This window comes from Scyliorhinus torazame, chromosome 26, assembly GCF_047496885.1.
Source record: "Scyliorhinus torazame isolate Kashiwa2021f chromosome 26, sScyTor2.1, whole genome shotgun sequence".
Taxonomy (NCBI): Eukaryota; Metazoa; Chordata; class Chondrichthyes; order Carcharhiniformes; family Scyliorhinidae; genus Scyliorhinus; species Scyliorhinus torazame.
The window spans coordinates 36224201-36367250 of record NC_092732.1 but is presented as its reverse complement, the minus strand read 5'-3'; the positions used below and the strand labels follow the sequence as shown (position 1 = coordinate 36367250).

The following is a 143050-nucleotide window of genomic DNA, read 5'->3' as shown; positions in this document are numbered from 1 at the left end:
GACTGTAACTGCGGGGCTGGCCAAATCCAGGCCTAGTAAATACTCAGTGCCCTTCATGGGGCGTCCGGTCATGAGGGTGTGGGGGGATGTATCCTGTGGGTGTAGATACCGTGTTTCTTAAAAACATCAAAGCAAATGGGAGGACTGAGTCCCAGGTGCTATTACTTTGCTGAACCATTTTCCTGAGGGTGGCTTTCAATGTCCTATTCATTCGTTCTCCAATACCGCTTGACTGGGGGTGGTACGCGATGTGGAACTTTTGTGTAATTCCAAAAATCGTGAGGGCGTTTTTCATTACACGTCCGGTGAAATGGGAGCCTCGGTCGGACTCTGTACTGCGTGGGAAGGCCCCACCTTGTAAAGATGCTGGTGTGTTAATATTTTAGCCGTTGCCTTGGCCGTATTAGTTCTTGACGGAAATGCTTCCACACGTTTTGTGAAGGTGTCGATGACCACCAACACATACTTGTAACCATTTCTGCACGGGGGTAGGGGTCCTATATAATCTATCTGGAGATCTGTCCAGGGTCCAATAACGGGGCGGGTATGGCTAAGTTGAGCCTTTTTTTAGCATATCTGTCCGGATTGTTCTGGGCACAGATTAAACAATTCTCTACATAGTGTGTGACATCGGTTTTTAAATCAGGCCACCAGCAAAGCGGTCTGAGGTGGGCTAGGGTGGGTTCAATTCCTTGGTGTCCATGGTTGTCATGGAACTGACAAATGATCTGGTTCCTGTCCTGGCTGGGGACTATATAAATGCCATCCTTTAAAATCATACCATCGCAGGGGTGCCCTCTGTCCCCATTACTGTTCGAGGGGTGCCCTCTGTCCCCATTACTGTTCGCGCTGGCAATTGAACCACTGGCCACAGCGCTGAGAGACTCCAGGAAATGGAGAGGGGTGGTTAGAGGGGGAGAGGAACACCGAGTGTCACTCTACGCGGATGACCTACTGCTGTATGTGGCGGATCCAGTGGGGGGGGGGGGGGGGTGACAGAGGTTATGCAGATATTGAGGGAGTTTGGAGATTTCTCGGGATATAGGCTTAACATGGGGAAGAGTGAGCTTTTCGTGATACACCCTGGGGACCAGAGTAGAGGGATAGATGGCCTACCGCTAAGGAAAGTGGAAAGAAACTTCCGATACCTGGGGATTCAGATCGCCAGGAGCTGGGGAACCTTACACAGACTCACTCTGACTCGGCTGGTGGAGCAGATGAAGGAGGATTTCAAAAGGTGGGATATGCAGCCGCTGTCACTGGCGGGCAGAGTGCAGGCGATTAAGGTGATGGTCCTCCCGAGGTTCCTATTTGTGTTCCAATGTCTCCCCATATTGATCACTAAGGCCTTTTCAAGAAAATAGATAGGAGCATCATGAGCTTCATGTGGGCAGGGAAGGCCCCGAGGGTAAGGAGGGGGTTCCTGCAACGTAGCAGGGACAGAGGGGGACTGGCGTTGCCGAACTTGGGCGACTATTACTGGGCCGCCAATGTGGCGATGATCCGCAAGTGGATGATGGAGGGAGAGGGGGCGGCGTGGAAAAGGCTGGAGATGGCGTCCTGTAAAGAAACAAGCTTAAAAGCGCTGGTGTCGGCGCCACTACCGCCCTCCCCGAAAAGGTTTACCACAAACCCAGTGGTGGCGGCAACATTAAGTATCTGGGGGCAATGGAGGCGACAGAAGGTGTGCTGGGAGCCTCGGTGTGGTCCCCGATCAGGAACAACCATAGGTTTGCCCCAGGGAGGTTGGACGGAGGGTTCCAGAGCTGGCACCGGGCAGGAATCAGGAGAGTGGGAGACTTATTTATAGATGGGACATTTGCGAGCTTGGGCGCGCTAGAGGAAAAGTATGAGCTGCCCCCGGGGAATATCTTTAGGTATATGCAGGTGAGGGCGTACAAGAGACAACTGGTGAGGGAATTTCCGCTGCTCCCGACACAGGGGATCCAGGACAGGGTGCTTTCGGGGGGGTGGGTCGGGGAGGGTAAAGTGTCCGAAATATACCGGGAGATGAGAGAAGAGGGGGAGGAGCTGGTGGACGAACTGAAGGGAAAATGGGAAGAGGAGCTCGGGGAGGAGATTGAGGAGGGTTTGTGGGCTGATGCCCCAAGCAGGGTAAATTCCTCTTCCTCGTGTGCCAAGCTTAGTCTGATCCAATTTAAGGTGCTACATAGAGCACACATAACGGGAGCAAGGTTGAGCAGGTTCTTCGGAGTGGAGGACAGGTGTGGGAGGTGCGGGGGAAGCCCGGCAAACCACACACATATGTTTTGGTCGTGTCCGGCACTGGAGCGGTATTGGAGGGGAGTGGCGGGAGTGATCTCGAAGGTGGTGAAGGTCCGGGTCAAGACAGGCTGGGGGTTAGCTATATTTGGGGTAGCGGATGAGCCGGGAGTGCAGGAGATCCTACTTACGTGGAAGGAAGCGAAACCCCCCGGCCTGGAGGCCTGGATAAACGATATGGCAGGGTTCATAAAACTGGAGCGGATGAAGTTTGCGCTGAGAGGATCGGCTCAGGGGTTCACCAGGCAGGGGCAACCGTTCCTCGACTATCTAGAGGAACGTTAGGGGGAAGATAGATAGCCAGCAGCAGCCCAGGGGGGGGGGGAATTGTTTTTGTTCTAGATGGGGTGAAGGGGCGGGGGGGGGGGAGCACTATTTTGTGTTATTTTGTTAGTTCACTACTTTACCACGTGTCGACAGGCTATTGGTGGAGGGATGCCAGGTCCTGATAGGATCTGCCACCTACTGGACTCCACCCAGAAATGCCGGTATAAGAGCCCAGTTTTTCCCTCCATTTCCCTCAGCAGCTGCATTCTGTAACCACGCTGCTGGGGATAAAGTTCTGCTTAATAAAGCCTTCAATTGACATTACCTCGACCTGCCTCGCGTCATATTGACGGTGCTACAATTTAAATTGAAGAAAACGACGTGGGAACATGGAGCTCCGAATCACCCCGGAGTGCCTGCGCATCGCACCCCAAGCAGCTAACTAGGCCTCTATCTTCAAGCACTGGCTGGCATGCTTTGAGGGCAACCTCCGAACGGCCCCCGGCACACCGACAGACGAACAAAAGATGCAGGTCCTCTATTCCAGGGTGAGTCCTGACGTCTACTCCCTTATCGAGGACGAGGACAGTTTCACGGGTGCCATCGCCGCGCTGAAGGATATCTACATCCGGCCCGCCAACCAGGTTTTTGCTCGCTACCAGCTCGCCACACGACGGCAATTTCCGGGGTTGGACTTCCAATGCAACCTCCAGAGTTTAACATTTAAATTTGGCGGCCCTATACCCCCACTGACTGTCTGCGGCCTCGCGACCCTCAAGGTTGAACCGCCTTCCTTGTTTGCGAACCTCACCCCGGATTGCAAACCCGTCGCCACAGGGAGCAGACGGTACAGCGCCCAGGACCGAGCATTTATCCGGTCCGAAGTCCAGAGGCTGCTGAAGGAAGGCATCATCCAGGCCAGCAACAGTCCCTGGAGAGCCCAGGTGGTATTTGTTAAGACCGGGGAGAAACAGAGGATGGTCATCGACTATAGTCAGACCATCAACAGGTACACACAACTAGACGCGTACCTTCTCCCCCGCATATCCGACATGGTCAATCGGATTGCCCAGTACAAGGTCTTTTCCACCGTGGACCTCAAGTCCGCCTACCACCAGCTCCCCATCCGTCCCGGTGACCGCAACTATACTGGCTTCGAAGCAGACGGGCGGTTATACCACTTTTTAAGGGTTCCATTCGGCGTCACGAACGGAGTCTCGGTCTTCCAACGCGCGATGGACCGAATGGTTGACCAGCACGGTTTACGGGACACGTTCCCGTATCTCGACAACGTAACCATCTGCGGCCACGATCAGCAGGACCACGACGCCAACCTCCAAAAATTCCTCCAGACCGCTCACGCCCTGAACCTCACTTACAACAAAGAAAAATGCGTGTTCCGCACCGATCGTCTAGCCATCCTGGGCTACGTAGTGCGTAATGGACTGATAGGCCCCGACCCTGAACGCATGCGCCCCCTCATGGAGTTCCCTCTCCCCCACTGTGCCAAAGCCCTGAAACGTTGCCTGGGCTTCTTTTCTTATTACGCCCAGTGGGTCCCCCAGTACGCAGACAAGGCCCGTGCACTAATCCAGTGCACTACTTTTCCCCTGACGACAGAGGCATGCCAGGCCTTTAGCCGCATCAAAGCGGATATCGCAAAGGCCACGATGCGCGCCATAGACGAGTCCCTCCCTTTCCAGGTCGAGAGCGACGCATCGGATGTAGCTCTGGCGGCCACCCTCAACCAAGCGGGCAGACCCATGGCCTTCTTCTCCCGAACCCTCCACGCCTCAGAAATCCGCCACTCTTCAGTGGAAAAGGAGGCACAAGCAATAGTGGAAGTTGTGCGACACTGGAGGCATTACCTGGCCGGTAGGAGATTCACTCTCCTCACTGACCAACGGTCGGTAGCCTTCATGTTCGATAATGCACAGCGGGGCAAGATCAAGAACGACAAGGTCTTGCGGTGGAGGATCGAACTCTCCACCTTCAATTATGAGATCTTGTATCGTCCCGGAAAGCTGAATGAGCCGTCCGATGCCCTATCTCGCGGCACATGTGCCAATGTACAAGTGGACCGTCTACAAGCCCTCCACGAGGACCTCTGCCACCCGGGAGTCATTCGTTTCTACCACTTCCTTAAGGCCCGCAACCTCCCTTACTCCGTCGAGGGCGTCCGAACAGTCACCAGAAACTGCCAGATCTGCGCTGAGTGCAAACCGCACTTTTTCAGGCCAGATAGAGCGCACCTGGTTAAGGCCTCTCGACCCTTTGAACGCCTCAGTTTGGATTTCAAAGGCCCCCTCCCCTCCACCGATCGCAACGCGTACTTCCTGAACGTCGTTGACGAATACTCCCGTTTCCCTTTCGCCATCCCCTGCCCCGACATGACCGCGTCCACGGTCATTAAAGCCCTCGGTACCATTTTTACACTGTTCGGTTTCCCCGACTATATCCATAGCGACAGGGGGTCCTCCTTTATGAGTGACGAACTGCGTCAATTCCTGCTCAGCAGGGGCATAGCCTCGAGCAGGACGACCAGTTACAACCCCCGGGGGAACGGGCAGGTAGAAAGGGAAAATGGAACGGTCTGGAAGGCCGTCCTGCTGGCCCTCCGGTCTAGGAGCCTCTCAGTTTCCCGCTGGCAGGAAGTCCTCCCGGATGCCCTTCACTCTATCCGGTCCCTGCTGTGCACCACCACCAATCAAACGCCTCACGAGCGCCTCCTCCTCTTTCCTAGGAAGTCCTCCTCTGGAATGCCACTTCCGACCTGGCTAGCAGCTCCGGGACCCATTCTGCTCCGGAAACATGTGCACAAGTCCGATCCGTTGGTGGAACGGGTGCATCTCCTTCACGCCAACCCGCAATACGCCTATGTGGAGTACCCCGATGACCGACAGGCCACGGTCTCCCTGCGAGATCTGGCGCCCGCCGGAGCTACCCACACCCCCCCAACGCCAATCACCACCTCCTCACTCCCGCCGGTTCATCCCGCAGCCACCCCCTTCCCGGGGGGGTTCGGTTCTCCTCCCAGACCCGCCCAGGAGTAAGGACACAGGGGACAGCGCTACGCTCCCAGAGTCGACGGGACTCGAGCCAGCGCCATTACCACCACGCCCGAGATGATCGGAAAGGACGACCAGGGCGCCCATCCGGCTCATCGAATCACTTTAACTCTCAACGTTTTCAGTTATTGTGTCTTGTTATAGTTATGGCATCATGCCGAACCTGTTTGGCCCGTTGGCCCAGTTGAAGCGATAATTTTGTGTTTTGTTCAAAGTTACGGCACAGTACCCTAAACTCCTACCACCATGCGAACCACCATCCCGCCGGGTTTATTTTCAACAAGGGGTGAATGTGGTGGTATGTATTAAGGGTAATACGGTACACCACATGTCGACAGGCTATTGGTGGAGGGATGCCAGGTCCTGATAGGATCTGCCACCTACTGGACTCCACCCAGAAATGCCGGTATAAGAGCCCAGTTTTTCCCTCCATTTCCCTCAGCAGTTGCATTCTGTAACCACGCTGCTGGGGATAAAGTTCTGCTTAATAAAGCCTTCAATTGGCATTACCTCAACCTGCCTCGCGTCATATTGACGATGCTACAATATTAAAAAGAAAAAAAATCATACCATCATGTGTGGTGATTGCGTTTTTAAACTTGTCGTACGGGGCTGGGAAGGTTCACTTTAAAACTCCCCTGAGTTTCTCGTCCTCTTTCTGGGCCTTCGCGAAATCCTGAATGTTGGTCAGTGAGACCTGAACTGTGTGTACTGGGGTGCTTTCGGGGGGGGTTCCAGAAATAACCATGCCTGGAGCCTGCCTTCGCTAGGGCGTCTGCTTTAACGTTACCGGGGGGGGGGGGGGGGGGGGGGGGGGGGGGAGAACGGTGATGACCGCGAACCTTAATTATGCCGTATTCCCTATCCTTCGCCGTCTCTAAGATATGGCGGAGTAATGGGGCTGAGGGTAGGGGTTTACCGTCCGCGGAAACAAATCCTCTTGTTTCCCAGAGCGGGAGGAACTCTGTCAAACTATTACAGACATACAAGCTGTCTGAATAGATGCCTGCTGGGATCGGGAACGAGCCGGGGTGGTCTACAATATATGCAATCGCTGCCAGCTCTGCTGCCTGCGAGCCTAAGTGTCCTGGCAACATCAAGGAAATTTCATCCAGGGCGCGTCCTCCACATATATACCGCAACCGGTGATTCTCTTTCCATTTAACACTGTGGAGGAGCCATCCGCATAAATCCTTCAGGGGTGCGCACGTGTCTGTGGGCTGGGGTCTCTGGGGTGTACTACCTGTTTTCCTGGGGGGGGGTTTGGGGAATAAATGGGCCGGTGTTGCGTTTCGTGGTGATGATCTCACATGCGTGAGGGGTGCCTGCGTACTGCAAATTATCGGCAAGGAATGTGTGGGTCTTGCTTCTCTTTACCGAGATGTCCCGTCCCTGTAAAAGAAGGGTCCAATTTGGCTGACTGTGCCGTCTTTAAGTCGGCCGTCTAACAATAGCTGTGTCGGGGTGTGTTCTGTGAGGATGGTGATGGGGTTGAGTCCTGTAATGTAGGCGAAGCATTGCACTGCCCAAAAAACTGCGAGCAGGTGCCTTTCACAGGCAGAACATCCTTGCTCTACGGGGTCTAACATGCGTAAGGCGTATGCTACAGGGCGTAACTGGTCGTGGCGTTCCTGGAGGAGCACGGCCGAAAGGGTTCGGGCGGTGCTTGCTACCTCGATAGCGTACGGGGAAAGTGGATCTGGGACCTGTAGTGCGGGGGCTGTGCTGAGGGCTCTTTTTAAAGCGTCCAGGGCATCTGTATGCTGTGGAAGCCATTCCCAAGGTGCCTGCTTCTGGAGAAGGTCGGATAGGGGCGCTGCTTTTGTGGCGAAACCGTCAATACGGTTTCGGCCGTAACCAACCAGTCCTAAAAATGACCGGAGGGCTGAGACATTATGGGGAAGGGGCAATTTGACGAACGAGTCAATTCTCCTGTGCTCGATCTCGCGTTTACCACGAGTGATCACTGTTCCCAAGGAAATCACTTTTTCTTCCAGAATCTGGGCCTTCTGGGGGCTGACCTTACAATCAATTTCTTTTAGGAGTCCTAGGAGTTCGGCGAGAAGCGAAATGTGCTCTCCCTTTGTGTCTGTCTGCAGTAACAAGTCGTCTACTTACTGGACCAGACAGTCGGGGCGGGAAAGTTTTGCTAAACCATTTGCCAGCTGTCGGTGGAAAATGGAAGGGGAGTTGTGGAAGCCTTGTGGAAGGCACGTCCATGTATATTGTTGTCCCTGGAATGTAAAGGCGAATTTATATTGGCACGCTTTATCCAATGGAATGGACCAAAAGCCATTGCTAATGTCCAAAACCGAATTTTGTTTTGACTGGAGTCCCTGTTTGAGCATGGTCTCGGGACTCGTGGCTACGGTGGGGGCTGCTACTGGGGTCACTTTGTTCAGTTCCCGGTAATCAATGGTCAGTCGCCATGATCCATCGGGTTTCCCGACGGGCCAAATCGGTGCGTTATTTGTGGAGGCTACTGATCGGAGTACGCCTTGATCCAGCAAACTCTCTATTACTTTGGAGATTTCTCCCTCTGCTTCCTGGGGAAATCCGTCCTGCTTCTGGGGTTTAGGGTCGGGACCTGTAATGTTCACCAAGCCAGTGAAACTGCCACAGTCGTGCTTGTGCTGTGCAAATGCTGCTTTGTGTTCCTGCAGGACTGCCCTAATCTGTTTGTCCTGACTAATGGCTCGAGGGTCGAACCAGAAGTCTCCTTGTGAGCTGATCCTATTTACGCATCCTCCTACTGTGAGCGTGGCGGGGGCTCGTGCTGCCTTTGCCATTTTCCAGACACACTTGTTCACTGGGTCGAAAGAAAGGTTATGGGAGCTCATGAAATCGATCCCAAGGATATGTTCTGCTGTCTGGGGCAGATCAACTAAAACTACGGGGTGCTTGGTTGCGATGTACCCTATCTGTATTGCTATAGGGGCTGTGATGTGTCCCTGTTGTAAATGGCCTGTAAAACCGCTGAGTGTGACGGTGTCTGTTGTGGGCCACGTGTCTCGCTGGAACATCGTGGAGGAATTGAATGTGGTGCGGGACCCTCCTGTGTCCCAAAGAAATTCCACGGGTTGTCCCCGGACTTTGCCTGCTACGACCGGTCTACCGGACTTGTCCCAAAGGGTGTCGCAGACCCAAGTTGGGGAGCCCGAACACCGTCAGTCGGTGCCGTTCATGTCTGCATTCTCTGAACTGGCGCTAACACTATGGATCGACTTTGTCCTATTCCTGTTTAGGGTGCCTGTCTGTTGGTTTCTCTGCTGCTTCTGGGGCACGTTGCACTCTCATGCAAAGTGTCCTAGCTGTCCACAATTATAACATTCTTGAGCTTTGGGCTGGGGTTGGCTCTTCCTGCCCTCATTTACCCATGCGGGGATCTGGTGTGCCTTAACTGGGTTCATTTCTACCTGCTCTTCATCGGGTGTTATAAATGCGGTTTTGCCTGCAATTGATTGCTTCCAAGCGCGGGACAATCTCTTCAAAACCCATTTTCCTGAGGGATAGGATCTATTCACATTTGGAAGAAAATAGACTTATCAGTGATAGGCAGCATGGTTTTGTGCAGGGAAGTTCATGTCTTACAAACCTAATAGAATTCTTTGAGGAAGTGACAAAGTTAATTGATGAGGGAAGGGCTGTAGATGTCATATACATGGACTTCAGTAAGGCGTTTGATAAAGTGTCCCATGGCAGGTTGATGGAAAAAGTGAAGTCGTATGGGGTTCAGGGTGTATTAGCTAGATGGATAAAGGACTGGCTGGGCAACAGGAGACAGAGAGTAGTGGTGGAAGGGAGTGTCTCAAAATGGAGAAAGGTGACTAGTGGCGTTCCACAGGGACCCGTGCTCGGACCACTGTTTCTGATATACATAAATGATCTGGACGAAGGTATAGGTGGTCTGATTAGCAAGTTTGCAGATGATATTAAAATTGGTGGAGTTGCAGATAGCGAGGGGGACTGTCAGAGAATACAGCAAAATATAGATAGATTGGAGAGTTGGGCAGAGAAATGGCAGATGGAGTTCAATCCAGGCAAATGCGAGGTGATGCATTTTGGAAGATCTAATTCAAGAGCGGACTATACGGTCAATGGAAGAGTCCTGGGGAAAATTGATGTACAGAGAGATCTGGGAGTTCAGGTCCATTGTACCCTGAAGGTGGCAACGCAGGTCGATAGAGTGGTCAAGAAGGCATACAGCATGCTTGCCTTCATCGGACGGGGTTTTGAGTACAAGAGTCGGCAGGTCACGTTACAGTTGTATAGGAATTTGGTTAGGCCACGTTTGGAATACTGCGTGCAGTTCTGGTCGCCACATTACCAGAAGGATGTGGATGCTTTAGAGAGGGTGCAGAGGAGGTTCACCAGGATGTTGCCTGGTATGGAGGGTGCTAGCTATGAAGAAAGGTTGAGTAGGTTAGGATTGTTTTCGTTGGAAAGACGGAGGTTGAGGGGGGACCTGATTGAGGTCTACAAAATTATGAGAGGTATGGACAGGGTGGATAGCAACAAGCTTTTTCCAAGAGTGGGGGTGTGAATTACAAGGGGTCACGATTTCAAGGTGAGAGGGGTGTGGCGCACAAAGACTCCGTGAGACAAACAGAGTGAAGTCGATGAGGCTTTATTAAGCGTGTCTGTTCCCCAGCAGCCCGATAGTAAACTGGCCTGCGGGGGAAGGCACCGGCTTCTTATACTTCGCCTTCAGGGCGGAGTATGAGGTCAACGGCCAACCAGGACCCGGGATCTGTCAGCCAATGACATTAGGGCTTCCAGTCCCACATGACCCCCAATACATACTACCACGTTCACCCCTTGTCAAAAATGAACCCGGCGGGGTGATGCTTCGTATGGTGGTAAGGGTTTACAGGGCTGGTCCTGGGAGGAGAGAACAGTTACATGGTAGGACCGTATTGGACAGTATCGTCCTGTTACAACTATTTACAGAGGATATATGAAAACAAAATGTTCATTGGACAGTCCATCTTTGTTTTACATCGACGCCACGAGTCGGTCGGGCGGTCTGGTCGTCCGTGTCGATCGCCTCGGCCCCGGCGGTGGTGGTAGTGCTTGTACCAGCGTTGTCGCCTCCGGGAGCCGCACGGTTTTAGCTGTCGGTGCAAAGGGGAGGGGGGCTGATCCTCCTGGGAAGGGGGCGGTCGCGGGGTGCGGCGGTGGCAGGAAGGGGGGCGGTTGGGTTGATGGTGCCGGGGGGGTGTGCGTGGTGCTGGCGGGCGCCAGATCCCGCAGGGAGACCGTGTCCTGTCGGCCGTCGGGGTACTCCACGTAGGCGTACTGGGGGTTTGCGTGGAGGAGGTGAACCCTTTCGACCAACGGGTCCGCCTTATGTGCCCGCACGTGCTTTCGGAGCAGGATGGGTCCTGGGGCCGCCAGCCAGGTCGGCAGCGACGTTCCAGAGGAGGACCTCCTAGGGAAGACAAGGAGATGCTCGTGAGGCGTTTGATTAGTGCTCGTACACAATAACGACCGGATGGAATGGAGAGCGTCCGGGAGGACCTCCTGCCACCGTGAAACTGGGAGATCCCTGGACCGTAGGGCCAGTAGGACGGCCTTCCAGACCGTGCCGTTCTCCCTTTCTACTTGCCCGTTCCCCCGGGGGTTGTAGCTGGTCGTCCTGCTTGAAGCTATACCCTTGCTGAGCAGGAACTGGCGCAGCTCGTCACTCATGAAAGAGGACCCCCTGTCGCTGTGGACGTATGCGGGGTAACCGAACAGTGTGAATATGCTGTTCAGGGCTTTAATGACTGTGGCCGCGGTCATGTCGGAGCAGGGAATGGCAAAAGGGAAGCGGGAGTATTCGTCCACTACATTAAGGAAATACGCGTTGCGGTCGGTGGAGGGGAGGGGCCCTTTGAAATCGAGACTGAGGCGTTCAAAGGGGCGGGAAGCCTTAATCAGGTGCGCTCCATCTGGCCTGAAAAAATGCGGTTTGCATTCTGCGCAGATGTGGCAGTCTCTTGTGACTGTACGGACCTCCTCTAAGGAGTAGGGGAGATTGCGGGACTTGATGAAGTGGTAAAACCGAGTGACCCCCGGGTGGCAGAGGTCCTCGTGGAGGGCTTGGAGGCGGTCAATTTGTGCGTTGGCACATGTCCCGCGGGATAGGGCATCAGACGGCTCGTTCAGCTTTCCGGGCCGGTACAAGATCTCATAGTTGAAGGTGGAGAGTTCGATCCTCCACCGCAAGATCTTGTCGTTCTTGATCTTGCCCCGCTGTGCATTATCGAACATGAAGGCAACCGACCGTTGGTCAGTGAGGAGAGTGAATCTCCTGCCGGCCAGGTAATGCCTCCAATGTCGCACAGCCTCCACTATGGCTTGGGCTTCCTTTTCCACTGAGGAGTGGCGGATTTCTGAGGCGTGGAGGGTTCGGGAGAAAAAGGCCACGGGTCTGCCCGCTTGGTTAAGGGTAGCCGCGAGAGCTACGTCAGAGGCGTCGCTCTCGACCTGGAAGGGGTGGGACTCGTCGATGGCGCGCATCGTGGCCTTTGCGATATCCGCTTTGATGCGGCTGAAGGCCTGGCAAGCCTCTGTCGACAGCGGGAAAGCCGTGGTCTGTATTAGGGGGCGGGCCTTGTCTGCGTACTGGGGGACCCACTGGGCGTAGTATGAAAAGAACCCCAAGCAGCGTTTCAGGGCTTTTGGGCAGTGCGGGAGGGGAAATTCCATGAGTGCGCGCATACGTTCGGGGTCGGGGCCTATTATCCCATTGCGCACTATGTAGCCCAGAATGGCTAGCCGATCGGTGCTAAAAACGCACTTGTCCTCATTGTACGTGAGGTTCAAGGCTTTGGCAGTCTGGAGGAATTTTTGGAGGTTGGCGTCGTGGTCCTGCTGATCGTGGCCGCAGATGGTTACATTGTCGAGGTAAGGGAACGTGGCCCGTAACCCATGTTGATCAACCATTCGGTCCATTTCCCGTTGGAAGACCGAGACCCCGTTTGTGACGCCAAATGGGACCCTTAGGAAATGGTATAATCGCCCGTCTGCCTCGAAGGCTGTGTACTTGCGGTCACTTGGGCGGATGGGGAGCTGATGGTAGGCGGACTTGAGGTCCACGGTGGAGAAGACTTTATACTGGGCAATCCGATTGACCATGTCGGATATGCGGGGGAGAGGGTACGCGTCTAGTTGTGTGTACCTGTTGATGGTCTGGCTATAGTCAATGACCATCCTTTGTTTCTCCCCTGTCTTCACTACTACCACCTGCGCTCTCCAGGGACTATTGCTGGCCTGGATTATGCCCTCCTTTAGTAGCCGCTGGACTTCGGAGCGAATGAAGGTCCGGTCCTGGGCGCTGTACCGTCTGCTCCTAGTGGCGACGGGTTTGCAATCCGGGGTGAGGTTCGCAAACAAGGACGGGGGTTGCACCTTGAGGGTGGCGAGGCCGCAGACAGTGAGTGGGGGTATGGGGCCGCCGAATTTAAACGTAAGGCTCTGTAGGTTACATTGAAAATCTAAGCCCAGCAAGGTGGGGGCACAGAGTTGGGGAAGGACGTTAAGTTTGTAGTTTTTGAACTCCCTCCCCTGTACCGTTAGGGTAACTATGCAGAATCCCTGGATCTGTACGGAGTGGGATCCTGCAGCTAGGCAAATCTTTTGTGCGCTGGGGTAGGTAGTTAAGGAACAGCGTCTTACCGTGTCGGGATGTATAAAACTTTCCGTGCTCCCGGAGTCGACTAGGCATGGCGTCTCGTGGCCGTTAATTAGGACCGTTGTCGTCGTCGTCTGGAGAGTCCGGGGCCGAGCCTGATCGAGCGTAACCGAAGCGAGCCGTGGTTGTAGTAGTGGGGTGGGGTCCGTTGTTGCCGTCCAAGAGGACGTCGGGGATGGATAAAATGGCCGCCCCCATACCTCGCCCGTAGATGAGGGGTCACAAGATGGCGTCGGGGGTGGACAAAATGGCCGCCCCCATGCGTCGTACAGGTCGGGGGCGGTCCAAGATGGCGGGGCCCCTCCTCCCCTCGTGGTGGTCGGGACCCAAAATGGCGGCGTCTGCGGGTCGCACATTGAGTGCTGGGGGGTCTGGGGGGCGCTAGGACCGCGCGGAGTTCCCGGGCCGCGGGCGCTAGGACCGCGCGGAGTTCCTTTGGTGCGAGCGCCAGGGCCGCGGGCGCTAGGACCGCGCGGAGCTCCCTCGCTGGGGACCGGCAGGTCAGTGCGAGCGCTGGGACAGTGAGGAGGTCCCTCGCCGGGGACGGAGGTCGGGGTCCAGGTAAGTTGTATTGCCGGTGGGTCAGGCGTGGGGCGCGGGACGGGGGTGAGGGACCAGGTCGGCGGCGTTGGCGGGTCAGGCGTGGGGCGCGGGACGGGGGCGAGGGCCCAGGTCGCCGGCTCCGGCGGGTCAGGCGTGGGGCGCGGGACGGGGGCGAGGGCCCAGGTCGCCGGCTCCGGCGGGTCAGGCGTGGGGCGCGGGACGGGGGCGAGGGCCCAGGTCGGCGGCTCCGGCGGGTCAGGCGTGGGGCGCGGGACGGGGGCGAGGGCCCAGGTCGGCGGCTCCGGCGGGTCAGGCGTGGGGCGCGGGACGGGGGCGAGGGCCCAGGTCGGCGGGTCAGGCGTGGGGCGCGGGACGGGGGCGAGGGCCCAGGTCGGCGGCTCCGGCGGGTCAGGCGTGGGGCGCGGGACGGGGGCGAGGGCCCAGGTCGGCGGCTCCGGCGGGTCAGGCGTGGGGCGCGGGACGGGGGCGAGGGCCCAGGTCGGCGGGTCAGTCGTGGGGCCGCGAGTGCTGGCACCGCGCGGAGCTCCCTCGCCGGGGACAGCGGTGGTCGGGGTCAAGGTAGGTGGCGCCGGCGGGTCAGGCGTGGGGCGCGGGACGGGGGTGAGGGTGGCGTTCGGGATACGGAAAACCCCTTCCTCTCCGTGGAGAGTGTTGGCTGGCACCCAAATCGGGAGCGCCGGCGGCGGGTCGTACATGGGCTGCGGGGAGGGGGGTTGGGGAGCGTAGGCGGCGTGCAGGGCTCCCAGTTCTCCCGGGACCGCGGTGGTCGGGACCCAAAATGGCGGCGCCTGGGGGTCGCACATGGCGTGCTGGGGGGGTTGGGAGGCATAGACTGCCTGTAGGGCTCCCTGTGGCCCCGGGACGGCGGCGACCTCGCGGGATCGGCACACCACCGCATAATGGCCCTTTTTCCCGCAGCTTTTGCAGATGGCTGCGCGGGCCGGACAGCGTTGTCGGGGGTGTTTCGCCTGGCCGCAGAAATAACAGCGGGCGCCCCCGGTGCGACTCGGCGTTTGGACCGCGCAGGCCTGTGGGGTGTCCGGGGGGGGGGGGGTAGGGGGTTTGCCGCGGCGGGTACGTACGGGGCCCAATGGCCTGCCGCGCGGCCGGGGCCGTAGGCGCGGGTATTACGCGCGGCTACGTCCAGCGAGGCTGCCAGGGCCCGTGCCTCTGAGAGTCCTAGTGACTCTTTTTCTAGAAGTCTTTGGCGGATTTGGGAGGATTGTATACCTGCAACAAAAGCATCGCGCATTAACATGTCCGTGTGTTCGTTTGCGTTCACCGACGGGCAGCTGCAGGCTCGTCCCAAAATCAGCAGCGCGGCGTAGAACTCGTCCATCGATTCTCCGGGAGCTTGCCGTCTCGTCGCGAGCTGGTAGCGAGCGTAGATTTGGTTAACTGGGCGAACGTAGAGACTTCTCAGTGCTGCGAACGCAGTCTGGAAATCGCGGGTGTCTTCAATGAGGGTGAAAATCTCCGTGCTCACCCTCGAGTGCAGGACCTGCAGTTTTTGTTCATCTGAGACTCGGCCGGTGGTCGTTGTGAGGTAGGCCTCGAAGCAAGTCTGCCAGTGTTTGAAGGCTGCTGCTGCATTCACTGCGTGGGGGCTGATCCTCAGGCATTCCGGAATGATCCTGAGCTCCATAGTCCTTTTTAGGCACGCTTAATAAATTGTGGCGCACAAAGACTCCGTGAGACAAACAGAGTGAAGTCGATGAGGCTTTATTAAGCGTGTCTGTTCCCCAGCAGCCCGATAGTAAACTGGCCTGCGGGGGAGGACTCCGGCTTCTTATACTTCGCCTTCAGGGCGGAGTATGAGGTCAACGGCCAACCAGGACCCGGGATCTGTCAGCCAATGACATTAGGGCTTCCAGTCCCACATGACCCCCAATACATACTACCACAAGGGGGAAAGTTTAAGGGAGATGTGCGTGGAAAGTTTTTTACGCAGAGGGTGGTGGGTGCCTGGAACGCTTTGCCAGCGGAGGTGGTAGAGGCGGGCACGATAGCGTCATTTAAGATGCATCTAGACAGATATATGAACGGGCGGGGAACAGAGGGAAGTAGATCCTTGGAAAATAGGCGACAGGTTTAGATAAAGGATCGGCGCAGGCTGGGAGGGCCGAAGGGCCTGTTCCTGTGCTGTAATCTTCTTTGTTCTTGTTCTATAACTTCACCCGTCAGGCCCCTACGCTCCAAAGAAAAAAGTCCCAGCCTGCCGAATCTCTCCCTGTAACTCAGTCCCTTGAGTCCTGCCAACATCCTTGTGAATCTCTTCTGCCCTCTCTTCAGTTTTTAATAACATCTTTCCCATAGCAAGGCGACCAAAACTGAACACAATACTCCAGGTGCGGCCTCACCAAGGTCCTGTGCAACTGCAACGTCTATACCCAGTGCCCTGACTGGTGAAGGGCAGCAGGCCAAAAGCCTTCTTCACTGCCCCATCTGCCTGTGACTCCACCTTTAGAGAACCGTGCACCTCAACTCCAAGGTCCCTCTGTGCCACGATACTCCCTAAGGCGCGACCACTCGCCGTGAAAGTCCTACCTCGATTTGACTTTCCAAAATGCAACACCTCGCACTTATCTGCATTGAACTCCATTTGCCACTTCTCGGCCCACGTCCCCAGCTGATCCAGATCCTGCTGCAACACTTTGATTGCCTTCCTCACTGTCTACAATACCACCTACTTTAGTTTTGTTAAATAATTCCGGGGATTTCAGGCATCCCTGCTGGAAAGGCTCTGCAGAGGGGCAAACAGAGTTAACGCTTCAAGTGTCGCGGTGTCCATGTACATAGATCCCTGAAAGTTGCCACCCAGGTTGAGAGGGTTGTTAGGAAGGCCTACAGTGTGTTAGCTTTTATTGGTAGAGGGATTGAGTTTCGGAGCCATGAGGTCATGTTGCAGCTATACAAAACTCTGGTGCGGCCGCATTTGGAGTATTGCGTGCAATTCTGGTCGCCGCATTATAGGAAGGATGTGGAAGCATTGGAAAGGGTGCAGAGGAGATTTACCACAATGTTGCCTGGTATGGAGGGAAGATCTTATGAGGAAAGGCTGAGGGACTTGAGGCTATTTTCGTTAGAGAGAAGAAGGTTAAGAGGTGACTTAATTGAGGCATACAAGATGATCAGAGGATTGGATAGGGTGGACAGTGAGAGCCTTTTTCCTCGGATGGTGATGTCTAGCACGAGGGGACATAGCTTTAAATTGAGGGGAGATAGATATAGGACAGATGTCAGAGGTAGGTTCTTTACTCAGAGAGTAGTAAGGGCGTGGAATGCCCTGCCTGCAACAGTAGTGGACTCCCCAACACTAAGGGCATTCAAATGGTCATTGGATAGACATATGGACGATAAGGGAATAGTGTAGATGGGCTTTAGAGTGGTTCACAGGTCGGCGCAACATCGAGGGCCGAAGGGCCTGTACTGCGCTGTTATGTTCGATGTTCTATAAGTCTCCTTGCCTGAGGAAGGACGTACTGGCACTGGAGGGTGTGCAGAGGAGATTCACTCGGTTAATCCCAGAGTTGAGGGGGTTGGATTACGAGGAGAGGTTGAGTAGACTGGGACTGTACTCGTTGGAATTTAGAAGGATGCGGGGCGGATCTTATAGAAACTATATGAAATGAAATGAATGAAAAAATGAAATGAAAATCGCTTATTGTCACAAGTAGGCTTCAATGAAGTTACTGTGAAAAGCCCCTGTCATAATATACACCAGTATATCATGGTGCAGACACACACTGATGGACACACAGTGGGACCAATCAACACACACAACACCGCAGCCAATCACCAGTGAGAGCACACGCACTATAAAGACAGGGGACAGGAGAGTTCCCGCTCATTCAAGTAGCAGCTAGCTAGGAGGACAGAGCTCACAGCCTGCAACACAGACATTCACCATGTGCTGAGTGCATCGACTGGTTAGGACAAGGCAAAGGTCTTTAGTTAAAGCTGGTATCGTATTTACCCACAGTTCAAGTATGTTTAAATAGTTAACCTTTTAATAAAATAGTGTTGCACTACTTCAAGTGTTGGTGTCTCGACAATGCCTACGATGTGGAAGACTTGGCCACTATGCTGCCTGCTGCCGAGCAGCTCAGCCTGCCAACTCATATCGCTTCAGCCAGCCTCGCAGGAATGTTCGGGCCATTCAACCCACGGTCATCGAGTCCGATGCGGACCTCCCACACAGCAGTGACACCGAGGACCCGAAGGCGCCTTTTCGAGTCGGTGTCGTCACGAAAAACAGGCTGTCCCCGCAGCAAAGACACCAGCCGCTGTCGGTATACAGCATCGATCCAGACGATGAGTGGTGTGCCACCCAGACGGTCAACCAGAATTCGTCGCCCACCTCAGAGACTTAATTTGTGAACTTTGTGGACTTATGGACTTTCTGATTTTTTCTGTTCTTCCGATTAATCGTTCAAGTGGTTTGTATATAGTGTTCATCTCGTTATTTGTGTGACACGCTGTTTTTCTGCACCAGGCACCTTCCCATGTAAATAGCTTAGTTTTTATGTACATAGTCCTGTAAATATTTCACACACACATAGTCAGGAACATTCACCACACACTATTTATTGTCACGCAGGCACATTTTTTATAAAAGGGGGGATGTCATAATATACACCAGTATATCATGGTGCAGACACACACTGATGGACACACAGTGGGACCAATCAACACACACAACACCGCAGCCAATCACCAGTGAGAGCACACGCACTATAAAGACAGGGGGCATCAGAGTTCCCGCTCATTCGAGTTGCAGCTAGCTAGGAGGACAGAGCTCACAGCCTGCAACACAGACACTCACCATGTTCTGAGTGCATCGACTGGTTAGGCCAAGGCAAAGGTCTTTAGTTAAAGCTGGTATCGTATTAATCCACAGTCGAAGTATGTTTAAACAGTTAATGATTCAATAAAATTGTGTTGCACTATTTCAAGTGTTGGTGGCCTGTCTGTGATCCAGAACACCCAATACATCATGATACCAGGAGTGGTTGCATACTAGCACTTCTTAGACCTACCTGCGAGTGATCTGCCTTCCGCCAGCATTCCGTCATGGACAACATCAGCCCACCGCCGCCGCTCTGCATCGCCGGCAACCTCGGGGCCAACTGGAAGATTTTCAAACAGCGCTTCCAGCTCTTCCTCGAAGCCACGGACAGGGAGGGCGCCTCGGATACCAGGAAGATCGCTCTTCTCCTCCCCACGGCCGGGGACCATGCCATCTACATTTTCAACTCTCTCACCTTTGCAGATGACGAAGACAAGACGAAGTTCAAGACGGTTCTCCTCAAATTTGACACTCACTGCAGCGTAGAGGTGAATGCAAGTTTCGAGCACTATGTGCTCCAGCAGCGTTTGCAGGGTAGGGATGAACCTTTCCAATCCTTTCTCACGCACCTCCGCATCCTTGCGCAATCTTGCAGCTACGGGCCCACCTCCGACTCCATGATACGCGACCAGATCGTTTTCGGTGTTCAGTCGGACCCCCTACGTCAGCAGCTCCTCAAAGTAAAGCAACTCACCCTGGCGACCGCCATCGAGACCCGTGTCCTACATGAAAACGCCACCAGTCGGTACTCCCATATACAAGCGGCTGAAACGGCGCGGCAAGGTCCCCACGAGGCGGAACGCGTCCAAGTGATTGAACACCTCCAGGGCCTCAGGCTGGATGAGGGCGGCCATTTCGCGCGCTTTTCACGGACTCCCGCGCTTGTACGCACCAAACGAGGGGACGGCGACGTGGAGGAACGTAATGCGCAGGCGCGCACCACGCACTACCGCACCGCGCATGTGCGGTGGCGCAGCGAACGTGCCGACGTCACGACGTGCGGCAACTGTGGCTCCGCCCATTTAAAGCGGCAATGCCCCGCAAAATCTCGACCATGCCTACGGTGTGGAAGACTCGGCCACTGTGCTGCCTGCTGCCGAGCAGCTCAGCCTGCCAACTCCCATCGCTTCAGCCAGCCTCGCAGGAATGTTCGGGCAATTCAACCCACGGTCATCGAGTCCGATGCGGACCTCCCACACAGCAGTGACACCGAGGACCCGAAGGCGCCTTTTCGAGTCGGTGTCGTCACAAAAAACAGGCTGTCCCCGCAGCAAAGTCACCAGCCGCTGTCGGTATACAGCATCGATCCAGACGATGAGTGGTGTGCCACCCTGACGGTCAACCAGAATTCGTCGCCCACCTCAGAGACTTAATTTGTGAACTTTGTGGACTTATGGACTTTCTGATTTGTTCTGTTCTTCCGTTTAATCGTTCATTGGTTTGTACATAGTGTTCATCTCGTTATTCTTGTGGCACACTGTTTTTCTGCATCAGGCACCTTCCCATGTAAATAGCTTAGTTTTATGTACATAGTCCTGTAAATATTTCACACACACATAGTCAGGAACATTCACCACACACTATTTATTGCCACGCAGGCACATTTTTTATAATAGGGGGGATGTCATAATATACACCAGTATATCATGGTGCAGACACACACTGATGGACACACAGTGGGACCAATCAACACACACAACACCGCAGCCAATCACCAGTGAGAGCACACGCACTATAAAGACAGGGGGCATCAGAGTTCCCGCTCATTCGAGTAGCAGCTAGCTAGGAGGACAGAGCTCACAGCCTGCAACACAGACATTCACCATGAGCTGAGTGCATCGACTGGTTAGGACAAGGCAAAGGTCTTTAGTTAAAGCTGGTATCGTATTTACCCACAGTCTGAGTATGTTTAAACAGTTAATGATTCAATAAAATAGTGTTGCACTATTTCAAGTGTTGGTGGCCTGTCTGCGATCCAGAACACCCAACGATGCCCCTAGTCGCCACATTCCGGCACCTGTTCGGGGAGGCTGGTACGGGAATTGAACCGTGCTGCTGGCCTGCCTTGGTCTGCTTTAAAAGCCAGCGATTTAGCCCAGTGTGCTAAACCAGCCGCTATATAAGATTATGAAGGGAATAGATAGGATAGATGCGGGCAGGTTGTTTCCACTGGCGGGTGAAAGCAGAACTGGGGACATAGCCTCAAAATAAGGGGAAGTAGATTTAGGACTGAGTTTAGGAGGAACTTCTTCACCCAAAGGGTTGTGAATCTATGGAATTCCTTGCCCAGTGAAGCAGTAGAGGCTCCTTCATTAAATGTTTTAAAGATAAAGATAGATAGTTTTTTTAAGAATAAAGGGATTAAGGGTTATGGTGTTCGGGCCGGAAAGTGGAGCTGAGTCCACAAAAGATCAGCCATGATCTCATTGAATGGCGGAGCAGGCTCGAGGGGCCGAATGGCCGACTCCTGCTCCTAGTTCTTATGTTCTAAGTCCAGTATGACAGGAACTGAAAGCACTGTTGCTACATTTGCAGATGATTCAAAGATCTGTAGAGGGACGGGTAGTATTGAGGAAGCAAGGGGGCTGCAGAAGGACTTGGACAAGCTAGGAGAGCGGGCAATGAAGTGGCAGATGGAATACAATGTGGAAAAGTGTGAGGTTATGCACTTTGGAAGGAGGAATTTAGGCACAGACTATTTTCTAAATGGGGAAATGCTTCGGAAATCAGAAGCACAAAGGGACTTGGGAGTCCTTGTTCACGATTCTCTTAAGGTTAACGAGCAGATTCAGTCGGCAGTTACTAACTTGATCGAGTTTTTCGAGGAGGTCACTAAGATGATTGATGCAGGTAGGGCAGTAGATGTTGTCTATATGGACTTCAGTAAGGCCTTTGACAAGGTCCCTCATGGTAGACTAGTACAAAAGGTGAAGTCACACGGGATCAGGGGTGAACTGGCAAGGTGGATACAGAACTGGCTAGGCCATAGAAGGCAGAGGGTAGCAATGGAGGGATGCTTTTCTAATTGGAGGGCTGTGACCAGTGGTGTTCCACAGGGATCAGTGCTGGGACCTTTGCTCTTTGTAGTATATATAAATGATTTGGAGGAAAATGTAACTGGTCTGATTAGTAAGTTTGCAGACGACACAAAGGTTGGTGGAATTGCGGATAGCGATGAGGACTGTCTGAGGATACAGCAGGATTTAGATTGTCTGGAGACTTGGGCGGAGAGATGGCAGATGGAGTTTAACCTGGACAAATGTGAGGTAATGCATTTTGGAAGGGCTAATGCAGGTAGGGAATATACAGTGAATGGTAGAACCCTCAAGAGTATTGAAAGTCAAAGAGATCTAGGAGTACAGGTCCACAGATCACTGAAAGGGGCTACACAGGTGGAGAAGGTAGTCAAGAAGGCATACGGCATGCTTGCCTTCATTGGCCGGGGCATTGAGTATAAGAATTGGCAAGTCATGTTGCAGCTGTATAGAACCTTAGTTAGGCCACACTTGGAGTATAGTGTTCAATTCTGGTCGCCACACTACCAGAAGGATGTGGAGGCTTTAGAGAGGGTGCAGAAGAGATTTACCAGAATGTTGCCTGGTATGGAGGGCATAAGCTATGAGGAGCGATTGAATAAACTCGGTTTGTTCTCACTGGAACGAAGGAGGTTGAGGGGCGACCTGATAGAGGTATACAAAATTATGAGGGGCATAGACAGAGTGGATAGTCAGAGGCTTTTCCCCAGGGTAGAGGGGTCAATTACTAGGGGGCATAGGTTTAAGGTGAGAGGGGCAAAGTTTAGAGTAGATGTACGAGGCAAGTTTTTTACGCAGAGGGTAGTGGGTGCCTGGAACTCACTACCGGAGGAGGTAGTGGAGGCAGGGACGATAGGGACATTTAAGGGGCATCTTGACAAATATATGAATAGGATGGGAATAGAAGGATACGGACCCAGGAAGTGTAGAAGATTGTAGTTTAGTCGGGCAGTATGGTCGGCACGGGCTTGGAGGGCCGAAGGGCCTGTTCCTGTGCTGTACATTTCTTTGTTCTTTGTTCTTTGTTAGGAAGGCAAATGCAATGTTAGCTTTCATGTCGAGAGGGTTAGAATACAAGACCAGGGATGTACTTCTGAGGCTGTATAAGGCTCTGGTCAGACCCCATTGGGAGTATTGTGAGCAGTTTTGGGCCCCGTATCTAAGGAAGGATGTGCTGGGGCCTTGGAAAGGGTCCAGAGGAGGTTCACAAGAATGATCCCTGGAATGAAGAGCTTGTCGTGCGAGGAACGGTTGAGATCTCTGGGTCTGTACTCGTCGGAGTTTAGAAGGATGAGGGGGGATCTTATTAAAACTTACAGGATACTGCGAGGCCTGGATAGAGTGGACGCGGAGAGGATGTTTCCACTTGTAGGAAAAACTAGAACCAGAGGACACAATCTCAGATTAAAGGGACGATCCTTTAAAACCGAGATGAGGAGGAATTTCTTCAGCCAGAGGGTGGTGAATCTGTGGAACTCTTTGCCGCAGAAGGCTGTGGAGGCCAAATCACTGAGTGGCTTTCAGACAAAGATAGATAGGTTCTTGATTAATGAGGGGATCAGGGGTTATGGGGAGAAGGCAGGAGAATGGGGATGAGAAAATATCAGCCATGATTGAATGGCGGAGCAGACTCGATGGGCCGAGTGGCCTAATTCTGCTCCTATGGTCTTGTGGACTCTTCTTTCGTGGCTGAGGGAGCATCGGAACAGGAGCAGGCCATTCAGCCCCTCGAGCCTACACAATTCTAACATCCAATGGGGCCACGGCTGATCTGTGGCCTAACCCCGTATCCCTGCCTTTGAGCCCATGTCCCTTAATACCTTGGCTTCGCGAGGGTCCATCTCAGGTTGAAAGTCAACAACTGCACGAGATTCCACTGCAGTTTGTGGGAGTGAATTCCTAACCTCTGCCGCCATTTGAGCGAAGACGTGGATGAATGTGAGGCTCGCCGTTTCTTTGGCAAGAACAAGACGGCGGATTATTATCTGGACGGGCGCAAATTGAGAACGGTGGATACTCAGCGAGATCTTGGTGTCCTCGTGCATCAGTCACTGAAAGTAATCGCGCAGGTACAGCAGGCAGTGAAGAAGGCAAATTGGCCTTCACAGCGAGAGGATTTGAGTAGAGGAATAGGGATGTTTTACTGCAATTGTACAGGGCGTTGGTGAGGCCACACCTGGAGTATTGGTGTCCTCATCGGAGGAAGGATGTTCTTGCAATGGAGGGGGCACAGCGAGGATTTACCAGGCCGATTCATGGGAGGGCGGGGCTGATGTATGAGGAGAGATTAAGCCGGTTGGGATTATCTTAATTGGAGTCTAGAAGAGTGAGAGGGGATCTCATAGATACATACACAATTCTAACAGGATTGGACAGGGTTAGATTCAGAATGTTCCCGATGGTGGGGGAGTCCAGAACTAGGGGGTCACAGTTTGAGGGTCAGGGGTAAACCTTTTAGGACTGAGCTCAGGAGAGATTTCTCCGCCCAGGGAGCGGCGAATCTGTGGGATTCGCTACCACAGAAGGTAGCTGAGGCCAAAACGTCGTGTCATCTCGAGAAGGGATTAGATACAGCTCGAGAGTAAAGGGATCGAGGGATGTGGGGGGGGGGGGGGGGAGGCGGGATCAGGGTGTCGAACTCGATGATCAGCCATGATCAGCATGAATGGAGGAGCAGGCTCGAAGGGCTGAATGGCCTCCTCCTCCTGCTTCTATGTTTCTATGAAGTTCATCCTAACATCTCTCCTCAATGGTCTGGCCCTAGCTTTTAGACTATGCCCCCTAGTTTTAGAGTTTCCAACCAGAGGAAACAGGTTATCTTTATCCACCCTGTCTTCCCCTATTGTTTCAGGAGTGTCCCTTGAAGAAATGTTTTTTTTGTCTTATCACATGGCTTCAGTGATGTCACAGTGTGGGTGGAGCTGGGCTGTGGCTCTGGGTTTTATTTTCGCTTTGAGTTTGGAGCTGGTTGTGAACTGCGCAGGTTGAAAGAAGTGACTCTCTACCTTCATTTTAAAAGCTGTTTCCAGGCGGCTTGGTAACTTAAAGAGAGAATTGCTTTCTGGAAAGAATTCAAACCTGCTGTTTGGAAAGGGGAACCGAGTATCAATAACAAGTCTTATACCAGTGAGAGAGCCGTGTGCTGGGCCACGCCTTTGAAAAGGGGTTTCTGGTTTTACTTGGATTTTGTTATTGAATTGGAACAGTTAAGGGGGAATTCATTAAAGGTTATACATAGATTATTGTAGCTGTGTGGGGTCTTTATGTTTGTGGTTGATAATAATCCTTACTGTGTGTGTTTATACAAATGTTAACTAAATTCGTAGAATAACCTTGTTTTTTTATTAAAAGCTCCGAGAACTCTATTGTATAGCTCTTGAAGAGGGGGAGAGTTTAAACTGATGTGGCAGGGGGATGGGAACCGATGCAGGAAGTTGGAAGGTAGTAAAACAGGGACAGAAATAAAAGGCAGTAAGGGGGAAAGTGTAAGGCAGAGAAGCCATAGTCAAAAATCAAAAAGGGCGACAGTACAAGGTACAGTGACTGAGGGGAGCTCAGTGAATAGGACCAGGAATACTAAAAGAAATAAAACGGGAAGTGAAAACATTAATGGTAAGCGACGCGGCAGGTTGTTACAGGAAGATGTGGGTTCAACGACAAGGAAAATTAGGAGAAAGGTTAAGAGGAAATATAACTTAGGCGAGGTTACTGATCGAGGTGTTAAGATTCAGAACAGAGGTAAAAAAGCCAACATAAGTGTACTTTACCTGAATGCTCGTAGTATTTGGAATAAGGTAAATGAGTTGATGGCGCAAATCATCGTGAATGACTATGATTTAGTGGCCATTACTGAAACATTGTTAAAGGATGGTCACGACTGGGAGTTAAATATCCGAGGGTATCAAACTTTTCGGAAGGACAGAGTGGACGGTAAGGGAGGTGGTGTAGCTCTGTTATTTAAGGATGACATCCGGGCAACAGTAAGGGATGACATCGGTGCTATGGAGGATAAGGTTGAATCCATTTGGGTGGAAATCAGGAATAGTAAGGCGAAAAAGTCACTGATAGGAGTAATCTATAGGCCACCAAATAGTAACATTATGGTGGGGCAGGCAATAAACAAAGAAATAACAGATGCATGTAGAAATGGTACAGCAGTTATCATGGGGGATTTTAATCTCCATGTTGATTGGTTTAACCAGGTCGGTCAAGGCAGTCTTGAGGAGGAGTTTATAGAATGTATCCGCGATAGTTTCCTCGAACAGTATGTAATGGAACCTACGAGGGAACAAGCGGTCCTAGATCTGGTCCTGTGTAATGAGACAGGATTGATTCAGGATCTCATAGTTAGGGATCCTCTCGGAAGGAGCGATCACAATATGGTGGAATTTAAAATAAAGATGGAGGGTGAGAAGGTAAAATCAAGCACTAGTGTTTTGTGCTTAAACAAAGGCGATTACAATGGAATAAGAGAAGAACTAGCTAAGGTAGACTGGGAGCAAAGACTTTATGGTGAAACAGTTGAGGAACAGTGGAGAACCTTCCAAGTGATTTTTCACAGTGCCCAGCAAAGGTTTATACCAACAAAAAGGAAGGACGGTAAAAAGAGGGAAAATCGACCGTGGATATCTAAGGAAATAAGGGAGAGTATCAAATCGAAGGAAAAAACATACAAAGTAGCAAAGATCAGTGGGAGACTAGAGGACTGGGAAATCTTTAGGGGGCAACAGAAAGCTACTAAAAAAGCTATAAAGAAGAGTAAGATAGATTACGAGAGTAAACTTGCTCAGAATATAAAAACAGATAGTAAAAGTTTCTACAAATATATAAAACAAAAAAGAGTGGCTAAGGTAAATATTGGTCCTTTAGAGGATGAGAAGGGAGATTTAATAATGGGAGATGAGGAAATGGCTGAGGAACTGAACTGGTTTTTTGGGTCGGTCTTCACAGTGGAAGACACAAATAACATGCCAGTGACTGATGGAAATGAGGCTATGACAGGTGAGGACCTTGAGAGGATTGTTATCACCAAGGAGGTAGTGATGGGCAAGCTAATGGGGCTAAAGGTAGACAAGTCTCCTGGCTCTGATGGAATGCATCCCAGAGTGCTAAAAGAGATGGCTAGGGAAATTGCAAATGCACTAGTGATAATTTACCAAAATTCACTAGACTCTGGGGTGGTCCCGGCGGATTGGAAATGAGCAAACGTGACACCACTGTTTAAAAAAGGAGGTAGGCAGAAAGCGGGGAATTATAGGCCAGTGAGCTTAACTTCGGTAGTAGGGAAGATGCTGGAATCTATCATCAAGGAAGAAATAGCGAGGCATCTGGATGGAAATTGTCCCATTGGGCAGACGCAGCATGGGTTCATAAAGGGCAGGTCGTGCCTAACTAATTTAGTGGAATTTTTTGAGGACATTAACAGTGCGGTAGATAACGGGGAGCCAATGGATGTGGTATATCTGGATTTCCAGAAAGCCTTTGACAAGGTGCCACACAAAAGGTTGCTGCATAAGATAAAGATGCATGGCATTAATGGGAAAGTAGGAGCATGGATAGAGGATTGGTTAATTAATAGAAAGCAAAGAGTGGGGATTAATGGGTGTTTCTCTGGTTGGCAATCAGTAGCTAGTGGTGTCCCTCAGGGATCAGTGTTGGGCCCACAACTGTTCACAATTTACATAGATGATTTGGAGCTGGGGACCAAGGGCAATGTGTCCAAGTTTGCAGACGACACTAAGATAAGTGGTAAAGCAAAAAGTGCAGAGGATACTGGAAGTCTGCAGAGGGATTTGGACAGGCTAAGTGAATGGGCTAGGGTCTGGCAGATGGAATACAATGTTGACAAATGTGAGGTTATCCATTTTGGTAAGAATAACGGCAAAAGTGATTATTATTTAAATGATAAAAAATTAAAACATGCTGTTGTGCAGAGAGATCTGGGTGTGCTAGTGCATGAGTCGCAGAAAGTTGGTTTTCAGGTGCAACAGGTGATTAAGAAGGCAAATGGAATTTTGTCCTTCATTGCTAGAGGGATGGAGTTTAAGATTAGGGAGGTTATGCTGCAATTGTATAAGGTGTTAGTGAGGCCACACCTGGAGTAGTGTGTTCAGTTTTGGTCTCCTTACTTGAGAAAGGACGTACTGGCACTGGAGGGTGTGCAGAGGAGATTCACTTGGTTAATCCCAGAGCTGAAGGGGTTGGATTACGAGGAGAGGTTGAGTAGACTGGGACTGTACTCGTTGGAATTTAGAAGGATGAGGGGGGTTATAGAAACATATAAGATTATGAAGGGAATAGATAGGATAGATGCGGGCAGCTTGTTTCCACTGGCAGGTGAAAGCAGAACTAGGGGGCATAGCCTCAAAATAAGGGAAAGTAGATTTAGGACTGAGTTTAGGAGGAACTTCTTCACCCAAAGGGTTGTGAATCTATGGAATTCCTTGCCCAGTGAAGCAGTAGAGGCTCCTTCATTAAATGTTTTTAAGATAAAGATAGATAGTTTTTTGAAGAATAAAGGGATTAAGGGTTATGGTGTTCGGGCCGGAAAGTGGAGCTGAGCCCACAAAAGATCAGCCATGATCTCATTGAATGGTGGAGCAGGCTCGAGGGGCCAGATGGCCCACTCCTGCTCCTAGTTCTTATGTTCTTATGAAAGGCAGGGCCTTGTGCTCAACGTAACCACAATCAATGAACAGTTGGAGGTCAGGTGAACGTCGTAATATACTTTGGAGTTTGCTAACCCATGGCCCAGAACAAAATCTTGAAGACTTCGATCAGATCACACTTAACCTTCGAAGATTCTCGCGAAAACCGGCCTAATTTGTGTCATCTCTCCTCATAACTCAACCCCTGTAGCCCGGATCTCATTTTCGCAAACCTACGGTGCACTCCCTCCAAAGCCCAAAATGTCCTTCCGAAGGTGTGGTGCCCGGAACGGCTCCCAGTGACTCCGGGTCGGGGCCTAACCAGGGTTTTGTAAAGCTGCAGCGCAACCCCATGTGTCTTTACATTCCAATAAATTGGACTTGCATTGTCTGGGGTTGAGAAGAATGAGAGGCGAGTTCATTGAAGAGTTCAGGATTCTGAAGAGGTTTCGATCGGGGTGGGTGCTGGGAGGTTGTTCCCGCTGGTCAGGGAACCTAAAACAGTGGGGGGCACAGTCTCGGGATCGGGGAGGGGGCAATCATTCAGGACTGAGACGAGGAGGAATTTCTTTGCTCAAGGGCTTGCGAATCTTTGGAGATCCACTCCCCCATCGCTGCGCTTTGAAAAGGGGAACAGAGTATCAATAACTAGTCTTATACCAGTGAGAGTGCCGTGTGTAGGGCCACACCTTTGAAAAGGGGTTTCCGGTTTTACTTGGATTTTGTTATTGAATTGGAACAGTTAATGGTGAAATTCATTAAGAAAATGAATGGCGGAGCGGCCTCGAGATGGGCCGAATGGTCTGCTCCTGTGATGTAGGTCTCCATGATCCTGACCCTTTTCAATCCACTGCTCCTGGAATATTTCTCATCCTGTTTACCCCGGCGAGGTGACCGCTTGAAGGTCTTCGTTCGGACACAATAGACGGACACGGACAGTTACCCAAAGCCGGGATCGAACCTGTGACCTCGGCGCCGTGAGGCAGCAGTGCTACTCATTGCGCCACCGTGCTGCCCTACTTTTTTTTAACGACTGATTTATACTTCAGTTGTGGTCCCTGATGGGTGGGAGGGGGGCGCTGCCCCTTTAAATTCCCAAAGGGTGCACTGCCCCTTTAAATTCCCAAAGGGTGCTCTGCCCCTTTAAATTCCCAAAGGGCATGCTGCCCCTATAAATTCCCAAACGGCGCAATGCCCCTTTAAATTCCCAAAGGGCGCGCTGCCCCTTTAAATTCCCAAAGGGTACTCTGTCCCTTTAAATTCCCGAAGGGTGCGCTCGACCATTTCCGGAGGAGGGAGGGGCGGGGCTCCGAACCACCCTGGTTGAGGCCCGGAGACCCGAGCGTGTCGGGGACGGGAAGGGGAGACTCGGCTGCCTCCGGAAAAGGGGGCGGGGTTCCGATCCTCCTTCGTGCGGCCGGGATCCTGGATGGGGGGGGGGAGGCGGGGCCGGGCCGAGGTTGGGCGGGGGCGGGGCCGGGCTCGGCCGGTTCCGTCACCCGGACCTGGCCATCAGGGCGCCTGCGCGGCCGGAGATTGCCGAAGCCGGCGCTCGGCTCTTTCCGCCGGAGCTCGCCCCGGTTGCGGTGCTGATGAGAGGCTGGAGAGGGAGAGGGAGAGAGAGCCAGCAGCCTGGGAAGCAGCACCCCCACCAGCCCCACTCCATGGAAAAACACTGCAGATAAAGGAGAGGAAAAAGAAGCAAAAAGGAGGAAGAGCAAAGGAAAAAGAGAAATAAAAATAAAACCCTCCTCCCAGATGGCTGAAATCACCAACATCAGACCCTCCTCCTTGGGTGAGTCTCTCTCAAATCAATGCAATGCAGCAATTTGGGAGGGTGAGGAGGGAGGGAGGGAATGTGGGAGGGAGAGGAGAGGAGGGAGAGAGGGAGGGGGAGGAAGGGAGAGAGGGAGGGAGGGAATGAAGAGGAGAGAGAGGGAGGAGAGAGAGTGAGGGAGGGAGGAAAGAGGAGAGAGGGAGGGAGGGAGGGAGAGGAGAGGAGAGAGGGAGGGAGGGAATGAGGGAGGAAGAGGAGAGAGAGGGAGGAGAGAGGGAGGGAGGGAGAGGGAGGGAATGAGGGAGGAAGAGGAGAGAGAGGGAGGAGAGAGGGAGGGTACGGATGCAGGGAGGGAGAGAGGGAGGGAATGAGGTAGTAAGAGGAGAGAGAGGGAGGAGAGAGGGAGGGAGGGAGAGGGAGGGAATGAGGGGGGAGAGAGGGAGGGTACGGATGCAGGGAGGGAGGGAATGAGGAAGGGAATGAGGGAGTATGAGGAGAGGGAGGGAAGGAGAGAGAGGGAGGGAGGGGAAGGAGAGGATGGAGGGATGAAGGGTGGGAGAGAGGGAGGGGGAGAGAGGGAGGGAATGAGGGAGTAAGAACAGAGAGAGGGAGGAGGGAGAGCGTGTATGGATGCAGGGAGGGAGGGAGAGTGGGATGCAGGGAGGGAGGGAGAGGGTGGGAGTGAAGGAGGGAGACAGGAATGCAGGGATGGAGGGAGGGATGGAGAGAGGGAGGGAGAGAGGGAGGGAGGGAATGAGGGAGGGAGAGGAGAGAGGGAGGGTACGGATGCAGGGAGGGAGAGAGGGAGGGAGGGAATGAGGGAGGAAGAGGAGAGGGAGGGAGGGAGAGGAGATAGGAAGGGAGGGGAAGGGGAGGGAGGGGAAGGAGAGGATGGAGGGATGAAGGGTGGGAGGGAGGGAGGGAATGAGGGAGTAAGAACATAGAGAGGGAGGAGGGAGAGAGGGCATGGATGCAGGGAGGGAGGGAGAGTGGGATGCAGGGAGGGAGGGAGAGGGTGGGAGTGAAGGAGGGAGACAGGGATGGAGGGAGGGAGGGGGAGGGAGAGAGGGCTGGAGTGAGGGAGGGAGGGAGAGAGGGATGGAGTGAGGGGGGGAGAGAGAGAGGGATGGAGGGAGGGAGAGAGGGATGGAGGGAGGGAGAGAGGGATGGAGGGAGAGAGGGATGGAGGGAGAGAGGGATGCAGGAACACAGGTTGTGTGTGTGGGGGGTGGGAGTTGTGTGTGTGTGTGGGGGGGGATGTGTGTGTGTGTGTGGGGGGGGGGTGTGGGGGGGGGGGATGTGTGTGTGTGTGTGTGGGGGGTGGGAGTTGTGTGTGTGTGTGGGGGGGGGGGATGTGTGTGTGTGTGTGGGGGGGGGGGGATGTGTGTGTGTGTGTGTGGGGGGTGGGAGTTGTGTGTGTGTGTGTGGGGGGGGGGGATGTGTGTGTGTGTGTGGGGGGGGGGATGTGTGTGTGTGTGTGTGTGTGTGTGGGAGGGGGTGGGGACCTGGGGGGGGGGGGTTAGTTGTTGTTGCTGCCGCTCCGGCTGGTGATCCCATTCCCACCGTCTCGCCCACCATCTCCCCTCGGCACCCCCGAAGGCTGGCGCCGCCTCACCCGAGAGAGATGGAGATGAACATTCTCTCCAGCGGTGATCCATGCGCCCTCTCCGTCCCCGATCAAACTCCCGTCTCCCTTCCCGTACCCGCCATCAAGGCAGAATTCCCTTTCTGCGATTGTGTGTGTGTGTGTGTGTGTGTGTGTGTGTAACAATGAGAATCTTTCATCTTTATTGTGGCAAGTAGGCTTACGTTCACACTGCGATGAGGTTGTGTGTGGGGCCTTCTCCCTGTTGGTGTTGGCGATGCTGGCTTTCTGAGAATGACGTGATGTCTATTTTGAGGTCGCCAGTCTTCTCCCTCTCTCTCTCCCTCTCTCTCTCCCTCTCTCGCTCTCTCTCTCGCTCTCTCTCTCTCTCAATCAATCTGGCTTTTGTTTACATGAGATCGAATCAGTATCCACACGCATTAATCTATCCCCCACCCCGCCACATCCTCCAAAAGCCCCCCCCCCCCCCCCACATTTCCCGACCTCCCTTACATTTAGGTAGCGCCGGTCGCACCCCCCTGCCCGGCCTTGACGGATTTTCTGGAGGGCCCCCCCCCCACCGCCGTGTGAATTCATCGGACGTTCGGCCATGATGTCATCGCTGCTCTCTTTGCGTCGACATGTCCTTCCCCCTTTCCCTCTCTCCCACGCCCCAGTTGTGAGAGCGATGTCCAGCATGGCACCGACGGTGGGGCAATTCGGGAGGGGGGGGCGATGAACGTTGGTCGAGCCATTTTCATTCGTGTACGGGCGTCGCTGGTCGGGCCAGCATTTATCGCCCGTCCCGAGTTGCCCTTCAGACGGTGGTGGGTGAGCCGCCTTCTTGAACGGCCGCAGTCCCCGAGGTGTAGGTACACCCACCGTGCTGTTAGAGAGGGAGTTCCAGAATGTCGCCCTAGCGACAGTGAAGGAACGGCCGATATATTTCCCAGTCGGGATGGTGAGCCACTCGGAGGGGAACCTCCAGGTGGTGGGGTTCCCAGGTATCTGCTGCTCTTGTCCTTCTAGTTTCTGATCAATGGTAACCCCCCAGGATGTAGATAGTGGGGGACACAGCGACGGTAATGCCGTTGAATGTCACGGGGCGATGGTTAGATCCTCTCTTGTAGGAGACGGTCATTACCTGGCACTTGTGTGGCGCGAATGTAACTTGCCCTTTGCCAGCCCGAGCCTGGATATTGTCCGGGTCTTGCTGCATTTGGACAGGGACTGCTTCAGTATCTGAGGAGTCGCGAATGGTGCTGAACATTGTCGTCAGTGACCATCCCCACTTCTGACCTACGATGGAAGGGAGGTCATTGATGGAGCAGCTGAAGATGGTTGGGGCCGAGGACACGACCCTGAGGAACTCCCGCAGTTGGAGGGAGATTGGCGTCCACGAATTGGACCCCTGTTACAAAAAGAGGGGGGGGGTCGGGGGCTGAAATTCCGATCGATTGGGATTGATCCGACGGGCGGAATGGCCTGCGTTGTCCTATTCTAGAATTCTTGCACCGCTCCGGCCTGAAGCCCCCGCAATGATCTAGGACTGGCTGTTGTCTCTGTTGGCAGAGAAAGTGGTCCTTCGTCGGGCGTCCAGCTAGGTGGCAACATGTGAGAGAGATGGAGGGAGAGAGTCGATAGGGGCTTCGGGGCGAGGGAGGCTGGGACTCGCAGAGGGCAGGGTTGGCTGCTGGGGGGGGGGGGGGGGGGGGGGGAGAGAATGTGCAGGATGTCTGTCAGCGGAAGTGGAGGGAGAACGAGAATCACCGTTTGGATTCCCAATGGGGCACCTCATTCGGAGCTCAGGAGGGAGTAATCGAAGGGGATTTGGTTGACAGGGAGGGATTTGGAGTGGGGTGCTAAAAACAGCTCGTGTTGCGGCTCTGGGGACAATGATGAAGAGGCACGTCATTTTAAAGTCTGCTCCTTCGACAACACTGGGAATCTATTTGATGAATGATTCAGTTTGCGAACCAACACAGACCCCCATTCATCACAATCACCACCAACATCATGGTCAGCAGCGAACTCTGCATTCAAAAATCCTCAGCATGGTTTTCGAGGCCCTCATACACCCCCTCCCTATCTCTGTAACCTCCTCCAGCCCCTACACCCCCTCCCTATCTCTGTAACCTACTCCAGCCCCTACATCCCCCCCTCCCTATCTCTGTAACCTCCTCCAGCCCCTACACCCCCCTCCCTATCTCTGTAACCTCCTCCAGCCCCTACACCCCCCTCCCTATCTCTGTAACCTCCTCCAGCCCCTACACCCCCTCCCTATCTCTGTATCCTCCTCCAGCCCCTACACCCCCTCCCTATCTCTGTAACCTCCTCCAACCCCTACACCCCCCTCCCTATCTCTGTAACCTCCTCCAGCCCCTACACCCCCTCCCTATCTCTGTAACCTCCTCCAGCCCCCACACCCCCTCCCTATCTCTGTAACCTCCTCCAGCCCCTACACCCCCTCCCTATCCCTGTACCCTCCTCCAGTCCCTACACCCGCTCCCTATCTCTGTAACCTCCTCCAGCCCCTACACTCCCTCCCTATCTCTGTAACCTCCTCCAGTCCCTACACCCCCTCCCTATCTCTGTAACCCCCTCCAGCCCCTACACCCCCTCCCTATCTCTGTAACCTCCTCCAGCCCCTACACTCCCTCCCTATCTCTGTAACCTCCTCCAGTCCCTACACCCGCTCCCTATCTCTGTAACCTCCTCCAGCCCCGACACCCTCTCCCTATCTCTGTAACCTCCTCCAGCCCCTACACCCCCTCCCTATCTCTGTAACCTCCTCCAGCCCCTACACTCCCTCCCTATCTCTGTAACCTCCTCCAGCCCCTACACCCCCTCCCTATCTCTGTAACCTCCTCCAGCCCCTACACCCCCTCCCTATCTCTGTAACCTCCTCCAGCCCCTACACCCCCTCCCTATCTCTGTAACCTCCTCCAGTCCCTACACCCTCTCCCTATCTCTGTAACCTCCTCCAGCCCCGACACCCCCTCCCTATCTCTGTAACCTCCTCCAACCCCTACACACCCTCCCTAACTCTGTAACTTCCTCCACCCCCTACACCCCCTCCCTATCTCTGTAACCTCCTCCAGCCCCTACACCCCCTCCCTACCTCTGTAACCTCCCCCGACCCTTCACCCCCTCCCTATCTCTGTAACCTCCTCCAACCCCTCCACCCCCTCCCTATCTCTGTAACCTCCTCCAGTCCCTACACTCCCTCACTATCTCTGTAACCTCCTCCAGCCCCGACACCCCCTCCCTATCTCTGTAACCTCCTCCAGCCCCTACACCCCCTCCCTACCTCTGTAACCTCCCCCGACCCTTCACCCCCTCCCTATCTCTGTAACCTCCTCCAACCCCTCCACCCCCTCCCTATCTCTGTAACCTCCTCCAGTCCCTACACCCCCTCCCTATCTCTGTAACCTCCTCCAGCCCCCACACCCCCTCCCTATCTCTGTAACCTCCTCCAGCCCCTACATCCCCTCCCTATCTCTGTAACCTCCTCCAGCCCCTACATCCCCTCCCTATCTCTGTAACCTCCTCCAGTCCCTACACCCCCTCCCTATCTCTGTAACCTCCTCCAGCCCCCACACCCCCTCCCTATCTCTGTAACCTCCTCCAGCCCATACACCCCCTCCCTATCTCTGTAACCTCCTCCAACCCCTACACCCCCTCCCTATCTCTGTAACCTCCTCCAGCCCCTACACCCCCTCCCTACATCTGTAACCTCCTCCAGCCCCTACACCCCCTCCCTATTTCTTTAACCTCCTCCAGACCCAACACACCCTCCCTATCTCTGTAACCTCCTCCAGATCCGACTCCCCCTCCCTATCTCTGTAACCTCCTCCAGCCCCTTCACCCCCTCCCTATCTCTGTAACCTCCTCCAGCCCCTACACCCCCTCCCTATCTCTGTAACCTCCTCCAGCCCCTACACCCCCTCCCTATCTCTGTAACCTCCTCCAGTCCCTACACCCCGCTCCCTATCTCTGTAACCTCCTCCAGCCCCTACACCCCCTCCCTATCTCTGTGACCTCCTCCAGCCCTCACACCCCCTCCCTATCTCTGTAACCTCCTCCAGCCCCTACACCCCCTCCCTATCTCTGTAACCTCCTCCAGCCCCCACATCCCCTCCCTATCTCTGTAACCCCCTCCAGCCCATACACCCCCTCCCTATCTCTGTAACCTCCTCCAACCCCTACACCCCCTCCCTATCTCTGTAACCTCCTCCAGCCCCCACATCCCCTCCCTATCTCTGTAACCTCCTCCAGCCCCTACACCCCCTCCCTATTTCTTTAACCTCCTCCAGACCCAACACACCCTCCCTATCTCTGTAACCTCCTCCAGCCCCGACACCCCCTCCCTTTCTCTGTAACCTCCTCAAGCCCCTACACACCCTCCCTATCTCTGTAACCTCCTCCAGCCCCTACACCCCCTCCCCATCTCTGTAACCTCCTCCAGCCCCTACACCCCCTCCCTATCTCTGTAACCTCCTCCAACCCCTCTACCCCCTCCCTATTTCTGTAACCTCCTCCAGTCCCTACACCCCCTCCCTATCTCTGTAACCTCCTCCAGCCCCTACACCCCCTCCCTATCTCTGTAACCTCCTCCAGCCCCGACACCCCCTCCCTTTCTCTGTAACCTCCTCAAGCCCCTACACACCCTCCCTATCTCTGTAACCTCCTCCAGCCCCTACACCCCCTCCCCATCTCTGTAACCTCCTCCAGCCCCTACACCCCCTCCCTATCTCTGTAACCTCCTCCAACCCCTCTACCCCCTCCCTATTTCTGTAACCTCCTCCAGTCCCTACACCCCCTCCCTATCTCTGTAACCTCCTCCAGCCCCGACACCCCCTCCCTTTCTCTGTAACCTCCTCAAGCCCCTACACACCCTCCCTATCTCTGTAACCTCCTCCAGCCCCTACACCCCCTCCCCATCTCTGTAACCTCCTCCAGCCCCTACACCCCTCTCCCTATCACTCTACCCTCCTCCAGCCCCTACACCCCCTCCCTATCTCTGTAACCTCCTCCAACCCCTACACCCCCTCCCTATCTCTGTAACCTCCTCCAGCCCCGACACCCCCTCCCTTTCTCTGTAACCTCCTCCAGCCCCTACACCCCCCTCCCTATCTCTGTAACCTCCTACACCCCCTCCCTATCTCTGTAACCTCCTCCAGCCCCTACAGCCCCTCCCTACCTCTGTAACCTCCTCCAGACCCTTCACCCCCTCCCTATGTAACCTCCTCCAGCCCCTACACCCCCTCCCTATCTCTGTAACCTCCTCCAGTCCCTACACCCCTTCCCTATCTCTGTAACCTCCTCCAGCCCCCACACCCCCTTCCTATCTCTGTAACCTCCTCCAACCCCTACACCCCCTCCCTATCTCTGTAACCTCCTCCAACCCTACACCACCTCCCTATCTCTGTAACCTCCTCCAGCCCCTACACCCCCTCCCTATCTCTGTAACCTCCTCCAGTCCGTACACCCATCCCTATCTCTGTAATCTCGTCCAGCCCCTACACCCCCTCTCTATCTCTGTAACCTCCTCCAGCCCCTACACCCCCTCCCTATCTCTGTAACCTCCTCCAGCCCCCACATCCCCTCCCTGTCTCTGTAACCTCCTCCAGCCCCTTCACCCCCTCCCTATCTCTGTAAACTCCTCCAGCCCCTACACCCCCTTCCTACCTCTGTAACCTCCTCCAGACCCTTCACCCCCTCCCTATCTCTGTTACCTCCTCCAGCCTCTACACCTCCTCCCTATCACTGTAACCTCCTCCAGACCCAACACACCCTCCCTATCTCTGTAACCTCCTCCAGCCCCTACACCCCCTCCCTATCTCTGTAACCTCTCCAGCCCCTACACCCCCTCCCTATCTCTGTAACCTCCTCCAGTCCCTACACCCCCCTCCCTATCTCTGTAACCTCTCCAGCCCCTACACCCCCTCCCTATCTCTGTAACCTCCTCCGCCCCTGCACCCCCTCCCTGTCTCTGTAACCTCCTCCAGCCCCTACACCCCCCTCCCTATCTCTATAACCTCCTCCAGTCCCTACACCCCCCTCCCTATCTCTATAACCTCCTCCAGCCCCTACACCCCCTCCCTATCACTGTAACCTCCTCCAGCCCCTACACCCCCTCCCTATCTCTGTAACCTCCTCCAGCCCCTACACCCCCTCTCTATCTCTGTAACCTCCTCCAGCCCCTACACCCCCTCCCTATATCTGTAACCTCCTCCAGCCCCTACACCCCCTCCCTTTCTCTGTAACCTCCTCCAGCCCCTACACCCCCTCCCTATCTCTGTAACCTCCTCCAGCCCCTACACCCCCTCCCTATCTCTGTAACCTCCTCCAGCCCCTACACTCCCTCCCTATCTCTGTAACCTCCTCCAGCCCCTACACCCCCTCCCTATCTCTGTAAACTCCTCCAGCCCCTACACTCCCTCCCTATCTCTGTAACCTCCTCCAGACCCTACACCCCCTCCCTATCTCTGTAACCTCCTCCAGCCCCTACACACCCTCCCTATCTCTGTAACCTCCTCCAGCCCCCACACCCCCCTCCCTATCTCTGTAACCTCCTCCAGCCCCTACACCCCCTCCCTATCTCTGTAACCTCCTCCAGCCCCTACACCCCCTCCCTATCTCTGTAACTTCCTCCACCCTCTACACCCCCTCCCTATCTCTGTAACCTCCTCCGCCCCTACACCCCCTCCCTATCTCTGTAACCTCCTCCAGCCCCTACACCCCCTCCCTATCTCTGTAACCTCCTCCAGCCCAAACACAACTCACCCTATCTCTGTAACCTCCTCCAGCCCCTACACCTCCTCCCTTTCTCTGTAACCTCCTCCAGCCCCTACACCCCCTCCCTTTCTCTGTAACCTCCTCCAGCCCCTACACCCCCTCCCTATCTCTGTAACCGCCTCCAGCCCCTACACCCCCCTCCGTTTCTCTGTAACCTCCTCCAGCCCCTACACGCCCTCCCTTTCTCTGTAACCTCCTCCAGCCCCTACACCCCCTCCCTATCTCTGTAACCGCCTCCAGCCCCTACACCGCCCACCCTATCTCTGTAACCTCCTCCAGCCCCTACACCCCCTCCCTACCTCTGTAACCTCCTCCAGACCCTTCACCCCTCCCTATGTAACCTCCTCCAGCCCCTACACCCCCTCCCTATCTCTGTAACCTCCTCCAGTCCCTACACCCCCTCCCTATCTCTGTAACCGCCTCCAGCCCCCACACCCCCTTCCTATCTCTGTAACCTCCTCCAGCCCCTACACCCCCTCCCTATCTCTGTAACCTCCTCCAGCCCCCACACCCCCTTCCTATCTCTGTAGCCTCCTCCAGCCCCTACACCCCCTCCCTATCTCTGTAACCTCCTCCAACCCTACACCCCCTCCATATCTGTGTAACCTCCTCCAGTCCCTACACCCCCTCCCTATCTCTGTAACCTCCTCCAACCCCCTACACCCCCTCCCTATCTCTGTAACCTCCTCCAGACCGTACACCCCCTCCCTATCTCTGTAATCTCGTCCAGCCCCTACACCCCCTCCCTATCTCTGTAACCTCCTCCAGCCCCTACACCCCCTCCCTATCTCTGTAACCTCCTCCAGCCCGCACATCCCCTCCCTGTCTCTGTAACCTCCTCCAGCCCCTTCACCCCCTCCCTATCTCTGTAAACTCCTCCAGCCCCTACACCCCCTCCCTACCTCCGTAACCTCCTCCAGACCCTTCACCCCCTCTCTATCGGTTACCTCCTCCAGCCCCTACACCCCCTCCCTACCTCCGTAACCTCCTCCAGACCCTTCACCCCCTCTCTATCGGTTACCTCCTCCAGCCCCTACACCCCCTCCCTATTTCTTTAACCTCCTCCAGACCCAACACCCTCCCTATCACTGTAACCTCCTCCAGCCCCTACACAACCCTCCCTATCTCTGCAACCTCCTCCAGCCCCTACACCCCCTCCCTATCTCTGTAACCTCCTCCAGCCCCTACACCCCCCTCCCTATCTCTGTAACCTCCTCCAGTCCCTACACCCCCCTCCCTATCTCTGTAACCTCCTCCACCCCCTCCCTATCTCTGTAACCTCCTCCAGCCCCTACACCCCCTCCCTATTTCTTTAACCTCCTCCAGACCCAACACACCCTCCCAATCCCTGTAACCTCCTCCAGCCCCGACACCCCCTCCCTGTCTCTGTAACCTCCTCCGCCCCCCTCCCTATCTCTGTAACCTCCTCCAGCCCCTACACCCCCTCCCTATCTCTGTAACCTCTTCCAGTCCCTACACCCCCTCCCTATCTCTGTAACCTCCTCCAGCCCCTACACCCCCTCCCTATCTCTGTAACCTCCTCCAGTCCCTACACCCCCTCCCTATCTCTGTAACCTCCTCCAGTCCCTACACCCCCTCCCTGTCTCTGTGACCTGTTCCGGACACCCTCCACCATTGGGAACATCTTTCCTACATCTCCCCTGTCCAGTCCTGTTAGAATTTTATAAATCTCTATGAGATTCCCCCTCATTCTTCTGAACTCCAGCGAGAACAATCCCAACCGAGTCAATCTCTCCTCGTATGACAGTCCTGGCCATCCCTGGAATCAGTCTGGTGAACCTTCGCTGCTCTCCCTCGAGAGCAAGAACATCCTTCCTCAGAGAAGGAGACCAAAACTGCCCACAATACTCCAGGTGTGGCCTCACCAAGGCCCTGTCCAATCGCAGCAACACGTCCCTGCTCCTGTACTCGAAACCACTCGCTATGAAGGCCAACATACCATTCGCCTTCTTTACTGCCTGCTGCACCTGCAGCTTACCTTCAGCGACTGGCGCACAAGGACACCCAGGTCCCGCTGCACACTCTCCTCCACAAATTTATGGCCATTTAGATGATAGTCTGCCTTCTCATTTTTGCCACCAAATTGGATAACATAGAACATTACAGCGCAGTACAGGCCCTTCGGCCCTCAATGTTGCGCCGACCTGTGAAACCACTCTAAAGCCCATTTACCCTCTTCCCTTATCGTCCATATGTCTATCCAATGACCATTTAAATGCCCCTAGTGTTGGCGAGTCCACTACTGTTGCAGGCAGGGCATTCCACACCCTTACTACTCTCTGAGTAAAGAACCTACCTCTGACATCTGTCCCATATCTATCTCCCCTCAATTTAAAGCTATGTCCCCTCGTGCTAGACATCACCATCCGAGGAAAAAGGCTCTCACTGTCCACCCTATCCAATCCTCTGATCATCTTGTATGCCTCAATTAAGTCACCTCTTAACCTCCTTCTCTCTAACGAAAACAGCCTCAAGTCCCTCAGCCTTCCCACATAAGATCTTCCCTCCATACCAGGCAACATTCTGGTAAATCTCCTCTGCACCCTTTCCAATGCTTCCACATCCTTCCTATAATGCGGCGACCAGAATTGCACACAATACTCCAAAGTTAATAACCTCCAATAACCTCACATTTATCCAAATTATACTGTACCTGTCGTGCATTTACCCACTCGCTCAACTTGTCCAAATCACACTGTAGGATCTCTGCATCCTCCTCACAGCTCACCCTCTCTCCCAACTTGGTGTCATCTGTAAATCTGCAGATATGACATTTAGTTCCCTCATCCAAATCATTAATATGTATTGTGAATAGCTGGGGTCCCAGCACCGATCCCTGTGGTACCCCACTGGTTACTGCCTGCCAATTTGAAAAGGACCCATTAATCCCAACTCTTTGTTTCCTCTCTGCCAACCAGTTTTCTATCCGTCTCGATACACTTCCCCCAATCCCATGCGCTTAAAGTTTACATGCTAATCTCGTATGCAAGATTTTGTCAAACACCTTCTGAAAGTCTAAATACACCACATCCAACGGTTCCCCTTCATCGACTCTACTCGTTACATCCTCGAAGAATTCTCGTCGATTTGTCAAGCATGATTTTCCCTTCACCAATCCATGCTGACTTTGTCCGATCCTGACACTGTTTTCGAAGTGTTCGGCCATAAAATCTTTCATAATGGATTCTATAATTTTCCCCGCTACTTTTAAAAAAAATAACTTTTGAGATTTTCCAATTAAGGAGCAATTTACCCTGGTCAACCCACCACCCACTTCCTGATCACGGCTATATTCGCCGGCCAGTAATAGTTACTAAAATTTGGCAACGCCAGCTCGCCCTCTCCCCGACTCCGCTCAAGCATTACCTTCCTTACCCGCGGGGACTTGCCCGTCCAAACAAAGCCAGAGATCGCTTTGTTGACCCGTTTTTAAAAAGGACAGCGGAATAAAGACGGGAGACATTGAAACACGAACAGGAATCTCGGGAGGACCGTCATCTTCACCGTCTGCACCCTCCCAGCTAATGACGACGGGGGCGCGTCCCACCTCCGAAAACCGTCCTTCATTTGGCCTACTAATCGGGCCAGATTTAATTGATGCAGCCGGTCCCATTCCCGCGTCACTTGAATGCCTAGAGCTTCCCCCTACCACCCTAAACGGCAGCTCCCCCAATCGCCTCTCCTGTCCCCTCGTCTGGACCGCAGCACGGTAGCATTGTGGATCGCACAATTGCTTCACAGCTCCAGGGTCCCAGGTTCGATTCCCGGCTCGGGTCACTGTCTGTGCGGAGTCTGCACATCCTCCCCGTGTCTGCGGTGGTTTCCTCCGGGTGCTCCGGTTTCCTCCCACAGTCCAAAGATGTGCAGGTTAGGTGGATTGGCCGTGCTAAATTGTCCCTTAGTGTCCAAAGATGTGCAGGTTAGGTGGATTGGCCGTGCTAAATTGCCCTTTGTGTCCAAAATTGCCCATAGTGTTGGGTGGGGTTACTGGGTTATGGGGATCGGGTGGAGGTGTGGACCTTGGGTAGGGTGCTTTTTCCAAGAGCCGGTGCAGACTCGATGGGCCGAATGGCCTCCTTCTGCACTGTAAATACTATGATAATCTCACTTTTCCCCATATTGAGCTTATACGCCAAAAACCGACCAAATTCCCCTTGAATCCTCATGATCTCTTCCATCCCCTCTCTTGGGTCCGAAACGTATAGAAGCAGGTCGTCTGCATAGAGCGAGACTCTGTGCTCCCCCCCCCCCCCCCCCCCCCCCCCAAGGACCAGCCCCTTCCAGCCCCTTGAGGCTCTCAGAGCAATTGCCAACGGCTCTATAGCTAGCACGAACAACAGTGGGGAGAGGGGGCATCCCTGTCTCGTCCCCCGGTGCAGTCTAAAATAGTCCGCAGTTGTCCTATTCATCCGTACGCTTGCCACAGGAGCCTGATACAGCAACCTGACCCAGTCAATAAAGCCCTGTCCAAATCCGAACCGTCCCAGCACCTCCCACAGATAATCCCATTCTACCCGATCAAAAGCCTTTTCTGCATCCATTGCGATCACTCCCTCCACTTCCCTACTTTCCGGGGGCATCATGATCACGTTTAACAGCCGCCTTACATTGGCCACCAACTGCCGACCCTTAACAAACCCCGTCTGGTCCTCCCCAATAACGTCCGGGACACAGTCCTCAATCCTGGAGGACAAACTTTTGGCCAGCAGTTCGGCGTCCACATTCAACAGGGGTATCGGCCTGTAGGACCCACACAGCTCCCGCTTCTTGTCCCGCTTCAGAATCAGCGAAATCGTGGCCTGTGACATCGTCGGGGGCAATCCCCCTCTTTCCCTCGCCTCATTGAACATCCTCACCAACACCGGCCCCAATATCCCCAAGAACGTTTTATAAAACTCCACTGGGTACCCGTCCGGCCCCGGGGGTTTACCCGACTGCCTGGCCTTCAGACCCTCCGCTATCTCTTCCAACCCGATCGGGGCCCCCAGCCCTTCCACCAGCTCCCCGTCCACCTTTGGGAAACTCAGCCCCCCTAAGACGTGCCTCGTCCCCTCCGGCCCCCTAGGGGGTTCCGACCTGTACAGCCCACTGTAGAAATCCCTAAACGCCTTATTCACCCCTGCTGAATCTCCAACCAGGTTCCCGTCTCCGTCCTTCACTTTCCCTCTCTCCCTGGCCGCCTCCCTCTTTCTGAGCTGCTGTGCAAGCATTCTGCTGGCCTTCTCTCCATACGCATAGATCGCCCCCCCCCCCTCGCCTTTCTCAGCTGCTCCACCGCCCTCCCTGTGGTTAACCAGCCGGACTCCGCCTGTAATGAAATGAAATAAAAATCGCTTATTGTCACAAGTAGGCTTCAAATGAAGTGACTGTGAAAAGCCCCTAGTCGCCACATTCCGGCGCCTGTTCGGGGAGGCTGGTACGGGAATTGAACCGTGCTGCTGGCCTGCCTTGGTCTGCTTTCAAAGCCAGCGATTTAGCCCTGTGCTAAACAGCCTCTGTAGCCTCCGCCGTTCCCTTAAAAACCCTGCCTCTGGGGTCTCCGCATACCTCCTATCGATCTGTAGTATCTCCTTTACCAGTCGGTCCGTCTCTGCCCTGTCCACCTTCTCCCTATGGGCCCGTATCGAGATCAGCTCCCCTCTGACCACCGCCTTCAGTGCTTCCCAGACCATCGCTGCTGAAATATCCCCCGTGTCATTGACCTGCAGGTAATTCTGAATACATTTCCTCAGCCGCTCGCACTCCCCTTCTTCAGCCAAAAGGTCCACATCGGAGCTCCATTGCGGGCGCTGGTTACTGTCTTTACTAACCTGCAGCTCAACCCAGTGCGGAGCATGGTCTGAGATTGTGATCGCCGAGTACCCCGTGTCCAGCACCCCTGCCAGTCGAGCCCTGCTCAAAATGAAGAAATCGATCCGGGAGTACACTTTAGGCACGTGTGAGTAGAAGGAGAACTCCTTCACCCTCGGCTGCCCAAATCTCCATGGATCCACCCCCCCCCCCCCATCTGCTCCATAGTTCCTTTGCCATTGCTGGCACCCTGTCCGTTTTCGAGCTTGACCGGTCCAAGCCAGGGTCAATAACTGTGTTGAAGTCCCCTCCCATGACCAACTTGTGCGAGTCCAGGTCCGGTATCTTCCCCAGCATCCTCTTTATAAACTCCACATCGCCCCAATTTGGCGCATACACATTTACTAATACCACCTGCACCCCCTCCAGTTTCCCACTGACCATAATGTACCGACCTCCCACATCCGAGACTTATTCTACCCTCCTCAAACACCACCCGCTTATTGATCAGGATCGTGACCCCTCTAGTCTTTGAATCCAGTCCCGAGTGAGTGACCTGACTGACCCAGCCTTTCCTCAATCTAATCTGGTCAGCTACTCTAAGGTGCGTCTCCTGCAACATTACCGCGTCCGCCTTCAGTCCCCTAAGATGCGCGAACACGCGTGCCCTCTTGACCGGCCCATTTAACCCTCGAACATTCCAGGTGATCAGCCGAGTTGGGGGGCTCGTTGCCCCCCCCCCCACCTTTGCCGATCAGCCATCCCCTTTTGGGGCCCGCCTCCAGCCCCTGCTCCGCGCCTCCACCGGCCCGCCCCCAGGCAGCCTCCGCCCCCAACCTCCTCTCTGTCCCTTAGCCCCAGTCCCTCCCTCATCAGCAGAACATTTCCCCCCTCCCCCCCCCCCCACCAGTAACAATACTCTGTTACCCAACCCCTTTGGTAAACCGAACATATGCACCCCCCCCCCACTGCCCCCCCCCCCTCTGCGCTTCTGTGAGCTAGCCCGCCCAGCTAGCTTGGTGGCCCACATCCTTGGCGCCGGATAGTCTCCCACCTATTGTTCCCTCCCCGTCCTCCCGCCCGCTCATACAAACATACTCCAACATCAAACGATCCCCAACACAACTGCCCGACACAAAAACACCAAAATCTAAACAAGCACACCTCCATTCCCCCAACAGTGCAAATGAAAACCTTAACTCACTCAGCTCAGCCACTGGTCCCAGATCAACACACAAGGTCACATTTGGTGAGACCACATTTGGAGTATTGTGTGCAGTTGTGGTCACCTCATTATGGGAAGGATGTGGAAGCATTGGAAAGGGTGCAGAGCAGATTTACCAGGATGCTGCCTGGTTTGCAGGATAGGTCTTATGGGGAAAGGTTGAGGGAGCTCGGGCTTTTCTCTTTGGAGCGGAGGAGGATGAGAGGCGACTTAATAGAGGTTTATAAGATGATGAGGGGGATAGATAGAGTGGACGTTCAGAGACTATTTCCTCGGGTGGATGTAGCTGTTACAAGGGGGCATAACTAGAAGGTTCAGGGTGGGAGATATAGGAGGGATGTCCGAGGTAGGTTCTTTACTCAGAGAGTGGTTGGGGTGTGGAATGGACTGCCTGCTGTGATAGTGGAGTCGGACACTTTAGGAACTTTCAAGCGGTTATTGGATAGGCACACGGAGCACACCAGAATGACAGGGAGTGAGATAGCTTGATCTTGGTTTCGGACAAAGCTCGGCACAACATCGAGGGCCGAAGGGCCTGTTCTGTGCTGTACTGTTGTATGCTCTGAGGCATTACAAACAGCGTCCACAAAACGGAAAACGAGAAACTTGTTTCAAAAGACCAGAGAGACGAAAAGAAAAAAAAAAAACCTGAGCGTTGCAGCAAAGTTCAGAAGTCCCCGGTCCACCACCAGCCCTCTCCTTCTCCCGAAGTCCAGCGCGTCCGCCGGCGACTCGAAATAAAAGCGCTGTTCCTCGTACGTGACCCAGAGACGGGCCGGATACAACAGTCCGAACTTCACCTTTTTCTTAAAAAGGGATCGGCCTGATCTGGTTGGAGCCCGCTCGTTTCCTGGCCACCTCCGCGCTCAGGTCTTGGTAGATCCGCAGGGTACTATTGTCCCACTTATAGCTCCGTGTCGGCTTGGCTCGCTGTAGAATGCGCTCCTTATGAAATGAAATGAAATGAAAATCGCTTATTGTCAGAAGTAGGCTTCAAATGAAGTGACTGTGAAAAGCCCCTAGTCGCCACATTCCGCCGCCTGTTCGGGGCCAAGTACCTGTGGAATCTCCCCACCATTGCCCTCGAGGGGGGTCTCCCGTTCGCGGCTTCCTCGCGAGTGCTCTGTGAGCCCTGTCCACCTCCAAGGGCCGGGAGAATGCCCCATCCCCCAGCAGCTTCTCAAACATGTCCGCGATGTAAGCCCCAGCGTCCCGCTCCTTCGGACCCCTTCCGGGAGCCCAACGATTCTCAGGTTCTGCCGGTGGGACCTGTTCTTTAGGTCCTCCACCTTCTCCAGGAGCTTATTCTGCTGGTCTCTCAGCATCCGCACCTCCAACTCCACCACAGTTTGACGTCCCTCCTGGTCAGCCAGTGCCTTCCGGAAGTCCTATTTTCCCCCGTCTTACTCAATCCCTTCAACCTCCTTTGCTGAATTCTAAACTGCTCCCAAACCTCAGACCTGTTGTTTTTCTTGGCCAATTCGTCTGTTTCTTCCTTGGATCGAATGCGATCTCGAATTTCCCTTGTGAGCCATGAATTGGCCACCTTTACGTTTGTGCCTGACAGCAATAAACAACTGTTGCAGTTCCCCACATGCACTGCTTGAATGTTTGCTATTGCCCGTCCACTAATCAACAGGCATGTGGGGTTAATAGAGAGAATAACAGATACCCGGGAGTGAGTTACAGACTGGAATCTAATCGAGGGGTTCGGGGTGGTTTATATATAGAATAACAGATACCCGGGAGTGAGTTACAGACTGGAATCTAATCGAGGGGTTCGGGGTGGTTAATATATAGAATAACAGATACCCGGGAGTGAGTTACAGACTGGAATCTAATCGAGGGGTTCGGGGTGGTTTATGTATAGAATAACAGATACCCGGGAGTGAGTTACAGACTGGAATCTAATCGAGGGTTCGGGGTATTTTATATACAGAATAACAGATACCCGGGAGTGAGTTACAGACTGGAATCTAATCGAGGGGTTTGGGGTGGTTTATATACAGAATAACAGATACCCGGGATTGAGTAACAGACTGGAATCTAATCGAGGGGTTCGGGGTGGTTTATATATAGAATAACAAATACCCGGGAGTGAGTTACAGACTGGAATCTAATCGAGGGGTTCGGGGTGGTTTATATATAGAATAACAGATACCCGGGATTGAGTTACAGACTGGAATCTAATCGAGGGGTTCGGGGTGGTTTATGTATAGAATAACAGATACCCGGGAGTGAGTTACAGACCGGAATCTAATCGAGGGGTTCGGGGTGGTTTATATATAGAATAACAGATACCCGGGAGTGAGTTACAGACTGGAATCTAATCGAGGGGTTCGGGGTGGTTTATATATAGAATAACAGATACCCGGGAGTGAGTTGCAGACTGGAATCTAATCGAGGGTTCGGGGTGGTTATATATAGAATAACAGATACCCGGGAGTGAGTTACAGACTGGAATCTAATCGAGGGGTTCGGGGTGGTTTATATATAGAATAACAGATACCCGGGAGTGAGTTACAGACTGGAATCTAATCGAGGGGTTCGGGGTGGTTTATATATAGAAAAACAGATACCCGGGAGTGAGTTACAGACTGGAATCTAATCGAGGGGTTCGAGGTGATTTATATATAGAATAACAGATACCCGGGAGTGAGTTACAGACTGGAATCTAATCGAGGGGTTCGGGGTGGTTTATATATAGAATAACAAATACCCGGGAGTGAGTTCCAGACTGGAATCTAATCGAGGGGTTCGGGGTGCTTTACATATAGAATAACAGATACCCAGGAGTGAGTTATGGACTGGAATCTGATCGAGGGGTTTAGGGTGGTTTATACACAGAATAACAGATACCCAGGAGTGAGTTACAGACTGGAATCGAATCGAGGCGTTTGGGGTGGTTTACATATAGAATAACAGATACCCGAGAGTGAGTTACAGACTGGAATCTAATCGAGGGGTTCAGGGTGGTTTATATATAGAATAACAGATACCCGAGAGTGAGTTACAGACTGGAATCTAATCGAGGGGTTCAGGGTGGTTTATATATAGAATAACAGATACCCGGGAGTGAGTTACAGACTGGAATCTAATCGAGGGGTTCGGGGAGGTTTATATATAGAATAACAGATACCCGGGAGTGAGTTACAGACTGGAATCTAATCGAGGGGTTCGGGGAGGTATTTAGCAAGAATAACAGATACCCGGGAGTGAGTTACAGACTGGAATCTAATCGAGGGGTTCGGGGTGGTTTATGTATAGAATAACAGATACCCGGGAGTGAGTTACAGACTGGAACCTAATCGAGGGTTCGGGGTATTTTATATATAGAATAACAGATACCCGGGAGTGAGTTACAGACTGGAATCTAATCGAGGGGTTCGGGGTGGTTTATATATAGAATAACAGATACCCGGGAGTGAGTTACATTCGAATCTAATCGAGGGGTTCGGGGTGGTTTATATATAGACTAACAGATACCCGGGAGTGAGTTACAGACTGGAATCTAATCGAGGGGTTCGGGGTGGTTTATATACAGAATAACAGATACCCGGGATTGAGTTACAGACTGGAATCTAATCGAGGGGTTCAGGGTGGTTTATATACAGAATAACAGATACCCGGGAGTGAGTTACAGACTGGAATTTAATCGAGGGGTTCAGGGTGGTTTATATACAGAATAACAGATACCCGGGAGTGAGTTACAGACTGGAATTTAATCGAGGGGTTCGGGGAGGTTTATATATAGAATAACAGATACCCGGGAGTGAGTTACAGACTGGAATCTAATCGAGGGGTTCGGGGTGGTTTATGTATAGAATAACAGATACCTGGGAGTGAGTTACAGACTGGAAACTAATCGAGGGTTCGGGGTGGTTTATATATAGAATAACAGATACCCGGGAGTGAGTTACAGACTGGAATCTAATCGAGGGGTTCGGGGTGGTTTATATATGGAATAACAGATACCCGGGAGTGAGTTACAGACTGGAATCTAATCGAGGGGTTCGGGGTGGTTTATATATAGAATAACAGATACCCGGGAGTGAGTTACAGACTGGAATCTAATCGAGGGGTTCGGGGTGGTTTATATATAGAATAACAGATACCCGGGAGTGAGTTACAGACTGGAATCTAATCGAGGGGTTCGGGGTGGTTTATATATAGAATAACAGATACCCGGGAGTGAGTTACAGACTGGAATCTAATCGAGGGGTTCGGGGAGCATTATATATAGAATAACAGATACCCGGGAGTGAGTTACAGACTGGAATCTAATCGAGGGGTTCGGGGTGGTTTATATATAGAATAACAAATACCCGGGAGTGAGTTCCAGACTGGAATCTAATCGAGGGGTTTGGGGTGCTTTACATATAGAATAACAGATACCCAGGAGTGAGTTATGGACTGGAATCTGATCGAGGGGTTTAGGATGGTTTATATACAGAATAACAGATACCCAGGAGTGAGTTACAGACTGGAATCGAATCGAGGAGTTTGGGGTGGTTTATATATAGAAAAGCAGATCCCCGGGAGTGAGTTACAGACTGGAAGTTAATCGAGGTGTTCGGGGTGGTTTATATATAGAATAACAGATACCCAGGAGTGAGTTACAGACTGTAATCTAATCAAGGGTTCGGGGTGGTTTAGAAATAGAATAACAGATACCCGAGAGTGAGTTACAGACTGGAATCTAATCGAGGGGTTCAGGGTGGTTTATATATAGAATAACAGATACCCGAGAGTGAGTTACAGACTGGAATCTAATCGAGGGGTTCAGGGTGGTTTATATATAGAATAACAGATACCCGGGAGTGAGTTACAGACTGGAATCTAATCGAGGGATTCGGGGTGGTTTATATATAGAATAACAGATACCCGAGAGTGAGTTACAGACTGGAATCTAATCGAGGGGTTCAGGGAGGTTTATATATAGAATAACAGATACCCGGGAGTGAGTTACAGACTGGAATCTAATCGAGGGGTTCGGGGAGGTTTATATATAGAATAACAGATACTCGGGAGTGAGTTACAGACTGGAATCTAATCGAGGGGTTCGGGGTGGTTTATATGTAGAATAACAGATACCTGGGAGTGAGTTACAGACTGGAATCTAATCGAAGGGTTCGGGGTGGTTTATATATAGAATAACAGATACCCGGGAGTGAGTTACACACTGGAATCTAATCGAGGGGTTCAGGGTGGTTTATATATAGAATAACAGATACCCGGGAGTGAGTTACAGACTGGAATCTAATCGAGGGGTTCGGGGTGGTTTATATATAGAATAACAGATACCCGGGAGTGAGTTACAGACTGGAATCTAATCGAGGGGTTCAGGGTGGTTTATATATAGAATAACAGATACCCGAGAGTGAGTTACAGACGGGAATCTAATCGAGGGGTTCAGGGTGCTTTATATATAGAATAACAGATACCCGGGAGTAAGTTACAGACTGGAATCTAATCGAGGGGTTCGGGGTGGTTTATATATAGAATAACAAATACCCGGGAGTGAGTTCCAGACTGGAATCTAATCGAGGGGTTTGGGGTGCTTTACATATAGAATAACAGATACCCAGGAGTGAGTTATGGACTGGAATCTGATCGAGGGGTTTAGGATGGTTTATATACAGAATAACAGATACCCAGGAGTGAGTTACAGACTGGAATCGAATCGAGGAGTTTGGGGTGGTTTATATATAGAAAAGCAGATCCCCGGGAGTGAGTTACAGACTGGAAGCTAATCGAGGTGTTCGGGGTGGTTTATATATAGAATAACAGATACCCAGGAGTGAGTTACAGACTGTAATCTAATCAAGGGTTCGGGGTGGTTTAGAAATAGAATAACAGATACCCGAGAGTGAGTTACAGACTGGAATCTAATCGAGGGGTTCAGGGTGCTTTATATATAGAATAACAGATACCCGGGAGTGAGTTACAGACTGGAATCTAAGCGAGGGGTTCGGGGAGGTTTATATATAGAATAACAGATACCCGGGAGTGAGTTACAGACTGGAATCTAATCGAGGGGTTCGGGGAGGTTTATATATAGAATAACAGATACTCGGGAGTGAGTTACAGACTGGAATCTAATCGAGGGGTTCGGGGTGGTTTATATGTAGAATAACAGATACCTGGGAGTGAGTTACAGACTGGAATCTAATCGAAGGGTTCGGGGTGGTTTATATATAGAATAACAGATACCCGGGAGTGAGTTACACACTGGAATCTAATCGAGGGGTTCAGGGTGGTTTATATATAGAATAACAGATACCCGGGAGTGAGTTACAGACTGGAATCTAATCGAGGGGTTCGGGGTGGTTTATATATAGAATAACAGATACCCGGGAGTGAGTTACAGACTGGAATCTAATCGAGGGGTTCGGGGTGGTTTATATATAGAATAACAGATACCCGGGAGTGAGTTACAGACTGGAATCTAATCGAGGGGTTCAGGGTGGTTTATATATAGAATAACAGATACCCGGGAGTGAGTTATAGACTGGAATTGAATGGAGGGTGTAAGATATTCAGGGTGGTGTATTCTAACAGCTGTATGATGAGGGTGTAAGATAGTCAGGGTGGTGTATTCTAACAGCTGTATGATGAGAGTGTAGGATATTCAGGGTGGTGTATTCTAACAGCTGTATGATGAGAGTGTGATATTCAGGGTGGTGTATTCTAACAGCTGTATGATGAGAGTGTAGGATATTCAGGGTGGTGTATTCTAACAGCTGTATGATGAGAGTGTAAGATATTCAGGGTGGTGTATTCTAACAGCAGTATGATGAGAGTGTAAGATATTCAGGGTGGTGTATTCTAACAGCTGTATGATGAGGGTGTAAGATATTCAGGGTGGTGTAGTCTAACAGCTGTATGATGAGAGTGTAAGATATTCAGGGTGGTGTATTCTAACAGCTGTATGATGAGAGTGTAAGATATTCAGGGTTGTGTATTCTAACAGCTGTATGATGAGAGTGTAAAATATTCAGGGTGGTGTATTCTAACAGCTGTATGATGAGGGTGTAAGATATTCAGGGTGGTGTATTCTAACAACTGTATGATGAGGGTGTAAGATATTCAGGGTGGTGTATTCTAACAGCTGCATGATGAGAGTGTAAGATATTCAGGGTGGTGTATTCTAACAGCTGTATGATGAGGGTGTAAGCTATTCAGGGTGGTGTATTCTAACAGCTGTATGATGAGAGTGTAGGATATTCAGGGTGGTGTATTCTAACAGCTGTATGATGAGAGTGTAAGATATTCAGGGTGGTGTATTCTAACAGCAGTATGATGAGAGTGTAAGATATTCAGGGTGGTGTATTCTCACGGCTGTATGATGAGGGTGTAAGATATTCAGGGTGGTGTATTCTAACAGCTGTATGATGAGAGTGTAATATATTCAGGGTGGTGTATTCTAACAGCTGTATGATGAGAGTGTAAGATATTCAGGGTGGTGTATTCTAACAGCTGTATGATGAGAGTGTAAGATATTCAGGGTGGTGTATTCTAACAGCTGTATGATGAGGGTGTAAGATATTCAGGGTGGTGTATTCTAACAGCTGTATGATGAGAGTGTAAGATATTCAGGGTGGTGTATTCTAACAGCTGTATGATGAGAGTGTAAGCTATTCAGGGTGGTGTATTCTAACAGCTGTATGATGAGAGTGTAAGATATTCAGGGTGGTGTATTCTAACAGCTGTATGATGAGAGTGTAAGCTATTCAGGGTGGTGTATTCTAACAGATGTATGAGGAGAGTGTAAGATATTCAGGGTAGTGTATGCTAACAGCTGTATGGTGAGAGTGTAAGATATTCAGGGTGGTGTATTCTAACAGCTGTATGATGAGAGTGTAAGATATTTAGGGTAGTGTATTCTCACAGCTGTATGATGAGAGTGTAAGATATTCAGGGGAGTGTATTCTAACAGCTGTATGATGAGAGTGTAAGATATTCAGGGTGGTGTATTCTAACAGCTGTATGATGAGAGTGTAAGATATTCAGGGCGGTGCATTCTAACAGCTGTATGATGAGAGTGCAAGATATTCAGGGTGGTGTATTCTAACAGCTGTATGGTGAGAGTGTAAGATATTCAGGGTAGTGTATTCTAACAGCTGTATGATGAGAGTAAGATATTCAGGGCGGTGTATTCTAACAGCTGTATGATGAGGGTGTAAGATGTTCAGGGTGGTGTATTCTAACAGCTGTATGATGAGAGTGTGATATTCAGGGTGGTGTATTCTAACAGCTGTGTGATGAGAGTGTGATATTCAGGGTGGTGTATTCTAACAGCTGTATGATGAGAGTGTGATATTCAGGGTGGTGTATTCTAAAAGCTGTATGGTGAGAGTGTAAGATATTCAGGGTAGTGTATTCTAACAGCTGGATGATGAGGTGTAACATATTCAGGGTGGTGTATTCTAACAGCTGTATGATGGGGGTGTAAGATATTCAGGGTGGTGTATTCTAACAGCTGTATGATGAGTGTGTAGGATATTCAGCGTGGTGTATTCTAACAGCTGTATGATGAGAGTGTAAGATATTCAGGTCGGTGTATTCTAACAGCTGTATGATGAGAGTGTAAGATATTCAGGGTGGTGTATTCTAACAGCTGTATGATGAGAGTGTAGGATATTCAGGGTGGTGTATTCTAACAGCTGTATGATGAGAGTGTGGGATATTCAGATTGGTGTATTCTAACAGCTGTATGATGAGAGTGTAAGATATTCAGGGTGGTGTATTCAACAGCTGTATGGTGAGAGTGTAAGATATTCAGGGTGGTGTATTCTAACAACTGTATGACGAGGGTGTAAGATATTTAGGGTAGTGTATTCTAACAGCTGTGTGATGAGAGTGTAAGATATTTAGGGTAGTGTATTCTAACAGCTGTATGATGAGAGTGTAAGATATTCAGGGTGGTGTATTCTAACAGCTGTATGATGATAGTGTAAGATATTCAGGGTGGTGTATTCTAACAGCTGTATGATGAGAGTGTAAGATATTCAGGGTGGTGTATTCTAACAGCTGTATGATGATAGTGAAGATATTCAGGGTGGTGTATTCTAACAGCTGTGTGATGAGAGTGTGATATTCAGGGTGGTGTATTCTAACAGCTGTATGATGAGAGTGTAAGATATTCAGGGTGGTGTATTCTAACAGCTGTATGATGAGAGTGTAGGATATTCAGGGTGGTGTATTCTAACAGCTGTATGAGGGTGTAGGATATTCAGGGTGGTGTATTCTAACAGCTGTATGATGAGAGTGTAAGATATTCAGGGTGGTGTATTCTAACAGCTGTATGATGAGAGTGTAGGATATTCAGGGTGGTGTATTCTAACAGCTGTATGATGAGAGTGTAGGATATTCAGATTGGTGTATTCTAACAGCTGTATGATGAGAGTGTAAGATATTCAGGGTGGTGTATTCTAACAGCTGTATGATGAGAGTGTAAGATATTCAGGGTAGTGTATTCTAACAGCTGTATGATGAGAGTGTAAGATATTCAGGGTGGTGTATTCTAACAGCTGTATGATGAGAGTGTAAGATATTCAGGGTGGTGTATTCTAACAGCTGTATGATGAGAGTGTAAGATATTCAGGGTGGTGTATTCTAACAGCTGTATGATGAGGGTGTAAGATATTCAGGGTGGTGTATTCTAACAGCTGTATGATGAGAGTGCAAGATATTCAGGGTGGTGTATTCTAACAGCTGTATGATGAGAGTGTAAGATATTCAGGGTGGTGTATTCTAACAGCTGCATGATGAGGGTGTAAGATATTCAGGGTGGTGTATTCTAACAGCTGTATGATGAGAGTGTAAGATATTCAGGGTGGTGTATTCTAACAGCTGTATGATGAGAGTGTAAGATATTCAGGGTGGTGTATTCTAACAGCTGTATGATGAGAGTGTAAGATATTCAGGATGGTGTATTCTAACAGCTGTATGATGAGAGTGTAAGATATTCAGGGTGGTGTATTCTAACAGCTGTATGATGAGAGTGTAAGATATTCAGGGTGGTGTATTCTAACAGCTGTATGATGAGAGTGTAAGATATTCAGGGTGGTGTATTCTAACAGCTGTATGATGAGAGGGTAAGATATTCAGGGTGATGTATTCTAACAGCTGTATGATGAGAGTGTAAGATATTCAGGGTAGTGTATTCTAACAGCTGTATGATGAGGGTGTAAGATATTCAGGATGGTGTATTCTAACAGCTGTATGATGAGAGTGTAGGATATTCAGGGTGGTGTATTCTAACAGCTGTATGATGAGAGTGTAAGATATTCAGGGTGGTGTATTCTAACAGCTGTATGATGAGCGTGTAAGATATTAAGGGTGGTGTATTCTAACAGCTGTATGATGAGAGTGTAAGATATTCAGGGTGGTGTATTCTAACAGCAGAATGATGAGAGTGTTAGATATTCAGGGTGGTGTATTCTAACAGCTGTATGATGAGAGTGTAAGATATTCAGGGTGGTGTATTCTAACAGCTGTATGATGAGAGTGTAAGATATTCAGGGTGGTGTATTCTAACAGCTGTATGATGAGAGTGTAAGATATTCAGGGTGGTGTATTCTAACAGCTGTATGATGAGAGTGTAGGATATTCAGGGTGGTGTATTCTAACAGCTGTATGATGAGGGTGTAGGATATTCAGGGTGGTGTATTCTAACAGCTGTATAATGAGAGTGTAAGATATTCAGGGTGGTGTATTCTGACAGCTGTATGATGAGAGTGTAGGATATTCAGGGTGGTGTATTCTAACAGCTGTATGATGAGAGTGTAGGATATTCAGATTGGTGTATTCTAACAGCTGTATGATGAGAGTGTAAGATATTCAGGGTGGTGTATTCTAACAGCTGTATGATGAGAGTGTAAGATATTCAGGGTAGTGTATTGTAACAGCTGTATGATGAGAGTGTAAGATATTCAGGGTGGTGTATTCTAACAGCTGTATGATGAGAGTGTAAGATATTCAGGGTGGTGTATTCTAACAGCTGTATGATGAGAGTGTAAGATATTCAGGGTGGTGTATTCTAACAGCTGTATGATGAGGGTGTAAGATATTCAGGGTGGTGTATTCTAACAGCTGTATGATGAGAGTGCAAGATATTCAGGGTGGTGTATTCTAACAGCTGTATGATGAGAGTGTAAGATATTCAGGGTGGTGTATTCTAACAGCTGTATGATGAGGGTGTAAGATATTCAGGGTGGTGTATTCTAACAGCTGTATGATGAGAGTGTAAGATATTCAGGGTGGTGTATTCTAACAGCTGTATGATGAGAGTGTAAGATATTCAGGGTGGTGTATTCTAACAGCTGTATGATGAGAGTGTAAGATATTCAGGATGGTGTATTCTAACAGCTGTATGATGAGAGTGTAAGATATTCAGGGTGGTGTATTCTAACAGCTGTATGATGAGAGTGTAAGATATTCAGGGTGGTGTATTCTAACAGCTGTATGATGAGAGTGTAAGATATTCAGGGTGGTGTATTCTAACAGCTGTATGATGAGAGTGTAAGATATTCAGGGTGGTGTATTCTAATAGCTGTATGATGAGAGTGGAAGATATTCAGGGTGGTGTATTCTAACAGCTGTATGATGAGAGTGTAAGATATTCAGGGTAGTGTATTCTAACAGCTGTATGATGAGAGTGTAAGATATTCAGGGTGGTGTATTCTAACAGCTGTATGATGAGAGTGTAAGATATTCAGGGTGGTGTATTCTAACAGCTGTATGATGAGAGTGTAAGATATTCAGGGTGGTGTATTCTAACAGCTGTATGATGAGAGTGTAAGATATTCAGGGTAGTGTATTCTAACAGCTGTATGATGAGGGTGTAAGATATTCAGGGTGGTGTATTCTAACAGCTGTATGATGAGAGTGTAAGATATTCAGGGTGGTGTATTCTAACAGCTGTATGATGAGGGTGTAAGATATTCAGGGTGGTGTATTCTAACAGCTGTATGATGAGAGTGTAAGATATTCAGGGTGGTGTATTCTAACAGCTGTATGATGAGGGTGTAAGATATTCAGGGTGGTGTATTCTAACAGCTGTATGATGAGAGTGTAAGATATTCAGGGTGGTGTATTCTAACAGCTGTATGATGAGGGTGTAAGATATTCAGAGTGGTGTATTCTAACAGCTGTATGATGAGAGTGTAAGATATTCAGGGTGGTGTATTCTAACAGCTGTATGATGAGGGTGTAAGATATTCAGGGTCGTGCATTCTAACAGCTGTATGATGAGAGTGTAAGATATTCAGGGTGGTGTATTCTAACAGCTGTATGAGGAGGGTGTAAGATATTCAGGGTGGTGTATTCTAACAGCTGTATGGTGAGAGTGTAAGATATTCAGGGTGGTGTATTCTAACAGCTGTATGATGAGGGTGTAAGATATTCAGGGTGGTGTATTCTAACAGCTGTATGATGAGAGTGTAAGATATTCAGGGTGGTGTATTCTAACAGCTGTATGATGAGAGTGTAGGATATTCAGGGTGGTGTATTCTAACAGCTGTATGATGAGGGTGTAGGATATTCAGGGTGGTGTATTCTAACAGCTGTATGATGAGAGTGTAAGATATTCAGGGTGGTGTATTCTAACAGCTGTATGATGAGAATGTAAGATATTCAGGGTGGTGTATTCTAACAGCTGTATGATGATAGTGTAAGATATTCAGGGTGGTGTATTCTAACAGCTGTATGATGAGAGTGTAAGATATTCAGGGTGGTGTATTCTAACAGCTGTATGAGGAGGGTGTAAGATATTCAGGGTGGTGTATTCTAACAGCTGTATGGTGAGAGTGTAAGATATTCAGGGTGGTGTATTCTAACAGCTGTATGATGAGGGTGTAAGATATTCAGGGTGGTGTATTCTAACAGCTGTATGATGAGAGTGTAAGATATTCAGGGTGGTGTATTCTAACAGCTGTATGATGAGAGTGTAGGATATTCAGGGTGGTGTATTCTAACAGCTGTATGATGAGGGTGTAGGATATTCAGGGTGGTGTATTCTAACAGCTGTATGATGAGAGTGTAAGATATTCAGGGTGGTGCATTCTAACAGCTGTATGATGAGAATGTAAGATATTCAGGGTGGTGTATTCTAACAGCTATATGATGATAGTGTAAGATATTCAGGGTGGTGTATTCTAACAGCTGTATGATGAGAGTGTAAGATATTCAGGGTGGTGTATTCTAACAGCTGTATGATGAGAGTGTAAGATATTCAGGGTGATGTATTCTAACAGCTGTATGATGAGAGTGTAAGATATTCAGGGTAGTGTATTCTAACAGCTGTATGATGAGGGTGTAAGATATTCAGGATGGTGTATTCTAACAGCTGTATGATGAGAGTGTAGGATATTCAGGGTGGTGTATTCTAACAGCTGTATGATGAGAGTGTAAGATATTCAGGGTGATGTATTCTAACAGCTGTATGATGAGAGTGTAAGATATTCAGGGTGATGTATTCTAACAGCTGTATGATGAGGGTGTAAGATATTCAGGATGGTGTATTCTAACAGCTGTATGATGAGAGTGTAGGATATTCAGGGTGGTGTATTCTAACAGCTGTATGATGAGAGTGTAAGATATTCAGGGTGGTGTATTCTAACAGCTGTATGATGAGCGTGTAAGATATTAAGGGTGGTGTATTCTAACAGCTGTATGATGAGAGTGTAAGATATTCAGGGTGGTGTATTCTAACAGCTGAATGATGAGAGTGTTAGATATTCAGGGTGGTGTATTCTAACAGCTGTATGATGAGAGTGTAAGATATTCAGGGTGGTGTATTCTAACAGCTGTATGATGAGAGTGTAAGATATTCAGGGTGGTGTATTCTAACAGCTGTATGATGAGAGTGTAAGATATTCAGGGTGGTGTATTCTAACAGCTGTATGATGAGAGTGTAGGATATTCAGGGTGGTGTATTCTAACAGCTGTATGATGAGGGTGTAGGATATTCAGGGTGGTGTATTCTAACAGCTGTATAATGAGAGTGTAAGATATTCAGGGTGGTGTATTCTGACAGCTGTATGATGAGAGTGTAGGATATTCAGGGTGGTGTATTCTAACAGCTGTATGATGAGAGTGTAGGATATTCAGATTGGTGTATTCTAACAGCTGTATGATGAGAGTGTAAGATATTCAGGGTGGTGTATTCTAACAGCTGTATGATGAGAGTGTAAGATATTCAGGGTGGTGTATTCTAACAGCTGTATGATGAGAGTGTAAGATATTCAGGGTGGTGTATTCTAACAGCTGTATGATGAGGGTGTAAGATATTCAGGGTGGTGTATTCTAACAGCTGTATGATGAGAGTGTAAGATATTCAGGGTGGTGTATTCTAACAGCTGTATGATGAGAGTGTAAGATATTCAGGGTGGTGTATTCTAACAGCTGTATGATGAGAGTGTAAGATATTCAGGATGGTGTATTCTAACAGCTGTATGATGAGAGTGTAAGATATTCAGGGTGGTGTATTCTAACAGCTGTATGATGAGAGTGTAAGATATTCAGGGTGGTGTATTCTAACAGCTGTATGATGAGAGTGTAAGATATTCAGGGTGGTGTATTCTAACAGCTGTATGATGAGAGTGTAAGATATTCAGGGTGGTGTATTCTAATAGCTGTATGATGAGAGTGGAAGATATTCAGGGTGGTGTATTCTAACAGCTGTATGATGAGAGTGTAAGATATTCAGGGTAGTGTATTCTAACAGCTGTATGATGAGAGTGTAAGATATTCAGGGTGGTGTATTCTAACAGCTGTATGATGAGAGTGTAAGATATTCAGGGTGGTGTATTCTAACAGCTGTATGATGAGAGTGTAAGATATTCAGGGTGGTGTATTCTAACAGCTGTATGATGAGAGTGTAAGATATTCAGGGTAGTGTATTCTAACAGCTGTATGATGAGGGTGTAAGATATTCAGGGTGGTGTATTCTAACAGCTGTATGATGAGAGTGTAAGATATTCAGGGTGGTGTATTCTAACAGCTGTATGATGAGGGTGTAAGATATTCAGGGTGGTGTATTCTAACAGCTGTATGATGAGAGTGTAAGATATTCAGGGTGGTGTATTCTAACAGCTGTATGATGAGGGTGTAAGATATTCAGGGTGGTGTATTCTAACAGCTGTATGATGAGAGTGTAAGATATTCAGGGTGGTGTATTCTAACAGCTGTATGATGAGGGTGTAAGATATTCAGAGTGGTGTATTCTAACAGCTGTATGATGAGAGTGTAAGATATTCAGGGTGGTGTATTCTAACAGCTGTATGATGAGGGTGTAAGATATTCAGGGTCGTGCATTCTAACAGCTGTATGATGAGAGTGTAAGATATTCAGGGTGGTGTATTCTAACAGCTGTATGAGGAGGGTGTAAGATATTCAGGGTGGTGTATTCTAACAGCTGTATGGTGAGAGTGTAAGATATTCAGGGTGGTGTATTCTAACAGCTGTATGATGAGGGTGTAAGATATTCAGGGTGGTGTATTCTAACAGCTGTATGATGAGAGTGTAAGATATTCAGGGTGGTGTATTCTAACAGCTGTATGATGAGAGTGTAGGATATTCAGGGTGGTGTATTCTAACAGCTGTATGATGAGGGTGTAGGATATTCAGGGTGGTGTATTCTAACAGCTGTATGATGAGAGTGTAAGATATTCAGGGTGGTGTATTCTAACAGCTGTATGATGAGAATGTAAGATATTCAGGGTGGTGTATTCTAACAGCTGTATGATGATAGTGTAAGATATTCAGGGTGGTGTATTCTAACAGCTGTATGATGAGAGTGTAAGATATTCAGGGTGGTGTATTCTAACAGCTGTATGAGGAGGGTGTAAGATATTCAGGGTGGTGTATTCTAACAGCTGTATGGTGAGAGTGTAAGATATTCAGGGTGGTGTATTCTAACAGCTGTATGATGAGGGTGTAAGATATTCAGGGTGGTGTATTCTAACAGCTGTATGATGAGAGTGTAAGATATTCAGGGTGGTGTATTCTAACAGCTGTATGATGAGAGTGTAGGATATTCAGGGTGGTGTATTCTAACAGCTGTATGATGAGGGTGTAGGATATTCAGGGTGGTGTATTCTAACAGCTGTATGATGAGAGTGTAAGATATTCAGGGTGGTGTATTCTAACAGCTGTATGATGAGAATGTAAGATATTCAGGGTGGTGTATTCTAACAGCTGTATGATGATAGTGTAAGATATTCAGGGTGGTGTATTCTAACAGCTATATGATGAGAGTGTAAGATATTCAGGGTGGTGTATTCTAACAGCTGTATGATGAGAGTGTAAGATATTCAGGGTGGTGTATTCTAACAGCTGTATGATGAGAGTGTAAGATATTCAGGGTGGTGTATTCTAACAGCTGTATGATGAGAGTGTAGGATATTCAGGGTGGTGTATTCTAACAGCTGTATGATGAGGGTGTAAGATATTCAGGGTGGTGTATTCTAACAGCTGTATGATGAGAGTGTAAGCTATTCAGGGTGGTGTATTCTAACAGCTGTATGATGAGAGTGTAAGATATTCAGGGTGGTGTATTCTAACAGCTGTATGATGAGAGTGTAAGATATTCAGGGTGGTGTATTCTAACAGCTGTATGATGAGAGTGTAGGATATTCAGGGTGGTGTATTCTAACAGCTGTATGATGAGAGTGTAGGATATTCAGGGTGGTGTATTTTAACAGCTGTATGATGAGAGTGTAAGATATTCAGGGTGGTGTATTCTAACAGCTGTATGATGAGGGTGTAAGATATTCAGGGTGGTGTATTCTAACAGCTGTATGATGAGAGTGTAAGATATTCAGGGTGGTGTATTCTAACAGCTGTATGATGAGAGTGTAAGATATTCAGGGTGGTGTATTCTAACAGCTGTATGATGAGAGTGTAAGATATTCAGGGTAGTGTATTCTAACAGCTGTCTGGTGAGAGTGTAAGATATTCAGGGTGGTGTATGCTAACAGCTGTATGATGAGAGTGTAAGATATTCAGGGTGGTGTATTCTAACAGCTGTATGATGAGAGTGTAGGATATTCAGGGTAATGTATTCTAACAGCTGTATGATGAGAGTGTAAGATATTCAGGGTAGTGTATTCTAACAGCTGTATGATGAGAGTGTAAGATATTCAGGGTGGTGTATTCTAACAGCTGTATGATGAGAGTGTAAGATATTCAGGGTGGTGTATTCTAACAGCTGTATGATGAGAGTGTAGGATATTCAGGGTGGTGTATTCTAACAGCTGTATGATGAGAGTGTAGGATATTCAGGGTGGTGTATTTTAACAGCTGTATGATGAGAGTGTAAGATATTCAGGGTGGTGTATTCTAACAGCTGTATGATGAGGGTGTAAGATATTCAGGGTGGTGTATTCTAACAGCTGTATGATGAGAGTGTAAGATATTCAGGGTGGTGTATTCTAACAGCTGTATGATGAGAGTGTAAGATATTCAGGGTGGTGTATTCTAACAGCTGTATGATGAGAGTGTAAGATATTCAGGGTAGTGTATTCTAACAGCTGTCTGGTGAGAGTGTAAGATATTCAGGGTGGTGTATGCTAACAGCTGTATGATGAGAGTGTAAGATATTCAGGGTGGTGTATTCTAACAGCTGTATGGTGAGAGTGTAAGATATTCAGGGTGGTGTATTCTAACAGCTGTATGATGAGAGTGTAAGATATTCAGGGTGGTGTATTCTAACAGCTGTATGATGAGAGTGTAAGATATTCAGGGTGGTGTATTCTAACAGCTGTATGGTGAGAGTGTGCTGCTGTCTTGCAGATGTGTCTCCCATTGTGGCAGGATTCATCGGAGCCACCGTCCTGGTTGTCTCGGCCTCACTGACTGTCTTTGTTTGGGTCTGTTGTCACCGCCATTCCGCGAAAGTGGCCAACAACCCCCCCTACAAGTTCGTGCACATGCTGAAGGGGATCAGCATCTACCCAGAGACCCTCAGCAACCGGAATAAGGCGGCGCGGATTCGGCGGGAGAAGGATTGCCCCAGCGCCGGGCAGCGGCTGGCTAAGCCGCCCGAGAGCGGCCTCTTCGGCAGCCCGGACAAGGAGGCGCAGGGTCCCCGCTCGTCCCCCTTCATCGACGAGCTGCACTTGGGCACGGACTGCGGGGAGAGCCCAGACGCCGCCACCTCCCCCAAGGACAGCGGCAGCTCGCCCGACAGCAAGACGCCCTCGCCCTCCTCCCCGGGGGCCGCCGTCAAACTGGGCACCCTCAGCCTCTCCGTGGACTACAACTTCCCGAAGAAGGCGTTGGTGGTGATGATCCAGGCTGCCCACGGCCTGCCTGGGATGGACGAGACCTCCCTGACCTCCGACCCCTACATCAAGATGACCATCCTGCCGGAGAAGAAGCACCAGATAAAGACCCGGGTGCTGAGGAAGACCCTCGACCCGCACTTCGACGAGACCTTCACCTTCTACGGCATCCCCTACAATCAGCTGCAGGAGCTGCTGCTGCACTTCCTGGTTCTCAGCTTCGACCGCTACTCGCGCGACGACATCATCGGGGAGGTGATGGTGCCCCTGGCGGGGATCGACCCCGGCAGCGGGAAGGTGCAACTCACCCAGCAGATCCTAAAGAGGAACATTCAGGTAACCGGACTGAGCCCTGTGAATGAGGGGGGGTCATTGCCCCGTCGTTGGCGCGGGGGGGGGGGGGGGGGGGGGGGGTAGGCTGAGCGGATGACGCTCGGGAGGAGCGGAATGAGAAAGGCATCCCGTCGAAAGATCGAAGTGGCTGGACGATGGGAGGATATTTCCCCATCCCACGCGCACACACACACACATGCACGCGCACGCATGATACCATGGCTCCTCCCAGTAATTGCACCATCTCACCAAGCTGAAACCTAATTAACTCCACAGGGAATCCCCGTCATCTAAACAGCATTCCATTACCCAAGCTTTTATGATGCTTTAATTGCACCCCTGGCTCCCAAATTTTTCAACCCAGGATTCTTAAAAAACACAATTATCCCAGAGACACACACACACACACACACACACAGTCACAAACACACACTAACACACAGGCACAAACACACACAGACACACACACTAACACACAGACACAAACACACTCACACACACAGGCACAAATCTTTAGGGAGCAATAGAAAGCTACTAAAAAAGATATAAAGAAGAGTAAAATAGATTACGAGAGTAAACTTGCTCAGAATATAAAAACAGATAGTAAAAGTTTCTACAAATATATAAAACAAAAAAGAGTGGCTAAGGTAAATATTGGTCCTTTAGAGGATGAGAAGGGAGATTTAATAATGGGAGATGAGGAAATGGCTGAGGAACTGAACAGGTTTTTTGGGTCAGTCTTCACAGTGGAAGACACAAATAACATGCCAGTGACTGATGGAAATGAGGCTATGACAGGTGAGGACCTTGAGAGGATTGTTATCACCAAGGAGGTAGTGATGGGCAAGCTAATGGGGCTAAAGGTAGACAAGTCTCCTGGCCCTGATGGAATGCATCCCAGAGTGCTAAAAGAGATGGCTAGGGAAATTGCAAATGCACTAGTGATAATTTACCAAAATTCACTAGACTCTGGGGTGGTCCCGGCGGATTGGAAATTAGCAAACGTGACACCACTGTTTAAAAAAGGAGGTAGGCAGAAAGCGGGGAATTATAGGCCAGTGAGCTTAACTTCGGTCGTAGGGAAGATGCTGGAATCTATCATCAAGGAAGAAATAGCGAGGCATCTGGATGGAAATTGTCCCATTGGGCAGACGCAGCATGGGTTCATAAAGGGCAGGTCGTGCCTAACTAATTTAGTGGAATTTTTTGAGGACATTAACAATGCGGTAGATAAAGGGGAGCCAATGGATGTGGTATATCTGGATTTCCAGAAAGCCTTTGACAAGGTGCCACACAAAAGGTTGCTGCATAAGATAAAGATGCATGGCATTAAGGGGAAAGTAGTAGCATGGATAGAGGATTGGTTAATTAATAGAAAGCAAAGAGTGGGGATTAATGGGTGTTTCTCTGGTTGGCAATCAGTAGCTAGTGGTGTCCCTCAGGGATCAGTGTTGGGCCCACAACTGTTCACAATTTACATAGATGATTTGGAGTTGGGGACCAAGGGCAATGTGTCCAAGTTTGCAGACGACACGAAGATAAGTGGTAAAGCAAAAAGTGCAGAGGATACTGGAAGTCTGCAGAGGGATTTGGATAGGCTAAGGGAATGGGCTCGGGTCTGGCAGATGGAATACAATGTTGACAAATGTGAGGTTATCCATTTTGGTAGGAATAACAGCAAAAGGGATTATTATTTCAATGATAAAATATTAAAACATGCTGCTGTGCAGAGAGACCTGGGTGTGCTAGTGCATGAGTCGCAAAAAGTTGGTTTACAGGTGCAACAGGTGATTAAGAAGGCGAATGGAATGTTGTCCTTCATTGCTAGAGGGATGGAGTTTAAGACTAGGGAGGTTACGCTGCAATTGTATAAGGTGTTAGTGAGGCCACACCTGGAGTATTGTGTTCAGTTTTGGTCTCCTTACTTGAGAAAGGACGTACTGGCACTGGAGGGTGTGCAGAGGAGATTCACTAGGTTAATCCCAGATCTGAAGGGGTTGGATTACGAGGAGAGGTTGAGTAGACTGGGACTGTACTCGTTGGAATTTAGAAGGATGAGGGGGGATCTTATAGAAACATATAAAATTATGAAGTGAATAGATAGGATAGATGCGGGCAGGTTGTTTCCACTGGCGGGTGAAAGCAGAACTAGGGGGCATAGCCTCAAAATAAGGGGAAGTAGATTTAGGACTGAGTTTAGGAGGAACTTCTTCACCCAAAGGGTTGTGAATCTATGGAATTCCCTGCCCAGTGAAGCAGTTGCGGCTCCTTCATTAAATGTTTTTAAAATATAGATAGCTAGTTTTTTGAAGAATAAAGGGATTAAGGGTTATGGTGTTCGGGCCGGAAAGTGGAGCTGAGTCCACAAAAGATCAGCTCGAGGGGCCAGATGGCCTGCTCCTGCTCCTAGTTTATATGTTCTTATGTTATGTTCTAAACACACACTCACACATACAGGCACAAACACACAGATTCACACACAGGCACAAACACGCACTCACACACACACACACACAAAGACATACACACACACATTCACGCACAGGCACACAGTCACACAGACAGACACACACACACTTACACGCAAACACATACACACTCACACACAAACACACACAGACACAAACACACATACATATACACACTCACACACGGATACAAAGGCACACTCACACACACACACACTCACACAGACACGCACACACACACACACACAAACACACTCACACAGACACAAAGACACACACACACACAAACACACACTCACACACAGACACAAACAGACAGACACACACACACAGAGACACACACATGCACACACACACACAGACACAAACACACACACACAGACACAAACAGACAGACAGGCACACACATACAGACACACACTCACACTCAGACACAAACACACACATAGACACACACAGTAACACACTCCCTCACATACACACACATACACTCGCACACAAACACTCACACACAGGCATACACACACAAAAACACAGACACAAACACACACTCACACACACACACTCACATTGTTGGGGAGGTTTTAAACTAATGTGGCAGGGGGATGGGAACCAGATTAGGAAGTTAGAGGTCAGTATAGAGGCAGCAACTAAAGCCAGTAAGGTACTAGATAATAAACTCAATGTGACTAAGGGGAAGAGTAGACAGGGAAGAGATGATGAACGCAAAGGGACAGGTGGTCTGAGGTGCTTTTGTTTCAATGCGAGAAGTGTAGCAGGTAAGGCAGATGAATTTAGGGCTTGGATTAGTACCTGGGAATATGATGTTATTGGTATTACTGAAATTTGATTGAGGGAAGGGCAAGATTGGCAACTAAATATCCCAGGGTATAGATGCTTCAGGAGGGATAGAGAGGGAGGTAAAAGGGGTGGAGGAGTTGCATTACTGGTCAGAGATTATATCACAGCTGTGATTAAGGAGGGCACGATGGAGGATTCGAGCACTGAGGCAATATGGGTAGAGCTAAGAAACAGGAAGGGTGCAGTAACATTGTTGGAACTTTACTACAGGCCTCCCAAAAGCGAGCGTGAAGTACAGGTACAAATATGTAGACAGATTATAGAAAAATGTAGGAGCAATAGGGTGGTCGTGATGGGAGATTTTAACTTCCCCAACATTGAATGGGACCCATGTAGTGTTGGAAGCGTAGATGGAGCAGAATTTGTTAGGAGCATCCAGGAGAGTTTTTTAGAGCAGTATGTAAATAGTCCAACTCGGGAAAGGGCCATACTGGACCTGGTATTGGGGAATGATCCCGGCCAGGGGGTTGAAGTTTCAGTCAGTGATTACTTTGGGAATAGCGATCACAATTCCGTAAGTTTTAGAATACTCATGGACAAAGACGAGAGTGGTCCTAAAGGAAGAGTGCTAAATTCGGGAAAGGCAAGGAGAACAAAATTCGGCAGGAGCTAGGGAATGTGGATTGGGAGCAGCTGTTTAAGGGTAAATCCACATTTGAAATGTGGGAGTCTTTTAAGGAAAGGTTGATTAGACATGTCCCTGTGAAAATGAGGGATAGAAATGGCAAGATTAGGGAACCATGGATGACGGGTGGAATTGTGAGACTAGCTAAGATGAAAAAGGAAGCATACATAAGATCTAGGCGACTTAAAACTGATGAAGCTTTGGAGGAATATCGGGAAAGTAGGACAAATCTCAAACGCGCAATAAAGAGGGTTAAAAGGGGTCATGAAATATCTTTGGCTAACAGGGTTAAGGAAAATCCCAAATTTATTTGTATATAAGGAGCAAGAGGGTAACTAGAGAAAGGATTGGCCCACTCAAAGACAAAAGAGGGAATTTATGCGTGGAGTCAGAGGAAATGGGTGAGATTCTTAATGAGTACTTTGCATCGGTATTCACCAAGGAGAGAGACATGACGGATGTTGAGGCTAGGGATGGATGTTTAAATACTCTAGGTCAAGTTGGCATAAGGAAGGGGGAAGTTTGGGGTATTCTAAAAGGCATTAAGGTGGACAAGTCCCCAGGTCCGGATGGGATCTATCCCAGGTTTCTGAGGGAAGCGAGGGACGAAATAGCTGGGGCCTTAACAGATATCTTTGCAGCATCCTTGAGCAGGGGTGAGGTTCCGGAGGACTGGAGAATTGCTAATGTTGTCCCTTTGTTTAAGAAGGGTAGCAGGGATAATCCAGGGAATTATAGACCTGTGAGCTTGACGTCAGTGGTAGGCAAACTGTTGGAGAAGATACTGAGGGATAGGATCTATTCACATTTGGAAGAAAATAGACTTATCAGTGATAGGCAGCATGGTTTTGTGCAGGGAAGGTCATGTCTTACAAACCTCATAGAATTCTTTGAGGAAGTGACAACGTTAATTGATGAGGGAAGGGCTGTAGATGTCGTATACATGGACTTCAGTAAGGCGTTTGATAAAGTGTCCCATGGCAGGTTGATGGAAAAAGTGAAGTCGTATGGGGTTCAGGGTGTACGAGCTAGATGGATAAAGAACTGGCTGGGCAAGAGGAGACAGAGAGTAGTGGTGGAAGGGAGTGTCTCAAAATGGAGAAAGGTGACTAGTGGTGTTCCACAGGGACCCGTGCTCGGACCACTGTTGTTTGTGATATACATAAATGATCTGGATGAAGGTATAGGTGGTCTGATTAGCAAGTTTGCAGATGATACTAAGATTGATGGAGTTGCAGATAGCGAGGAGGACTGTCAGAGAATACAGCAAAATATAAATAGACTGGAGAGTTGGGCAGAGAAATGGCAGATGGAGTTCAATCCAGGCAAATGCGAGGTGATGCATTTTGGAAGATCTAATTCAAGAGCGGACTATACGGTCAATGGAAGAGACCTGGGGAAAATTGATGTGCAGAGAGACCTGGGAGTTCAGGTCCATTGTACCCTGAAGGTGGCAACGCAGGTCGATAGAGTGGTCAAGAAGGCATACGGCATGCTTGCCTTCATCGGACGGGGTATTGAGTACAAGAGTCGGCAGGTCATGTTACAGTTGTATAGGAATTTGGTTAGGCCACGTTTGGAATACTGCGTGCAGTTCTGGTCGCCACATTACCAGAAGGATGTGGATGCTTTAGAGAGGGTGCAGAGGAGGTTCCCCAGGATGTTGCCTGGTATGGAGGGTGCTAGCTATGAAGAAAGGTTGAGTAGATTAGGATTGTTTTCGTTGGAAAGACGGAGGTTGAGGGGGGACCTGATTGAGGTCTACAAAATCATGAGAGGTATGGACAGGGTGGATAGCAACAAGCTTTTTCCAGGAGTGGGGGTGTGAATTACAAGGGGTCCCGATTTCAAGGTGAAAGGGGGAAAGTTTAAGGGAGATGTGCGTGGAAAGTTTTTTACGCAGAGGGGGGTGGGTGCCTGGAACGCTTTGCCAGCGGGGGTGGTAGAGGCGGGCACGATAGCATCATTTAAGATGCATCTAGACAGATGTATAAACGGGCGGGGAACAGAGGGAAGTAGATCCTTGGAAAATAGGCGACAGGTTTAGATAAAGGATCGGCGCAGGCTGGGAGGGCCGAAGGGCCCGTTCCTGTGCTGTAATTTTCCTTGTTTTTTGTTCTTGTTCACACTGACACACGCACGCTCACACACACACAGACACACGCTCACACACGCTAACACGCACACGCTCAAACATACGCACTCACACACACGCTAACACATGCTAACACACATGCGCGCTCACACACACGCGCTCACACGCACACACACGCTAACACATGCTAACACACACACGCTCACACACAGACACACGCTCACACATGCTAACACACACACGCGCTCACACACACGCTCACACACGCTCACACATGCTAACACACACACACGCTCACACACACAGACACACGCTCACACACACGCGCTCACTCACACTAACACATGCTAACACACACACACACGCTCACCCACTCACAAACAAACACACAGTCACAAACACACAGACACAAACACACAGGCACACACTCACACTTACAGACACACACAAACACGTTGTGACGAGGGGATTTTCACAGTAACTTCATTGCAGTGTTAATGTGAGCCTACTTGTGACAATAAAGATTATTACGTGCGCGCACAAATACAGACATACAGACAAATAGGTAAGCACACACAGACTGGGACACACAACACACTCACACACAGGTTCACACACACAGACACACGCCTTTGGGTTGTGGGGTCGAAACCCACGCAGACACGGGGAGAATGTGCAAACTCCACACGGACAGTGGCCCAGAGCCGGGATCGAACCTGGGACCTCGGCGCCGTGAGGCAGCTGTGCTAACCACTGTGCCGCCGTGCTGCCTAAGGGTTGGTCAGTACTGAGGGAGCGCCGCACTGTGGGAGGGTCAGTACTGAGGGAGCGACGCACTGTCAGAGGGTCAGTACTGAGGGAGCACCGCACTGTCAGAGGGTCAGTACTGAGGGAGTGCCGCACTGTCAGAGGGTCAGTACTGAGGGAGTGCCGCACTGTCAGAGGGTCAGTACTGAGGGAGTGCCGCACTGTCAGAGGGTCAGTACTGAGGGAGTGCCGCACTGTGGGAGGGTCAGTACTGAGGGAGAGCCGCACTGTGGGAGGGTCAGTACTGAGGAAACGCCGCACTGTCAGAGGGTCAGTACTGAGGGAGCGCCGCACTGTCAGAGGGTCAGTACTGAGGGAGTGCCGCACTGTGGGAGGGTCAGTACTGAGGGAGTGCCGCACTGTCAGAGGGTCAGTACTGAGGGAATGCCGCACTGTCAGAGGGTCAGTACTGAGGGAGCACCGCACTGTCAGAGGGTCAATACTGAGGGAGCGCTGCACTGTGGGAGGGTCAGTACTGAGGGAGTGCCGCACTGTGGGAGGGTCAGTACTGAGGGAGTGCCGCACTGTCAGAGGGTCAGTACTGAGGGAGCGCCGCACTGTCGGAGCGTCAGCACTGAGGGAGCGTCGCACTGTGGGAGGGTCAGTACTGAGGGAGCGCCGCACTGTCAGAGGGTCAATACTGAGGGAGCGCTGCACTGTGGGAGGGTCAGTACTGAGGGAGCACCGCACTGTCAGAGGGTCAGTACTGAGTGAGTGCCGCACTGTCAGAGGGTCAGTACTGAGGGAGCGCCGCACTGTCAGAGGGTCAGTACTGAGGGAGCACCGCACTGTCGGAGCGTCAGCACTGAGGGAGCGCCGCACTGTCAGAGGGTCAGTACTGAGGGAGTGCCGCACTGTGGGAGGGTCAGTACTGAGGGAGTGCTGCACTGTGGGAGGGTCAGTACTGAGGGAGCACCGCACTGTCAGAGGGTCAGTACTGAGGGAGTGCCGCACTGTGGGAGGGTCAGTACTGAGGGAGTGCTGCACTGTCAGAGGGTCAGTACTGAGGGAGTGCCGCACTGTCAGAGGGTCAGTAATGAGGGAACGCCGCACTGTGGGAGGGTCAGTACTGAGGGAGTGCCGCACTGTCAGAGGGTCAGTACTGAGGGAGCGCTGTACTGTCAGAGGGTCAGTACTGAGGGAATGCCGCATTGTGGGAGGGTCAGTACTGAGGGAGTGCCGCACTGTCAGAGGGTCAGTATTGAGGGAGTGCCGCACTGTCAGAGGGTCAGTACTGAGGGAGCGCTGTACTGACAGAGGGTCAGTATTGAGGGAGCGCTGCACTGTCAGAGGGTCAGTACTGAGGGAGTGCTGCACTGTGGGAGAGTCAGTACTGAGCGAGTGCTGCACTGTGGGAGGGTCAGTACTGAGAGAGCGCCGCACTGGTGGAGGGTCAGTACTGAGGGAGCGCCGCACTGTCAGAGGGTCAGTACTGAGGGAGAGCCGCACTGTCAGATGGTCAGTGCTTAGGGAGAGCCGTACTGTGGGAGGGTCAGTGCTGAGGGAGCGCCGCACTGACAGAGGGTCAGTACTGAGGGAGTGCCGCACTGACAGAGGGTCAGTACTGAGGGAGTGCCGCACTGTCAGAGGGTCAGTGCTGAGGGAGCGCCGTACTGTGGGAGGGTCAGTACTGAGGGAGTGCCGTACTGTCAAAGGGTCAGTGCTGAGGGAGCGCCGCACTGTCAGAGGGTCAGTACTGAGGGAGTGCTGCACTGTGGGAGGGTCAGTACTGAGGGAGTGCCGCACTGTCAGGTGGTCAGTGCTGAGGAAGAGCCGCACTGTGGGACGGTCAGTACTGAGGGAGTGCTGCACTGTGGGGGGGGGGGGGGGGGGGGGGGGGGGGTCAGTACTGAGGGAGCGCCACACTGACAGAGGGTCAGTACTGAGGGAGCGCCGCACTGTCAGAGGGTCAGTACTGAGGGAGAGCCGCACTGTCAGAGGGTCAGTACTGAGGGAGTGCCGCACTGTCAGAGGGTCAGTACTGAGGGAGAGCCGCACTGTTGGAGGGCCAGTACTGAGGGAGCGCCGCACTGTGGGAGGGTCAGTACTGAGGGAGTGCCGCACTGTGGGAGGGTCAGTACTGAGGGAGTGCCGCACTGTCAGAGGGTCAGTGCTTAGGGAGAGCCGCACTTTCAGGTGGTCAGTGCTTAGGGAGTGCCGCACTGTCAGAGGGTCAGTACTGAGGGAGAGCCGCACTGTCAGAGTGTCAGTACTGAGGGAGCGCCGCACTGTCAGAGGGTCAGTACTGAGGGAGTGCCGCACTGTGGGAGGGTCATACTGAGGGAGCGCCGCACTGTCGGAGGGTCAGTGCTGAGGGAGCGCCGCACTGTCAGAGGGTCAGTGCTGAGGGAGCGCCGCACTGTGGGAGGGTCAGTACTGAGGGAGCGCCGCACTGTCAGAGGGTCAATACTGAGGGAGTGCAGCACTGTCAGAGGGTCAGTACTGAGGGAGTGCCGCACTGTGGGAGGGTGAGTACTGAGGGAGTGCCGCACTGTCAGAGGGATAGTGCTGAGGGAGCGCCGCACTGTCAGAGGGTCAGTACTGAGGGAGTGCCGCACTGTGGGAGGGTGAGTACTGAGGGAGTGCCGCACTGTCAGAGGGTCAGTGCTGAGGGAGCGCCACACTGCCAGAGGGTCAGTACTGAGGGAGAGCCGCACTGTGGGAGGGTCAGTACTGAGGGAGTGCCGCACTGTCAGAGGGTCAGGACTGACGGAGTGCCGCACTGTCAGAGGGTCAGTACTGAGGGAGTGCCGCACTGTCAGAGGGTCAGGACTGACGGAGTGCCGCACTGTCAGAGGGTCAGTACTGAGGGAGGGCCGCACTGTGGGAGGGTCAGTACTGAGGGAGCGCCGCACTGTCAGAGGGTCAGTACTGAGGGAGTGCGGCACTGTCAGAGGGCCAGTACTGAGGAAGCACCGCACTGTCAGAGGGTCAGTACTGAGGGAATGCCGCATTGTGGGAGGGTCAGTACTGAGGGAGTGCCGCACTGTCAGAGGGTCAGTACTGAGGGAGTGCCGCACTGTCAGAGGGTCAGTACTGAGGGAGTGCCGCACTGTCAGATGGTCAGTACTGAGGGAGCGCTGTACTGTCAGAGGGTCAGTACTGAGGGAATGCCGCATTGTGGGAGGGTCAGTACTGAGGGAGCGCCGCACTGTGGGAGGGTCAGTACTGAGGGAGTGCCGCACTGTCAGAGGGTCAGTACTGAGGGAGCGCCGCACTGTCAGAGGGTCAGTACTGAGGGAGCGCTGTACTGTCAGAGGGTCAGTATTGAGGGAGCGCTGCACTGTCAGAGGGTCAGTACTGAGGGAGTGCTGCACTGTGGGAGAGTCAGTACTGAGCGAGTGCTGCACTGTGGGAGGGTCAGTACTGAGGGAGCGCCGCACTGTCAGAGGGTCAGTACTGAGGGAGAGCCGCACTGTCAGATGGTCAGTGCTTAGGGAGAGCCGTACTGTGGGAGGGTCAGTGCTGAGGGAGCGCCGCACTGACAGAGGGTCAGTACTGAGGGAGTGCCGCACTGACAGAGGGTCAGTACTGAGGGAGTGCCGCACTGTCAGAGGGTCAGTGCTGAGGGAGCGCCGTACTGTGGGAGGGTCAGTACTGAGGGAGTGCCGTACTGTCAAAGGGTCAGTGCTGAGGGAGCGCCGCACTGTCAGAGGGTCAGTACTGAGGGAGTGCTGCACTGTGGGAGGGTCAGTACTGAGGGAGTGCCGCACTGTCAGGTGGTCAGTGCTGAGGAAGAGCCGCACTGTGGGACGGTCAGTACTGAGGGAGTGCTGCACTGTGGGGGGGGGGGGGGGGGGTCAGTACTGAGGGAGCGCCACACTGACAGAGGGTCAGTACTGAGGGAGCGCCGCACTGTCAGAGGGTCAGTACTGAGGGAGAGCCGCACTGTCAGAGGGTCAGTACTGAGGGAGTGCCGCACTGTCAGAGGGTCAGTACTGAGGGAGTGCTGCACTGTCCGAGGGTCAGTACTGAGGGAGAGCCGCACTGTTGGCGGGCCAGTACTGAGGGAGCGCCGCACTGTGGGAGGGTCAGTACTGAGGGAGTGCCGCACTGTGGGAGGGTCAGTACTGAGGGAGTGCCGCACTGTCAGAGGGTCAGTGCTTAGGGAGAGCCGCACTTTCAGGTGGTCAGTGCTTAGGGAGTGCCGCACTGTCAGAGGGTCAGTACTGAGGGAGAGCCGCACTGTCAGAGTGTCAGTACTGAGGGAGCGCCGCACTGTCAGAGGGTCAGTACTGAGGGAGTGCCGCACTGTGGGAGGGTCATACTGAGGGAGCGCCGCACTGTCGGAGGGTCAGTGCTGAGGGAGCGCCGCACTGTCAGAGGGTCAGTGCTGAGGGAGCGCCGCACTGTGGGAGGGTCAGTACTGAGGGAGCGCCGCACTGTCAGAGGGTCAATACTGAGGGAGTGCAGCACTGTCAGAGGGTCAGTACTGAGGGAGTGCCGCACTGTGGGAGGGTGAGTACTGAGGGAGTGCCGCACTGTCAGAGGGTTAGTGCTGAGGGAGCGCCGCACTGTCAGAGGGTCAGTACTGAGGGAGTGCCGCACTGTGGGAGGGTGAGTACTGAGGGAGTGCCGCACTGTCAGAGGGTCAGTGCTGAGGGAGCGCCACACTGCCAGAGGGTCAGTACTGAGGGAGAGCCGCACTGTGGGAGGGTCAGTACTAAGGGTGAGCCGCACTGTGGGAGGGTCAGTACTGAGGGAGTGCCGCACTGTCAGAGGGTCAGGACTGACGGAGTGCCGCACTGTCAGAGGGTCAGTACTGAGGGAGTGCCGCACTGTCAGAGGGTCAGGACTGACGGAGTGCCGCACTGTCAGAGGGTCAGTACTGAGGGAGGGCCGCACTGTGGGAGGGTCAGTACTGAGGGAGCGCCGCACTGTCAGAGGGTCAGTACTGAGGGAGTGCGGCACTGTCAGAGGGCCAGGACTGAGGGAGCACCGCACTGTCAGAGGGTCAGTCCTGAGGGAGTGCCGCACTGTGGGTGGGTCAGTACTGAGGGAGTGCTGCACTGTCAGAGGGTCAGTACTGAGGGAGTGCCGCGTTGTCAGAGGGTCAGTACTGAGGGAACGCCGCACTGTCAGAGGGTCAGTACTGAGGGAGTGCTGCACTGTGGGAGAGTCAGTACTGAGGGGGTGCTGCACTGTCAGAGGGTCAGTACTGAGGGAGCACCGCACTGCGGGAGGGTCAGTACTGAGGGAGTGCTGCACTGTGGGAGAGTCAGTACTGAGGGAGTGCTGCACTGTCAGAGGGTCAGTACTGAGGGAGCACCGCACTGCGGGAGGGTCAGTACTGAGGCAGCGCCGCACTGTGGGAGGGTCCGTACTGAGGGAGCGCCGCACTGTTGGAGGGTCAGTACTGAGGTGGCGCCGCACTGTGGGTGGGTCAGTACTGAGGGAGTGCCGCACTGTCAGAGGGTCAGTACTGAGGGAGAGCTGTACTGTCAGAGGGTCAGTACTGAGGGACCGCCGCATTGTCAGAGACTCAGTACTGAGGGAGCGCCGCACTGTGGGAGGGTCTGTGCTTGGGGAGCGCCGCACTGTTGGAGGGTCAGTACTGAGGGAGCGCTGTACTGTCAGAGGGTCAGTACTGAGGGAGTGCGGCACTGTGGGAGGGTCAGTACTGAGGAAGTGCTGCACTGTCAGAGATCCAGTACTGAGGGAGCGCCGCACGGTCAGAGGGTCAGTACTGAGGGAGTGCTGCACTGTGGGAGGGTCAGTCCTGAGGGAGTGCCGCGCTGTCAGAGGGTCAGTGCTGAGGGAGCGCCACACTGCCAGAGGGTCAGTACTGAGGGAGAGCCGCACTGTGGGAGGGTCAGTACTGAGGGAGTGCCGCACTGTCAGAGGGTTAGGACTGAGGGAGTGCCGCACTGTCAGAGGGTCAGTACTGAGGGAGTGCCGCACTGTCAGAGGGCCAATACTGAGGGAGCACCGCACTGTCAGAGGGTCAGTACTGAGGGAGCGCCGCACTGTGGGTGGGTCAGTACTGAGGGAGTGCTGCACAGTCAGAGGGTCAGTTCTGAGGGAACGCCGCACTGTCAGAGGGTCAGTACTGAGGGAGTGCTCCACTGTGGGAGAGTCAGTACTGAGGGAGTGCTGCACTGTCAGAGGGTCAGTACTGAGGGAGCACCGCACTGCGGGAGAGTCAGTACTGAGGGAGCGCCGCACTGTGGGAGGGTCCGTACTGAGGGAGCGCCGCACTGTCGGAGGGTCAGTACTGAGGGAGCGCCGCACTGTGGGAGGGTCAGTACTGAGGGAGTGCCGCACTGTCAGAGGGTCAGTACTGAGGGAGAGCTGTACTGTCAGAGGGTCAGTACTGAGGGAGTGCCGCACTGTCAGAGGGTCACTACTGAGGGAGCGCCGCACTGTGGGAGGGTCTGTGCTTGGGGAGCGCCGCACTGTTGGAGGGTCAGTACTGAGGGAGCGCTGTACTGTCAGAGGGTCAGTACTGAGGGAGTGCCGCACTGTGGGAGGGTCAGTACTGAGGGAGCGCTGCACTGTCAGAGGGTCAGTACTGAGGGAGCGCCGCACTGTGGGAGGGTCAGGACCGAGGGAGCGCTGCACTGTCAGAGGGTCAGTACTGAGGGAGCGCCGCACTGTCAGAGGGTCAGTACTGAGGGAACGTCGCACTGTGGGAGGGTCAGTATTGAGGGAGCGCTGCACTGTCAGAGGGTCAGTACTGAGGGAGTGCTGCACTGTGGGAGAGTCAGTACTGAGGGAGTGCTGCACTGTGGTAAGGTCAGTACTGAGAGAGTACCGCACTGCGGAGGGTCAGTGCTTAGGGAGTGCCGCACTGTCAGAGGGTCAGTACTGAGGGAGCGCCGCACTGTCAGAGGGTCAGTACTGAGGGAGCGCCACACTGTCGGAGGGACAGTGCTGAGGGAGCACCGCACTGACAGAGGGTCAGTACTGAGGGAGTGCCGCACTGTCAGAGGGTCAGTGCTGAGGGAGCGCCGCACTGTCAGAGGGTCAGTACTGAGGGAGTGCCGCACTGTCAGAGGGTCAGTGCTGAGGGAGCGCCGCACTGTCAGAGGGTCAGTGCTGAGCGAGTGCTGCACTGTGGGAGGGTCAGTACTGAGGGAGTGCCGCACTGTCAGAGGGTCAGTGCTGAGGGAGCACCACACTGTCAGAGGGTCAGTACTGAGGGAGAGCCGCACTGTGGGAGGGTCAGTACTGAGGGAGCGCCGCACTGTCAGAGGGTCAGTACTGAGGGAGTGCCGGACTGTCAGACGGTCAGTACTGAGGGAGTGCCGCACTGTGGGAGGGTCAGTATTGAGGGAGTGCTGCACTGTGGGAGGGTCAGTACTGAGGGAGTGCCGCACTGCGGGAGGGTCAGTGCTGAGGGAGCGCCACACTGACAGAGGGTCAGTACTGAGGTAGCGCCGCACTGTCAGAGGGTCAGTACTGAGGGAGCGCCGCACTGTGGGAGGGTCAGTACTGAGGGAGTGCCGCACTGTCAGAGGGTCAGTACTGAGGGAGCGCCGCACTGTCAGAGGGTCAGTACTGAGGGAGCGCTGTACTGTCAGATGGTCAGTATTGAGGGAGCGCTGCACTGTCAGAGGGTCAGTACTGAGGGAGCGCCGCACTGTCAGAGGGTCAGTACTGAGGGAGTGCCGCACTGTGGGACGGTCAGTACTGAGGGAGTGCTGCACTGTGGGGGGGGGGGGTCAGTACTGAGGGAGTGCCGCACTGCGGGAGCGTCAGTGCTGAGGGAGCGCCACACTGACAGAGGGTCGGGACTGAGGGAGCGCCGCACTGTCAGAGGGTCAGTACTGAGGGAGTGCCGCACTGTCAGAGGGTCAGTACTGAGGGAGCGGCGCACTGTGGGAGGGTCAGTACTGAGGGAGTGCCGCACTGTGGGAGGGTCCGTACTGAGGGAGTGTTGCACTGTGGGAGAGTCAGTACTGAGGGAGTGCTGCACTGTCAGAGGGTCAGTACTGAGGGAGCACCGCACTGCGGGAGGGTCAGTACTGAGGCAGCGCCGCACTGTGGGAGGGTCCGTACTGAGGGAGCGCCGCACTGTTGGAGGGTCAGTACTGAGGGAGCGCCGCACTGTGGGTGGGTCAGTACTGAGGGAGTGCCGCACTGTCAGAGGGTCAGTACTGAGGGAGAGCTGTACTGTCAGAGGGTCAGTACTGAGGGACCGCCGCATTGTCAGAGACTCAGTACTGAGGGAGCGCCGCACTGTGGGAGGGTCTGTGCTTGGGGAGCGCCGCACTGTTGGAGGGTCAGTACTGAGGGAGCGCTGTACTGTCAGAGGGTCAGTACTGAGGGAGTGCGGCACTGTGGGAGGGTCAGTACTGAGGAAGTGCTGCACTGTCAGAGATCCAGTACTGAGGGAGCGCCGCACTGTCAGAGGGTCAGTACTGAGGGAGTGCTGCACTGTGGGAGGGTCAGTCCTGAGGGAGTGCCGCGCTGTCAGAGGGTCAGTGCTGAGGGAGCGCCACACTGCCAGAGGGTCAGTACTGAGGGAGAGCCGCACTGTGGGAGGGTCAGTACTGAGGGAGTGCCGCACTGTCAGAGGGTCAGTACTGAGGGAGTGCCGCACTGTCAGAGGGCCAATACTGAGGGAGCACCGCACTGTCAGAGGGTCATTACTGAGGGAGCGCCGCACTGTGGGTGGGTCAGTACTGAGGGAGTGCTGCACAGTCAGAGGGTCAGTTCTGAGGGAACGCCGCACTGTCAGAGGGTCAGTACTGAGGGAGTGCTCCACTGTGGGAGAGTCAGTACTGAGGGAGTGCTGCACTGTCAGAGGGTCAGTACTGAGGGAGCACCGCACTGCGGGAGAGTCAGTACTGAGGGAGCGCCGCACTGTGGGAGGGTCCGTACTGAGGGAGCGCCGCACTGTCGGAGGGTCAGTACTGAGGGAGCGCCGCACTGTGGGAGGGTCAGTACTGAGGGAGTGCCGCACTGTCAGAGGGTCAGTACTGAGGGAGAGCTGTACTGTCAGAGGGTCAGTACTGAGGGAGTGCCGCACTGTCAGAGGGTCACTACTGAGGGAGCGCCGCACTGTGGGAGGGTCTGTGCTTGGGGAGCGCCGCACTGTTGGAGGGTCAGTACTGAGGGAGCGCTGTACTGTCAGAGGGTCAGTACTGAGGGAGTGCCGCACTGTGGGAGGGTCAGTACTGAGGGAGTGCTGCACTGTCAGAGGGTCAGTACTGAGGGAGCGCCGCACTGTGGGAGGGTCAGGACCGAGGGAGCGCTGCACTGTCAGAGGGTCAGTACTGAGGGAGCGCCGCACTGTCAGAGGGTCAGTACTGAGGGAACGTCGCACTGTGGGAGGGTCAGTATTGAGGGAGCGCTGCACTGTCAGAGGGTCAGTACTGAGGGAGTGCTGCACTGTGGGAGAGTCAGTACTGAGGGAGTGCTGCACTGTGGTAAGGTCAGTACTGAGAGAGTACCGCACTGCGGAGGGTCAGTGCTTAGGGAGTGCCGCACTGTCAGAGGGTCAGTACTGAGGGAGCGCCGCACTGTCAGAGGGTCAGTACTGAGGGAGCGCCACACTGTCGGAGGGACAGTGCTGAGGGAGCACCGCACTGACAGAGGGTCAGTACTGAGGGAGTGCCGCACTGTCAGAGGGTCAGTGCTGAGGGAGCGCCGCACTGTCAGAGGGTCAGTACTGAGGGAGTGCCGCACTGTCAGAGGGTCAGTGCTGAGGGAGCGCCGCACTGTCAGAGGGTCAGTGCTGAGCGAGTGCTGCACTGTGGGAGGGTCAGTACTGAGGGAGTGCCGCACTGTCAGAGGGTCAGTGCTGAGGGAGCACCACACTGTCAGAGGGTCAGTACTGAGGGAGAGCCGCACTGTGGGAGGGTCAGTACTGAGGGAGCGCCGCACTGTCAGAGGGTCAGTACTGAGGGAGTGCCGGACTGTCAGACGGTCAGTACTGAGGGAGTGCCGCACTGTGGGAGGGTCAGTATTGAGGGAGTGCTGCACTGTGGGAGGGTCAGTACTGAGGGAGTGCCGCACTGCGGGAGGGTCAGTGCTGAGGGAGCGCCACACTGACAGAGGGTCAGTACTGAGGTAGCACCGCACTGTCAGAGGGTCAGTACTGAGGGAGCGCCGCACTGTGGGAGGGTCAGTACTGAGGGAGTGCCGCACTGTCAGAGGGTCAGTACTGAGGGAGCGCCGCACTGTCAGAGGGTCAGTACTGAGGGAGCGCTGTACTGTCAGATGGTCAGTATTGAGGGAGCGCTGCACTGTCAGAGGGTCAGTACTGAGGGAGCGCCGCACTGTCAGAGGGTCAGTACTGAGGGAGTGCCGCACTGTGGGACGGTCAGTACTGAGGGAGTGCTGCACTGTGGGGGGGGGGGGGGGTCAGTACTGAGGGAGTGCCGCACTGCGGGAGCGTCAGTGCTGAGGGAGCGCCACACTGACAGAGGGTCAGGACTGAGGGAGCGCCGCACTGTCAGAGGGTCAGTACTGAGGGAGTGCCGCACTGTCAGAGGGTCAGTACTGAGGGAGCGGCGCACTGTGGGAGGGTCAGTACTGAGGGAGTGCCGCACTGTCAGAGGGTCAGTGCTGAGGGAGCGCCGCACTGTCGGAGGGTCAGTACTGAGGGAGCGCCGCACTGTCAGAGGGTCAGTACTGAGGGAGCGCCGCACTGTCAGAGGGTCAGTACTGAGGGAGTGCCGCACTGTCAGAGGGTCAGTACTGAGGGAGTGCCGCACTGTCAGAGGGTCAGTACTGAGGGAGCGCCGCACTGTGGGAGGGTCAGTACTGAGGGAGCGCTGCACTGTTGGAGAGTCAGTACTGAGGGAGTGCTGCACTGTGGGAGGGTCAGTACTGAGGGAGCGCCGCACTGTGGGAGGGTCAGTACTGAGGGAGTGCCGCACTGTCAGAGGGTCAGTGCTGAGGGAGCGCCGCACTGTCGGAGGGTCAGTACTGAGGGAGCGCTGCACTGTCAGAGGGTCAGTACTGAGGGAGTGCTGCACTGTGGGAGGGTCAGTACTGAGGGAGTGCCGCACTGTCAGAGGGTCAGTGCTGAGGGAGCGCCACACTGCCAGAGGGTCAGTACTGAGGGAGAGCCGCACTGTGGGAGGGTCAGTACTGAGGGAGCGCCGCACTGTCAGAGGGTCATTACTGAGGGAGTGCCGCACTGTCAGAGGGTCAGTACTGAGTGAGTGCCGCACTGTGGGAGGGTCAGTACTGAGGGAGCGCCGCACTGTCAGAGGGTCAGTGCTGAGCGAGTGCTGCACTGTGGGAGGGTCAGTACTGAGGGAGTGCCGCACTGTCAGAGGGTCAGTGCTGAGGGAGCACCACACTGTCAGAGGGTCAGTACTGAGGGAGAGCCGCACTGTGGGAGGGTCAGTACTGAGGGAGCGCCGCACTGTCAGAGGGTCAGTACTGAGGGAGTGCCGGACTGTCAGACGGTCAGTACTGAGGGAGTGCCGCACTGTGGGAGGGTCAGTATTGAGGGAGTGCTGCACTGTGGGAGGGTCAGTACTGAGGGAGTGCCGCACTGCGGGAGGGTCAGTGCTGAGGGAGCGCCACACTGACAGAGGGTCAGTACTGAGGTAGCGCCGCACTGTCAGAGGGTCAGTACTGACGGAGCGCCGCACTGTGGGAGGGTCAGTACTGAGGGAGTGCCGCACTGTCAGAGGGTCAGTACTGAGGGAGCGCCGCACTGTCAGAGGGTCAGTACTGAGGGAGCGCTGTACTGTCAGATGGTCAGTATTGAGGGAGCGCTGCACTGTCAGAGGGTCAGTACTGAGGGAGCGCCGCACTGTCAGAGGGTCAGTACTGAGGGAGTGCCGCACTGTGGGACGGTCAGTACTGAGGGAGTGCTGCACTGTGGGGGGGGGGGGGGTCAGTACTGAGGGAGTGCCGCACTGCGGGAGCGTCAGTGCTGAGGGAGCGCCACACTGACAGAGGGTCAGGACTGAGGGAGCGCCGCACTGTCAGAGGGTCAGTACTGAGGGAGTGCCGCACTGTCAGAGGGTCAGTACTGAGGGAGCGGCGCACTGTGGGAGGGTCAGTACTGAGGGAGTGCCGCACTGTCAGAGGGTCAGTGCTGAGGGAGCGCCGCACTGTCGGAGGGTCAGTACTGAGGGAGCGCCGCACTGTGGGAGGGTCAGTACTGAGGGAGTGCTGCACTGTGGGAGGGTCAGTACTGAGGGAGCGCCGCACTGTGGGAGGGTCAGTACTGAGGGAGCGCCGCACTGTTGGAGAGTCAGTACTGAGGGAGTGCTGCACTGTGGGAGGGTCAGTACTGAGGGAGCGCCGCACTGTGGGAGGGTCAGTACTGAGGGAGTGCCGCACTGTCAGAGGGTCAGTGCTGAGGGAGCGCCGCACTGTCGGAGGGTCAGTACTGAGGGAGCGCTGCACTGTCAGAGGGTCAGTACTGAGGGAGTGCTGCACTGTGGGAGGGTCAGTACTGAGGGAGTGCCGCACTGTCAGAGGGTCAGTGCTGAGGGAGCGCCACACTGCCAGAGGGTCAGTACTGAGGGAGAGCCGCACTGTGGGAGGGTCAGTACTGAGGGAGCGCCGCACTGTCAGAGGGTCATTACTGAGGGAGTGCCGCACTGTCAGAGGGTCAGTACTGAGTGAGTGCCGCACTGTGGGAGGGTCAGTACTGAGGGAGTGCTGCACTGTCAGAGGGTCAGTACTGAGGGAGTGCTGCACTGTCAGAGGGTCAGTACTGAGGGAGCGCCACACTGACAGAGGGTCAGTACTGAGGGAGCGCCGCACTGTGGGAGGGTCAGTACTGAGGGAGTGCCGCACTGCGGGAGGGTCAGTACTGAGGGAGCGCCGCACTGTGGGAGGGTCAGTACTGAGGGAGTGCCGCACTGTCAGAGGGTAAGTACTGAGGGAGCGCCACACTGTCCGAGGGTCAGTACTGAGGGAGCGCCGCACTGTGGGAGGGTCAGTACTGAGGGAGCGCCGCACTGTGGGAGGGTCAGTACTGAGGGAGTGCCGCACTGTGGGAGGGTCAGTACTGAGGGAGTGCCGCACTGTGGGAGGGTCAGTACTGAGGGAGTGCCGCACTGTCGGAGGGTCAGTACTGAGGGAGCGCCGCACTGTCAGAGGGTCAGTGCTGAGGGAGTGCCGCGCTGTCAGAGGGTCAGTACTGAGGGAGCGCCGCACTGTGGGAGGGTCAGTACTGAGGGAGCGCCGCACTGTCAGAGGGTCAGTACTGAGGGAGCGCCGCACTGTGGGAGGGTCAGTACTGAGGGAGCGCCGCACTGTCAGAGGGTCAGTACTGAGGGAGTGCCGCACTGTCAGAGGGTCAGTACTGAGGGAGCGCCGCACTGTCAGAGGGTCAGTACTGAGGGAGCGCCGCACTGTGGGAGGCGACGTCTCCAGGATACGCTGATAAACCCAGTTGGGAATCCTGCAGAATGGATGTCAGCTGACTTGAATTTGGGAAGCGGATTTGAAGAGTCAGGCTGATTGGCCAAAGAGGGTCGAGGTGACGACCATTTTCCCGCGAGGGGCTTGGACCTGGGACTGGCTGCGGGGCGATGGCTGACGGTCCGAGAGTCGGCCCCGAGCTCCACGGGGCAATTGAACAAACAAATAAAGGAGATAAAATGTGCGCAGATTCTAAAAGCCGTGGAGTCTCTTGCCTGGAAACAGTTAACCATCGACCGGTTGCGATCAGGAAGGAGCGAGTTGCCCCGGCAACCTCGGCGAGCCTAATTAATTGGGTGCTATTTGCTGAGGTGCGAGACAATGGAGGGGTTGACTTGGCGCCAGGCTTTGTTAATTGACTCGTCGGTTGCACAAACGCACTGCCCCCCCCCCCCAGGGCTAGCAGACTGGGAAAACTTGTCGTCATCGTTTGGCACCAGGATTTTCCCTGTTGATCTCCTCTCCTCGGCGGGGTAAAGGAGGGGCGGGGGGGCGGGGGACTTTTCGTCGGGGCCGCCATCTCTTCCACCAGTGACCCGACAACGTTCACTCACCGTCACCCCCCCCCCCCCCCCCTTGTTTTTATTTCCTCCCCCCCCCCCCCGCCCCGTTTTGTCTTTCAGAAATGCGTGAGCAGGGGCGAGCTGCTGGTCTCGCTCTGCTACCAGCCCGGCACTCACCGGCTCACCGTGGTGGTGCTGAAGGCCAGGCATTTGCCCAAGATGGACGTCACCGGACTCTCAGGTAGCGGCTATCGGCCAATCCACCTACCGCGCACATCTTTGGACACTAAGGGGCAATTTAGCACGGCCAATCCACCTACCGCGCACATCTTTGGACACTAAGGGACAATTTATCGCGGCCAATCCACCTAACCCGCACATCTTTGGTCACTCAGGGACAATTTAGCACGGCCAATCCCCCTAACCTGCACATCTTTGGACACTAAGGGACAATTTAGCACGGCCAATCCACCCAACCTGCACATCTTTGGACACTAAGGGGCAATTTAGCACGGCCAATCCACCTAACCTGCACATCTTTGGACACTAAGGGACAATTTAGCACGGCCAATCCACCCAACCTGCACATCTTTGGACACTAAGGGACAATTTAGCACGGCCAATCCACCTAACCAGCACATCTTTGGACACTAAGGGACAATTTAGCACGGCCAATCCACCCAACCTGCAAATCTTTGGACACTAAGGGGCAATTTAGCACGGGCAATCCAGCTAACCTGCACATCTTTGGACACTAAGGGACAATTTAGCACGGCCAATCCACCTAACCTGCACACCTTTGGACACTAAGGGACAATTTAGCACGGCCAATCCACCTAACCTGCACATCTTTGGACATTAAGGGACAATTTAGCACGGCCAATCCACCTAACCTGCACATCTTTGGACACTGAGGGACAATTTAGCATGGCCAATCCACCGAACCTGCACATCTTTGGACACTAAGGGACAATTGAGCACGGCCAATCCACCTAACCTGCACATCTTTGGACACTAAAGGACAATTTAGCATGGCTAATCCACCTAACCTGCACATCTTTGGACACTAAGGGGCAATTTAGCACGGCCAATCCACCTAACCTGCACATCTTTGGACACTAAGGGACAATTTAGCACGGCCAATCCACCTAACCCCGCACATCTTTGGACACTAAGGGGCAATTTAGCACGGCCAATCCACCTAACCTGCACATCTTTGGACTCTAAGGGGCAATTTAGCACGGCCAATCCACCTAACCTGCACATCTTTGGACACTAAGGGGCAATTTAGCACGGCCAATCCACCTACCCCGCACATCTTTGGACACGAAGGGACAATTTAGCACGGCCAATCCACCTACCCTGCACATCTTTGGACACTAAGGGGCAATTTAACATGGCCAATCCACCTAACATGCACATCTTTGGACTCTAAGGGGCAATTTAGCACGGCCAATCCACCTAACCTGCACATCTTTGGACACTAAGGGGCAATTTAGCACGGCCAATCCACCTACCCCGCACATCTTTGGACACTAAGGGACAATTTAGCACGGCCAATCCACCTACCCTGCACATCTTTGGACACTAAGGGGCAATTTAGCACGGCCAATCCACCTACCCCGCACATCTTTGGACACTAAGGGCCAATTTAGCACGGCCAATCCACCTAACCTGCACATCTTTGGACACTAAGGGACAATTTAGCACGGCCAATCCACCTAACCTGCACATCTTTGGACTCTAAGGGGCAATTTAGCACGGCCAATCCACCTAACCGGCACATCTTTGGACACTAAGGGACAATTTAGCACGGCCAATCCACCTAACCTGTACATCTTTGGACACTAAGGGCCAATTTAGCACGGCCAATCCACCTAACCTGCACATCTTTGAACACTAAGGGGCAATTTAGCACGGCCAATCCACCTAACCTGCACATCTTTGGACACTAAGGGACAATTTAACACGGCCAATCCACCTACCCCGCACATCTTTGGACACTAAGGGGAAATTTAGCATGGCCAATCCACCTAACCTGTACATCTTTGAACACTAAGGGGCAATTTAGCATGGCTAATCCACCTAACCTGCACATCTTTGAACACTAAGGGGCAAATTAGCGCGGCCAATCCACCTATCCTGCACATCTTTGGACACTAAGGGACAATTTATCACGGCCAATCCACCTAACCTGCACATCTTTGGACACTAAGGGACAATTTAGCGTGGCCAATCCACCTAACCTGCACATCTTTGGACACTAAGGGACAATTTAGCACGGCTAATCCACCTAACCTGTACATCTTTGGACACTAAGGGGCAATTTAGCACGGCCAATCCACCTAACCTGTACATCTTTGGACACTAAGGGACAATTTAGCACGGCCAATCCACCTAACCTGCACATCTTTGGACACTAAGGGGCAATTTAGCACGGTCAATCCACCTAACCTGCACACCTTTGGACACTAAGGGGCAATTTAGCACGGCTCATCCACCTACCCCGCACATCTTTGGACACTAAAGACAATTTAGCATGGCCAATCCACCTAACCTGCACATCTTTGAACACTAAGGGGCAATTTAGCACGGCCAATCCACCTACCCCGCACATCTTTGGACACTAAGGGGCAATTTAGCACGGCCAATCCACCTAACCTGCACATCTTTGGACACTAAGGGGCAATATAGCACGGCCAATCCACCTAACCTGCACATCTTTGGACACTAAGGGACAATTTAGCACGGCCAATCCACCTAACCTGCACATCTTTGGACACTAAGGGGCAATTTAGCACGGCCAATCCACCTAACCTGCACATCTTTGAGATGGTATTTGAGATCGGGGTAAGTAGGGTCCCATTTTCAACAGGAAAACTGTTCCCGGGGTGCACACTAGGTTGAAAATGCAACATGTATTTCCCGTCCTGGGTTACCTGGCGAGGTGCAAAGTAGTCGACCAGTTCAAGTGGGACTGGAGTCACCTGTACTCTGGATCAGGAGTCACCTGTACTCTGGACCAGGAGTCACCAGTACTCTGGACCAGGAGTCACCTGTACTCTGGACCAGGAGTCACCTGTACTCTGGACCAGGAGTCACCTGTACTCTGGACCAGGAGTCACCTGTACTCTGGACCAGGAGTCACCTGTACTCTGGACCAGGAATCACCTGTATTCTGGACCAGGAGTCACCTATACTCTGGATCAGGAGTCACCTGTACTCGAACAGGAGTCACCTGTACACTGGATCAGGAGTCACCTGTACTCTGGATCAGGAGTCACCTGTACTCTGGACCAATAGTCACCTGTACTCTGGATCAGGAGTCACCTGTACTCTGGACCAGGAGTCACCTGTACTCTGGACCAGGAGTCACCTGTACTCTGGACCAGGAGTCACCTGTACTCTGGACCAGGAGTCACCTGTACTCTGGACCAGGAGTCACCTGTACTCTGGACCAGGAGTCACCTGTACTCTGGACCAGGAGTCACCTGTACTCTGGACCAGGAGTCACCTGTACTCTGGATCAGGAGTCACCTGTACTCTGGATCAGGAGTCACCTGTACTCTGGATCAGGAGTCACCGGTACTCTGGATCAGGAGTCACCTGTACTCTGGATCAGGAGTCACCTGTATTCTGGATCAGGAGTCACCTGTACTCTGGATCAGGAGTCACCTGTACGCTGGATCAAGAGTCACCTGTACTCTGGATCAAGAGTCACCTGTTCTCTGGACCAGGAATCACCTGTACTCTGGACCAGGAGTCACCTATACTCTGGATCAGGAGTCACCTTTACTCTGGATCTGGAGTCACCTGTACTCGACCAGGAGTCACCTGTACTCGACCAGGAGTCACCTGTACTCTGGATCAGGAGTCACCTGTACTCTGGATTAGGAGTCAGCTGTATTCTGGATCAGGAGTCACCTGTACTCTGGATCAGGAGTCACCTGTACTCTGGACCAATAGTCACCTGTGCTCTGGACCAGGAGTCACCTGTACTCTGGATCAGGTGTCACCTGTACTCTGGATCAGGTGTCACCTGTACTCTGGATCAGGAGTCACCTGTACTCTGGTTCAGGAGTCACCTGTACTCTGGTTCAGGAGTCACCTGTACTCTGGTTCAGGAGTCACCTGTACTCTGGATGAGGAGTCACCCGTACCCTGGATCAGGAGTCACCTGTACTCTGGATCAGGAGTCACCTGTACTCTGGATCAGGAGTCACCTGTACTCTGGACCAGGAGTCACCTGTACTCTGGACCAGGAGTCACCTGTACTCTGGACCAGGAGTCACCTGTACTCTGGACCAGGAGTCACCTGTACTCTGGACCAGGAGTCACCTGTACTCTGGACCAGGAGTCACCTGTACTCTGGACCAGGAGTCACCTGTACTCTGGATTAGAAGTCACCTGTACTCTGGACGAGGAGTCACCTGTACTCTGGACGAGGAGTCACCTGTACTCTGGACGAGGAGTCACCTGTACTCTGGATCAGGAGTCACCTGTACTCTGGATGAGGAGTCACCTGTACTCTGGACCAGGAGTCACCTGTACTCTGGACCAGGAGTCACCTGTACTCTGCATTAGGAGCCACCTGTACTTTGGACCAGGAGTCACCTGAACTCTGGATCAGGAGTCACCAGTACTCTGGACCAGGAGTCACCTGTACTTTGGACCAGGAGTCACCTGTACTTTGGACCAGGAGTCATCTGTACTCTGGATCAGGAGTCACCTGTACTCTGGACCAGGAGTCACCTGTACTCTGGACCAGGAGTCACCTGTACTCTGGATTAGGAGTCACCTGTATTCTGGATCAGGAGTCATCTGTACTCTGGACGAGGAGTCACCTGTACTCTGGATGAGGAGTTACCTGTACTCTGGATGAGGAGTCACCTGTACTCTGGATGAGGAGTCACCTGTACTCTGGATGAGGAGTCACCTGTACTCTGGACCAGGAGTCACCTGTACTCTGGACCAGGAGTCACCTGTACTCTGGATTAGGAGTCACCTGTACTTTGGACCAGGAGTCACCTGAACTCTGGATCAGGAGTCACCTGTACTCTGGACCAGGAGTCACCTGTACTTTGGACCAGGAGTCACCTGTACTTTGGACCAGGAGTCACCTGTACTTTGGACCAGGAGTCACCTGTACCTTGGACCAGGAGTCACCTGTACTCTGGATCAGGAGTCACCTGTACTCTGGATCAGGAGTCACCCGTACTCTGGATCAGGAGTCACCTGTACTCTGGATCAGGAGTCACCTGTACTCTGGATTAGGAGTCACCTGTACTCTGGACCAGGAGTCACCTGTACTCTGGATCAGGTGTCAGCTGTACTCTGGATTAGGAGTCACCTGTACATTGGACCAGGAGTCACCTGAACTCTGGATCAGGAGTCAATTGTACCCTGGACCAGGAGTCACCTGTACTTTGGACCAGGAGTCACCTGTACTTTGGACCAGGAGTCACCTGTACTTTGGACCAGGAGTCACCTGTACTTTGGACCAGGAGTCACCTGTACTCTGGATCAGGAGTCACCTGTACTTTGGACCAGGAGTCACCTGTACTTTGGACCAGGAGTCACCTGTACTCTGGATCAGGAGTCACCTGTAGTTTGGACCAGGAGTCACCTGTACTTTGGACCAGGAGTCACCTGTACTTTGGACCAGGAGTCACCTGTACTTTGGACCAGGAGTCACCTGTACTTTGGACCAGGAGTCACCTGTACTCTGGATCAGGAGTCACCTGTACTTTGGACCAGGAGTCACCTGTACTCTGGATCAGGAGTCACCTGTTCTTTGGACCAGGAGTCACCTGTACTTTGGACCAGGAGTCACCTGTACTTTGGACCAGGAGTCACCTGTACTTTGGACCAGGAGTCACCTGTACTCTGGATCAGAAGTCACCTGTACTCTGGATGAGGAGTCACCTGTACTCTGGATTAGGAGTCACCTGTACTCTGGATCAGGAGTCACCTGTACTCTGGATCAGGAGTCACCTGTACTCTGGCCCAGGAGTCACCTGTACTCTGGATCAGGAGTCACCTGTACTCTGGATCAGGAGTCACCTGTACTCTGGATCAGGAGTCACCTGTACTCTGGATGAGGAGTCATCTGTACTCTGGATCAGGAGTCACCTGTACTCTGGATCAGTAGTCACCGGCACTCTGGATTAGGAGTCACCTGTACTCTGGATTAGGAGTCACCTGTACTCTGGACCAGGAGTCACCTGTACTCTGGACCAGGAGTCACCTGTACTCTGGATCAAAAGTCACCTGTACTCTGGATCAGGAGTCACCTGTACTCTGGATCAGGAGTCACCTGTACTCTGGACCAGGAGTCACCTGTACTCTGGACCAGGAGTCACCTGTACTCTGGATCAGGAGTCACCTGTACTCTGGATCAGGAGTCACCTGTACTCTGGATCAGGAGTCACCTGTACTCTGGATCAGGAGTCACCTGTACTCTGGATCAGGAGTCACCTGTACTCTGGATCAGGAGTCATCTGTACTCTGGATCAGGAGTCATCTGTACTCTGGACCAGGAGTCACCTGTACTCTGGACCAGGAGTCACCTGTACTCTGGACCAGGAGTCACCTGTACTCTGGATCAGGAGTCACCTGTACTCAGGACCAGGAGTCACCTGTACTCTGGACCAGGAGTCACCTGTACTCTGGACCAGGAGTCACCTGTACTCTGGACCAGGAGTCACCTGCACTCTGGATTAGGAGTCACCTGTATTCTGGATCAGGAGTCATCTGTACTCTGGATCAGGAGTCATCTGTACTCTGGATTAGGAGTCACCTGTACTCTGGACCTGGAGTCACCTGTACTCTGGATCAGGAGTCACCTGTACTCTGGATCAGGAGTCATCTGTACTCTGGATGAGGAGTCATCTGTACTTTGGACCAGGAGTCACCTGTACTTTGGACCAGGAGTCACCTGTACTCTGGATCAGGAGTCACCTGTACTTTGGACCAGGAGTCACCTGTACTTTGGACCAGGAGTCACCTGTACTTTGGACCAGGAGTCACCTGTACTCTGGATCAGGAGTCACCTGTACTTTGGACCAGGAGTCACCTGTACTCTGGATCAGGAGTCACCTGTACTTTGGACCAGGAGTCACCTGCACTTTGGACCAGGAGTCACCTGTACTTTGGACCAGGAGTCACCTGTACTCTGGATCAGGAGTCACCTGTACTTTGGACCAGGAGTCACCTGTACTTTGGACCAGGAGTCACCTGTACTTTGGACCAGGAGTCACCTGTACTCTGGATCAGGAGTCACCTGTACTCTGGATGAGGAGTCACCTGTACTCTGGATCAGGAGTCACCTGTACTCTGGATCAGGAGTCACCTGTACTCTGGATCAGGAGTCACCTGTACTCTGGATCAGGAGTCACCTGTACTCTGGATGAGGAGTCACCTGTACTCTGGATGAGGAGTCATCTGTACTCTGGATCAGGAGTCACCTGTACTCTGGATCAGGAGTCACCGGCACTCTGGATTAGGAGTCACCTGTACTCTGGATCAGGAGTCACCTGTACTCTGGATCAGGAGTCACCTGTACTCTGGACCAGGAGTCACCTGTACTCTGGACCAGGAGTCACCTGTACTCTGGACCAGGAGTCACCTGTACTCTGGATCAGGAGTCACCGGTACTCTGGATCAGGAGTCACCTGTACTCTGGACCAGGAGTCACCTGTACTCTGGACCAGGAGTCACCTGTACTCTGGATCAGGAGTCACCTGTACTCTGGATCAGGAGTCACCTGTACTCTGGATCAGGAGTCATCTGTACTCTGGACCAGGAGTCACCTGTACTCTGGACCAGGAGTCACCTGTACTCTGGATCAGGAGTCATCTGTACTCTGGATCAGGAGTCACCTGTACTCTGGACCAGGAGTCACCTGTACTCTGGACCAGGAGTCACCTGTACTCTGGATCAGGAGTCATCTGTACTCTGGATCAGGAGTCATCTGTACTCTGGATTAGGAGTCACCTGTACTCTGGATCAGGAGTCACCTGTACTCTGGACCAGGAGTCACCTGTACTCTGGATCAGGAGTCACCTGTACTCTGGATCAGGAGTCATCTGTACTCTGGATCAGGAGTCACCTGTACTCTGGATCAGGAGTCATCTGTACTCTGGACCAGGAGTCACCTGAACTCTGGATCAGGAGTCACCTGTACTCTGGACCAGGAGTCACCTGTACTCTGGACCAGGAGTCACCTGTACTCTGGATGAGGAGTCACCTGTACTCTGGACCAGGAGTCACCTGTACTCTGGACCAGGAGTCACCTGTACTCTGGACCAGGAGTCACCTGTACTCTGGATGAGGAGTCACCTGTACTCTGGACCAGGAGTCACCTGTACTCTTGTTGCCGGGCAGCATCAGTCGGTTCGATTTTAATCCTTTCTTGAAAATCCGGCTATGTTTTTTTGTATCTCATGGTCGCTTTCCGGTGGCCCTGGTGGGATTTGAACCTCCGATATCTCTGCACCCAGAATCCTGGCACCCCCGGGGAATATCCATGTCCCTCGCCAGCACGTGGAGTCAGCCCGGTGGGATATTGGGTGCGGGACAGTTCCTCTGAGCCACGGGGGGTGAGCGTTTGGGGTACCCCCGAGAGACCGGGCCAGGCTGATAGAATCCCTCGGGCATGCCCGCCCGGGCCCTCCGAAAGAGCACGTTGCCCAGGCCCGCGCACGCCCACCCCTGGTACTCAGCAAAATGACCTAATTGAAACTCAGAACATTCCATCTTTTGTAATAAATTTAGAGTATCCAATTCGTCTTTTTCCCAATTAAGGGGGCAAATTTAGCGCGGCCGATCCACCTGCCCCTGCGCAACTTTGGGTTGTGGGGGGGGGCGAAACCCACGCAGACACGGGGAGAACGTGCAAACTCCACACGGACAGCGACCCGGGGCCGGGATCGAGCCCGGGACCTCGGCGCCGTGAGGCAGCGGTGCTAACCCACTGCGCCACCCTGCTCTGCCCAACTTCGAACGTTCTTGAGGGGAGCTGGGGGAGGGGGGGGGGGGGTTAACTGGGTAGGTATGGAGAGTTGGGGGTCAGGGAATGGCGGAGGAAGAATGGATCTAGAAGGAAGCAACAAAGCATTGGTAACCCTGCAGAGATTCCCCCCCCCCCCTCAAAGAATCGGTGCAACTTTTGCCCTTCCGTTTTTCTCTCTCCCCCCTCCGCAGACCCGTACGTCAAGGTCAACGTGCTGTACGGCCGGAGGCGGGTGGCCAAGAAGAAGACCCACGTGAAGCGGGGCACGTCCAACCCGGTCTTCAACGAGTCCTTCGCCTTCGACGTCGGCGCCGAGACGCTGCGGGACGTCAGCCTCGAGCTCCTGGTCATCGACTTCGACCGGACGACGAAGAACGAGGTGGTGGGCTGCGCGGTGCTGGGGCACAGCAGCGCCAGCGCTAGCGGCACCGAGCACTGGCGGGAGATCTGCGAGAGCCCCCGACGGCAGGTCGCCAAGTGGCACACACTGGCCGAGTACTAGGTGCCGCGCGAGGAGAGAGCGAGAGAGAGAGAGAGAGAGAGTGAGAGATCGAGAGATTTAAACAAAAAATAAACCTAGGGACTTAAATATTAACAAAACAGAAAGAAGTTGGATTTAGCGAAAGCAGAAAACTGCAGCAAGAAACCTCATCGGTCGGTCGTGCGATTTGGTGACTCACTCAGCAGAATATTCGACGCTAATCTATTTTACAATCCACCTGACTTATTTGCATGCCTGATTATATATATATCTTATTTGCATATACTTTTAACCCACTGGGAACCATTTTGCAGTCTTCATTCATTGCCTCATCTTGATTTTATTCACCTCCGCGAAGCTATCTAACTTTGCTCAGACAGTCTCTCCCCCGGGGCCTCCTGCAACGTGGAGGATTAGGTCGTGTGGGGAGTGGCTGGAAATCTCCTCGCCGTTACCCGACAGGCTGCCCCGACTCAAGGACGTGGGCGGTCGATCTCAATCCAAGGAGGGCTGGCACTGGGGAAGGGGAATGGCGGAGAAGAGAAAATGGTCATATCTGGGCACCCTTTATCGGGGTTGGGACGGGGGTGGGGAGGGGAGGCGCGTTGACGTTTATTATTCGGGGAGGGGGGCTGGGTGGGCGGTCAGCGTCGAGGCAGCTTTACTCTGCACCTGACCCGTAAAGAAACAGCGGAGTGCGCAGTTCTAGAGTGCGCAGTTCTAGAGTGCGCAGTTCTAGAGTGCGCAGTTCTAGCGCGCGCAGTTGAACCGCGCGCGGTTCTAGAGCGCGCGGTTCTAGAGCGCGCAGTTCTAGAGCGCACGTTTCTAGAGCGCGCGTTTCTAGAGTGCGCGTTTCTAGAGTGCGCGTTTCTAGAGTGCACGGTTCTAGACCGCACAGTTCTAAAGTGCTCAGCTCTAAAGTGTACAGTTCAAAGGTCACAGTTCTAGAGTTCGCAGTTCGAACGTGTGCAGTTCTAGAGTGCGCTGGTCTAGAGTGCGCTGGTCTAGAGTGCGCTGGTCTAGAGTGCGCTGGTCTAGAGTGCGCAGTTCTAGAGTGCGCAGTTCTAGAGTGCGCAGTTCGAACGTGTGCAGTTCTAGAGTGCGCTGGTCTAGAGTGCGCTGGTCTAGAGTGCGCAGTTCTAGAGTGCGCAGTTCTAGAGTGCGCAGTTCTAGAGTGTGCAGTTCTAGAGTGCGCAGCTCTAGAGTGCGCTGCTCTAGAGTGCGCTGCTCTAGAGTGCGCTGCTCTAGAGTGCACGGTTCCAGAGTGCACGGTTCCAGAGTGCACGGTTCCAGAGTGCACGGTTCCAGAGTGCACGGTTCCAGAGTGCACAGTCCCGACAATTCAGACATCGAAAGCTTCAAAGGTACAATATTAGCCCGGGGTAAGCAAATCGATGTTGTAATAATCCGCACAGCTTCCTAACCAATTGAACCGTCCCTATTCTAGATCGGGTAGTGACAGCATCATCTCTTCCGTTAGGCGATGCCGCGTATTAATGTGACACCTTTTGACACTGGAAAACCTCTCGAGGACAATCAGGGCGGGGATCGACATAGTTCGGGTATAGTGGACAGTTCCGCTCTCCATGTTTAAGGAAGGATATACATGTTCAGACAAGGTTTCAGAGACTAATGCTAGGAATGGGTGGGTTGTCTTACGAGCAAATGTGTGACAGGCCAGGATTGAAGTGTCCAGAATATTCTTAGGGCCGAGGTGGATAGTTATTTTGTAAGCCTGGGGAGGGGGGGATGTGGTTGCAGGCGGAAGCTCGGACAGAGACGTCGGTTCTGAGGAGCGTCTTAAGACCGAGGGGGAATTCCAGAGATTCGGACACTCCCAGTGCCAGTACTGAGGGAGCGACGCACTGTGGGAGGGTCCGTACTGAGGGAGTGCCGCACTGTGGGAGGGTCAGTACTGAGGGAGCGACGCACTGTGGGAGGGTCAGTACTGAGGGAGCGCCGCACTGTCAGAGGGTCAGTACTGAGGGAGCGACGCACTGTCAGAGGGTCAGTACTGAGGGAGCGCCGCACTGTCAGAGGGTCAGTACTGAGGGAGCGACGCACTGCGGGAGAGTCAGTACTGAGGGAGTGCCGCACTGTCAGAGGGTCAGTACTGAGGGACGCCGCACTGTCAGAGGGTCAGTACTGAGGGAGCGACGCACTTTGGGAGGGTCAGTATTGAGGAAGTGCCGCACTGTGGGAGGGTCAGTACTGAGGGAGCTCCGCACTGTCAGAGGGTCAGTACTGAGGGAGCGACGCACTGCGGGAGGGCCAGTATTGAGGGAGCGTTGCACTGTCAGAGGGTCAGTACTGAGGGAGCGACGCACTGCGGGAGGGCCAGTATTGAGGAAGTGCCGCACTGTGGGAGGGCCAGTACTGAGGGAGTGCCGCACTGTGGGAGGGCCAGTACTGAGGGAGTGCCGCACTGTGGGACGGTCAGTACTGAGGAAGTGCCGCACTGTCAGAGGGTCAGTACTGAGGGAGTGCCGCACTGTCAGAGGGTCAGTACTGAGGGAGCGCCGCACTGTGGGAGGGTTCGTACTGAGGGAGCGCCGCACTGTCAGAGTGTCAGTACTGAGGGAGCGCCGCACTGTCAGAGGGTCAGTACGGAGGGAGCTCTGCACTGTCAAGAGGGTCAGTACTGAGGGAGCGCTGCACTGTCAGAGGGTCAGTACTGAGGGAGCGCCGCACTGTCAGAGGGTCAGTACTGATGGGTTGTCGCACTGTGGGAGGGTCAGTACTGAGGGAGTGCCGCACTGTGGGAGGGTCAGTACTGAGGGAGTGCCGCACTGTGGGAGGGTCAGTACTGAGGGAGTGCCGCACTGTCGAGGGGTCAGTACTGAGGGAGCGCCGCACTGTCAGAGGGTCAGTACTGAGGGAGTGCCGCACTGTCAGAGGGTCAGTACTGAGAGAGTGCCGCACTGTCAGAGGGTCAGTACTGAGGGAGCGCCGCACTGTCAGAGGGTCTGTACTGAGGGAGTGCCGCACTGTGGGAGGGTCAGTACTGAGGGAGTGCCGCACTGTCAGAGGGTCTGTACTGAGGGAGTGCCGCACTGTCAGACGGTCAGTACTGAGGGAGTGCTGCACTGTCAGAGGGTCAGTACTGAGGGAGTGCCGCACTGTCAGAGGGTCAGTACTGAGGGAGTGCCGCACTGTCAGAGGGTCAGTACTGAGGGAGTGCGGCACTGTTGGAGATGCCTGTCCTTTGAATACTACCTGGTCACAAGTCTTGTCATTGAGGTCGGCACGCATGTTTAATTGGAACCTCAGGCAGGGAAGCTCTCTGTGCCGTGTCAGGGCCAATATTGATTCCTCCAGCAGCATCGCCACCAAAATCGATCTGCCCAGTGGGCGTGGGATGTTGCTGCCCACAAAATCCGCCGTCTTACTTCCCACATCGCCCAACGAGTACGCTGTGAAGCTCTCGGGGATGTTACGGAGTTGGGTAGAGGCGCGGGAAGGACGCAGGTCCTCGCTCTCTCTCTCCCCATCAGCCTGGGTAACGTCCTGTCCGAGGAACTCTCCCCCCCGCCCCCCCACTCCCCTCCCACTCGCCCCAGAGGTAAACTGAAACAGCAATCTCGACGAGCCGCACTCTGCTATTCCCCACATCGCCGAGATGGTTTCATCCCCCCCCCCCCCATTCAAGACTTTGTGAAATAGATTATCGAAATCTGGCACCCCTTCACGATAAAGGCCGGACGAGACAGGACCAACGCACCATGTAACGTGTGCTGTGGCGAAGGATGCCCTGTGCGCCTAACTTGGCCTGTCACTTTAAGGCTGGCCGATCTAGCCGTTAGCCCGCGTAAGCTGGCCTGTCCCTTTAAGTCCATCGTCTCGAACCAAGCCTGTTGCCACGGTCTGGAACCCCTCCTGGCCTGCCCCCTTCAAGGTCTCATTGCGACTGACTTTAACCTGGCCTGCCCCTTTAAGGCACCCCAAGGACTCGTTGCTGGTGTCTTTAACCTGGCCTCCCTCCCCCCTCTCCCCCCCCCCCGGCTCTTTTGACGTCTCTCTGCTAGTGTCGTTTTTAAAAAAATTTAGGGTACCCAATTCATTTTTCCCAATGAAGGGGGCAATTTAGCGCGGCCAATCCACCTCACCCTGCACATCTTTGGGGTTGTGGGGGGCGAAACCCACGCGGACACGGGGGAGAACGTGCAAACTCCGCACGGACAGTGACCCGGAGCCGGGATTCGAACCGGGGGACCTCGGGCGCCGTGAGGCAGCAGGGCTAACCCACTGCGCCAACCCTGCTGCTGCCCTGTTTGCGGCTGTCTTTGACCGTGAGCCGCCCCTCTCAGGCACACAAGGCCTCGTCGCTGGGGTCTGTAACCTGGCCTTCCCCCTCGTCAGGCCCCCAGGGCCACGTTGCTCAATTAGGCCCGTGACTTTAGTTAGGGGTTAGACAGATCCCCCCCCCCCCCCTCCCCACCCGGGGGTGCTCGAAGGCGATTTCTCCTGGGAACGTTTGTCTATCGAAAGCGAGTGGCTTTTTTTTTGTATTTTTTAAAGAAAAATGGGCGCTGCGAGCGATTTGCACGCGAGACGAAATGTGATGGACAAATCTCAAAATATATATATATATATATAAACACACACGCGAGCCTCAGAATAAAACAGACGGTGTAACGTCTCAAGGGAATTCCTCTCAACGTCCAGTCCAGGGTGGCCATCTCGTAACGCCCTCCCGCTGTCCGCCACCCGGGTTTACGCAGGGAAGCGGCATTCGCGGGCAGCTGGTGTCCCCTCGGTGCCGTAGCCGCTGGGCGAGCAATCCCCAGATTGGTGCCGGGGTCGGCGGGGGGGGGGGGGGGGGGGGGGGGGGGAGGGGTGAAGAGGGGGTGGTAACGCATTGGATGGATGGCAGTCGTCACTTTAAGGGACCTCGTGTGCGGTGCGGTCGGAGCCCCCTCCAGCGTCTCCCCCCGGACCTGGGGGCAGGGCGCGGACACACACACACACACACACACGCGCGCGTCCCCCCTCCCCCCCCCCGCAGCACCCGTGTTCTCCAGCTTTCTGTCCCGTGTATATATGTTCACGTGTGCCCGGTCTTAATAAACGAACCCACAGTGTGCTAGCACAGTCCCTCACGAGCAGTTGCCCCTCTTTGCTTCGTTACGACCCGCGCGACGTGGTGGCAGCGGTGGGATTGTGGCACGCGCCTGGGGGGGGTGGCAGCGCGCCAACGTGAGGGAGAGGGCACATCGCAACGGGGGAGGGGATGGGTGGGGACGGGGGGGGAGGACGACTAAATTGCCCCTTAATTGGTGAGGATAAAAGGACCGCCCTCGGGACCCAGTCCTGCTCGCCAGCTTGTTCGCAGAAAATACAGGGTCTCTTTTCTCGAGAAGGGGGTGACTTGGAGGATGGGCAGATGGAGAATGCATTGGCGCCAAATGCAATAAGGTCAGTTTGGGGAGTTCTGGAGGAATGTCTTCCCCCAGCGAAGTGGGCGAGGGGGATGGGGGGAGGAAGTGGAAAATGTTACACTGGAGCAACAGGAACTAATGACAAGGCGTCTTCACCTGCTGAGTGTGTCCCTCGATAGCAAGAGATGGAAAATGTCCCATTTCCCAGAAGATCTACAGAAGATTCACACACCAGGACTCTCTCTCTGTCTCTGGAGAGGGAGAGAGAGAGGGGAGGGTTAAAACAATCTGAGTCAAGAGATGGATAACAGCACGTTCATGTGCTGCCCTGTGATAGAATCTCTCCGGGTCAGGAGGCCCGTCGAGTCCGCACCGTGGGTCCGGGATTAGTTTACAATGGGGGGTCTCGGACCGGGGGATGCGGCCTCAGGATCCGGCCCCCCTGGGGACTGAGGTGAGGAGGGATGAATTCGCTCGGGAGGCGAGGGGCGAATGTTTGGAATTCCCGGGAGAGAGCTGTGGGGACCCGGCCCGCTGAGCGGGTTCGCAAAGGCCGGGGTCGATAAGGTTTCCGCGTCGAAAAGGCCGAGGGAGACGGGCAGGGCTCAGCGGGAGGGCGTTGGCAGGAGGAGTCCGGCCGTCACAGCTCATTGAACGGAGGTGCAAGCTGGACGGCCATTGACCCTCGATGAATGGTCCATTTTCAACATTTTCTCCCAAATTTACACCCAACAATAAACAATAATCAGTAACGAATATAATGTCAATCCCCATATCAATAACAACGATCCCATCCTCCCACCAAACCCCCGAGACATTAGCCCGCATGGGTAGCGCAAGCGGTTAGCACTGAGGCCTCACAGCGCCAGGGTCCCGGGTTCGATTCCCGGCTGGGGTCACAGTCTGTGCGGAGTCTGCGCGTCCTCCCCCGTGCCTGCGTGGGTTTCCTCCGGGTGCTCCGGTTTCCTCCCACAGTCCAAAGACGTGCAGGTTAGGGTGGATTGGCCGTGATAAATTGCTTAGTGTCCAAAAAGTTTAGGAGGGGTTATTGGGTTACGGGGATAGGGTGGAAGTGAGGGCTTAAGTGGGTCGGTGCAGACTCGATGGGCCGAATGGCCTCCTTCTGCACTGTATGTTCTATGTATAAACAAAGGACAAACAGGAATGACCCATCGTCACCATTAACAGATACAATCCCCCAACCCTCCCAACTCCCTCTAATGTTCGAAGTGATCCAATTCTTGAAAGTGCGTAATGAATAACGCCCATGAATTGTCGAACCCCTCCATCCTTCCCCTCCGTTCAAACTTAACCTTCTCAAGCGCCAAGAATTCCAGCAGGTCCCCCCCCCGCCACGCCAGGGCACAGGGTGAAGAGGTCGATCTCCACCCTAACAGGATCCGCCTTCGGGCGACCAACGAGGCGAAAGCTCCAACATCTGCCCCCGCGCCCGTTTCTAACCCCGGCTGGTCCGACACCCCGAATGTGGCCTCCCGAGGGCCCGGGTCCAGTTTCACGCGCACCACTTTAGAGATGACCCTTAAAAACCTCCTTCCAATAATCCTCCAGCTTTGGACAGGACCGAACCCGATGAACGTGGTTTGCGGGGGCCCCCCCCCCCCGCAACGTTCACACACATCTCCCCCCCCCTCAAGGAGCCGGCCCATCCTCGCCCTTGTGAGGTGCGCTCCGTACACCACCTTCAGCTGTATCCACCCCGCGCACGAGGTGGAGGCGTTGACCCCTCTGGAGCACCTCACACCAGAACCCCTCCTCCATACCCTCCCCCAACTCTTCCTCCCACTTTGCCTTGATCCCCTCCAGCGGCGCCTTCCCCTCCTCCAAAATAGCCCCGTAAACCGCCGATACTACCCCCTTCTCCAGTCCCCCTGTCGTCGGCACCTCCTCCAGCAATTTGGAGACCGGCTCCACTGGGAAGCTCTGTATCTCCTTCCTGGCAAAGTCTCGAGCCTGCGTGTATCTCAACATTCCCCGCTGCTCCAGCCCAGACTTTTTAAACCGGAGACCGATAGACTTTTGCTAAATGTGTTCAGATCATAGGAACAGGGGGAGGCCATTCAGCCCCTCGAGCCTGTCCCACCATTCAATGAGATCACGGCTGGTGTGTGGCCGAACCCCGTAACCCGCCTTTGGCCCCTAACCCTCAATATCTTTGCTCAACAACAATCTGGCTATCTCTTGTTGAAATAAACTGATCCGGCTCCGACTGCTGTTTGTGGGAGTGAATTCCAAACCGCTACCACCCTTGGAGTGAAGAAGCTCTTTCCTGAACAGTCTGGCCCTCATTTTTTGGACCGTGCCCCCCGGGTTTTAGAATCTCCGACCAGTGGAAACAGTTTATCTACCCTGTGTCTTGGGCCCCCCCACGGTGGCCTGGCCCGCGATCGGGGCCTACCGATCTGGTGCACCGATCTGCGCATGCGCGAGCGGGCCGGCTGGAGCTGCGGGGCCCACTCCGGGGCTGACCGAGGAAGGGGAGAATTCCTCACCTTCGGGGGCCGTTGACGCCGGAATGGCTGGCGCCGGTTTTAGCGAAAACCGGCCTACTTTGTGTGATCTCTCCTCCTAACTCACCCCCTGTTGTCCGGGTCTCAATTTTGTAAACCTACATTGCACTCCCTCCAAGGCCCAAACTATCCTTCCTGAGGGTGTGGGTGCCTGGCCGAGTGGGGCCTAACCAGGGTTTTGTAAAGCTGCAGCGTAACCCGTGTCCTTCTACTCCAATCCTCGAGATATAAAGGCGAGCATTCCATTCACCTTTTCGATTATTTTGCACACTTGTTCCTGGCATTTTAAGGTTCTGTGCGCCTCGAGGGTCATGGGGCGCAGAGGCGGGTCGATCGGAATCAGGTCAGGGGTCGGTTGCCTATTAAGCGATGGAACAGGTCGGCGGAGAAAGAAAGGACTCCTCCTGTTCTTAATAATTTAATTTGATAACCTTTTACTGTCACGGGTAGGCTCTTTGAAAGTCAGAGAGATCTAGGAGTACAGGTCCACAGGTCACTGAAAGGGGCAACACAGGTGGAGAAGGGAGTCAAGAAGGCCTACGGCATGCTTGCCTTCATTGGCCGGGGCATTGAGTATAAGAATTGGCAAGTCATGTTGCAGCTGTATAGAACCTTAGTTAGGCCACACTTGGAGTGTAGTGTTCAATTCTGGTCGCCACACTACCAGAAGGATGTGGAGGCTTTAGAGAGGGTGCAGAAGAGATTTACCAGAATGTTGCCTGGTATGGAGGGCATTAGCTATGAGGAGCGGTTGAATAAACTCGGTTTGTTCTCACTGGAACGAAGGAGGTTGAGGGGCGACCTGATAGAGGTCTACAAAATTATGAGGGGCATAGACAGAGTGGATAGTCAGAGGCTTTTCCCTAGGGTAGAGGGGTCAATTACTAGGGGGCATAGGTTTAAGGTGAGAGGGGCAAGGTTTAGAGGAGATGTACGAAGCAAGTTTTTTTACGCAGAGGGTAGTGGGTGCCTGGAACTCGCTGCCGGAGGAGGTGGTGGAAGCAGGGACGATAGGGACATTTAAGGGGCATCTTGACAAATATATGAATAGGATGGGAATAGAGGGATACGGACCCCGGAAGTGTAGAAGATTGTAGTTTAGTCGGGCAGCATGGTCGGCACGGGCTTGGAGGGCCTGTTCCAGTGCTGTACATTGTTCTTTGTACATTACCACCGCAACGACGCTCCTGTGAAAAGCCCCTCGTCACCACATTCCGGCGCCTGTTCGGGTACACTGAGGGAGAATCCAATTCACCCAACGAGCACGTCTTTCGGGACTTGTGGGAGGAAACCGGAGCGCCCGGAGGAAACCCGCGCGGATACGGGGGGGGGGGGGGGGTGGAGGGGAAGGACGTGCAGACTCCGCACAGACGGTGACCCGAGGCCGGGAATCGAACCCGGGCCCCTGGGGCCGTGCCGTCCGCTTATCGAGGACGAGCAGAGCCTTTGAATGTTCATTGTTTGGACGGAGCGAGGAACGGTGGCCAAGGTCAACTCATTGGTGGCCTGGCCTGGCCGTCCCAGCGTCTAGGCACTGGCAGAGGACACACGGTAAACCCCCCAGGCACCCCTCTCGACTTCCCCCGTTTATTTTCCATTGAGGCCTTGGGTGGCGCAACAAGACCCATCCCTCATGGCAATGGGCTTGAGGGTGAGTGTGTGGGGGGAGCGGGCGGGGCCAATCATTGGGGGTCTGAGAGTCAGCGAAACCTCTTCACTCAAAAGGGTTGCGAATCGTTGGGGGTTCTCCGCCCTCGAGGGATTCCGGGTACGATCATAGAAGCCACATTGCGGGACGCCATTCAGCCCATCGCGTCTGCACCGACCCCCGGGGGAAAGGCTGAGGACGGCACCCGCCAACCAATCCCCGTAACCCCCCCCCCCCCCCCCCCCCCCCCCCCGCAATGACGTTTCGGGCACTCGAGGGGCTAAGTTAGCCAGGCCAATCCACCCAACCTGCACCTCTTCGGACTTGCGGGAGGAAACGGGAGCGCCCGGAGGAAACCCAGTCAGACACGGGGTTGGGGGGGGGGGGGGAGGGGGAGGTGCGGACTCCGCCCACAAACTCACCCGAAGCCCGAATCGAACCGGGGTCTCTGGAAGCTGTGAAGCAGCAGCGCTAACTGCTTGGCCGCCGTCTCAACACACTTCAGGCCGGGGGACGGTTTCGCCTCGGGAAATCGGGAGGGGCGGGGGGGGGGGGGGGGGGGGGATGCTGGGCGGGGAAACGGGGTCCAGGCCCGAAGGGCCGAATGGCCTCCCCCCCCCCCCCCCTACTCCCATTTCTCGGGTCGAACCGAAAGACGTCGTGGAAAATGGCACAATCCCTTCTGGTCCCGACACTCTCCGCCCACCCCCCCCACCCCCCCCCCCCCGTCGAAGGCAGCCTCACGCACGTCTCGGGGCCTTGCCTCACAACGCCGCTACCCGGGGCTGTTGGCAGGGTGCCCGTACGGTTGTCCGACGCGCGGCTGCGGTTCCGCTGCTCTGCAGGAGGGAGGCAGGATCGGAAAAATCACCTGGGATAGTTTGTCTTCAGTAACTGACCGAGGGGGCCCGTTGGGGGGGGGGGGGGGGGGGGGGAGGCGGGTCGTGGCCAGGACCCCGGAGAGGGTAGAAGGAGCTACACAGGAACCAGGGCGCGAGTCGGGCGAGAAGGGGGCGAGACATTGGAGACTGGTTTTGGGAGGGCGGGGGGGGGGGTCCAATTGTCCCAAGGCGAATTACCCACACGTTGATTTAAGAGACCTTCCCGCTGGGATGTTCCAGTACCTTCCGGCCGTACCTGCTTTTTCCTCCGCAAAAGAACACAACAAAGTGTCCCGCGTTCATTCCCCAGTCATCGAACATGCAGTGCAAAAAGGAGGCCATTCGGCCCATCGGGTCTGCACCGACCCACATAAGCCCTCACTTCCACCCGTAACCCAATAACCCCTCCTAACCTTTTTGGTCACAAAGGGCAATTCATCACGGCCGATCCACCCAACGTCTGCACGTCTTTGGACTGTGGGAGGTCAACTTGGCATTGCGGAGGGAGGTTGGGGGGGGGGGGGGAAACCATTCAACCGGAGCATCGGAAGGGAGGCTTGAGCAAGGTCTGCGGAAACCAGCGTGGGGAAGGCCTCGGCTCCTTCATTAACGCTCGTGTTGAATATGTTAACACATCTTGAACACGCAAATAAAGATTGATATGCTCATCTCAACAAACAGCCCTGTGCATTGAGGTCAAGGGAAGGCCTACTCTCTATTGGGAGCGAGATCGACCACGAGTTCCCACACTTGTTTTAGGCGCATGCTGATGCGAACTCACATTTCCCTCGCGTATCAGTGCTGGGGGCAAGAGGCGACAGAGAGAGGTGACAGCACCTCGCTGCCACCATGCTGCGTATAAATCAGCCTGACGGACGATCAACAATAGACGCACACTGAGGATGATCCACAACAACCAGATCCATACAGAGGGTCAGTACTGAGGGAGCGCCGCACTGTCAGAGGGTCAGTACTGAGGGAGAGCCGCACTGTCACAGGGTCAGTACTGAGGGAGTGCCGCACTGTCAGAGGGTCGGTACTGAGGGAGTGCTGCACTGTCAGAGGGTCAGTACTGAGGGAGCGCCGCACTGTGGGTCAGTACTGAGGGAGTGCCGCACTGTCAGAGGGTCAGTACTGAGGGAGCGCCGCACTGTCAGAGGGTCAGTACTGAGGGAGAGCCGCACTGTCAGAGGGTCAGTACCGAGGGAGTGCCGCACTGTCACAGGGTCAGTACTGAGGGAGCGCCGCACTGTGGGAGGGTCAGTACTGAGGGAGAGCCGCACTGTCAGAGGGTCAGTACTGAGGGAGTGCCGCACTGTCAGAGGTTCAGTACTGAGGGAGTGCCGCACTGTCAGAGGGTCAGTACTGAGGGAGTGCCGCACTGTCAGAGGGTCAGTACTGAGGGAGTGCCGCACTGTCAGAGGGTCATTACTGAGGGAGCGCCGCACTGTGGGAGGGTCAGTACTGAGGGAGCGCCGCACTGTGGGAGGGTCAGTACTGAGAGAGTGCTGCACTGTCAGAGGGTCAGGACTGAGGTCATGCCGCACTGTCAGAGGGTCGGTACTGAGGGAGTGCTGCACAGTCAGAGGGTCAGTACTGAGGGAGTGTCGCACTGTCAGAGGGTCGGTACTGAGGGAGTGCTGCACTGTCAGAGGGTCAGTACTGAGGGAGCGCCGCACTGTGGGTCAGTACTGAGGGAGTGCCGCACTGTCAGAGGGTCAGAACTGAGGGAGCGCCGCACTGTCAGAGGGTCAGTACTGAGGGAGTGCCGCACTGTCAGAGGGTCAGCACTGAGGGAGTGCCGCACTGTCAGAGGGTCAGTACTGATGGAGCGCTGCACTGTCAGAGGGTCAGTACTGAGGGAGTGCTGCACTGTCAGAGGGTCAGGACTGAGGTCGTGCCGCACTGTCAGAGGGTCAGTACTGAGGGAGTTCTGCACTATGGGAGGGTCGGTATTGAGGGAGTGCCGCACTGTTAGAGGGTCAGTTCTGAGGGAGTGCCGCACTATCAGAGGGTCAGTACTGAGGCAGTGCCGCACTGTCAGAGGGTCGGTACTGAGGGAATGCCGCACTGTCAGAGGGTCAGTACTGAGGGAGTGCCGCACTGTGGGAGGGTCAGTACTGAGGGTGTGCCGCACAGTCAGAGGGCCAGTACTGAGGGAGCGCCGCACTGTCAGAGGGTCAGTACTGAGGGAGCGCCGCACTGTCAGAGGGTCAGTACTGAGGGGGTGCCGCACTGTGGGAGGGTCAGTACTGAGGGTCAGTACTGAGGGAGTGCCGCACTGTCAGAGGGTCAGTACTGAGGGAGCGCTGCACTGTCAGAGGGTCAGTACTGAGGGAGTTCCGCACTGTCAGAGGGTCAGTACTGAGGGAGCGCCGCACTGTGAGAGGGTCAGTACTGACGGAGTGCCGCACTGTCAGAGGGTCAGTACTGAGGGAGCGCCGCACTGTCGGAGGGTCAGTACTCAGGGAGTGCCGCACTGTGGGAGGGTCAGTACTGAGGGTGTGCCGCACTGTCAGAGGGTCAGTACTGAGGGAGCGCCGCACTGTGGGAGGGTCAGTACTGAGAGAGTGCTGCACTGTCAAAGGGTCAGGACCGAGGTCGTGCCGCACTATCAGAGGGTCAGTACTGAGGCAGTGCCGCACTGTCAGAGGGTCGGTACTGAGGGAGTGCCGCACTGTCAGAGGGTCAGTACTGAGGGACCGCCGCACTGTCAGAGGGTCAGTACTGAGGGAATGCCACACAGTCAGAGGGTCAGTACTGAGGGAGTGCCGCACTGTCAGAGGGTCAGTACTGAGGGAGCGCCGCACTGTGGGAGGGTCAGTACTGAGAGAGTGCTGCACTGTCAGAGGGTCAGGACTGAGGTCGTGCCGCACTGTCAGAGGGTCAGTACTGAGGGAGTGCTGCATTATGGGAGGGTCGGTATTGAGGGAGTGCCGCACTGTTAGAGGGTCAGTTCTGAGGGAGTGCCGCACTATCAGAGGGTCAGTACTGAGGCAGTGCCGCACTGTCAGAGGGTCGGTACTGAGGGAGCGCCGCACTGTCAGGGGGTCAGTTCTGAGGGAGTGCCCCACTATCAGAGGGTCAGTACTGAGGCAGTGCCGCACTGTCAGAGGGTCGGTACTGAGGGAGTGCCGCACTGTGGGAGGGTCAGTACTGAGGGTGTGCCGCACTGTCAGAGGGCCAGTACTGAGGGAGCGCCGCACTGTCAGAGGGTCAGTACTGAGGGAGCGCCGCACTGTCAGAGGGTCAGTACTGTGGGAGCGCCGCACTGTGGGAGGGTCAGTACTGAGGGTGTGATGCACGGTCAGAGGGCCAGTACTGAGGGAGCGCCGCACTGTGGGAGGGTCAGTACTGAGGGAGTGCCGCACTGTCAGAGGGTCAGTACTGAGGGACAGCTGCACTGTCAGAGGGTCAGGACTGAGGTCGTGCCGCACTGTCAGAGGGTCAGTACTGAGGGAGTGCCGCACTGTCAGAGGGTCAGTACTGAGGGAGTGCCGCACTGTCAGAGGGTCAGTACTGAGGGAGTGCTGCACTGTCAGAGGGTCAGTACTGAGGGAGTGCCGCACTGTCAGAGGGTCAGTACTGAGGGAGCGCCGCACTGTCAGAGGGTCAGTACTGAGGGAGTGCCGCACTGTCAGAGGGTCAGTACTGAGGGAGCGCCGCACTATCAGAGGGTCAGTACTGAGGGAGTGTCGCACTGTCAGAAGGTCAGTACTGAGGGAGTGCCGCACTATGGGAGGGTCAGTACTGAGGGAGCGCCGCACTGTCAGAGGGTCAGTACTGAGGGAGCGCCGCACTATCAGAGGGTCAGTACTGAGGGAGTGTCGCACTGTCAGAAGGTCAGTACTGAGGGAGTGCCGCACTATGGGAGGGTCAGTACTGAGGGAGTGCCGCACTGTCGGAGGGTCAGTACTGTGGGAGTGCCGCACTGTCAGAGGGTCAGTACTGAGGGAGCACCGCACTGTCAGACGGTCAGTACTGAGGGAGTGCCGCACTGTCAGAGGGTCAGTACTGAGGGAGCACCGCACTGTCAGAGGGTCAATACTGAGGGAGCGCCGCACTGTGGGAGGGTCAGTACTGAGGGAGTGCTGCACTGTCAGAGGGTCAGTACTGAGGGAGCACCGCACTGTCAGAGGGTCAGTACTGAGGGAGCACCGCACTGTCAGAGGGTCAATACTGAGGGAGCGCCGCACTGTGGGAGGGTCAGTACTGAGGGAGTGCCGCACTGTCAGAGGGTCAGTACTGAGGGAGCGCCGCACTGTGGGAGGGTCAGTACTGAGGGAGTGCCGCACTGTCAGAGGGTCAGTACTGAAGGAGTGCCGCACTGTCAGAGGGTCAGTACTGAGGGAGCGCCGCACTATGGGAGGGCCAGTACTGAGGGAGCGCCGCACTGTGGGAGGGTCAGTACTGAGGGAGCGCCGCACTGTCGGAGGGTCAGTACTGAGGGAGCGCCGCACTGTGGGAGGGTCAGTACTGAGGGAGCGCCGCACTGTGGGAGAGTCAGTACTGAGGGAGTGCCGCACTGTGTGATTGTCAGTAATGAGGGAGTGCCGCACTGTCAGAGGGTCAGTACTGAGGGAGTGCCGCACTGTCAGAGGGTCAGTACTGATGGAGCGCCGCACTGTCAGAGGGTCAGTACTGAGGGAGCGCCGCACTGTCAGAGGGTCAGTACTGAGGGAGTGCCGCACTGTCAGAGGGTCAGTACTGAGGGAGCGCCTCACTGTCAGAGGTTCAGTACTGAGGGAGCGCCGCACTGTGGGAGGGTCAGTACTGAGGGAGCGCCGCAATGTCGGAGGGTCAGTACTGAGGGAGCGCCGCACTGTCAGAGGGTCAGTACTGAGGGAGCGCCGCACTGTCAGAGGGTCAGTACTGAGGGAGCGCCGCACTGTCGGAGTGTCAGTACTGAGGGAGCGCCGCACTGTCGGAAGGTCAGTACTGAGGGAGTGCCGCACTGTCGGAGTGTCAGTACTGAGGGAGCGCCGCACTGTCGGAGGGTCAGTACTGAGGGAGTGCCGCACTGTCAGAGGGTCAGTACTGAGGGAGCTATGCACTGTGGGAGGGTCAGTACTGAGGGAGTGCCGCACTGTCAGAGGGTCAGTACTGAGGGAGTGCCGCACTGTCAGAGGGTCAGTACTGAGGGAGTGCCGCACTGTCAGAGGGTCAGTACTGAGGGAGTGCCGCACTGTCAGAGGGTCAGTACTGAGGGCGTGCCGCACTGTCAGAGGGTCAGTACTGAGGGAGCTCTGCACTGTGGGAGGGTCAGTACTGAGGGAGTGCCGCACTGTCAGAGGGTCAGTACTGAGGGAGCGCCGCACTGTCAGAGGGTCAGTACTGAGGGAGTGCCGCACTGTCAGAGGGTCAGTACTGAGGGAGTGCCGCACTGTCAGAGGGTCAATACTGAGGGAGCGCCGCACTGTGGGAGGGTCAGTACTGAGGGAGTGCTGCACTGTCAGGAGGGTCAGTACTGAGGGCGTTCCGCACTGTGGGAGGGTCAGTACTGAGGGAGTGCTGCACTGTCAGGAGGGTCAGTACTGAGGGCGTTCCGCACTGTGGGAGGGTCAGTACTGAGGGAGCGCCGCACTGTCGGAGGGTCAGTACTGAGGGAGTGCCGCACTGTCAGAGGGTCAGTACTGAGGGAGTGCCGCACTGTCAGAGGGTCAGTACTGAGGGAGCGCCGCACTGTGGGAGGGTCAGTACTGAGGGCGTGCCGCACTGTCAGAGGGTCAGTACTGAGGGAGCGCCGCACTGTGGGAGGGTCAGTACTGAGGGCGTGCCGCACTGTCAGAGGGTCAGTACTGAGGGAGTGCCGCACTGTGGGAGGGTCAGTACTGAGGGAGTGTCGCACTGTCAGAGGGTCAGTACTGAGGGCGTGCCGCACTGTCAGAGGGTCAGTACTGAGGGAGTGCCGCACTGTCAGAGGGTCAGTACTGAGGGCGTGCCGCACTGTGGGAGGGTCAGTACTGAGGGAGTGCCGCACTGTCAGAGGGTCAGTACTGAGGGCGTGCCGCACTGTGGGAGGGTCAGTACTGAGGGAGTGCTGCACTGTCAGGAGGGTCAGTACTGAGGGAGTGCCGCACTGTGGGAGGGTCAGTACTGAGGGAGTGCCGCACTGTCAGAGGGTCAGTACTGAGGGCGTGCCGCACTGTGGGAGGGTCAGTACTGAGGGAGTGCCGCACTGTCAGAGGGTCAGTACTGAGGGAGTGCCGCACTGTCAGAGGGTCAGTACTGAGGGCGTGCCGCACTGTCAGAGGGTCAGTACTGAGGGCGTGCCGCACTGTGGGAGGGTCAGTACTGAGGGAGCTATGCACTGTGGGAGGGTCAGTACTGAGGGAGTGCCGCACTGTCAGAGGGTCAGTACTGAGGGCGTGCCGCACTGTCAGAGGGTCAGTACTGAGGGCGTGCCGCACTGTCAGAGGGTCAGTACTGAGGGAGCTATGCACTGTGGGAGGGTCAGTACTGAGGGAGTGCCGCACTGTCAGAGGGTCAGTACTGAGGGAGTGCCGCACTGTCAGAGGGTCAGTACTGAGGGAGTGCCGCACTGTCAGAGGGTCAGTACTGAGGGAGTGCCGCACTGTCAGAGGGTCAGTACTGAGGGCGTGCCGCACTGTCAGAGGGTCAGTACTGAGGGAGCTCTGCACTGTGGGAGGGTCAGTACTGAGGGAGTGCCGCACTGTCGGAGGGTCAGTACTGAGGGAGTGCCGCACTGTCAGAGGGTCAGTACTGAGGGAGCTATGCACTGTGGGAGGGTCAGTACTGAGGGAGTGCCGCACTGTCAGAGGGTCAGTACTGAGGGAGTGCCGCACTGTCAGAGGGTCAGTACTGAGGGAGTGCCGCACTGTCAGAGGGTCAGTACTGAGGGAGTGCCGCACTGTCAGAGGGTCAGTACTGAGGGCGTGCCGCACTGTCAGAGGGTCAGTACTGAGGGAGCTCTGCACTGTGGGAGGGTTAGTACTGAGGGAGTGCCGCACTGTCAGAGGGTCAGTACTGAGGGAGCACCGCACTGTCAGAGGGTCAGTACTGAGGGAGTGCCGCACTGTCAGAGGGTCAGTACTGAGGGAGTGCCGCACTGTCAGAGGGTCAATACTGAGGGAGCGCCGCACTGTGGGAGGGTCAGTACTGAGGGAGTGCTGCACTGTCAGGAGGGTCAGTACTGAGGGCGTTCCGCACTGTGGGAGGGTCAGTACTGAGGGAGTGCTGCACTGTCAGGAGGGTCAGTACTGAGGGCGTTCCGCACTGTGGGAGGGTCAGTACTGAGGGAGCGCCGCACTGTCGGAGGGTCAGTACTGAGGGAGTGCCGCACTGTCAGAGGGTCAGTACTGAGGGAGTGCCGCACTGTCAGAGGGTCAGTACTGAGGGAGCGCCGCACTGTGGGAGGGTCAGTACTGAGGGCGTGCCGCACTGTCAGAGGGTCAGTACTGAGGGAGCGCCGCACTGTGGGAGGGTCAGTACTGAGGGCGTGCCGCACTGTCAGAGGGTCAGTACTGAGGGAGTGCCGCACTGTGGGAGGGTCAGTACTGAGGGAGTGTCGCACTGTCAGAGGGTCAGTACTGAGGGCGTGCCGCACTGTCAGAGGGTCAGTACTGAGGGAGTGCCGCACTGTCAGAGGGTCAGTACTGAGGGCGTGCCGCACTGTGGGAGGGTCAGTACTGAGGGAGTGCCGCACTGTCAGAGGGTCAGTACTGAGGGCGTGCCGCACTGTGGGAGGGTCAGTACTGAGGGAGTGCTGCACTGTCAGGAGGGTCAGTACTGAGGGAGTGCCGCACTGTGGGAGGGTCAGTACTGAGGGAGTGCCGCACTGTCAGAGGGTCAGTACTGAGGGCGTGCCGCACTGTGGGAGGGTCAGTACTGAGGGAGTGCCGCACTGTCAGAGGGTCAGTACTGAGGGAGTGCCGCACTGTCAGAGGGTCAGTACTGAGGGCGTGCCGCACTGTCAGAGGGTCAGTACTGAGGGCGTGCCGCACTGTGGGAGGGTCAGTACTGAGGGAGCTATGCACTGTGGGAGGGTCAGTACTGAGGGAGTGCCGCACTGTCAGAGGGTCAGTACTGAGGGAGTGCCGCACTGTGGGAGGGTCAGTACTGAGGGAGTGCCGCACTGTCAGAGGGTCAGTACTGATGGACATCCTGAGGATATTGTGACGGGTGCTACAGAAATAGAAAAAGCCCTCCTCAGCCAGGACGCGCTCTCGCAGAGCAACCCAGGAGCAGGAGGAGGTCACACTTTGAACTAACTCGCCAACTTTGCAGTCCCTCCCCCACTATGCTCATCTCCCTCGTCGATCAGAAATCTGTCCAATTCAGCCATGAATATACTCAACGGCCCACCGCCACCCCCCCCACCTGATTCTAATAATAATACTCTTTATTAGTGTCACAAGTAGGCTTACATTAACACCGCAATGAAGTCACTGTGAAAAACTCCTCGTCGCCACATTCCGCCGCCTGTTCGGGTAGACAGAGGGAGAATTCAGAATGTCCAATTCACCCAAAAAAGTACGGCAGGGGCTGGTTTAGCACAGGGCTAAAGAGCTGGCTTTGAAAGCAGACCAAGGCAGGCCAGCAGCACGGTTCGATTCCCGTACCGGCCTCCCCGAGCAGGCGCCGGAATGTGGCGACTAGGAGCTGTTCACAGTAACTTCATGTGACAATAAGCGATTTTCATTCACATTTCTTTCGGGACTTGTGGGGGGAAACCGGAGCACCCGGAGGAAACCCACGCAGGCACGAGGGAGAACCGGCAGACTCCGCACAGACAGTGACCCAAGCCGGGAATCGAACCCGGGACCCTGGAGCTGTGAGGCAGCAGGGCTACGTGGGGCGTGGTGAGTGATGGGTGGGAGGGGTTGTGCTTTAGGGGGTTGTGAGGCGATGCATTTTGGAAGGTCTAATGCAGGTAGGGAATATACAGTGAATGGTAGAACCCTCAAGAGTATTGAAAGTCAGAGAGATCTAGGAGTACAGGTCCACAGGTCACTGAAAGGGGCAACACAGGTGGAGAATATAGTCAAGAAGGCATACGGCATGCTTGCCTTCATTGGCCGGGGCATTGAGTATAAGAATTGGCAAGTCATATTGCAGCTGTATAGAACCTTAGTTAGGCCACACTTGGAGTATAGTGTTCAATTCTGGTCGCCACACTACCAGAAGGATGTGGAGGCTTTAGAGAGGGTGCAGAAGAGATTTACCAGAATGTTGCCTGGTATGGAGGGCATTAGCTACGAGGAGCGGTTGAATAAACTCGGTTTGTTCTCACTGGAACGACGGAGGTTGAGGGGCGACCTGATAGAGGTCTACAAAATTATGAGGGGCATAGACAGAGTGGATAGTCAGAGGCTTTTCCCCAGGGTAGAGGGGTCAATTACTAGGGGGCATAGGTTTACGGTGCGAGGGGCAAGGTTTAGAGGAGATGTACGAGGCAAGTTTTTTACGCAGAGGGTAGTGGGTGCCTGGAACTCGCTGCCGGAGGAGGTGGTGGAAGCAGGGACGATAGTGACGTTTAAGGGGCATCTTGACAAATACATGAATAGGATGGGAATAGAGGGACACGGACCCAGGAAGTGTCGAAGATTGTAGTTGAGTCGGGCAGCATGGTCGGCACGGGCTTGGAGGGCCGAAGGGCCTGTTCCTGTGCTGTACATTTCTTTGTTCTTTGTTCTCCTCAGCTGAAGGGTACGACCCATCGCTCTGAAATTACGGTCGAAGATTGATGAAAGACAACCCCCCCCCTCTTTGTTGCGGTGGAGGGCCTGCTGGGGTGGGACACCGAAAACAAGGCTCCTTTTTGTGTGTGTGTGTGTGTGTGTGCGTGTCTTGGCTCGCATATGGGTGGGGGGGGTGCTGGGCGATGATCTCACAATGAATTGAATCTCACCGAACAATGGCGACATTCTCTCTCCGTCCGCCCCCCCCCCCCCTCCCCCCCCGCCCCCCCCACCCCCCGCTCTCTCGTCATTACCTAACGATCGTCGCAACAGCTAATTAATGCTCAGCACCAGGCCCGTCGCTGCCGGCTCGGACCCCGGACGGACGGCATTCGGCCCCTCGTCACCCCACCCGACGCCGCTCCCCCCGCCCCCCCCCCACCCCCGTCGCCCGGAGCGGTACAAAGTTCCACCGCGCCCCCCCCCCCCCCACACCTTTATTTTCACGACGGCAGCAGCGTCGGTGACCCCGGGCGCGCAGGTGGTCGGCAAAGGCACGATCCCGGACAGCGCCGTTCTCCCAAGACAGCGCGTCGGGGTGGTCGGGATCGGGAAGGTGCTGCGCCGACGCGGGGGCCGGGAAGGGGGTGGGGAGGGGAGCAGATTCGACAGGGACTTTCCAAATGGGGGAATTGACTAAATACTCAAAGGTCAAAGGGGGGGGGGGGGGGTAGAGGGGGGACGAATCGGAGAGCAGCGCCAAGGAGCTGGCAGAGGTCTAATGATCTCACACCCCTCACCCCCTCCCCCCCACAGCCCCGCCGCACTGTCAGAGGGTCAGTACTGAGGGAGTGCCGCACTGTGGGGGGGTCAGTACTGAGGGAGCGCCGCACTGTCAGAGGGTCAGTACTGAGGGAGTGCCGCACTGTCAGAGGGTCAGTACTGAGGGAGCGACGCACTGTCAGAGGGTCAGTACTGAGGGAGCACCGCACTGTCAGAGGGTCAGTACTGAGGGAGTGCCGCACTGTGGGAGGGTCAGTACTGAGGGAGCGCCGCACTGTCAGAGGGTCAGTACTGAGGGAGCGCCGCACTGTCAGAGGGTCAGTACTGAGGGAGTGCCGCACTGTCAGAGGGTCAGTACTGAGGGAGCACCGCACTGTCAGAGTGTCAGTACTGAGGGAGTGCTGCACTGTCAGAGGGTCAGTACTGAGGGAGTGCCGCACTGTCAGAGGGTCAGTACTGAGGGAGCGCCGCACTGTCAGAGGGTCAGTACTGAGGGAGCGACGCACTGTCAGAGGGTCAGTACTGAGGGAGTGCCGCACTGTCAGAGGGTCAGTACTGAGGGAGCGACGCACTGTGGGAGGGTCAGTACTGAGGGAGCGACGCACTGTCAGAGGGTCAGTACTGAGGGAGTGCTGCACTGTCGAGGGGTCAGTACTGAGGGAGCACCGCACTGTCAGAGGGTCAGTACTGAGGGAGCACCGCACTGTCAGAGGGTCAGTACTGAGGGAGCGCCGCACTGTCAGAGGGTCAGTACTGAGGGAGCGCCGCACAGTCAGAGGGTCAGTACTGAGGGAGCGCCGCACTGTGGGAGGGTCAGTACTGAGGGAGCACCGTACTGTCAGAGGGTCAGTACTGAGGGAGTGCCGCACTGTGGGAGGGTCAGTACTGAGGGAGTGCCGCTCCGTCGGAGGGTCAGTACTGAGGGAGCGCCGCGCTGTGGGAGGGTCAGTACTGAGGGAGCACCGGACTTTCGGGGGGTCAGTACTGAGGGACTGCCGCTCTGTCAGAGGGTCAGTACTGAGGGAGTGCCGCACTGTGGGAGGGTCAGTACTGAGGGAGGGTCAGTACTGAGGGAGCGCCGCACAGTCAGAGGGTCAGTACTGAGGGAGTGCTTCACTGTCAGAGGGTCAGTACTGAGGGAGCACCGTACTGTCAGAGGGTCATAACTGAGGGAGCGCCGCACTGTTAGAGGGTCAGTACTGAGGGTGTGCCGCACTGTCAGAGGGTCAGTACTGAGGGAGTGCCGCACTGTGGAAGGGTCAGTACTGAGGGAGTGCTGCACTGTCAGAGGGTCAGTACTGAGGGAGTGCCGCACTGTCAGAGGGTCAGTACTGAGGGAGTGCCCCACTGTGGGTCAGTACTAAGGGAGTGCCGCACTGTGAGAGGGTCAGTACTGAGGGAGCGCCGCACTGTCAGAGGGTCAGTGCTGAGGGAGTGCCGCACTGTGGGAGCGTCAGTACTGAGGGAGTGCCGCACTGTCAGAGGGTCAGTGCTGAGGGAGCGCCCCACTGTCAGAGGGTCAGTACTGAGGGAGTGCTGCACTGTCAGAGGGTCAGTACTGAGGGAGCGCCGCACTGTCAGAAGGTCAGTACTGAGGGAGTGCCGCACTGTCAGAGGGTCAGTACTGAGGGAGCGCCGCACTGTCAGAGGGTCAGGACTGAGGGAGCGCCGCACTGTCAGAGGGTCAGGACTGAGGGAGTGCTGCACTGTGGGAGGGTCAGTACTGAGGGAGTGCCATACTGTGGGAGGGTCAGTACTGAGGGAGTGCCGCACTGTGGGAGGGTCAGTACTGAGGGAGTGCTGCACTGTCAGAGGGTCAGTACTGAGGGAGTGCCGCACTGTGGGAGGGTCAGTACTGAGGGAGTGCCGCACTGTGGGAGGGTCAGTACTGAGGGAGCGCCGCACTGTCAGAGGGTCGGTACTGAGGGAGCGCCGCACTGTCAGAGGGTCAGTACTGAGGGAGTGCCACACTGTCAGAGGGTCAGCACTGAGGGAGTGCCGCACTGTGGGAGGGTCAGTACTGAGGGAGCGCCGCACTGTGGGAGGGTCAGTACTGAGGGAGTGCCGCACTTCTGTCGTTTTTGTTTTAAATTATGAAATCTGTCATGGTTTATGCAGCGCCCCGGGGAGTGTCGCTGGGGATACTGCTCCGAGCCTCTGCGTCGGGTCCCTCAGACAACCTGGCCAGTGGCCATCACCCAGTCCCTCTACTCAAGCTGCACAGTGCACAGCATTGCGGGTCCCAGAACAATGCACAAGGGTGAATCATTCCCCTTCTCCCAGCTGTGTGTGCTATACCCTCCACCCCGCCCTATCTCTGTAACCTCCTCCAGCCCCTACACCCCCTCCCGATCTCTGTAACCTCCCCCAGACCCTTCACCCCCTCCCTATCTCTGTAACCTCCTCCAGCCCCTACACCCCCTCCCTATCTCTGTAACCTCCTCCAGCCCCTACACCCCCTCCCTATCTCTGTAACCCCCTCCATCCCCTACACCCCTTCCCTATCTCTGTAACCTCCTCCAGCCCCAACACCCCCTCCCTATCTCTGTAACCTCCTCCAGCCCCTACACCCCCTCCCTATCTCTGTAACCCCCTCCATCCCCTACACCCCACTCCCTATCTCTGTAACCTCCTCCAGCCCCTACACCCCACTCCCTATCTCTGTAACCTCCTCCAGCCCCTACACCCCCTCCCTATCTCTGTAACCTCCTCCAGCCCCAACACCCCCTCCCTATCTCTGTAACCTCCTCCAGCCCCTACACCCCTTCCCTATCTCTGTAACCCCCTCCATCCCCTACACACCCTCCCTATCTCTGTAACCTCCTCCAGCCCCTACACCCCCTCCCTATCTCTGTAACCTCCTCCAGCCCCTACACCCCCTCCGTATCTCTGTACCCTCCTCTAGCCCCTACACCCCCTCCCTATTTCTGTAACCTCCTCTAGCCCCTACACCCCCTCCCTATCTCTGTAACCTCCTCCAGCCCCGACACCCCCTCCCTATCTCTGTAACCTCCTCCAGCCCCTACACCCCCTCCCTATCTCTGTAACCTCCTCCAGCCCCTACACCCCCTCCCTATCTCTGTAACCTCCTCCAGCCCCTACACCCCCTCCCTATCTCTGTAACCTCCTCCAGCCCCTACACCCCCTCCCTATCTCTGTAACCTCCTCCAGCCCCTACACCCCCTCCCTATCTCTGTAACCTCCTCCAGCCCCTACACCCCCTCCCTATCTCTGTAACCTCCTCCAGCCCCTACACCCCCTCCCTATCTCTGTAACCTCCTCCAGCCCCTACACCCCCTCCCTATCTCTGTAACCTCCTCCAGCCCCTACACCCCCTCCCTATCTCTGTAACCTCCTCCAGCCCCTACAACCCTCCAAGACCCCTGCGCTCCTCCAATCCCGGCCTCCCGAGCATCCCCGCCTATTCCCATCGCTCCGCCATTGGCGGACGTGCCTTCAGCTGCCGGTGGGGGGGGGGGGGGGCCGGGCCCCGAGTACTGGGATTCCCTCCCTGAACACCCGTCCATCTGCCTCTCTCTCCCTGTCTCTCTCACATTCTCTCCCTCTCCCTTTGTTAAAAGATGCTCCTTACAACCCGCGTCATTGGGCTGTCCTGACCACCTCCTCGTGTAGACCCGCACCAATCTTTGCCGGGCAGTCCCACCGGGCCGGACCTTGGGAACTTTAACGACTTGGGAATCACGACACGACCGTCAGTAGGTGTCGCTTCCTGATGGCACACGGGTAAAGCTGGGCAGGGATGAGTCCTGGACGGTTAGCACTGCTGCCTCACGGCGCCGAGGACCCGGGTTCGATCCCGGCTCTGGGTCACAGTCCGAGTGGAGTTTGCACATTCTCCCCGTGTCTGCGTGGGTCTCGCCCCCACAACCCAAAGATGTGCCGGGTGGGTGGATTGGCCACACTAAATTGCCCCTTAATTGGAAAAGAAATAACGATCGGGCTCTCTCGGGATGAGTCCTGGGACGTCCTCTCTATCCAGGGTATTGGAACATGGGGTGCGGGGGGGGGTTGTCTATGAACCCCTGTCTAATGACGCTTAAGACCGACTCCGCCCGCTGAAATTCAGGATGGCGGCTGTCGTGATCTCTGTATATGTAAATGCATGATTAGTCAGTACAGTCAGATGATCACTAGATGGCAACAGTAACAGGGACTATATAAGGAATTTCCCGCTCTTTCATTAGGTTCTTAGTGTGTATTGCAGCTCGAGGGCAGACATAACCAGTTCAGAGTGTAGAGTATTCCATTCATTGTAGCACTGGGACGACGCCGCTGAGGTCCCGGGTTCGAATCCCGGCTCTGGGTCACTGTCCGTGTGGAGTTTGCACATTCTCCCCGTGTCTGCGTGGGTTTCGCCCCCACAACCCAAAAAAGAGGTGGTGAGGTGGATTGGCCGCGCTAAACTGCCCCTTAATTGGGAAATAAATAATTGGGTACTCTAAATTCATTTTTAAAAAAATTATATTCGTTGTTGATTTAATTCAATTTTAATTAATTCTACTACTAGTCAAAGTATTAAAGTAAAGACGTGACAAGTATATTATTTTGTTACTCAATAAATAATTTGTCATGAGCTGGAAGAATTCGACTATTTATCATCAAGTTGAATACAACTCAACAAATGAGCAGCGTATATATATTACATCTCCGTAAGAGCGGCGGCTCCCAGTACGGACACAACAAGGTTATAATCAGAAAGCAGATTCACATCCTCCATTCTGACCCCACTTTACAACCGCCTGCTTCTCAGCCTGCCCATCCCCCACTTCATAGGTCCCCTACGGGGCAGGGGGGAGGCCATTTGCCCCATCGGGTCGGCGCTCACCATCCCAAAGAGCAGCCAATCCCCGTTTATGGCGGTTCTCTCCCCGCATCCTCCACCCCAGGAACACCTTGCTCTGCGCACCCCTCCAAGGCCGACCTAGCCCAGCTGGTCTCCGCGGGGCCCTGGACCTGACTGCGAGGGGCCAACGCCTCTGGTGGGAGGTTGGAGCATTTTCCATTAGCTGAGGTACATCAGTTCGGCGGCAATATTAGAGGGTGTGGGGAATGAGGAGAGAGGGTGGGATGATAAAGGGTGCGGGGAGTGAGGAAGAGAGTGGGAGTAGACCGGGTGGGATATTAAAGAGTGCGGGGAGTGAGGGGAGAGTGGGATTAGACTGGGAGGGATATTAAAGGGTGCAGGGACTGAGGGGGAGAGTGGGATTAGACTGGGTGGGATATTAAAGGGTGCGGGGAGTGAGGGTGAGAGTGGGATTAGACTGGGTGGGATATTAAAGGGTGTGGGGAGTGAGGGGAGAGTGGGATTAGACTGGGTGGGATATTAAAGGGTGCGGGGAGTGAGGGGAGAGTGGGATTAGACTGGGTGGGATGTTAAAGGGTGTGGGGAGTGAGGCGGAGAGTGGGATTAGACTGGGTGGGATATTAAAGGGTGCGGGGAGTGAGGGGAGAGTGGGATTAGACTGGGAGGGATAGTAAAGGGTGCAGGGAGTGAGGGGGAGAGTGGGATTAGACTGGGAGGGATATTAAAGGGTGCAGGGAGTGAGGGGGAGAGTGGGATTAGACTGGGTGGGATATTAAAGGGTGCGGGGAGTGAGGGGAGAGTGGGATTAGACTGGGAGGGATATTAAAGGGTGCGGGGAGTGAGGGGGAGAGTGGGATTAGACTGGGTGGGATATTAAAGATTGCGGGGAGTGAGGGTGAGAGTGGGATTAGACTTGGTGGGATATTAAAGGGTGTGAGGAGTGAGGGGAGAGTGGGATTAGACTGGGTGGGATATTAAAGGGTGTGGGGAGTGAGGGGAGAGTGGGATTGGACTGGGTGGGATATTAAAGGGTGCGGGGAGTGAGGTGGAGAGTGGGATTAGACTGGGTGGGATATTAAAGGGTGCGGGGAGTGAGGGGGAGAGTGGGATTAGACTGGGTGGGATATTAAAGGGTGCGGGGAGTGAGGGGGAGAGTGGGATTAGACTGGGTGGGATATTAAAGAGTGAGGGGAGAGTGGGATTAGGCTGGGGGGGATATTAAAGGGTGTGGGGAGTGAGGGGGAGAGTGGGATTGGACTGGGTGGGATATTAAAGGGTGTGGGGAGTGAGGGGGACAGAGATTAGTCTGGGTGGGATATAAAACGGTGCGGGGAGTGAGGGGAGACTGGGATTAGGCTGGGTGGGATATTAAAGGGTGTGGGGAGTGAGGGGGAGAGTGGGATTCGACTGTGTGGGATATTAAAGAGTGCGGGGAGAGTGGGATTAGACTGGGTGGGATATTAAAGGGTGCGGGGAGTGAGGGGAGAGTGGGATTAGACTGGGTGGGATATTAAAGGGTGCGGGGAGTGAGGGGAGAGTGGGATTAGACTTGGTGGGATATTAAAAGGTGTGGGGAGTGAGGGGGAGAGTGGGATTCGACTGGGTGGGATATGAAAGGGTGTAGGAGTGAGGGGGGAGTGGGATTAGACTGGGTGGGATAGTAAAGAGTGCGCGGAGTGAGCGGGAGAGTGGGATTAGACTGGGTGGGATATTAAAGGGTGCGGGGAGTGAGGGGGAGAGTGGGATTAGACTGGGTGGGATATTAAAAGGTGCGGGGAGTGAGGGGGAGAGTGGGATTAGACTGGGTGGGATATTAAAGGGTGCGGGGAGTGAGGGGAGAGTGGGATGAGACTGGGTGGGATATTAAAGGGTGTGGGAAGTGAGGGGGAGAGTGGGATTAGACTGGGTGGGATATTAAAGGGTGCGGGGAGTGAGGGGGAGAGTGGGATTAGACTTGGTGGGATATTAAAGGGTGTGGGGTGTGAGGGGAGAGTGGGATTAGACTGGGTGGGATATTAAAGAGTGCAGGAAGTGAGGGGAGAGTGGGATTAGACTGGGTGGGATATTAAAGGGTGCGGGGAGTGAGGGGAGAGTGGGATTAGACTGGGTAGGATTTTAAAGGGTGCGGGGAGTGGGGGGAGAGTGGGATTAGACTGGGTGGGATATTAAAGGGTGCGGGGAGTGAGGGGGAGAGTGGGATTAGACTGGGTGGGATATTAAAGGGTGCGGGGAATGAGGGGAGAGTGGGATTAGACTGGGTGGGATATTAAAGGGTGCGGGGAATGAGGGGAGAGTGGGATTAGACTGAGTGGGATATTAAAGGGTGCGGGGAGTGAGGGGAGAGTGGGATTAGACTGGGTAGGATTTTAAAGGGTGCGGGGAGTGGGGGGGAGAGTGGGGTTAGACTGGGTGGGATATTAAAGGGTGTGGGGAGTGAGGGGGAGAGTGGGATTAGACTGGGTGGGATATTAAAGAGTGCGGGGAGAGTGGGATTAGACTGGGTGGGATATTAAAGGGTGCGGGGAGTGAGGGGAGAGTGGGATTAGACTGGGTGGGATATTAAAGGGTGCGGTGAGTGAGGGGAGAGTGGGATTAGACTGGGTGGGATATTAAAGGGTGCGGGGAGTGAGGGGGAGAGTGGGATTAGACTGGGTGGGATATTAAAGGGTGCGCGGAGTGAGGGGGAGAGTGGGATTAGACTGGGTGGGATATTAAAGCGTGCGGGGAGTGAGGGGGAGAGTGGGATTAGACTGGGTGGGATATTAAAGAGTGAGGGGAGAGTGGGATTAGGCTGGGGGGGATATTAAAGGGTGTGGGGAGTGAGGGGGAGAGTGGGATTGGACTGGGTGGGATATTAAAGGGTGTGGGGAGTGAGGGGGACAGAGATTAGTCTGGGTGGGATATAAAACGGTGCGGGGAGTGAGGGGAGACTGGGATTAGGCTGGGTGGGATATTAAAGGGTGTGGGGAGTGAGGGGGAGAGTGGGATTCGACTGTGTGGGATATTAAAGAGTGCGGGGAGAGTGGGATTAGACTGGGTGGGATATTAAAGGGTGCGGGGAGTGAGGGGAGAGTGGGATTAGACTGGGTGGGATATTAAAGGGTGCGGGGAGTGAGGGGGAGAGTGGGATTAGACTGGGTGGGATATTAAAAGGTGCGGGGAGTGAGGGGGAGAGTGGGATTAGACTGGGTGGGATATTAAAGGGTGCGGGGAGTGAGGGGAGAGTGGGATGAGACTGGGTGGGATATTAAAGGGTGTGGGAAGTGAGGGGGAGAGTGGGATTAGACTGGGTGGGATATTAAAGGGTGCGGGGAGTGAGGGGGAGAGTGGGATTAGACTTGGTGGGATATTAAAGGGTGTGGGGTGTGAGGGGAGAGTGGGATTAGACTGGGTGGGATATTAAAGAGTGCAGGAAGTGAGGGGAGAGTGGGATTAGACTGGGTGGGATATTAAAGGGTGCGGGGAGTGAGGGGAGAGTGGGATTAGACTGGGTAGGATTTTAAAGGGTGCGGGGAGTGGGGGGAGAGTGGGATTAGACTGGGTGGGATATTAAAGGGTGCGCGGAGTGAGCGGGAGAGTGGGATTAGACTGGGTGGGATATTAAAGGCTGCGGGGAGTGAGGGGGAGAGTGGGATTAGACTGGGTGGGATATTAAAGGGTGTGGGGAGTGAGGGGAGAGTGGGATTAGACTGGGTGGGATATTAAAGGGTGCGGGGAGTGAGGGGGAGAGTGGGATTAGACTGGGTGGGATATTAAAGGGTGCGGGGAATGAGGGGAGAGTGGGATTAGACTGGGTGGGATATTAAAGGGTGCGGGGAATGAGGGGAGAGTGGGATTAGACTGAGTGGGATATTAAAGGGTGCGGGGAGTGAGGGGAGAGTGGGATTAGACTGGGTGGGATGTTAAAGGGTGTGGGGAGTGAGGCGGAGAGTGGGATTAGACTGGGTGGGATATTAAAGGGTGCGGGGAGTGAGGGGAGAGTGGGATTAGACTGGGAGGGATAGTAAAGGGTGCAGGGAGTGAGGGGGAGAGTGGGATTAGACTGGGAGGGATATTAAAGGGTGCAGGGAGTGAGGGGGAGAGTGGGATTAGACTGGGTGGGATATTAAAGGGTGCGGGGAGTGAGGGGAGAGTGGGATTAGACTGGGAGGGATATTAAAGGGTGCGGGGAGTGAGGGGGAGAGTGGGATTAGACTGGGTGGGATATTAAAGATTGCGGGGAGTGAGGGTGAGAGTGGGATTAGACTTGGTGGGATATTAAAGGGTGTGAGGAGTGAGGGGAGAGTGGGATTAGACTGGGTGGGATATTAAAGGGTGTGGGGAGTGAGGGGAGAGTGGGATTGGACTGGGTGGGATATTAAAGGGTGCGGGGAGTGAGGGGGAGAGTGGGATTAGACTGGGTGGGATATTAAAGGGTGCGGGGAGTGAGGGGGAGAGTGGGATTAGACTGGGTGGGATATTAAAGGGTGCGGGGAGTGAGGGGGAGAGTGGGATTAGACTGGGTGGGATATTAAAGGGTGCGGGGAGTGAGGGGGAGAGTGGGATTAGACTGGGTGGGATATTAAAGAGTGAGGGGAGAGTGGGATTAGGCTGGGGGGGATATTAAAGGGTGTGGGGAGTGAGGGGGAGAGTGGGATTGGACTGGGTGGGATATTAAAGGGTGTGGGGAGTGAGGGGGACAGAGATTAGTCTGGGTGGGATATAAAACGGTGCGGGGAGTGAGGGGAGACTGGGATTAGGCTGGGTGGGATATTAAAGGGTGTGGGGAGTGAGGGGGAGAGTGGGATTCGACTGTGTGGGATATTAAAGAGTGCGGGGAGAGTGGGATTAGACTGGGTGGGATATTAAAGGGTGCGGGGAGTGAGGGGAGAGTGGGATTAGACTGGGTGGGATATTAAAGGGTGCGGGGAGTGAGGGGAGAGTGGGATTAGACTTGGTGGGATATTAAAAGGTGTGGGGAGTGAGGGGGAGAGTGGGATTCGACTGGGTGGGATATGAAAGGGTGTAGGAGTGAGGGGGGAGTGGGATTAGACTGGGTGGGATAGTAAAGAGTGCGCGGAGTGAGCGGGAGAGTGGGATTAGACTGGGTGGGATATTAAAGGGTGCGGGGAGTGAGGGGGAGAGTGGGATTAGACTGGGTGGGATATTAAAAGGTGCGGGGAGTGAGGGGGAGAGTGGGATTAGACTGGGTGGGATATTAAAGGGTGCGGGGAGTGAGGGGAGAGTGGGATGAGACTGGGTGGGATATTAAAGGGTGTGGGAAGTGAGGGGGAGAGTGGGATTAGACTGGGTGGGATATTAAAGGGTGCGGGGAGTGAGGGGGAGAGTGGGATTAGACTTGGTGGGATATTAAAGGGTGTGGGGTGTGAGGGGAGAGTGGGATTAGACTGGGTGGGATATTAAAGAGTGCAGGAAGTGAGGGGAGAGTGGGATTAGACTGGGTGGGATATTAAAGGGTGCGGGGAGTGAGGGGAGAGTGGGATTAGACTGGGTAGGATTTTAAAGGGTGCGGGGAGTGGGGGGAGAGTGGGATTAGACTGGGTGGGATATTAAAGGGTGCGGGGAGTGAGGGGGAGAGTGGGATTAGACTGGGTGGGATATTAAAGGGTGCGGGGAATGAGGGGAGAGTGGGATTAGACTGGGTGGGATATTAAAGGGTGCGGGGAATGAGGGGAGAGTGGGATTAGACTGAGTGGGATATTAAAGGGTGCGGGGAGTGAGGGGAGAGTGGGATTAGACTGGGTAGGATTTTAAAGGGTGCGGGGAGTGGGGGGGAGAGTGGGGTTAGACTGGGTGGGATATTAAAGGGTGTGGGGAGTGAGGGGGAGAGTGGGATTAGACTGGGTCGGATATTAAAGAGTGCGGGGAGAGTGGGATTAGACTGGGTGGGATATTAAAGGGTGCGGGGAGTGAGGGGAGAGTGGGATTAGACTGGGTGGGATATTAAAGGGTGCGGTGAGTGAGGGGAGAGTGGGATTAGACTGGGTGGGATATTAAAGGGTGCGGGGAGTGAGGGGGAGAGTGGGATTAGACTGGGTGGGATATTAAAGGGTGCGCGGAGTGAGGGGGAGAGTGGGATTAGACTGGGTGGGATATTAAAGGGTGCGGGGAGTGAGGGGGAGAGTGGGATTAGACTGGGTGGGATATTAAAGAGTGAGGGGAGAGTGGGATTAGGCTGGGGGGGATATTAAAGGGTGTGGGGAGTGAGGGGGAGAGTGGGATTGGACTGGGTGGGATATTAAAGGGTGTGGGGAGTGAGGGGGACAGAGATTAGTCTGGGTGGGATATAAAACGGTGCGGGGAGTGAGGGGAGACTGGGATTAGGCTGGGTGGGATATTAAAGGGTGTGGGGAGTGAGGGGGAGAGTGGGATTCGACTGTGTGGGATATTAAAGAGTGCGGGGAGAGTGGGATTAGACTGGGTGGGATATTAAAGGGTGCGGGGAGTGAGGGGAGAGTGGGATTAGACTGGGTGGGATATTAAAGGGTGCGGGGAGTGAGGGGGAGAGTGGGATTAGACTGGGTGGGATATTAAAAGGTGCGGGGAGTGAGGGGGAGAGTGGGATTAGACTGGGTGGGATATTAAAGGGTGCGGGGAGTGAGGGGAGAGTGGGATGAGACTGGGTGGAATATTAAAGGGTGTGGGAAGTGAGGGGGAGAGTGGGATTAGACTGGGTGGGATATTAAAGGGTGCGGGGAGTGAGGGGGAGAGTGGGATTAGACTTGGTGGGATATTAAAGGGTGTGGGGTGTGAGGGGAGAGTGGGATTAGACTGGGTGGGATATTAAAGAGTGCAGGAAGTGAGGGGAGAGTGGGATTAGACTGGGTGGGATATTAAAGGGTGCGGGGAGTGAGGGGAGAGTGGGATTAGACTGGGTAGGATTTTAAAGGGTGCGGGGAGTGGGGGGAGAGTGGGATTAGACTGGGTGGGATATTAAAGGGTGCGCGGAGTGAGCGGGAGAGTGGGATTAGACTGGGTGGGATATTAAAGGCTGCGGGGAGTGAGGGGGAGAGTGGGATTAGACTGGGTGGGATATTAAAGGGTGTGGGGAGTGAGGGGAGAGTGGGATTAGACTGGGTGGGATATTAAAGGGTGCGGGGAGTGAGGGGGAGAGTGGGATTAGACTGGGTGGGATATTAAAGGGTGCGGGGAATGAGGGGAGAGTGGGATTAGACTGGGTGGGATATTAAAGGGTGCGGGGAATGAGGGGAGAGTGGGATTAGACTGAGTGGGATATTAAAGGGTGCGGGGAGTGAGGGGAGAGTGGGATTAGACTGGGTAGGATTTTAAAGGGTGCGGGGAGTGGTGGGGAGAGTGGGGTTAGACTGGGTGGGATATTAAAGGGTGTGGGGAGTGAGGGGGAGAGTGGGATTCGACTGTGTGGGATATTAAAGAGTGCGGGGAGAGTGGGATTAGACTGGGTGGGATATTAAAGGGTGCGGGGAGTGAGGGGGAGAGTGGGATTAGACTGGGTGGGATATTAAAGGGTGCGGGGAGTGAGGGGAGAGTGGGATTAGACTGGGTGGGATATTAAAGGGTGCGGGGAGTGAGGGGGAGAGTGGGATTAGACTGGGTGGGATATTAAAGGGTGCGCGGAGTGAGCGGGAGAGTGGGATTAGACTGGGTGGGATATTAAAGGCTGCGGGGAGTGAGGGGGAGAGTGGGATTAGACTGGGTGGGATATTAAAGGATGTGGGGTGTGAGGTGAGAGTGGGATTAGACTGGGTGGGATATTAAAGGGTGCGCGGAATGAGGGGAGAGTGGGATTAGACTGGGTGGGATATTAAAGGGTGCGGGGAAAGAGGGGAGAGTGGGTTTAGACTGGGTGGGATATTAAAGGTTGCGGGGAGTGTGGGGGAGAGTGGGATTAGACTGTGTGGGATATTAAAGGGTGTGGGGAGTGAGGGGGAGAGTGGGATTAGACTGGGTCGGAAATTAAAGGGTGTGGGGAGAGAGGGGAGAGTGGGATTAGACTGGGTGGGATATTAAAGGGTGTGGGGAGTGAGGGGAGAGTGGGATTAGACTGGGTGGGATAGTAAAGGGTGCGGGGAATGAGGGGAGAGTGGGTTTAGACTGGGTGGGATATTAAAGGTTGCGGGGAATGTGGGGGAGAGTGGGATTAGACTGGGTGGGATATTAAAGGGTGTGGGAAGTGCGGGGGAGAGTGGGATTAGGATGGGTGGGATATTAAAGGGTGTGGGGAGTGAGGGGAGAGTGGGATTAGACTGGGTGGGATATTAAAGGATGTGGGGAGAGAGGTGAGAGTGCGATTAGACTGGGTGGGATATTAAAGGGTGTGGGGAATGAAGGGAGAGTGGGATTAGACTGGGTGGGATATTAAAGGGTGTGGGTAGTGGGGGGGAGAGTGGGATTAGACTGGGTGGGATATTAAAGGGTGCGGGGAATGAGGGGAGAGTGGGTTTAGACTGGGTGGGATATTAAAGGTTGCGGGGAGTGTGGGATTAGACTGGGTGGGTTATTAAAGGGTGCAGGGAGTGAGGGGAGAGTGGGATTATAATGGGTGGGATATTAAAGGGTGCGGGGAGTGAGGGGAAAGAGTGGGATTAGACTGGGTGGGATATTAAAGGGTGCTGGGAGTGAGGGGAGAGTGGGATTATAATGGGTGGGATATTAAAGAGTGCGGGGAGTGAGGGGGAGAGTGGGATTAGACTGGGTGGGATATTAAAGGGTGCGGGGAGTGAGGGGAGAGTGGGATTAGACTGGGTGGGATATTAAAGGGTGCCGGGAGTGAGGGGGAGAGTGGGATTAGACTGGGTGGGATATTAAAGGGTGCGGGGAGTGAGGGGGGAGTGGGATTAGACTGGGTGGGATATTAAAGGGTGCGGGGAGTGAGGGGGAGAGTGGGATTAGACTGGGTGGGATATTAAAGGGTGTGGGGAGTGAGGGGAGAGTGGGATTAGGCTGGGTGGGATATTAAAGGGTGTGGGGAGTGAGGGGGAGAGTGGGATTGGACTGGGTGGGCTATTAAAGGGTGTGGGGAGTGAGGGGGAGAGAGATTAGTCTGGGTGGGATATAAAACGGTGCGGGGAGTGAGGGGAGACTGGGATTAGGCTGGGTGGGATATTAAAGGGTGTGGGGAGTGAGGGGGAGAGTGGGATTAGACTGTGTGGGATATTAAAGAGTGCGGGGAGAGTGGGATTAGACTGGGTGGGATATTAAAGGGTGCGGGGAGTGAGGGGAGAGTGGGATTAGACTGGGTGGGATATTAAAGGGTGCGGGGAGTGAGGGGAGAGTGGGATTAGACTTGGTGGGATATTAAAAGGTGTGGGGAGTGAGGGGGAGAGTGGGATTAGACTGGGTGGGATATGAAAGGGTGTAGGAGTGAGGTTGGGAGTGGGATTAGACTGGGTGGGATAGTAAAGTGTGCGCGGAGTGAGCGTGAGAGTGGGATTAGACTGGGTGGGATATTAAAGGGTGCGGGGTGTGAGGGGGAGAGTGGGATTAGACTGAGCGGGATATGAAAGGGTGTAGGAGTGAGGGGGGAGTGGGATTAGACTGGGTGGGATAGTAAAGGGTGCGCGGAGTGAGGGGGAGAGTGGGATTAGACTGGGTGGGATATTAAAGGGTGCGGGGAGTGAGGGGGAGAGTGGGATTAGACTGGGTGGGATATTAAAACATGCGGGGAGTGAGGGGGAGAGTGGGATTAGACTGGGTGGGATATTGAAGGGTGCGGGGAGTGAGGGGAGAGTGGGATTAGACTGGGTGGGATATTAAAGGGTGTGGGAAGTGAGGGGGAGAGTGGGATTAGACTGGGTGGGATATTAAAGGGTGCGGGGAGTGAGGGGGAGAGTGGGATTAGACTTGGTGGGATATTAAAGGGTGTGGGGAGTGAGGGGAGAGTGGGATTAGACTGGGTGGGATATTAAATGGTGTGGGGAGAGAGGGGGGAGAGTGGGATTAGACTTGGTGGGATATTAAAGGGTGTGGGGTGTGAGGGGAGAGTGAGATTAGACTGGGTGGGATATTAAAGGGTGCAGGAAGTGAGGGGAGAGTGGGATTAGACTGGGTGGGATATTAAAGGGTGTGGGGAGTGAGGGGAGAGTGGGATTAGACTGGGTGCGATATTAAAGGGTGCGGGGAGTGAGGGGGAGAGTGAGATTAGACTGGGTGGGATATTAAAGGGTGCGCGGAGTGAGCGGGAGAGTGGGATTAGACTGGGTGGGATATTAAAGGTTGCGGGGAGTGTGGGGGAGAGTGGGATTAGACTCTGTGGGATATTAAAGGGTGTGGGTAGTGAGGGGGAGAGTGGGATTAGACTGGGTCGGAAATTAAAGGGTGTGGGGAGTGAGGGGAGAGTGGGATTAGACTGGGTGGGATATTAAAGGGTGTGGGGAGTGAGAGGAGAGTGGGATTAGACTGGGTGGGATAGTAAAGGGTGCGGGGAATGAGGGGAGAGTTTGTTTAGACTGGGTGGGATGTTAAAGGTTGCGGGGAATGTGGGGGAGAGTGGGATTAGACTGGGTGGGATATTAAAGGGTGTGGGAAGTGTGGGGGAGAGTGGGATTAGGATGGGTGGGATATTAAAGGGTGTGGGGAGTGAGGGGAGAGTGGGATTAGACTGGGTGGGATATTAAAGGATGTGGGGAGTGAGATGAGAGTGGGATTAGACTGGGTGGGATATTAAAGGGTGCGGGGAATGAAGGGAGAGTGGGATTAGACTGGGTGGGATATTAAAGAGTGTGGGTAGTGGGGGGGAGAGTGGGATTAGACTGGGTGGGATATTAAAGGGTGCGGGGAATGAGGGGAGAGTGGGTTTAGACTGGGTGGGATATTAAAGGTTGCGGGGAGTGTGGGATTAGACTGGGTGGGTTATTAAAGGGTGCAGGGAGAGAGGGGAGAGTGGGATTATAATGGGTGGGATATTAAAGGGTGCGGGGAGTGAGGGGGAGAGTGGGATTAGACTGGGTGGGATATTAAAGGGTGCGGGGAGTGAGGGGAGAGTGGGATTAGACTGGGTGGGATATTAAAAGGGTGCCGGAAGTGAGGGGGAGAGTGGGATTAGACTGGGTGGGATATTAAAGGGTGCGGGGAGTGAGGGGGGAGTGGGATTAGACTGGGTGGGATATTAAAGGGTGCGGGGAGTGAGTGGGAAGGGGATTAGACTGGGTGGGATAATCAAGGGTGCGCGGAGTGAGAGGGAGAGTGGGATTAGACTGGGTGGGATATTAAAGGGTGCGGGGTGTGAGGGGAGAGTGGGATTAGACTGGGTGGGATATTAAAGGGTGTGGGGAGTGATGGGAGAGTGGGATTAGACTGGGTGGGATATTAAAGGGTGCGGGGAGTGAGGGGAGAGTGGGATTAGACTGGGTGGGATATTAAAGCGTGTCAGGAGTGAGGGGGAGAGTGGGATTAGACTGGGTGGGATATTAAAGGGTGTGAGGAGTGAGGGGAGAGTAGGATTAGACTGGTTGGGATATTAAAGGGTGTAGGAGTGAGGGGGGAAAGTGGGATTAGACTGGGTGGGATATTAAAGGGTGCGGGGAGTGAGTGGGAGAGTGGGATTAGACTGGGTGGGATATTAAAGGGTGTAGGAGTGAGGGGGAAAGTGGGATTAGACTGGGTGGGATATTAAAGGGTGCGGGGATTGTGGGGGAGTGTGGGAGTAGACTGGGTGGGATATTAAAGGGTGCGGGGAGTGAGGGGAGAGTGCAATTAGACTGGGTGGGATATTAAAGGGTGCGGGGAGTGAGGGGAGAGTGGGATTAGACTGGGTGGGATATTAAAGGGTGCGGAGAGTGAGGGGAGAGTGGGATTAGACTGGGTGGGATATTAAAGGGTGTGGGGAGTGAGGGGAAGAGTGGGATTAGACTGGGTGGGATATTAAAGGGTTGTAGGGGTGAGGGGGAGTGGGACTAGACTGGGTGGGATAGTAAAGGGTGCAGGGAGAAAGGGGGAGAGTGGGATTCGACTGGGTGGGATATTAAAGGGTGTGGGGAGTGAGGGGAGAGTGGGATTAGACTGGGTGGGATATTAAAGGGTTGTAGGAGTGAGGGGGGAGTGGGATTAGACTGGGTGGGATAGTAAAGGGTGCAGGAAGTAAGGGGGAGAGTGGGATTAGACTGGGTGGGATATTAAAGGGTGTGGGGAGTGAGGGGAGAGTGGGATTAGACTGGGTGGGATATTAAAGGGTGTGGGGAGTGAGGGGAGAGAGGGATTAGACTGGGTGGAATATTCAAGGGTGTGGGGAGTGAGGGGGAGAGTGGAATTAGACTGGGTGGGATATTAAAGAGTTGTAGGAGTGAGGGGGGAGTGGGATTAGACTGGGTGGGATAGTAAAGGGTGCAGGGAGTAAGGGGAGAGTGGGATTAGACTGGGTGGGATATTAAAGGGTGTGGGGAGTGAGGGGAGAGTGGGATTAGACTGGGTGGGATATTAAAGGGTGTGGGGAGTGAGGGGGAGAGTGGGATTAAACTGGGTGGGATATTAAAGGGTGTGGGGAGTGAGGGGAAGAGTGGAATTAGACTGGGTGGGATATTAAAGGGTGTAGGAGTGAGGGGGGAAAGTGGGATTAGACTGTGTGGGATAGTAAAGGGTGCGCGGAGTGAGGGGGAGAGTGGGATTAGACTGGGTGGGATATTAAAAGGTGCGGGGAGTGAGGGGGAGAGTGGGATTAGACTGGGTGGGATATTAAAGGGTGCGGGGAGTGAGGGGAGAGTGGGATTAGACTGGGTGGGATATTAAAGGGTGTGGGGAGTGAGGGGGAGAGTGGGATTAGACTCGGTGGGCTATGAAAGGGTGTGGGGAGTGAGGGGAGAGTGGGATTAGACTGGGTGGGATATTAAAGGGTGCGGGGAGTGAGGGGAGAGTGGGATTAGACTTGGTGCGATATTAAATGGTGTGGGGAGTGAGGGGGAGAGTGGGATTAGACTTGGTGGGATATTAAAGGGTGTGGGGTGTGAGGGGAGAGTGGGATTAGACTGGGTGGGATATTAAAGAGTGCAGGAAGTGAGGGGAGAGTGGGATTAGACTGGGTGGGATATTAAAGGGTGCGGGGAGTGAGGGGAGAGTGGGATTAGACTGGGTGGGATATTAAAGGGTGCGGGGAGTGGGTGGGAGAGTGGGGTTATACTGGGTGGGATATTAAAGTGTGTGGGGAGTGAGGGGAGAGTGGGATTAGACTGGGTGGGATATTAAAGGGTGCGGGGAGTGAGTGGGAGAGTGGGATTAGACTGGGTGGGATATTAAATTGTGCGCGGAGTGAGCGGGAGAGTGGGATTAGACTGGGTGGGATATTAAAGGGTGCGGGGAGTGAGGGGGAGAGTGGGATTAGACTGGGTGGGATATTAAAGGATGTGGGGAGTGAGGTGAGAGTGGGATTAGACTGGGTGGGATACTAAAGGGTGCGGGGAATGAGGGGAGAGTGGGATTAGACTGGGTGGGATATTAAAGGGTGCGGGGAATGAGGGGAGAGTGGGTTTAGACTGGGTGGGATATTAAAGGTTGCGGGGAGTGTGGGGGAGAGTGGGATTAGACTGGGTCGGAAATCAAATGGTGTGGGGAGTGAGGGGAGAGTGGGATTAGACTGGGTGGGATATTAAAGGGTGTGGGGAGTGAGGGGAGAGTGGGATTAGACTGGGTGGGATATTAAAGGGTGCGGGGAGTGAGGGGGAGAGTGGGATTAGACTGGGTGGGATATTAAAGGATGTGGGGAGTGAGGTGAGAGTGGGATTAGACTGGGTGGGATACTAAAGGGTGTTGGGAGTGAGGGGGAGAGTGGGGTTAGACTGGGTCGGATATTAAAGGGTGTGGGGAGTGAGGGGGAGAGTGGGTTTAGACTGGGTCGGATATTAAAAGGTGCGGGGAGTGAGGGGGAGAGTGGGATTAGACTGGGTCGGATATTAAAGGGTGCGGGGAGTGAGGGGGAGAGTGAGGGGGAGAGTGGGATTAGACTGGGTGGGATATTAAAGGTTGCGAGGAATGGAGACTTCCGGGTGCGGCGATGACCAGCTGAGTCGCACGTTTCGGCAGCTCCCGGTGGAACGGACTTTTGGGCTCTTGACAGGAGCCCCAACGGCAATTTTAACGGCAAAAAACACCGTGCGGTTAACCAGAAGGGAATTCCCCCTGGACACGGATGGAAAAAGGAGAGGAAAGTGGCCGGATTGCAGCGGATCCTTTGGAACAACGGCAAGGAAGGCAAGCAAAAACCAAGATGGCGTCGGAAGGTGGCAGTTTCACATGGGGCCCTGAACAACAAGAGTTCTTGAAATGCTGCGTGGAGGAGATAAAAAAGGAAATGAAGAAAGAACTGTTGGCCCCGATACTACAGGCGATCGAAGGGTGAAAGGAGGAACAAAAGACCCAGGAGCAGGAGCTTCGGGTCGTGAAGGCGAAAGCAGCAGAGAATGAGGACGATATACAGGGCCTGGTGGTGAAGACGGAGACGCAGGAGGCACATCAGAAACGATGTGTGGAGAGGTTGGAGGCACTGGAAAACAACGCAAGGAGGAACAACCTGAGGATTCTTGGTCTTCCTGAAGGTGTGGAGGGGGCGGACGTCGGGGCATATGTGAGCACGATGCTGCACTCGTTAATGGGAGCGGAGGCCCCGGCCGGTCCGTTGGAAGTGGAGGGAGCATACCGAGTTATGGCGCGAGGATCGAGAGCAGGAGAAACTCCCAGAGCCATAGTGGTGAGATTCCTCCGTTTCAAGGATAGAGAAATGGTCCTCAGATGGGCGAAGAAAACTCGGTGCAGTAAATGGGAGAACGCGGTGATCCGAGTTTATCAAGACTGGAATGCGGAGGTGGCGAGAAGGAGGGCGAGCTTTAATCGGGCCAAGGCGGTGCTTCATAAAAGGAAGATGAAATTTGGAATGCTGCAACCGGCAAGACTGTGGGTCACATATCAAGGGAGGCACCACTACTTTGAGACGGCGGATGAAGCGTGGACTTTTATTGTAGAAGAAAAACTGGAATGATTGGATTATGAAAATGAACGTTTGGACAAAGTGGTGGGGCGAATGGGGGGGGGCGAAGAGGGGTTTTATGTTCTAATCCTGCGGTATGGTAACTTTTCTCTCTCCCACAGGTGGTGATGGGGGGAGGTGGGGAGGGAGAGGAGATGGGGCGTTGGCCATGGGGGGCGGGGCCAAGGGAGAAGCGCGGGCTTGGTTCCCGCGCTATGATAATTATGGCGGGAATAGAGAAGCAGGAAGGAGGGGGCGTCGCACGGTGCGAGCCGTGGTCACGGGGGGAAGCCGAGGTCAGAGTTTGCTGACTTCTGGGAGCAACATGGGGGGAGTAATTACGCTAGCGGGGGGTCTAGCGGGGTGGGTGGGAGGGGGGAATAACTGGGTTGCTGCTGCTGGGGAAAGGGGGGAGTGGGTACGGGAGAGGATGGGCGGGGGGGCACCGCCTGGGGGAGATACAGCTGCGTGGGAACTGGGTGAGAAGCTGGAAAAAGATGATGGTTAATCGGCAAGGGGGGTGGGGTGGGAAGCCCCCCAACTCGGCTGATCACGTGGAACGTGAGAGGGCTCAACGGGCCGATAAAGAGGGCACGGGTACTCGCACACCTTAAGAAACTTAAAGCAGATGTGGTTATGTTACAGGAAACGCACCTGAAACTGATAGACCAGGTTAGGCTGCGCAAAGGATGGGTGGGGCAGGTGTTCCATTCGGGGCTGGATGCGAAAAACAGGGGGGTGGCTATATTAGTGGGGAAGCGGGTAATGTTCAAGGCAAAGACTATAGTGGCGGATAACGGGGGCAGATACGTGATGGTGAGTGGCAAACTACAGGGAGAGATGGTGGTTTTGGTAAACGTATATGCCCCGAACTGGGATGATGCCAATTTTATGAGGCGAATGCTAGGACGCATTCCGGACCTAGAGACGTGAAAGCTGATAATGGGGGGAGACTTTAACACAGTGTTGGAACCAGGGCTGGATAGATCGAAGTCCAGGACTGGTAGGAGGCCGGCAGCAGCCAAGGTGCTTAAAGATTTTATGGAGCAGATGGGAGGGGTGGACCCGTGGAGATTCAGTAGACCTAGGAGTAAGGAGTTCTCGTTTTTCTCCTATGTCCATAAAGTCTATTCGCGCATAGACTTTTTTGTGCTGGGTAGGGCATTGATCCCGAAGGTGAGGGGAACGGAATATACGGCTATAGCCATTTCGGATCATGCCCCACACTGGGTGGACTTGGAGATAGGGGAGGAAGCAGGAGGGCGCCCACCCTGGAGAATGGACATGGGACTAATGGCGGATGAGGGGGTGTGTCTAAGGGTGAGGGGATGTATTGAAAAGTATTTGGAACTCAATGACAATGGGGAGGTCCAGGTGGGAGTGGTCTGGGAGGCGTTGAAGGCGGTGGTTAGGGGGGAGCTGATATCAATAAGGGCACATAAAGGGAAGCAGGAGAGTAAGGAACTGGAGCGGTTGCTGCAAGAACTTTTGAGGGTGGATAGACAATATGCGGAAGCACCGGAGGAGGGATTGTACAGGGAAAGGCAAAGGCTGCATGTGGAATTTGACTTGCTGACTACAGGCACTGCAGAGGCACAATGGAGGAAGGCGCAGGGTGTACAGTATGAATATGGGGAGAAGGCGAGCAGATTGCTGGCACACCAATTGAGGAAAAGGGGAGCAGCGAGGGAAATAGGGGGAGTGAGGGACGAGGAAGGAGAGATGGAGCGGGGAGCGGAGAGAGTGAATGAAGTGTTCAAGACATTTTATAAAAAACTATATGAAGCTCAACCCCCGGATGGGAGGGAGAGAATGATGGACTTTTTGGATCGGCTGGAAATTCCCCAGGTGAAAGAGCAGGAAAGGGTGGGACTGGGAGCACAGATCGAGGTAGAAGAAGTGGTGAAAGGAATTAGGAATATGCAGACGGGAAAGGCCCCGGGACCGGACGGATTCCCAGTTGAATTCTACAGAAAATATTTGGACTTGCTCGCCCCGCTACTGACGAGGACCTTTAACGAGGCAAAGGAAAGGGGACAACTGCCCCCGACTATGTCTGAAGCAACGATATCGCTTCTCTTAAAGAAGGAAAAGGACCCGCTACAATGCGGGTCCTACAGACCAATTTCCCTCCTAAATGTGGATGCCAAGGTCCTGGCCAAGGTAATGGCAATGAGAATAGAGGAATGTGTCCCGGGGGTGGTTCACGAGGACCAAACTGGGTTTGTGAAGGGGAGACAGCTGAACACGAATATACGGAGGCTGTTAGGGGTAATGATGATGGCCCCACCAGAGGGTGAAACGGAGATAGTAGTGGCGATGGATGCCGAGAAAGCATTCGATAGAGTGGAATGGGATTATTTGTGGGAGGTGTTGAGGAGATTTGGTTTTGGAGAGGGGTATGTTAGATGGGTGCAGCTGTTGTATAGGGCCCCAGTGGCGAGTGTGGTCACGAATGGACGGGGATCGGCATATTTTCGGCTCCATAGAGGGACAAGGCAGGGATGTCCTCTGTCCCCATTACTGTTTGCACTGGCGATTGAGCCCCTGGCGATAGCGCTGAGGGGTTCCAAGAGATGGAGGGGAGTACTTCGGGGAGGAGAGGAACACCGGGTATCTTTGAATGCGGATAATTTGCTACTATATGTGGCGGATCCGGCGGAGGGGATGCCAGAAATAATGCGGATACTTGGGGAGTTTGGGGATTTCTCAGGGTATAAATTGAACATGGGGAAGAGTGAGCTGTTTGTGGTGCATCCAGGGGAGCAGAGTAGAGAAATAGAGGACCTACCGTTGAGGAAGGTAACAAGAGACTTTCGTTACCTGGGGATCCAGATAGCTAAGAATTGGGGCACATTGCACAGGCTAAATTTAACGCGGTTGGTGGAACAGATGGAGGATGATTTCAAGAGATGGGATATGGTAGCCCTGTCAATGGCAGGGAGGGTGCAGGCGGTTAAGATGGTGGCCCTCCCGAGATTCCTCTTTGTGTTTCAGTGCCTCCCGGTGGTGATCACGAAGGCTTTTTTCAAAAGGATAGAAAAGAGCATCATGGGTTTTGTTTGGGCCGGGAAGACTCCGAGAGTGAGGAAGGGATTCTTACAGCGCAGTAGGGATAGGGGGGGGGGGCTGGCACTACCGAGCCTAAGTGAGTATTATTGGGCCGCTAATATTTCAATGGTGAGTAAGTGGATGGGAGAGGAGGAGGGAGCGGCGTGGAAGAGATTAGAGAGGGCGTCCTGTAGGGGGACTAGCCTGCAGGCTATGGTGACAGCCCCATTGCCGTTCTCACCGAGGAACTACACCACAAGCCCGGTGGTGGTAGCTACACTGAAGATTTGGGGACAGTGGAGACGACATAGGGGAAAGACTGGAGCATTGGGGGGGTCCCCGATAAGAAACAACCATAGGTTTGCCCCGGGGGGAATGGATGGGGGATATGGAATGTGGCAAAGAGCAGGAATAACGCAACTGAAAGATCTATTTGTGGATGGGAAGTTCGCGAGTCTGGGAGCGCTGACAGAGAAATATGGGTTGCCCCAAGGGAATGCATTCAGGTACATGCAATTGAGGGCTTTTGCTAGGCAACAGGTGAGGGAATTTCCGCAGCTCCCGACACAAGAGGTGCAGGACAGAGTGATCTCAAAGAAATGGGTGGGGGATGGTAAAGTGTCAGATATATATAGGGAAATGAGGGACGAAGGGGAGACTATGGTGGATGAACTAAAAGGGAAATGGGAAGAAGAGCTAGGGGAGGAGATCGAGGAGGGGCTGTGGGCAGATGCCCTAAGCAGGGTAAACTCGTCGTCCTCATGTGCCAGGCTAAGCCTGATTCAGTTTAAGGTATTACACAGGGCGCATATGACTGGAGCACGGCTCAGTAAATTTTTTGGGGTGGAGGATAGGTGTGCGAGGTGCTCGAGAAGCCCAGCGAATCATACCCATATGTTTTGGTCATGCCCAGCACTACAGGGGTTTTGGATGGGGGTGACAAAGGCGCTTTCAAAAGTAGTAGGAGTCCGGGTCGAACCAAGCTGGGGGTTGGCTATATTTGGGGTTGCACAAGAGCCGGGAGTGCAGGAGGCGAGAGAGGCCGATGTTTTGGCCTTTGCGTCCCTAGTAGCCCGGCGCAGGATATTGCTAATGTGGAAAGAAGCCAAGCCCCCGGGGGTGGAGACCTGGATAAATGACATGGCGGGGTTTATAAAGCCAGAGCGGATTAAGTTCGTCCTAAGGGGGTCGGCTCAAGGGTTCACCAGGCGGTGGCAACCGTTCGTCGTATATCTTGCGGATAGATAGATGGGGGGAAAAAAGAAGGCAGCAGCAGCAGCCCAGGATTTGGGGGGGAGGGGGGGGGGGGGAGGGATGGGGGGGGTGGGGGGTTGGCGGGGGGGGTGTAGCTTGTGACAAGGCAGTTGCCAATTAGGACTAGTTTTCATTTTTGTTATTTAATATTTATTTATTTTTTGTTTATATAAAATAGGTCATTGTTATCTGTGTTGTTATAATGTTGTGTAAAGGACGCACAATGTACTGTGTTGGTTGACCAAAAATTTTCAATAAAATATTTATTAAAAAAAAAAGTGTGCGGGGAATGAGTGGAGAGTGGGTTTAGACTGGGTGGGATATTAAAGGTTGCGGGGAGTGTGGGATTAGACTGGGTGGGATATTAAAGGGTGTTGGGAGTGAGGGGGAGAGTGGGGTTAGACTGGGTGGGATATTAAAGGGTGTGGGGAGTGAGGGGGAGAGTGGGTTTAGACTGGGTCGGATATTAAAAGGTGCGGGGAGTGAGGGGGAGAGTGGGATTAGACTGGGTCGGATATTAAAGGGTGTGGGGAGTGAGGGGGAGAGTGGGGTTAGACTGGGTCGGAAATTAAAGAGTGCGGGGAGTGAGGGGGAGAGTGGGATTAGACTGGGTGGGATATTAAAGGGTGCGGGGAGTGAGGGGAGAGTGGGATTAGACTGGGTGGGATATTAAAGGGTGCGGGGAGTGGGGGGGGAGAGTGGGGTTAGACTGGGTGGGATATTAAAGGGTGTGGGGAGTGAGGGGAGAGTGGGATTAGACTGGGTGGGATATTAAAGGGTGCGGGGAGTGAGGGGAGAGTGGGATTAGACCTGGTGGGATATTAAAGGGTGCGCGGAGTGAGCGGGAGAGTGGGATTAGACAGGGTGGGATATTAAAGGATGTGGGGAGTGAGGTGAGAGTGGGATTAGACTGGGTGGGATATTAAAGGGTGCGGGGAATGAGTGGAGAGTGGGATTAGACTGGGTGGGATATTAAAGGGTGCGGGGAATGAGGGGAGAGTGGGTTTAGACTGGGTGGGATATTAAAGGGTGTGGTTTGTGAGGGGGAGAGTGGGATTAGACTGGGTCGGAAATTAAAGGGTGCGGGGAATGAGGGGAGAGTGGGATTAGACTGGGTGGGATATTAAAGGTTGCGGGGAATGTGGGATTAGACTGGGTGGGATATTAAAGGGTGTTGGGAGTGAGGGGGAGAGTGGGATTAGACTGGGTGGGATATTAAAGGGTGCGGGGAGTGAGGTGGAGAGTGGGGTTAGACTGGGTCGGATATTAAAGGGTGTGGGGAGTGAGGGGGAGAGTGGGATTAGACTGGGTGGGATATTAAAGGGTGTGGGGAGTGAGGGGGAGAGTGGGTTTAGACTGGGTCGGATATTAAAAGGTGCGGGGAGTGAGGGGGAGAGTGGGATTAGACTGGGTCGGATATTAAAGGGTGCGGGGAGTGAGGGGGAGAGTGGGGTTAGACTGGGTGGGATATTAAAGGGTGTGGGGAGTGAGGGGGAGAGTGGGTTTAGACTGGGTGGGATATTAAAGGTTGCGGGGAGTGTGGGAGAGAGTGGGATTAGACTGGGTGGGATATTAAAGGGTGCGGGGAGTGAGGAGGGAGTGGGATTAGACTGGGTGGGATATTAAAGGGTGTGGGGAGTGAGGGGAGTGTGGGATTAGACTGGGTGGGATATTAAAAGGTGCGGGGAGTTAGGGGGAGAGTGGGATTAGACTGGGTGGGATATTAAAGGGTGCGGGGAGTGAGGGGGAGTGTGGGGTTAGACTGGGTGGGATATTAAAGGGTGCGGGGAGTGAGGAGGGAGTGGGATTAGACTGGGTGGGATATTAAAAGGTGCGGGGAGTGAGGGGGAGAGTGGGATTAGACTGGGTGGGATATTAAAGATTGTGGGGAGTGAGGGGGATAGTGGGATTAGACTGGGTGGCATATTAAAGGGTGCGGGGAGTGTGGGGGAGAGTGGGATTAGACTGGGTGGGATATTAAAGGGTGCGGGGAGTGAGGGGGAGAGTGGGGTTAGACTGGGTCGGAAATTAAAGGGTGTGGGGAGTGAGGGGAGAGTGGGATTAGACTGGGTGGGATATTAAAGGGTGTGGGGAGTGAGGGGGAGAGTGGGATTAGACTGGGTGGGATATTAAAGGGTGTGGGGAGTGAGGGGGATAGTGGGATTAGACTGGGTGGGATATTAAAGGGTGTGGGGAGTGAGGGGGATAGTGGGATTAGACTGGGTGGGATATTAAAGATTGTGGGGAGTGAGGGGGAGAGTGGGATTAGTCTGGGTGGGATTTTAAAGGGTGTGGGGAGTGTGGGGGAGAGTGGGATTAGACTGGGTGGGATATTAAAAGGTGCGGGGAGTGAGGGGGAGAGTGGGATTAGACTGGGTGGGATATTAAAGGGTGTGGGGAGTGAGGGGGAGAGTGGGATTAGACTGGGTGGGATATTAAAGGGTGTGGGGAGTGAGGGGGAGAGTGGGATTAGACTGGGTGGGATATTAAAGGGTGTGGGGAGTGTGGGGGAGAGTGGCATTAGACTGGGTGGGATATTAAAGGGTGTGGGGAGTGAGGGGAAAGTGGGATTAGACTGGGTGGGATTTTAAATGGTGCGGGGAGTGAGGGGGAGTGTAGGACCATTCGGCCCCTCCATACCTTTCGAATCGACAAAGATATATTCAGCGGTCTGGGTCTCCCCAGCCTCTGTGGTGGAAAATTCCACACGTCCAGCCTTGCCCCACACTTTGAGAGAAAACATTCTCCTCATCTCCATCAAACCCCATATCCCGAGATCGCGACCCTTGGTTCGAAACCCCCCCCCCCCTCATTCTCCCCCCCCCCCCCCAGAGACAGCACCATACCTGCACCCAACCGCGTCAGAATTCCGAACCTCTGAATAGAGATGCAAGTGAAAGTTATTGTCGAAAGCACTTAGCTGCTCACCCCTCCAATCGGCAGCCCGGGTGGCTGGAGGAGGTTACAGAGATAGGGAGGGGGGTGTCGGGGCTGGAGGAGGTTACAGAGATAGGGAGGGGGTGTAGGGACTGGAGGAGGTTACAGAGATAGGGAGGGGGTGTAGGAGCTGGAGGAGGTTACAGAGATAGGGAGAGGGTGTAGGGGCTGGAGGAGGTTACAGAGATAGGGAGGGTGTGTCGGGGCTGGAGGAGGTTACAGAGATAGGGAGGGGGTGTAAGGCTGGAGGAGGTTACAGAGATAGGGAGGGGGTGTAGGGACTGGAGGAGGTTACAGAGATAGGGAGGGGGTGTAGGGACTGGAGGACGTTACAGAGATAGGGAGGGGGTGTAGGGGCTGGAGGAGGTTACAGAGATAGGGAGGGGGTGTAGGGGCTGGAGGAGGTTACAGAGATGGGGAGGGGGTGTAGGGGCTGGAGGAGGTTACAGAGATAGGGAGGGGTGTGTCGGGGCTGGAGGAGGTTACAGAGACAGGGAGGGGGGGTGTAGGGGCTGGAGGAGATTACAGAGATAGGGAGGGGGTGTAGGGGCTGGAGGGGGTTACAGAGATAGGGAGGGGGTGTAGGGGCTGGAGGAGGTTACAGAAATAGGGAGGGGGTGTAGGGGCAGGAGGAGGTTACAGAGATAGGGAGGGGGTGTAGGGGCTGGAGGAGGTTACAGAGATAGGGAGGGGGGTGTAGGGGCTGGAGGAGGTTACAGAGATAGGGAGGGGGTGTAGGGGGCTGGAGGAGGTTACAGAGACAGGGAGGGGGTTGTAGGGGC

General features: G+C 53.9%; 1 protein-coding gene across 1 annotated transcript; it reads left to right on the top strand.

Annotated features, from left to right (window-relative positions):
- The first annotated feature begins 29950 nt into the window (after positions 1 to 29950).
- On the top strand, positions 29951 to 94716 carry LOC140402975 (synaptotagmin-11-like). The gene is made up of 4 exons (XM_072490626.1): positions 29951 to 30186; positions 63390 to 64216; positions 85040 to 85160; positions 94124 to 94716. The coding sequence occupies exons 1-4, from the start codon at positions 30150 to 30152 to the stop codon at positions 94432 to 94434; spliced, it is 1296 nt and encodes a 431-aa protein (XP_072346727.1). The 5' UTR covers positions 29951 to 30149; the 3' UTR covers positions 94435 to 94716.
- The last annotated feature ends 48334 nt before the right edge of the window (positions 94717 to 143050 follow it).

Excerpts from the sequence above, each read along its gene's own strand:
- LOC140402975 (XM_072490626.1), top strand. The coding sequence starts at position 30,150 with ATGGCTGAAATCACCAACATCAGACCCTCCTCCTTGG. Across the intron at positions 64,217-85,039 it reads TCCTAAAGAGGAACATTCAG|AAATGCGTGAGCAGGGGCGA; the intron begins GTAACCGGACTG and ends TTTGTCTTTCAG. Across the intron at positions 85,161-94,123 it reads GGACGTCACCGGACTCTCAG|ACCCGTACGTCAAGGTCAAC; the intron begins GTAGCGGCTATC and ends CCCCCTCCGCAG.